At 42.8% G+C, this 129,383-nt stretch overlaps 7 protein-coding genes across 7 annotated transcripts; 4 read left to right on the top strand and 3 right to left on the bottom strand.

Annotated features, from left to right (window-relative positions):
* Nucleotides 1-9,588: 9,588 nt before the first annotated feature.
* On the top strand, nucleotides 9,589-12,033 carry skida1 (SKI/DACH domain containing 1). Its single transcript, XM_071919511.2, has one exon. It carries the CDS (start codon nucleotides 9,589-9,591, stop codon nucleotides 12,031-12,033), a length of 2,445 nt encoding a protein of 814 aa, XP_071775612.1.
* Nucleotides 12,034-27,519: 15,486 nt separating this feature from the next.
* pkd1l1 (polycystin 1 like 1, transient receptor potential channel interacting) lies at nucleotides 27,520-70,960 on the top strand. The gene is given in 56 exon segments (XM_078291539.1): nucleotides 27,520-27,523; nucleotides 28,335-28,464; nucleotides 29,370-29,492; nucleotides 29,885-30,069; nucleotides 30,753-30,914; nucleotides 31,092-31,432; nucleotides 32,513-32,648; nucleotides 33,111-33,764; nucleotides 34,537-34,705; nucleotides 35,389-35,628; nucleotides 36,824-36,956; nucleotides 37,522-37,725; nucleotides 38,116-38,297; nucleotides 38,650-38,853; nucleotides 39,203-39,366; nucleotides 39,501-39,608; nucleotides 40,304-40,548; nucleotides 40,979-41,094; nucleotides 41,211-41,374; nucleotides 41,472-41,549; nucleotides 42,268-42,410; nucleotides 42,549-42,669; nucleotides 42,832-42,958; nucleotides 43,316-43,508; nucleotides 52,222-52,278; nucleotides 52,518-52,838; nucleotides 52,938-53,195; nucleotides 53,273-53,386; nucleotides 53,727-53,878; nucleotides 54,194-54,294; nucleotides 54,780-54,978; nucleotides 55,170-55,253; nucleotides 55,494-55,701; nucleotides 60,409-60,515; nucleotides 60,940-61,039; nucleotides 61,221-61,349; nucleotides 61,447-61,620; nucleotides 61,754-61,934; nucleotides 62,191-62,288; nucleotides 62,411-63,069; nucleotides 63,244-63,328; nucleotides 63,556-63,744; nucleotides 63,874-63,992; nucleotides 64,101-64,211; nucleotides 64,289-64,397; nucleotides 64,795-64,878; nucleotides 65,662-65,873; nucleotides 66,119-66,353; nucleotides 66,920-67,024; nucleotides 67,363-67,503; nucleotides 67,951-68,085; nucleotides 68,801-69,037; nucleotides 69,559-69,720; nucleotides 69,942-70,106; nucleotides 70,245-70,357; nucleotides 70,486-70,960. Coding segments are annotated over 56 exon segments (9,945 nt in total).
* Nucleotides 57,340-59,983, bottom strand: LOC139927364 (uncharacterized). Its single transcript, XM_071919484.2, has 5 exons — nucleotides 59,683-59,983; nucleotides 59,476-59,538; nucleotides 58,949-59,011; nucleotides 58,536-58,664; nucleotides 57,340-57,623 (listed from the first exon to the last, which is right to left on the bottom strand). The coding sequence occupies exons 1-5, from the start codon at nucleotides 59,981-59,983 to the stop codon at nucleotides 57,340-57,342; spliced, it is 840 nt and encodes a 279-aa protein (XP_071775585.1).
* Nucleotides 70,961-72,058: 1,098 nt separating the features above from the next.
* pdia4 (protein disulfide isomerase family A, member 4) lies at nucleotides 72,059-77,417 on the top strand. The gene is made up of 10 exons (XM_071919487.2): nucleotides 72,059-72,335; nucleotides 72,851-73,031; nucleotides 73,396-73,601; nucleotides 73,716-73,854; nucleotides 74,117-74,322; nucleotides 74,565-74,723; nucleotides 74,864-75,015; nucleotides 75,496-75,652; nucleotides 75,801-76,034; nucleotides 76,629-77,417. Exons 1-10 carry the CDS (start codon nucleotides 72,260-72,262, stop codon nucleotides 77,042-77,044), a joined length of 1,926 nt encoding a protein of 641 aa, XP_071775588.1. The 5' UTR covers nucleotides 72,059-72,259; the 3' UTR covers nucleotides 77,045-77,417.
* Nucleotides 77,418-77,498: 81 nt separating this feature from the next.
* LOC139927370 (alanine aminotransferase 2-like) lies at nucleotides 77,499-92,470 on the bottom strand. Its single transcript, XM_071919490.2, has 12 exons — nucleotides 92,418-92,470; nucleotides 92,117-92,305; nucleotides 84,088-84,177; nucleotides 83,844-83,952; nucleotides 83,536-83,669; nucleotides 81,993-82,236; nucleotides 81,748-81,827; nucleotides 81,042-81,178; nucleotides 80,317-80,491; nucleotides 79,270-79,425; nucleotides 79,066-79,178; nucleotides 77,499-78,282 (listed from the first exon to the last, which is right to left on the bottom strand). Exons 2-12 carry the CDS (start codon nucleotides 92,261-92,263, stop codon nucleotides 78,192-78,194), a joined length of 1,476 nt encoding a protein of 491 aa, XP_071775591.1. The 5' UTR covers nucleotides 92,264-92,305; nucleotides 92,418-92,470; the 3' UTR covers nucleotides 77,499-78,191.
* Nucleotides 92,471-100,073: 7,603 nt separating this feature from the next.
* On the bottom strand, nucleotides 100,074-110,485 carry ppp1r16a (protein phosphatase 1, regulatory subunit 16A). The gene is made up of 10 exons (XM_071919500.2): nucleotides 109,511-110,485; nucleotides 108,536-108,606; nucleotides 107,187-107,332; nucleotides 106,652-106,755; nucleotides 106,086-106,210; nucleotides 105,139-105,264; nucleotides 104,335-104,410; nucleotides 103,844-103,973; nucleotides 103,572-103,734; nucleotides 100,074-103,055 (listed from the first exon to the last, which is right to left on the bottom strand). The coding sequence occupies exons 1-10, from the start codon at nucleotides 109,755-109,757 to the stop codon at nucleotides 102,522-102,524; spliced, it is 1,722 nt and encodes a 573-aa protein (XP_071775601.2). The 5' UTR covers nucleotides 109,758-110,485; the 3' UTR covers nucleotides 100,074-102,521.
* A 14,858-nt stretch (nucleotides 110,486-125,343) lies between these two features.
* Nucleotides 125,344-128,092, top strand: foxh1 (forkhead box H1). The gene is made up of 3 exons (XM_071919509.1): nucleotides 125,344-125,841; nucleotides 126,683-126,787; nucleotides 127,124-128,092. The coding sequence occupies exons 1-3, from the start codon at nucleotides 125,344-125,346 to the stop codon at nucleotides 128,090-128,092; spliced, it is 1,572 nt and encodes a 523-aa protein (XP_071775610.1).
* The last annotated feature ends 1,291 nt before the right edge of the window (nucleotides 128,093-129,383 follow it).

Below are 129,383 nucleotides of genomic sequence, written 5' to 3'. Positions count from 1 at the left end.
TGAATTGTGTGTGGCAGGGGAAAACCTATTAGAGCTGGAGAGAACAAAGGGAGGCGAAGGAGGGGGCAGCGGCTGTGGAGGGGCCCATATAGCTACTGAAACACTGAAAATGGCAAATGATTTTTACAACTTGCACTTGATTAAGTCAAAGTCTGTCTACACGTAGCCTGTATAATGTTCCTCAGGTTGTCAGCGAGGAGCTTTTCCTGAGACAGAAAATTGCAGCGACACTGTCTGCTTCCAGCGACTGTTGGTGACCTCAACGCACATGGAGCACTCAGAGGTTTCATATAATTTAAGGCATTCTGTGATTATAACCAAGGATGCCTTTTAGATGCTATTTGTCAAAGCTTTGTTGTTCACATATCTATCGGGTTGGTGTTTGGATTAGGATCTCTAAATCAAGTGCAACAGCATTTCTGCTATAGGCTTGGGTTTATTTGAAGAAATGGGTGAATAGCTGCCCTGTTCAAGTCGTATACTATTCATTTGCCGTATAAAGCGACTAATATGTTGGTGAAGAAATAGTTTAGATTTAATACGCTGGAGAAAACTACTTTATCAGGATATGTGCCCAATGCAAATGCAGCCTATAGCCCAGGGTTGATGTCATGGGCTGTTGACTGTTGATGTAGGTTTTTAGCGTCTGTATTCTGCACAATAGGTAGCCTGTTTCACCTGTTTAGCCATTGATATTATCTCCATTGATGTAGCAAAGTTGGGCCTTCACGAACGGGTGAGAGAGTGTTTTGGGTGGATGGACAGAAGATTGAGGCAACGTCCTTGAAATAAATGTTTGTGTTTTTTCTCATTTCACAGATTTTAGGGTATGGAAGAATTTGAAAGATTTGTATAGTAACAAAATTAACAGGGTTTAGGTTGATTTCCAGCAACAACTTTTCATTTAAATCTTTTTTAACCGCACATTCTTCTGTTCATTCACACCTATTACATTACCTCATGTTCTTGTCTTCTTTGGTCTCCATTTAACACAGAGAGAGAGAGAGCGAAAGAGAAGGGGGGGGGGGGGGGGGGGGGGGTTGCTGGGGATTGTTCCCAGCACTCAGGACTTAAAAAGTCAGACCAGCCCCACGATCTGGTCTTGTGGTTCATTTGTGCAGAATGAGGAACATGTTGTAGAAAAAGCAATGTGTAGGAAAGACAACACTGGGAAAGCAGCGAAGCAGCAAGTGTAGTAGGGAAGGCAGCCCCACACCCCCATGTCATATCTAAGCTGCATCTGAAATGGCATTGTATCAAGGCATTGTATAGGCTACACAAATATCGGATGTGCTTAATCGCCTGCTGTAGCCTGGCCAGCTATTTATTTATCTATCCTGGTGGGTACTGTTGTTCCACAGATGGCCTACCTACTTCTATCTTTGATGCTTATTTGTTTCATTGACTTTTATGAATTATCAAAATGACACAGGAGTAAGGAAGGCTTATTAAAAATATCATATAGGTTATGCATGCCAGAATTTAGTCCTACACTGTACACGGCCCTAATGTGGGTACAATGCGGGAAGGACTCCATAGAAAACTAAAGCATAGCCTGGAAGGAATGTTTTCACAGACTGAGCTCATAAGCTACAACAAATGACTAGTGACAGCTAAATAGGACTTTTATTTTGAAGCTAGAATGCTAGCAAACATAGATGCGATATAGGCTAATTGGTTTTATACTGAGTAACGAGTAGTTTTCATTGATGTCAGGTGCTGTTAAAGAGTCCGTGTATATATTATCCACGCAAATAAAGTAACCTAACTGCAACAAATATAGCCTACATCATATGCCATTGTTGTAGACCTACGTTAAGACCAAGAGAAGTGCATTAACGTGTTTTGCGTGACAAATTTGATACATTTTACGCTATGTAGCCTACCATATGAATCTAATAAGCCACATCCCTTTACCAGTTAAATTGAAACAATGAAAATTTGTTTTGCACAGACAAAAGCATCGAGTGGTTATCACAATGTGTATGCCCACCAATACTAACAGGTAGTTTCAGTTAAAATCCGATATTAGATTATTAGATTCGATCATTTGATTATTATAGCCTACTATTGTTGATCTCTTTCTCTCTCTCTACAGTTTGTGTGTGTGTGTGTGTGTGTGTGTGTGTGAGAGAGAGAGAGAGAGAGAGAGAGTCTGGCTCTGGTTCTTCATTCCGTCAAATGTCTGTTGATTCAAACAATAACCTGAATGTATAATTACACGGTGTGTAATTAGTGATTAGCGAGGTGGACCATCTCTCTCTCTCTCTCTCTCTCTCTCTCTAGTCGTATAGGCCTATACGAATACAAGTTTCAGTTGAGATAGTTCACATGTAACAACGGCGATGAAAGGCTTTACTGAATTCAACTGCCTGACACTAGATACAATGTTACAAGGAGATACTGAAGAGTAACTCGGAGGCTTTCAGTATTACCGCTATTCATCCATCTGCTCAATTTAAAGGTTAGCCTCTATTTTTTGGAGCTGTAGGTCGACAAATCATTTCAATTATATTCCTTTAGGGACTTATAATGTGTCTGTGGTACTTAAGAGTGACTTTATAGTGACCTTTTCATGTTTATGGTATTTTTATCTCCAGTGGTACCACTATAATATTCCTATAGGGACCTATAGTGTGTCTTTGGTACTCAATAGTGAGTTTATAGCCACCTTATCGTACTTTATGGTGACTGTTATTTTCTATGGTATCACTATAATACTCCTAGAATTACTTTTGTTGTGATATTAATAGTATCTTTATAAAATGTATTATTTGATTAGGCTAATATTCTTTAGTGTCTACTAAGATGTGTGTTGTTTTTTCTCCAGGTAGGCCTACCTATGTTGACAAAGCATACTATGAAACGAGGTCGCAACATGGGCATCTAGGCAAAACATGGACAGTAAGTCACTGGTTGATGATTGGAGAGAGAGGGAGAGCCTATGTATTGCTGTAATCCAATCACCTCAATAGACTAATCGATAATTGTTTTGTTTGAATAGCCATCAGCTGTTGAGCTGATAGTTTCAGCCCTTTCCATTCGCTGCCGGGTTAGATTCCCGATGTTGGAAAGCCTAACATCGAAAAGTTCAAAACCTGAAAGGGTCTGAGCAGCCAAATGAGCCCAGTGGAAGCTCCCCAAGCCCTTCGTGTTTTTTTTCCTGGTTATAACCAACTCTAACTCTTCAATATTTACCTATCGATTAAAACCCAGGCTTCTCTCAAGTTTGCGAGTAACACAGGGGCCCAGGAAAATACAAATAGTCCCAACACGGCGGGGTGAAAGGTGAAGAGAGCCCTCCCCCCACCACTGTCCACACACACTTCAGGCTCAGATTGCATGTAAAATCACATTCTCCGGGGGTGGTGGGGGGTGGAGTGGAATTCATTGTTTTGGCATGGGGCAGTGGGTTTGTGTCATAAAAAGTCTATACTCTTACAAGTGCCTGTGCCTCCTTGACCAAGTGTCTCCATAAAACTCAATGCAAAACAAATGACTCGGAGCTGCAGGAGCAACACGTTTGGTTTGCTGGGTGTAAGAAAACTGCAAGGGGTTAAAAGCTTGCTTAGGCTTCTAAGAGAGTATTTATGGCCAGATAGCTCCACCTCAAATCATTCCCCCCCTTCATTATAAGCATTTAACAAATTCACCAGGTAAACCAGTTAGGCCTACTGATAAACCCAGTCCAAGGAACTGGTTTCCACGTGGGGATCATAGGAGTGGACTTCTTTTACGTCTTTAAACCTGTGTCTTGTGTGAATTCACCTACTTGCATTTGCATGACACAGGCTATCCAATAGCCTAGATGTTGTAGTATAGAACTTTTAGCTATAATTTTTAGCTTTAAGCAAATTCAATCTTGTTAAAATATACATTTCAGAAAGCTGGATGATACTTGTTTTAAAGGGGAAAATGAGGGGGAGGCGTAGCCTACATTTGGAGCACTGGTCATTGTGTGTGTGTGTGTGTATGCGTGTAGGCTGTGTCCTTACCGACTCAGTATAATCCGTCCATCTCCTCCATAAAGCCCCGGTCTTCACCAGTGATGTAGTGGAAAATAAAAAGGTGGGTAAAACCCTCGACTCAGGAATCGCCACAAGGCAAACACCCGCCATTATAAACTTAAAAAGAAATATATTTTCAGAAGTAGTAGCCTATAAATGTATGCTTTGTTTTTTGAAAAGGCTTTGTTTCCATGTCATGGCATTAGCTCAAAGGGGAGGCCAGGGTAAACTCCATTCCCCAAACAAAAAAGTGAGTAAAGTGGGTCTAGGTGGGTTTACCCTCCGCTACATCCCTGAACTCCAGGCGTGCCACATTATCACAAACATGTCTATCTGCAGGAGTGATGAATGTCCGCTTCTGGGAATGAAGGAGGCCGGTTTGGTCGTCTAATTTCCCCCGCATGTCCAGCACAGAGCGAGCTGTTGTAAGGAGCCTGCGCCGTGCATGAGGTCCCTCTCCCGGCCACTCGGTCTCGCCTCTCCCGCGCCGGCCCCGGCCGACATCCAGAGGAAAAGAGGGGAATAGGTGCCCTATGGCATCTCGTGCATCACAAATCTGCATGGCAAAGTGTTCCTGATCTTTACTGGAAAAAACAGAATATATATACACAATATGTTTTTTTCAATTAATAAATATAGCCTAATATTACTGTTTTTTTAAGGATGTTTTAGGAGGTTTACTATTTAGTTGAAGGCTCTAAATTCAAACCTTGGGATAAGCCCCAGCACCGAGAGCTATAATTCAGAGAGAATGATCATGGGGTCAGCATGGGGCAATTATGTCTAAAGCAGTGGTGTTGGAGAAACTTCACTCTCAGATATATTGACAAAGTCCCTCACACTGACAGTAACGCGACAGATAAAACATGGGCTTTCACATTTTTTTTGTTGTTGTTTTGAGCCAGTTCTGGACCTTTATTTTGTTGAAATATCGCAAAATGTGACATATCCAGTTATATTCATGAATTCAAAAGTTATAAAAAAAACAGTTTCCATCAATAAAACAGGGATAATTTGGGCTCATTGTTTTTACATATCGGACATTTTTAGGACATTCATCCTTTTTCTGGCCAAAATCAGGAATATAGGCCTATGCTAAATTAAAATATATAATATATAGGGTATGCTTATGTCATTTATGGATAATTCACTTGAAATATCAGAAACAGAAATAGATGGTTGACTATTGCTGTTTGCGCTTAGGTTATCATTAGGTGTCTGTAGTGTCGAGCAAATTAACCCTTTGTGTGTGTGTGTGTGTGTGTGTGTGTGTGTGTGTGTGTAGGTGTGTGTGTGTGTGTGTGTGTGTAAGTAGGCTACGTAAGTAAGTGAGTAACTTATTAACACTGACATTTTATTTTAGGTTTGAAAAAGTTGTATCGCTCTTTATCAACAACATTGGTCAATAAATTATTCAGAGACCTGTGGGCAACACTTTCATCTTGTCAAGCATTTCCACGTTGCAGTAATAGGACAGTTACAATTTCTGTCTGATTTTATTTATGTTAGGAGAATTATTTTCGAGGCAAAGCGCACATGAATGGTCCATTTGGATGCACAGTAAGCATATTTTATTTGGGTCAATGGAAGGGAATTGGTTACATGGGTCTATACAGTCAGGTCTACACCAGTGAATATGTGTTGTGAAGAGTACAATAAGTAGTGTGTCAGAAAAATGAAAATCACGTTCCTGAAATGGCAAGACGTGCAGGAAAGACGTCGGTGTGGATCACACAAGCCCTGACGTCTGTTCCTCCGTGGATCTCTTTGGCCGGGCATGGTGCGCCGTGGCTCTGGATCTGAGTTATTCCCCTGGGGATCCGGGCCTCAACAAGCTGCCCCTCCTCTCACTTCACTCTACTGCAGCCGAGAAACTCTGCATGCACCAACTATTAATGTTGTCATACGAAATCAGCAAGCGACAAGCGAGTTTTGCTGCAACAAAGCGAGAAGAACTAAACTTGCAGGACCTGATGTTGTTTTACATTCAGTGGGAACAATGCAAGGCAGATGCGATGACATGCAAGTCTATAGACTTTTATCCACATACGAGTTGAATTGGAGCGGTGTAAGCTAAAACGAGAATTGATAATTATACAACACATTGATAATTGCACGCACACACAGGTCTCCAATTCCACCCGGCCTCTCACGGTGTGCTTAAACTTGCAAGAGTAAACAAACTTGTGCATAAAAGCCAGCGGTTGTAAACTGGTGCGTAATAGTGTAATTGTGGCTTATGACTCAATCCTGGATGTTAGGCTGCATTTAATAAACAAGATTAGCGTATTCACACTATTAATTTTAGCTTATTTAGCTTATAATCATTCAGGCTATAACAATATGCCATGAATATGCTATTAGCGCAGTGACTGACAATAGAAGCAAAACGCAAACTCAACAATGAAAATAAATATTTTTTGGTACACAACAAAGCAAGCATAGTCTTAACTACATAGGCTGTTAGTATGATCTCTAGGCACAGCACGTGCAAAGGCACTCACACGCACACACAACACACACACACACACACACACACATACACACACTGAATTGAGTGCCTACGGAGTTGCAAAAAAGGTTGTGTGAAGTGTGTGAATGTGTGCGCGCGCGCACGTGTTGTGTGCGCTCTTTTCGGGTACATATATCAGCTATCTAATTTTTCTTTTTTCCCCCCATCATTGCAGTTTTTTAACATAGCCTACTACTCGCATTCATTTCCACGTAGAGCTTACTGCTTTGCTGTTTTCCTTCCTACTCCTGATCACGTCCTTGATAAATAAAAACGTATCCTATGTCTATGACCACCAGGTTAGCCGATTAATAAATAGGCTGTACATTCCATTATAGAGCATTTCGAGGCTTCTGTGGGCATCATAAAATCATTTCTGTAGGTTGAACCTGAAGTAATATCGCCTACCTACCTACTTTGTTTGGATGCAACACCAAGGCAATATCAAAGCGATTCAACATACAGTAAAGACCCTGTAAATAAGTAAATAGGTTTTAAATGCTGGTGATGAGTATGCACAGCCTTGAGTTTGGCCCCATCACGCACAGCCCTGCCCGTCAGCAATGGGCCACAAGGGATTCACCGCAGCCTTTAAGACAACAAAGACGGAACATAACGCAGGGAATATTGAAAAATCTTGCTGAGGGGCGAAACACAATATCCCGTCTAAACACCCATCTGTAGGCCTACCAGTAATTTAAACAATTAGCCTATAATATACTACACAGTCACATTATTTGGACAGCATAGTGGGTGGTGGCTTCAGCCGCGTCTCCCCTCTCCTGTCTCTGTATGCGCGTCTGTGAGCTTGTGTGTGTTCGTCTGTGAGTGTGTGTGTGTGCGCCCGCGCGCGCGTCTACTTGCGCGTGCGCGAGTGTGTGCCTACCTACGTGATGAAAGTCATGGTAGCAGTGTGTGTGTGTGTGTGTTGGGGGGGGGGGGGGGGGGGGGGGGCACAAGTGTGCACAAAATATGTGCACATAACGCACGTAATAAATGTGAAAATGTGTAGAAAATATGTGCAGAGACCGCATGTATGAGAGCAGCATAACTAATTTGTTTTTGTTAATACAGCCACATAACGTGCAAAAATCCCACACATGTTCCCCTTTTAGTCTTCCTCTTCCCCGTAGCGAATTAAGATAGACAGGCTACTTGTTGATAGTACTTTTTTTTTACTATTTATAAATAATTTATATGTAAAATATTTCAAATACATAATAAAATATATTTTCTGAATTATCGCTCTGAGATCACATGTTTAAAATGCCAAATGGGCACATATTGAATTTTTGAAAAAGGGACAAGCCTGCAATAGCCTATACAGAAAATGTTGTGGGAAAAGCAACCCTGACTGTGCACTTTCCCCCCGTCCAATCACTGTTCCCGTGCCTGTGTTTTACCGTGGTGAAAACTGGGCTACAATTTAACAGGGATTTGCCGGTTTAGCATGGCCCCTCTGAATCCACGTGAATACCATGAATAGCCAACGTAGAGTATGACGGTACGCACGCGTTTTTTTTCTGAGGGATAGGCTATAGTCTATTCTATAGAAATAATTCCTGCATGCATACTGTATTAGCAGTGATGCAACATAGCCTATATCCTGTTTTACAGCTAATTTCTCTAGTTATTTTACACACACAGAGACACATCACACACACACACACACACACACACACACACACACACAATTGTAAAAATGGTGTAGTTGTCGGGGGAAAGGCAAACAAATCCAAACAATACTGTTCCTCAGAAATGCCGATTAATTTGTTAGGGTAACAAATTAGAAGGCCTACGCAAGCTGAACAAATATCGCACGTAAAAGTAGGTCAGGTCTATACCGTGGAGGAAGAATCATATGGAGGAAAACCTAGAGCAAACAAAAGAAGATGAGTTGAGCCTTGGTCAGGGCAATGTAGCCTATACGTGCAAAAACAGGTCTCCGGGTGGAAAAAGCTAATGTCTTTGTTTAAGCTACACTGCATTGTAGGATATCAAGCCGTCTGAAATAAGCAGTGGGTGTGCTGGATCATTTCAGCCTACCAGTAGACAGTCGACTAGGCTATAGCATATTACGGTATGTATTTTGATATGGAGTGAACGGGAATAGCATACTTCCATTGCATTCCAGTGTTATAACACTTTGCAGACTCAGGCTACCTATTGCCATTGGTATAGCCTCCGCGCACTATTAGACGCGCTGGGTTGAATTTTCGCAGCAGCTCTCTATTCAGCTATTGAAATATGTGAAATATGAACTTGTCATAACTACATTATTTACTCAAACAACGGAGGCTGAGGGCACAATTGTAAACTATGGTAATGGCAGGGAGTGGGAGAGAGGGGTATAAAGGGGGTGGGGGTGGAATATCCATTTTTATTGCATCACCTGTCAGCGGCGTCCAATGGGCGTCGACTCCGAGGGCATTAATTGATGAAGGTGTCTCCAGACTGGCGCACCTCCCCTCTCTGTCATTTTATTTGTGGCTCACCCAGCAGCCAGAATAGCAGCTGCATTTTAGCTCTTATTCTCTCTCTCTCCCTCTCTCTCTGACTCTCCCTCCCTCTCTCTCTCCCTCCCCTCCACTCTCACAACCCTCTCTCTCTCTCTCTCTCTCTCTCTCTCTCTCTCTCTCTCTCTCTCTCTCTCTCTCTCTCTCTCTCTCTCTCTCTCCCTCCCTTCTCGCTATTTTATCCCTCTGGCTGTGGCAGTGGTGTACACCTACCCCTCGTCCTGCTGCCGACCAGAGGGGAGTGGAGCCGGCAGAGGCAGGTAGCAGCAGCCCCGGCTTGGTGGACGCATCCGTCGCATTCCTCCACCATGCCGGACCGGGGCCAGAGGCGACGAGTGGATGCTGTCGGCTCATTCAACCCATTCAACACCAGCAGCTCCATTTAACTCTGCATGTCAAAGTTTGCAATTTCATGACGCAGCAGCAGCAGTGTGGACGGCTTGAAGGCATGAGCAGGATGCCTTGAGTTGCAACCCCATGCAATTTATTGGCTATTCCTCAATATACTTAGAGGGAATACATGGATTAATACATTGGAGCGGATACATAAAACATGGGAGACCTGGAGTGTGGCTTTGAGGAAATGCAGGGAGTGAGGCTGGGATACCTGCTCATCAAAGGCAAGCAAATGTTTGCTTTGTCTCAGGTCTTCACCGACCTGCTGAAGAACATCCCCCGGACCACCGTGCACAAGCGGATGGACCACCTGAAGGTGAAGAAGCACCACTGCGACCTGGAGGAACTGCGGAAGCTCAAAGCAATAAACTCTATCGCTTTCCACGCCGCCAAATGCACTCTCATATCGCGGGAGGACGTGGAGGCTCTGTATTTCTCCTGCAAGACGGAGCGGGTGTTGAAGTCCAACAAAAGGAAGGCGAAGGCGGTGGGTTCCCCCGGGGATGCGGAGCAGTCCCCGGGGCTCCTCCGTGCGGACGCCGGGCTGTGGAAGGAAAAAGTTTGGTTTAGTTTGCACGGCGTCCCGCAGACTCTGGCACTTCACAACAAAACCGGCAGGAGAAGAGAGCTGACTCCTTGCCTTCCCGACTCCAAACTACCTCAATTTTACAACAAACCCCACGGACGGGATTGCCGTTCGGCGACTAAGTCCAGTTACAAACACTTTAAAAACTATGAAACGTCTCAAATAACGGGGAACCGCGTGACTTTAAGCCAGAGGCACTCGTTTTTCCGGAGCGCGGTGAGCCGGCAGCCGGTGGTGCTTCAGTCCGCCATAGCTGCTCAGTCCAGGCTCTCGCGCTCAGCCGGCGACCTACTTCACAAAAGGAAGAGGAGGCGCGAGGGGGGCGGCGGCAGGGACAGCGCGAGGCACTCGTGGAGCAGGAGCAGACACGCGCACCACCACGTCCCACCGGTGCTGCTCGTACAGCCCAAATCATCCGATAGTCACGGGACGACGCTGGGCGCTTTCCACTTTGATCCGGATTTCTACCTGGACCCCAGACCTCACCATCATCATCATCACCAACATCACCATCATCATCATCACCACCACCAACCGAGTTTCCCGGAGAGCTACAGCAGCGACACCGAGTCCAGCACCTACTCCGACCGGGCGAACCACGACTCGGACTTTGGGTCTGGCTTCTCCACTACCAGCAACTCTGGGAGCTCGGATGAGGAGGAGGAGGAGGAGGATGAAGATGACACCCAGTCAGAGAGTTCAGAGGTCAGCTCAGACGACGAGGAGAGCTCCTCTCAGTCCGACTCCAGCTCGGTGTCCAGCCGAGTCTCGGTTCAGAGCATCCGGTTCAGACGGGCCCGGGTCGGGTCCCTCACCAAAACTCTCAACACTAATAAGGCACCTTTGGTTCTACAGCCCACTTTTCACTACAACCATCACCAGCAACAAGAAAAACAACAACAGAAACAGCACAGGACACTGGGCCATGTTGGGTCTTTCCATGGGGGGGACTACAGTAGACAGGAGAAACGTCAGAAATGTGACTTAACATGCAGTGAAACTAGAAAGGACTCGGGACCTTTACAGACACCCAAATTCAACTCCACTGTTGTTCGAGAGAGCTTTTTCACCGAGTCCAAAAGGGAAAAAGTGTCTGAGGCGCACGGAGATCCAACCAGAGTTGACCGGAATAAGGCGTTTCCCCCACGCAGGACACCGGGGCATCCCAACAAATGCCCCCCGGGACTGAGCGCACACTGTGACCACGACAAAGACACCAAGCTCCACAAATCTACCGACAAGAGAGAGGCGAAAACCTCCAACCTAAAACTGCCCTCTCCGCTCAAGAAAATAAAGACCGAGGCGGAGGAGTCCTCTGTGACCGCGGGGCCCCACTCTGAAAGCGGCAGGACAGCCAGGACACCCCCCTTCAACCTCCACAATGTGAAAGTTAAAGTGGAGGAAAGCTGTGATGAATATGAATACCAGAGCCAGGCCTATGCAGTCCACTGTAAAGGAGACAAGGCAGATAGCAGCATTGGACAATATCCCTGCGGAGACATCAAACAAGGGGACTATTTCACCAGCGGGACTAAAGCCATTGAGAGGAGCACCGATGTGGCCCCCAATTCCCCCTGTGGCCCTCAGGAATGCAGCAGCACCCAGGACACTCCTTGCGCCGAGGAGGGGGAGCACAGGAACAAAAACTGCAGGACTCTGGTGCTGGGGAGAAAACCCAGGGTTTCCAGGACGCAAACAAAACAAAACGTGTCCAGGGTCGACAAGGCTGCCTCTTCTTTTCGTCCCGCGGGCTGTGAGGGATATACGGAGGATTTACCGAGCAGACGCAAACGCAGCAATGTTGCATCGCCTGCAAAGAAGTCTTTCAGCCTGATGGCAAATTTCCCGTCTCCGCCGTCGCTGGTTGTTGGCAGCGATGGGGATTTGTGCCCTGCTTACTCCCTGAACTCGCTGAGGGCCCCCGGGCCTCCCCCTCTGTCCCACCCCGTGTGGAGGTGGCAGCCCGGCGGCCAGCCTCTCCCTCCCCCACCCGCTCAGAGAACCAGGAAATACTGAGGTGTTTTTATTGCAAAAAAACAAAAGCCTCCACCATCTCTATCTCTATCTCCCACCCAATCGTAGCCTAAGTCTTAACGCGCACGCACCAAATGGCTTGCAATTTTGTCGCTGTTAATTATTTTTCTCCCCTATTTCAGTGAATGGATTTACATTCCGCGTTGTTTTGAAGTTTGTTCAAGGAAATATCCTCCGAGACCCGCAAGATCCCCCCTTGGAGCCTCAGAAAACGCCCACAGGACTGTGAGACACCGCTCGTGGATTTATGCTGAAAAAACTTGTCTTTAAATAAGCTATCCATCCTAAGCAATAGGCTACATGGGTTTTCAAAAGTGTGTTTACTTGACTTTTTTCTGAACTCGATTGTTTCTCCTTCGCCTTTATGCTCGACCTGTTGGATTGTATGCTGCCAGGGTTTCAGTGGTTTGTGCTTTGTTTGAGAAAAGAGGTGTAAAAAAAATCACAGCATTCTTTGGGATGAGGCTACTCTTGGTCGAGCTGGGACTGAGAGCAAGTTTGACTTGGTAAATCAAAAATCAGGGTTTCCCCTTCTGTGCCACTTGGTATATTTTATATTTCAAAGCTGTGTTTTCTTTATGACTTTCATGCTCATAAGCTTGGCCACACTGGCCTGTGTCCAATTGTTCAATTCCAGTGAATTATTAAAAATAGGCTTATCAATGTCTATTTATACATGCTCACAGTTAAGCCTTTACTAGAATTGGCAGGAATTGAATCCTGGTGGCTGTGGGTTGTTGTTTTTTTTTTGGAGTGCTTGTGATCTGGTTTTCAGTCTTGTTTTTATTTCTCCAGAGTATTTCCTGGTTTGCAAATGTTTGACCGTGCACAGACACAGGCCCAGACACAACACAGGCCTTATGTACAGACAATCAAAAGAATAGGGCTCAGGCCTTCATATCACGCCGTTAGGTCTCACGTTAGGCTGGATTTAAGTGCTTATGTCCCTCCAGATCCATTCGTCCACAGATTTCCTCAGCATATCACATCGATTTGCCAAGGTGAATCTGTGTTTGCGTATGGAACATGAACATTGTTCAAGATGTGAAAACACGGAGAGAACGACAATGTACAAGATATTGGTGGGATTCAGAAACCACAGTGGAAAAAACACCAAAACAACGTCCTACAACACCTTGTAGCCCAGTGGCTACTTTGAAACAATGCGACAAAGCACAAGTGATAGGCTTAGATGCATTGCACTTTGATACTGTTGGGGGTCTTGTTTCAGCTTTAGGGTTTTCGGCTAGCCTGTAAAGTATCAGAGATGCTGAAAGACAAAAGATAAAGATGAGGCTTTCTTTACCTCTGGTTAGTTTTGATATGAATGGAGGTCATTTGATTACTATTTTAATAGGCTATTTGGGATTAACCCACATTGGTGAGTAGTTTCTTACTGCCCCATGTTTACATGAAAACATGACGGGCACATCGCTGTTTAATTTTCTGATCTTCATTATAATTCAGCAACATGCTATTGCAGTGAAGCAATTATTGTCCATTAGTCTATTTTTAGTTGAAGCCCGTCGTTTCAAACTGACCTGGAAAAATCTTCATTTAGAGACACAATTCTAGATTGTATTTAACCCTCAAAGACACCGAAAATACAATCAGGTCATCAAAAAGCATTTTTTTGACGAGTTGAAATTTTGCTTTCTTTATTTCTCAAAATACGTCAACATACTTAATGTAACCTTTGAAATATGGCCGCTCAGTGAATGTATAATATATAGCCTAATACTTTCATATTCCAGACCTATTTCATTTGACCCCCAATTTCATTCCCCCAAATAGGCTACCATCAACTTTAGACATCAATGTAGCCTATTGCCTACATCGATTCCACCAAAAAAAAGTGTACTAAATATGAGTAATTAAAATGGTTGAAGTTGCACCTAAATGTGGATATTTTAGGTAAATATGTAGATTTTTAAAAGGCAGTCCAGGACGCGCTCTAATTGGCAGGCTTTTCTGTCTGCGACAAAGAGAGGCCCAGCTTATGGTGAGCCAGATCACAACAAACCCAAAGCCTATGAATGATGTCAGCCTTCTCACAAGCACAGCAACAGCAAAGGGTGCATTCATTCAGAGGATTGTAGAAACCATTTAATGGGTGAATGTAAAAAAAAATGTACAAAAACTCTGTTTCACCCTGCCTAAATCAGTGTGAATACATGTGGTAGATGTTTAGCCATGTGATTAAAGCACCACTCTGCAGCCATGAAGCCCCACTGGCTATGGGCCCTATTTCTAGGCTATCCCGTTGAGACGACAATACAAACTTGAACTTATTTCCTCGCCTCCGAACTAAAATAGCTATTTTTTAAACTATGACATGATCCCTATATGTTGCAGTCTATAAGAGTAGTCGGGGTAAACCGGAGGGGGTTGCATGGGGTTGGGGGGGAGTTGCTGTGTTGCAAGAGGGAAGCTTTCAACCTCTAATCCGCATGTCAAAAGCATAGGCTGCACGGCATAGGACGAAGAGGGATAGCCTGCACCCAGAGCTGTGGGTTTACCCCCCTGAAGCACCAGCCTATGCTCACGCAGTATTCACAATGCACGGCTGAGGGACGGAGATGGTGGTAATGGCCTGTTGGGAGGGCCTTTCCACCGTTAAGACAAATAGCTCTCTGACAGTGACGCTATCAATGTAAACAATTGCATCGTGCAGCAGCTAGAGGCTGCATGCCCCCTCCTCCTCCTCCTCCTCCTCTTCTCCACCTCCCCCTCCCTGCCCCCCAACCTCATTCACTCATTTACTTAGCTTTTTTGATACAATACTTGAGGTCAGGTTTTTGACACGGAATTTGAAGTCACTGGTTGTTTGTATAAAACTGAATATTTATTTTTGTGAATTTTCTGGGGTTTTTTTGTATATTGACTTTGTTGTGAATATATAGGACAACTGCACTCGAAATGGAAACTTGAACGGTGGATTTCTGAAGCACTTTCCCTTTCTTTTTTTTTCTTTTTTTTAATTATGAAGCATTCATTAAACGCGACTGAGTGTAAATCAGACTATGTTTCTCTTTCTTTTCAGTTGGACAATGATCATAGAAATTGGCCTGGCACTTGCGTTGTTGATACGGTGTTACACAGGAAAGCAAAGCAGAGCCATGTTTTTTTCTGGGATTTTGTATTTTCCTTTTCTTTCTCTTTTATTTTGAGCACACGGTTCCTATTAATTCCTAATTAAGATTCAGGTTTCCTGCTCCCCCTTGCAGGTCTTGTCCTCCTTGTCATAAAATGTTGTGAACGTTTAGGCGATTACCTTTCAACCCAATCAGTTCAACACGGATACTTTCTTGTAAATTCAAGTGTCGAAACAGGAAAATTAGTTATATCCAGCCTATAATGAAATAATCGAGAATGACTACTCTGTCATAACGCAAGGAGGTTTCAGTTTACATTTTAAATTGATTAAATTGAGAGGAAATAGATCCCAGCCCTACAATAGTGTTGACCCACATTGCAGTCATTTAGACGTAAAACAACTAGCAGTAGGTCTAAGCTGCAGAGACTACTGGCGACTCTGCTTGCAGGGGAACTTCAAAACTGTGGCCTATGTAGCCTACGTTAAATCGTCTACGGGGTTAAATTCCCATAATTCCCAGTACATGTGAGGGGTGTGAGGCGAAAGAAGCGGTAGGCCTGCATTGCCTGCAATAATAACAAGAGGCAAACCACAGACATTTACACATGCAGCCTCTCCAACCACTACACATGAGACTGTGCAAGCCTACTCGGTTAATGCTACTTACATTGGAGCACAGACAAACCTCAGTAGTCGTAGGCACACACTGGCCTGAACAGCACTCCGGTGCGGTACTGCAGTTATAGAATAGGGACGCTCAACCTTGGAGAAGCCCATAAAACCAACAACCCTATGGGTCTGCATGCAGTTAAGGAGGCTTATGTAAAGACATGGCCCAAGTGTCAAACGAATCATCATTAGTGCCTTATGAAAAATAACTATACAGTAATTTTTAGAAGGATAATATACAGATCTCACAGAAAAATAGAAGTCCCTGCAATATTATAGCAATAGGGTACTATATCAATATTACAGTGATACCATAGGAAATAAAATACAATAAGGCCATCATAAACGCGCTATTGAGAACCACAGACACACTATAACTAGGCTACCTATGGCAGTAGGCTATTCTAGTATGATGGGAAAAGTGCTAACCTTTGGCGTTGAGAATATTGCGTGCAGGACCATAACTTCGTGGAGCTTTGACTAGACTTGCCCTCCACACAATCCGCCATGTTTGACGTGATGTTTCGCTGATTAATGGTACTTTATGGTATGGTTGGCTAAAGCCCCGAGGTTGATAAGGGGACCCGAGGGTAGCAGGCTGTCTGGCCCCAGCACGGCTGCCTGCTGGAGGGGCCATACTGGGAGCAGAGACAAGCCATTATATTGCTGCTGGCATTTCAGGGTTAAATTCCAGTGCGGATTGGGAACCAGCAGACTGTAACTTCTATAGAATAACAATAGAGAGAGGAAAAGAATTAAACAAGTTTCACCACAATTTTGGATTACAGAAAAAAACACTCCAATTTCCTAAAGGGTTCGGCTATTCAATCTGTGTGTCGCAGAGCCTGTACAGTGCGCTCAAAATGATATTTGGTGCTCTCCCCCTGTTTGGGAAACGAAGTTATGGGTAATGCTGACAGACACAGGCCGCGTTAGGGTCAGCACTTTGCATTGATCTTTGAGACAATTAAATACATGGAGGCCGATAAAAGCTGTCAGGACGTTTTTATGTTTAATCTCTCAACTGTAAAGTATTTGACTGTCATTCACCCCTTCTCAAAGGTCATTCAAAAGCTCATAATATTTTGGTGGAAAATGTTAATGGTGAAAAAAAGATCTTTAGCCTGAAGTTTTGGAAACACTTGGGGAGAATGGGGCAAGGCTTTGCGTGGTGTAGCAAGCGTTTAATGCATTGCCAACCACTTGTTTTATCAGTCATTTATTAGGCTATCTGCTCCTCTTTATTTACTCTAAATTAATGCTTTAGTTTCTGCCCCCCCCCCCCCCCCCCCCCCCTCTCTCTCTCTCTCTCTCCCTCTCGCTCGCTCGCTCTCTCTCTCGGTGCATGTTAGGGACAGAGAATAAGGATCTATCTATGAATGAATCTGTGAAATGCGGCTTTGTGAAAACAGGAGGGTCCTGGAGAGCAGAAGAGCACTGACATGGCTCTGCGTGAGAAAACCATGCACACGCCGAAGCCACCAACCTCCAACTGAAGCCTTTCTGCACGGATGAACCTGCAGATTTCAGGGATATTTGACTCAACCGATCACATGTCACTTTTTGCTTTAGTCGGCCCCTGACATGAAGCCCATACTGGAGGCTAAATAATGTAGTAAATGAGGGGTCAACGTGCTGCTGCAGGACGATGAGTCGGCTGTTGATCCATAGATTAGATAACAACAGATTTTAAAATTGTTCAATTAAATGCTAAATTAAATCTAAATGTAAAATATAGGCTAGTCATAGAGCAATAAATGTCATAATTATTAAACCTGCAAAAGGACAGAAAGTCCAAAACATTTAGAATCAGAATCACTTTTAGGCTACAGAAAAATTGTCCTGGTGACATTGCAGGAGTGATAACAAATAGTTTCACAATCCATACTGCGTTGTGTGGGTTTTTTTTTTTTGCGTGTGTGTGCGTGTGTGTGTGTGTGTGAATGAGAGAGAGAGAGAGAGAGAGAGAGAGAGAGAGAGAGAGAGAGAGAGAGTTTTTGCACTATGTAAGCTGTACGATCACACCGAGGCCGTGAATTCCAAAAGGTGTCGAGAAAATCAAGGATGCAAGTTTTCACTTGTGGTAGTATAATTTCAACATATAGCTTCCCTAAGTGACACAGCACGCAGACTTTAATTGGGTGGGACAGTGAGTGTTTGGGTATATAGATGCGTATATATAGGCTACATGTGGTGAGATCTCCACTGAGCTGCAGTAGTACTGGAGTGTGCAGCGGTCCTGGTGAAAGTGTGCAGCAAACTTTTCTTTTCATTTCCAAATGAGAAAGTCGGATAATCTCTTGGCCAACTCGAAGCGTTACATTCAGAAGGTGCATCAGTGCCGATCTGCTTTTCCCTCTTTAAATCCACAGAACATGAACCCAGCCTATATCTGGGAAACAGTAGGAATTAAATGGATCAGTCAAATTTTGTCTTTCAGTCTTTTTCAACCCACTCCCCTTCTTACTTTCTTGGTCTTGAAAATTTGACGTTTTTAGTGGATTATAAGCTACAAAAGGTTTCACATTTCGAAGGTGCAAAAAGACGTCCCATTTTGAGAGTTTGAGCCACCTATGGAGACTAACCTAATGTACGAGTGTAAAAAAGAGTGCCTTTTGATTTATAGAAGCATTTACTGCTTGTATCTACACCCGAGTGAATAGAATTGCAGTTTACATGTAAATCAATAATCCTAGATCATATCTTTATTTTTTTCCAAAAAGGCTGAACAACTTGCCTCAGTAGGATTACTGAACGCTCCCATTTATTTCAATCTATAGGGGCACTTTGAATTTATATTTTAGGCATAAAGCTGACGCTCTTATCCAGTAACTGACAGTGAGTACAACAGCAGAATAAGCTTCAAGTCCTAGATCTCCAAAATTAGTGCCCTTATAATATTCCTGCGACCATACAGCCATCATGTAATATGAAAAGAAAAAAAGAGCTAAGTGGAGAGATCGAGTGGTTTTTTTTTTTTTTCTTTTACAGCGGCAGGTTTACAGGTTTATAGCCTCTGTAATGCCTCCACATTTTGGAGTTTAGAAAGCAGGTTAAAGGTCCATGGGCCCTAATGACCGTAATTACCAAACGCACATATTCATTAACTCTGTCTGCTATGTTAATTCAACTAAAGTCGTGTTTGTTACATGTATTGTAGCTTCCTTCCCCGCGACCTTCGTTTCACTGAAGAAGGAAACAGGGGGAAATAGCGCTGCTTCTGCTGGGTTTTACCCGGCATCCTCCTGCACAGACCCGGGGTCAGAGGGAGGGATGGCGGCCAGCCTGCAGAGGAGAGATGGGAGCAGAGCCCATGCTGCTGCAACTTTCCTTTTTCATTACATTCAAACCCCAGTGGGTTCTTTGTGCGACTTACACTGATCAGCATGTTTTTAATTTGTTTAAATGTAGAATAAAGGTGGAGCTACTTGGAGAATTTATTGCATCCTATTAAAATCCTATTAAAAAAAGGAGAGCCCATAAATGTTCTGATGTAAAATTATTAGCTACCAGGTGGGCAAAATTTACCAAATGCATACCCATTATTTTAAACACTAATACAAATGGGTTATGTCTAAAAAATATATGCGGAATTGTTGAAGGGTAGACTATGGGGCATCTATTATTATTATAATACTTATTATTATTATTATCATTATTATTATTATTATTATTATTAAAATGGCACATGTTCTGGTGCTGTATGTTTACTACAAAATGTCTGATCACCACATTAGTGAGTGTAACTTCGCTGAAATGACTCAAGACTCCGTTAATGCAGCCTATGTTCCAGAGTGTGTGCAGCCTATTTGAATGCTTTCTAGTTAATAACTGACCCCAAAGCGCTGAAATCACGTTTAGAAACACACAGGGAGCCAAAGAGCTAAAGCCTGGTGGATTTCCCTGGCCAGAGGGACTGGGGGAGGAAGGGGAAAACCAGCTCCAGAGGGCTTCTGCTCGGTCATGGAGCTCAACTCCATTGCAAAGGCTTTTCTGAGGAGAGGAAAGAGCCAGATGCAGCCTAATGCCGTATGGAGCACGGAGAGTTGGCAACTTCTAAAACACAATTCAATCAATTATCAGCAAGCGCGATTCAATCATGCCTATTGCCTCGAGTGCAAGCCCACTGACCTAACTCACCACAATACAGCCTTACACTGATCAGAATCACAGGCATTCTAGAGGGCTGATAGCAGTCTCCTTTCATCTATGCATTTAGCTTGCAATGTGTAAATAAATATACCAACATGTTTAAATATGTTATGCTGTTCATAAAAAAATTCTTGCCATTTGCCGTGACTTTCTGTATTTTGTGTTCATTACGCATAGCCTATGGCTCCTATTAGTTGAGGTTATTCTATATGAATTATTCATCAGGTTTAACTAGGGGGTAATTTATAGGCCTATACTAAACTATTTAACGGTTTACAAATTTCTAATATTGGTTAAGTGTTTCAAGCTCCAAAACTGGTTCGGTTTATGTAGCTACATAGGCCTAGATGGGAAAATAAGCTTTTTTTTGGAACTTAATTAAATGAAAACAACAAGCTCATTAACTTCAATAATTAAAAACTATGCAAACTTTGACAAGTTTTTTGTAGGGTTTTTTTTTACGTTATTAAAATTAATACTGTCAGTCAATTTGACAATGAAAAATGTTGTGTCCATTTGGATTTGGGGAATTGGCTCCTTAAATGCATGCAGCATAAATGTGATAATATGGGCTACTGGAAAATAATGGCCACAATTTAACCTAGGCCTATGTAAATGTTGAATATGATTGATGCCTTATGACCCACATTTTAGGTATCAAAAAATTTGAAGTTTTAAATTCCTCTTGTGCATTTTTTTAAATTGCCTAATCCTATCATACGAATGACTGAACATCCTTCATGTTTGAGCTGTTTTCAACGATCCTCCTGGACATCATGACATGAATATTGTTTTGTTAAAAAAGAATCAAACAGAAAATGTTAAAGAACCAAACCGATTCTGGGCAAAGAAACAATTTATTGCTATTTCCATATTAATGCGTTTTCTAAAACTTGGTGTAACAGAAGGCATAGGACTTTTTGTAGCCTACTGGAATCAATAAACTCTCGGCCTGTAAGCGGAATCCCTCCCCTACACACACACGGACACACGCACGCACGCACGCGCGCACGCACACACACACACACACACACACACACACACACACACACACACACACACACACAGACACGCACACACACTTAAAGACACACAAATCTCATAGGGGGTTCTTTGTTGCCAGCTAATAGAAACACCTTCGTTGCGATAGGCTAAGGAGGGTAATACGGCATTATTTGCATTTGTTAAAAAAAGGTTTTGCATCATTTATGCCGAACATACTAAGTAGCCTTCACTGAAAGGTTTCAACAACACTAAAAGTGGTTTATCCCAAAGGTTTTATGGGTAACATTTCTGAGAAGTCGACCTAACCCGCTGACAGGGGAAATAACTGGCTTTAGTGGGTCCCACAGCAAAACAAGGAATAATGTAATTTCACTATAATTTAATTCACAATATTTAACCATTTATAAAGTACAAGCTATATGTATATGCCTTATTGAAGTTAACAGCCTTGAGAAATAGAGGCTAGTAGGGCACAAACATACCCATGATGAGCTGTGGAGTGGAGATAAACCTATAAGGCTTATTTATTGTGGTAAGCAGGCTATATAGCCTGATAGAAATGTCCATGGACTGAAAAATAGTATCTGGACTTTAGTTCCCATTATAAAATGACAGGTCAGTTGAGACCATTTCACACTATAGGGGGATTTGAATACAACCAAGTCCAGCGCTGACCTTTGACCCCTCATACCAGGGAATCAGGCCCAGGAGCCCAGGCTGGACCGGGGATAAAAGCCACCAACACAACAGCAGAGCAGGGCCGCTGAAACCACACTGACACAGAGGCATGTGCTATCTGAAATTTACACAGCATTGGACTGTATCTTTTAGTTTTAGATTTTGTGTGGTATTTATTACATCTATCTATCTATCTATCTATCTATCTATCTATCTATCTATCTATCTATTTAGACTATAAATATACAATGTGTGTTATACTTTAGGTTATATCTAAATAAAAGCTTCAAATAACCTTTTAGTGGCTTAAACATGCTGCATGTTGGTTGGAAAGCATGTAGCATGATCAGCTTAACTCAAATGAATTTTCCCTTCTTTTCAGAAGCAGCTCCTTCAACCTGAGTACAAAACACACTTGAAAATAAGTTGAATTTCTATATGCATAACCGTATGAATGAGCACATTGAGTCCAGTGCCTGTTGATTATTGATTAGTCAGTCAGTCCCATGGCCCCCGACCTATGAGTAGACAGACATTCTCACCTACAGCCATACTGTTCAGTTAGGGCTATATGTCAAACGTCAGACAGATGAAAAAGACGGCCTATTGCCTTGCTGCAGGGCACACAGGCAGGAGACATGATGTGTCAAAAGCAGATTTGAGCAGATGAGTTTCTTTTCTTCTCCTTTCCAAGTGCTGTTTCTTAAATTGCGTGGGTTAGAAATATAATAGGACACTTGGCCGTGTGGGCCGTTGCCAGCTAAGGTTTCAGCCAACTTTTTTCGCCCACTTCTTTATATTGGGTATTCAGGGTATGGGACAAAGGGGAAAGCTGGGATTCAGGCCTCATTGTATCTAACCCCTTATATAGGCCTAATTTCACTGGCTTGGAGGACGGCTTATTCAACCCCTAATGAAAAATCACTAGAATGTTCCTTTAAAATTCCTATAGGCACTTATAGTGTGTCTGTGGTACTCAGTAGTGAGTTTATAGTGACTTTATCATACTTTATGGTATTCTTTATCTCCTATAGGTATCACAATAATATTCCTATAATATTCCTGTAGGGACTAATAGTGTGTCTTTGGTACAATAGTACAATAGTGAGTTTACATAGATATTATCATAGACTACTTTATGGCAGCCTATTCTTTATGGTATCACTATAGTATTCCTATAATATTCCTTCAGGGACTTACAGTGTCACTGCGGTTCTCAATAGTGGGTTACTGTGATCTTATGCTTTTTTTTTTTTTTATATATCTCCTAGGGTTTCACTATACATTTTTCTGTGGTCGTCTATAATGTTTTGGCCTATGGTAGCTGCATGATAATTTGTGGTTTTGCTGTGATATTTGTGTGATAGGCCTATCCTTCTAAAATGTATTATGCCATTATACTACAGGGTTTTTTTTTCATAAGGGCCTTCCTCATTTTGGCACCACAACATCAGTGAAAATGATGAATGAAGCCGTTGTTGCCGAATACCGGAGACTCCTCCCGGTGTTCCGGTTCTGATAAGATCTGCATGTTACGGTGGATCTCCGTTAATAGTTTGGCCTGATTGAGGCTTGTTTGGAGTGTAATCCGAGCCCACAGACCCTCCCTCCCCCTCTTCCCCCGGGGGGAAGAGCGTCGTCAAATAGCTTTTAAATATGGATGTTTAACGTATACTCTTGTGCATAGGCTGTGAAAGCACAGTGATGACTGCAATCAGGCAGCATTTAATTATTGCAGGTTACATATAAAGGAGATCAAACTTAAGCACAGAGGATCATAGTCTTAACTTTATTTAGCTTGGACAGGATGGAGTTTATAGGCCCCGTAACCCCACAAGATGTAGGGTGCAATTGTGTGATATGAGAAGCATAAATGGAAATATTCTAGAGAATATAATTCGTGTCTTTTTTTTCTCTTTTTTGAGAGAACATCACTGTGTTTAATTGTTCTTTCACTTCAAAGACAAGTTACTTGTTTGAAAAAATGAATTGAATTAACATTCTGACTGTGGCAGAATAGAATAGAATAGAATAGAATAGAATAGAACTTTAAACAGTGTAAAAACGGTGCTATCACGATAGGTGTGCAGAAATGAGAGAGCATGAGTGATTCATTCTGTAAAACAACTCCAGAGGAAACAGTATAAGCGGAGACAGTTCAGCCGTCACCTTTAATCAGTTTTTAAAACCTAGTAAAACACCATTATTCTTTAGATTATATTCTTTCTCTGTGTCCCCTCTCTCTCTCTCTCTCTCTCTCTCTCTGTGTGTGTGTGTGTGTGTGTGTGTGTGTGTGTGTGTGTGTGTGTGTTTCATCAGCGAGCTTAAGTAGCTAATTGAATAATTGCAGTTTCGCAACTCGAGAGTGCTGCCATCACTTTTGCTCCTGATCTGCTAATCTGATTTGATCTGATTTGTGTTTAGGCACCACACAACATAATGCAGTGTTTTACCGCTCTTTTTTAAACTGGCCTTCACTTCTGCCGGTAAGATGATTTTTGGAACAAACGTTTCAAATATCACAACGCTGATCTGTAAATTAATTGGGGGAACTACTTTTGTCCTTATGAATACATGCAAACCTTCCATATAAACTTTCATTCAAAGTACAATGAAGTCAAAGGCATTGTTGGATAATTAGGGTATATTAGAAGCCAATATGGTTTGTCTTATATTCAGTAGCCTAGGTGACCTGACATCATTTGCAAATAATTAAATGAAGAAGCATGTTTTATTCTTGCTTTAGAGTGAGTCTATCAGGTGTCCTGATTCATTTTTGGCTCACAATAGAATGAAAGTGTGCATAAAACCCTTTCATAAAAATATATGGGAGAATGATCAGCAGATCACCTAGACTGGGTAAATTTGGCTGCATTGTACAACACTATCTATTGTAAAACAAAGGATTCAAGCTGTTTTAAACTGGGCCATCCACCCATAACCTTTTGATTTTTTTTTTTTCAGGAATGGGCTCTGGTTAAAACTGTGAGGTTAGGAAAGATAATAGTTGGCTTGAAGGTTAATGTACTAAAACGTGTAAATTCAGTTTGAGAAAGTCTGTCATATTTCCATTTGTGTAAGCTGAAGGGACAGGTAAGGTGTTTTTAATATTCGACCAGAAAACAAAAATAATGTGGTTGCAAATCAGAAGGCTGTAGTCACCACGGACCAAAGAGTCAAGCAAAAAATGTTATGTCTCTTATGTTTGGAAAGGGAATCAGGAAACTTTTTCATTAAACTGGGAATTTGTCTCAGCACTACATGCTCAGATGAAAGGAACTTTATTTCGCTTTCTTATGATACAACCAGTGATGTGGTGGTAAATACGTAAACTATGACCTCCAGTCTAGATCATCGTAAGAGCAACAACCCAAATATATTTTTATTTTCATGCATTTTCCCTTAAAAGACCCTATCTTCATATAAAATACACCAGTTATCATGATGTTGACTATAAATTCACCTCTTAAGGATTTATGTCAGTCGATAAAGATGGGTTAATTCTATTGTGCAAATAAAAAGGTAGGTAAATTGAGTAGAGGTGGCTTTACACTCCACTACATCACTGCAAACAACATAACAGCCTGAAGACAATATTTACAGAATTTCTCCACCTCAAGCGACTTTACACCGGAGTCAGCTGTGCTAGTCTCTCTGTCTGACTGTATTTCCCCGGTAGGAGCGCAGACTACAGACGCTTACATAACGCTTCCACAGACAGGCTGTTTATTAGGACCGAGTCTCTCCGTTACGCACCGCCGTAACGTTGATCTGGCAGCTTCATTTTAAAAGGTTTCGTTGGGTAAATCATGTGTTGATTGTATAACCTTGTGCGCGTTTTTGAAACGAAGCCAACGCTTAACGAATTAACCGGGTTATTTAAGCTTTATTAGTCTAAACTAGCAGGCCTGAAGGGGGGATTACGCACTGTCACGACTAAGCTCTACATATTGAAATTTGAGGTGCAATAACACAGTGGTTCTCAAAGTGCGGTCCGGGGATCTCCAGGGGTCCTTGAAGGGGCTCCAGTGGGTCCCACAGAAAAACAAGGAATAATTTAATTTCACTATAATTTCATTCACAAATAATTATCCCAGTTATAGGATGCAGGCTATAAGAACGACTAATCATAGGTTACCCTCTCTCTACCATTATCTCCCCACATACCGTGCAAACAGTTGCACAGCTCAATATTAAATCAACAACAAAAATCTTCCCATATGGGTCCCTGGTCAAATCTAGTCAAATTGTGGGTCTGTGGTGTAATGTGTGTCTGTTTGAGGGCCCGCGGTGTGAAAACGTCGGAGAATCCCTGAAACAAGAGATGAAACGAAAACACCAAAATATGCGCGTATTCCATATAAAAAAAATGGACAGGCAAAATGTGTTTGATTCCCCCCGCTGTGCCTCTCTCTGGTACAGTCAGCTTTAAGAGATAGCGCGGTCTGGCAGCGCCCCCTGCTGGTCACCGGGGGGAGTGGGCGCTCTCTTAAAGGGGATGTCTGGAAAACCGGAAGAGGTTTTTAAGGTGGAACGGCGGAGTTACTTGCACGACGAAGATGCCTTTTTCCCACCAAAGGGCTCATAGGGCAAGATGGACTTGGCTGAAAGATACGCACCGATTCTGTTGGGTTTTTGCATTGTTCAGCCTGACAATACAGGCCTACACTGCAAAAACGTGCATCCTAACATGTAATTTTGTCTCGTACTGAGGCTTAAAATCTTATTTTTCTTAAAACAATAGCAAAAATCTGCCTCTATCTCTGAGATCATTTCACTTGTTTTCAGTGCAAACTAACGTCTTTGAAGAATTGTCTTGAATCAACTGACAATATATCGATACTAGAGGAGCGATTTCAAGAAAATGCTCAAAAGTTCAAACTGCTTTGGAAACTAGTGGGATTGTGTCACCCCGTTGACATTCCACTTGAAAAAATAAAGATTTTAAGACTCAGTAGGCTACGGGACTAAGTGACTTGTTAAGATGCATATAGATATTTTGCAGTGTAACTCATGTTCTGTGGAGGATCCTTTATTGAACATTGGTTCAATAATATTAATAACATACTGGGCTCTTCAATTCGGCTGGCAGCCAATGCAAGGCTGGTTTCTCCCAAATATTTTGGGACCAAGACCATTTGTCACAATGCCTTATAATAAAACAAAGATGAGTTTAGTTTTAGACACTTTTGGGGAAACCATGTTTTGAATAGCCTACTGTTGAAACGAACGGAAATCAGGCTTACTCTGGCCCTCAACCGGCTTAAAACCATCATGTTGTGTAATGGACAATGTATAGCCTTCTACCTACAGTATAAAATCAATAATGCCCTTGCCTCGATGTATTCTTGGTCTCGGATAATGGAAAAAATAAATAATGCATCGCTTCCTTGTGATTTATAGGTTGTAGGCCTACCTGAAGCATGAAGACGAGCCTTGTCATGGTCAGTTTATTTTCTATGTCCATGAAATAGACTAATAATAACAGAGCAATTACACAGATACACAGACAGACAGATATTGGTTAATTGCCAGTCCTCACTATACTGACAACGTCATTCTCATGATAAAATCCTAAACCGTATCTATTCACCGGTGGGGGAAAAAAACAAAATATGGCGTAATAAATTATTGTTGACGTGTTTTAACGACCATGAGCGTTTATTTGCATGAACATTAATTTTTATTCTAATCACAGTATTGAGGGAGAGATGGGGTTACCTCATATAGCCTAAATGACAGGTCTATGAGGGAGCTCTTGTAAAAATGCAGTGCTAGATCAAGGAAGCCAATATGAATGTAAACTAATTCCCTAATAAAATGAAAGAAGTGTTCAATTAAAGTCTACCCTGATCTAACAGGCCATAATGGGTCTGCTTGTAAAAGTTATTTCCCATGGGTCTATCTACATCTATAGGGCCAAGAATGCCTCCGGTTAAGGCAATTAGACATTTAGTTGCCTCCCAGGAGGCTATAAGGCTGTATCTGATTGTCTACACTAGAAAAGTTTCTCGAAAGGCCTATGAAACGCCACTGAGACGTGTGAAAATGAAAAATTTCCTTTGAAATTAGTCATCAAATTCCTCTATGTGGTGGGGCCTCAACACCTTAACGCCTCGTGGGGGGAAACACTGTCTACTCTCAGTCCTTACATCCGTAAGCTATACCAAAAAGTAGAGCTACCAGTGAGGTCAAGAACACGGAGAGTCATATTAAGTGAGTTGTCCTATCGTTTGAACAGAGAGAGAGAGAGAGAGAGAGAGAGAGAGAGAGAGAGAGAGAGAGAGAGAGAGAGGGGGAATATGATTTAAGCGGCATTTTTCTTGTTTGATCCTTATTCAGTGAAACCTTCCTTCCTCCTTTACACCCTTTTCTCCCATCTGCATACAGTAGCCCTGTCTTGGGCTTTAATAGGCCTATATGGTGTCAACACACGCCTATTCTCTCTTCATCCGCCTCCCAGTCAAAATCGTGTACATTTTACTGGCAACACCGCTCTTCTAGCGAGACTCAAACAAAATGCAGTCTGTATATTCAGTTGCGCTCCTGAGCTTTGTTCTCATTACAGTCTTCGCCGAACCCCCTCACGGAAAAGGCATGCTTAGTTCGTTTAGTTGTGCATTCATCACATTGCGTCCGTTTTTTAACCGTTAAATGATTGTATTTTGCAATTCCCCTGCAGGTCAGGAGGATTCGCCGTGGTTCATGGGGTGTCTCAACGCCAGCGCCTCCCGAGCGCTCGGTCTGTACGCACCCATGGGTGCCAATGACCTTGACCCGGCAACCTGCTCTCAACGCTGCCTCGATGAAGGGTGAGAGAAAAAAAGCAAAACAACACGCTGCATCGGTTACATTTCAACCAAAATTGATCTAGATATTTCTATTGGTATTGTATTGGTATTTTGTATGGATTGTTGTTTGAAACTTTACCCAGTAAAACGAAAAATCATAATATTCTTACAGGGACTTATAGTGTGTCTCAATGGTGAGATTATAGTGATCTTATTGTACCCAATGTTATTGTTTATTTCCTATGGCATGACTATTATTCCTATGGTCTTCTAGTTGGTCTTCCTTGCTATGATAAATGTATGTATCATGCTGAAATATATTATAGTCTTTTTTTTGTAAGGGATCTTTTCTTTTTCATTGTCCCGTTATTTCAAGCATCAGACCAAGTTTTTGGATAATATTTATAGCTACGCCGTGCAGTCCGTCATCATATATTTCTAAAATTCTGACAATCATTCCGTGTAGGCGATTTAAAACATGTTTGCCTATAAAGACAAAGTCTTAAACATGAAAAGAATACGCTTTCTTCGGACTTGCATTCAAAATAGCTGACGGCTTCATCAAAGAGATTGGTGGAACTTTGGACAGCAGAGATGATAGAGGGATATTCTGTTTGAAGTGAGTCTTTTGGAGCAGAGGAGCTACATTTTCATTAAGCTGCAGAGCAGACAAAGAGAGTTACTCAGAATTTGTAATGCAACACCTCTGACATTCCAACACTTAGGTCTTTCTAAACTAGAAACATTTGCAGTAAAATGTCACACTACAGCTTAACGGGAACACACAGTTTGCGGGGGTTTGTGAAGGCCTGTGTGTGTGTAGATGAGCTGACTGCATGTAGGCCTACAGCACAGACAGCCATGTTAATCACTAGGTATGGAAAATAAGTAGACAGTATTTTAACCTTCAGTATTTGGTGTTGAAGGTACCAGGCTGCAGCACTGACCTTAGAGAGTTGTTACTGTGGCAACGAGCTACAAGGTTTGGTGATCAGTGAGTGCCTCAACACATCTTCCTGTAGAGGGCCAAAAGATATCACAGGAGAAAGGTGAGACATCCTCAATTCCTCCTTTTTCATGTATTTGTGGCTATGTAGCTGCATTGTGCATTTTCTTTCAATGTCCAATTGCGGCAACTCTAGGCCTGTTTCATCTTCTGTTTCAAGTAGCTACATGCACAAACCTGTGTCACCATCTCTACAATCCCACATAATGAATTCTGCCAAAATCATATAAAATTCATAATGTTTTTGAGGACCAATTCATAATTTATACCCAGTTACCCCTTTGTGTCTGTCAGTACCCTGCTGACCCTGTAGGTTTTTGTGATTGACCTGTATTGCATACTTTTCCTGTGGCTGAAGTGAGGCTGAAAACAATTTTCCATCCTTGTTTAAACAATTATTTCTATTCTATTCTATTCTTTATTATGTTACTATAGAACTGTTGGGAGTGTCTTATACCTGCCTCGTGGAGATGGACAGGGAAGTTTTGCAGTCTACAGAACTCAAGGACCGTTTCTCCACAACATTAGTCTGTCTGCCTCACCAGACAAAGTGCAGGCTGGGACGCCTTTCGTCATGGAGGTGTCTGGAAACCTGGCTGGGGAACCTACTCAGCCCACAGGTCAGCCACCAGAGAAGAAGAGTTCATCCATGCATTGAACTGCTCCAGAATGATGTGATTGTGTTGGCATCTCAAGCCTTAAAGGCAGAATTTGTCTGTGTGGCTCCTGTTTTTATTTTATATTTTCAAATACATTTTTCACCCATTTTTTATCCATATCATAAAAAGATATGCATACTAACCACAGTCAAAGCCATCTTGGAAAATTGGGAGAAATTAATCACAATTCATGTTTGGATCTTAATTACCAACAATTAGGCTAAAGTTGTGTGATGAAATAGAAAAAAAAAGCAAATTATTGCTTGTTAATTATTGTGGAAATATTGAATAATATGCTGTTGGATTTAGTTAAAATTATGTTCAAGAATTTATTATGATATACATTCAAAACAATGCTAATTATATAATGACCATAGGGATAAAGATACAATAAATTATCATAACTGATCCATTATCAAATAATTATTATTAGTTTTAAGAAAATATTTGATCCATGTTGTGGTCAAAAATGCTTGACCCAGAATGTGGTTGTTAATTAATTTTTATGTAAAAGTAGCTACTTTCACACACAGAAAATGTTTATCAAGAATAATTTATTTAGGCTCTATATATTTACATAGATTGTTTTACAAAAATCACCATATTTCTTTCCTGTGTAGAATGAGTTTTGCTGTGATTTTCAGGGATCCAGGGTCTGGGAGGGCAGAACCTCTTCTATGTCACTGTAGAGTTCCTAGAGAGAGTCTCTAAAGGTCAAAGTTCATGTCATGTCACTGTATTGGATGATGGTTTCTTCAGTGTGTCAGCCGATTGGATTTTGGAAGCTCCTGGAAAATATGAAATCAGTAAGTCAACAAGAGCAAATCTGTTTTGTTGAACAATGAATAATGAATCAATTTGGAGAAAGGCTTATACTGTATATTACATTCATATGTGGTTAAGTCATCTATCTATCTATCTATCTATCTATCTATTTCTGTCTTCCTATCTATCCATTTTTGTCTTCCTCACTCTGTTTTTAGGCGTCAGCGTCTCCAACCCCCTGTCCAAGCTCTCCTCCACCCTCCATGTCTCTGTCGTGCAGCTCTCTCCGGACGGTTTGGTGATCTCTCTGCTCCACGGCCCGCTCGGCGTCCCCTCCTGCATCCCCTTCCTAGAGACGGACTCCCAAAGTGGGGCTGTGGCGACAGCATACCTGGGCGACTCTGTCACCCTGCGGGCATACATAGGCGAGGGTCTCGGAGTGGAGTTTTGTTGGTGGTTTATTCACGAGGAAAGGGAGGAAAAGGACAAGGCGGAGGAAGAGAGGAAGGGTTTAAAGAAGGCTTGCCTCCCCGATTCTGACTGTCTGAGCAGCATTGTGGTATGTGGGACTGTGAAAATATCCCTGCTGTCTGATACAATGCAAGGTTTTCAGCATTTAAGTAGTTAAGTATAGTTCATATTTTTTAATTGACGATCATGTATTTTTAACATTTACCAGTACATATGGTCTAAGGTAATGATTGCTTGTGCTATTTAGAATTTTTTGATGGGGTTTGAACAGGTTCCATGTGTCATAAATCCACAAAACTTCTTAAGCACATAAAGGACAATGTAAACTTTCAATTTGAACTAAAGTTACATGAGGAAACTTTGCACATTGGCGGCCCCAAATGGCAGCAAGAGGTAGCTGTTTGAAAAATGTTAACTTCAATACCCAGGAATGCTGTACACTGCACACAACATCCAAAGAATATCAAAGGTACAAGAGGCAAAAGATCTAATGTTGGTGAGTCCAGCTTTGTCCGGAGAAAGTGCTCATTCACTCCTGTTTAGGAGACAGTTCGCATTTCACTCTGATGTATCTGTCCCTGACACCAGATTTTCAATTGGGCAAATAGGGTGAATCTATGGGGTCTCAGTTATGGTGGATGGGGGTTCTCTTCTCTATTGCAGCTCCACTTTTGATTCAAGCTGATAAGACAGGTGTATTTTTAGATAAAGATCTTGCTTGTTGTAGCTTTAAGAAATGAAAAACACCAAAACAGGAGTTATGAGGTTTACTCACAACAGCAGCAATATATTGCAGACATTCCAAATCATTTTCTTTTTTACACCGTCAAATGTAATGTTTTTACCATTTAATCACTGAAATGATTTAATTCTAAATGGTCATACTATTCATTGCCCCTAGAATTGGACCTTTGAAACAGAGGGAGTTCACATGGTGTCTGTAAATGCCTCCAATGCCTACGGCTGGATGCAGGAGACGATCCATATTGTGAGTACTCTGCCTTCCACTGGCTTCATTCTCTGAAAACTGTAGATCCACATGTGGCATTATTGAGTGAATTTCACATTTTTTGTGTGTGTGTGTGTGTGTGTGTGTGTGTGTGTACACTTGCAGGTGGTTGTGCGTCTTGCTGTCTCTGACCTTAGAGTGAGTGTATCTGGGTACCAGCTGAGTGCTGGTCAGGACATTTCTGTGGACGTGGAGCTTTTCACCACTATCAAGCAGCCGCTTCTCCTCCTCAACCTCACACTGAACACTGACTGCGAACACAACTGTGGCCATAGTAATGACCACAGCAGCAAAGGTGACAACAGCACTTGCAGCAGCATTGACAGTAATGGCAACAGCAATGACAGTGTTACCAACAGCAATAATGAAGAGAACACAAATGACAATAATAATACTAAATACAGTAACCATGGCAACAACAACAACTATGATCACAGGAATGGCCCAGAATATGACCACGATCTCAATCAACACTACAATGATCCACTTGGCAAGAATCTCATTCATATAGCTGATATCAGCTACAACCAAAGCCACAGTCATGATGGCGCTGATCATAGCACCCACCCTCGGTCCCTCTCCCTCCCACACACCCATACTCTGTCCCTGTCCGCTGACACCCACCACATCGTCCCTCTCCATCTCTTCCACAAGTCCAGCTGTCATCTACATCTCCGTCTTCACTGCCACCTCCCCACCACTGTGGGGCAGTATCACCTCTTAGCTTCTGTCTCCTCCACCACTGATCCTTCATCAGTGCTGCTCTCCACTGTCCTACCTCGTGCCTTGATGCTGCACGACCACATACGAGCCCTGTGGCCTTCTGGGAGTTGGAGTTCAGCGGTTCCAACACAGTCAGAATTCAACCTGGAGGTTGTCAGCCATGCCAACCGCATGGGGTCAAGAGTGGTTTGGACCATCAGTTTGGATGATGCCATTGTGGTCAACAGGACAACTGACAAATGGACCACAAATGTGTCGCTTCAAAAAGCAGGCTGTTATAAGATCACAGTTAAGGCCTTTAACCCAATCAGCTGGGCCTCGTTCCACACACACTTCCTGGTTCAAGATTCAGTAGGAGAGTTGGCGTTGAATATTCCAAGTGTGGTCACGATGAAACAACCAACTTCAGTTTTGTTCACCGTCACAGCGGGGTCAAATGTGACCGTGGCTCTGCTGGTGAATGCAACCTTACTGTACCGAAACAGCAGCTACACCACAGGGGCAGAAGCAGCAGCGGTTTTGCTTTTTCACCACAGTGGGACAGTTGAGGTTGTGCTTAGAGCTGAGAATCTGGTGTCCTCTCGAAACAGGAGTGTGAGTGTGTGTGTTACGAGGAACAGGGAACCGTCACCACCGGTCAGCAGTAATGAAATCTGGCCATCACCCACCCGTCAAAGTCCTGTTCACAGCCAGACTGTCAATGGTAAGGAACTATTCCTAACTATCATCCATTTCGTAGGATGGGTGCAAAAGTACAAAATATTTGGACAGAACAATATGAATAGGTCAAATATGTGACAAAAATCTGAAATTAATTAATATTTTCATCTTTATTTTTTGCACAGTAAAAGTGGCACGTGACCTAGCTGTAAATTCTCTGATACATGCAACTTGAGTTTGATTAAGATCTCATGCTTTCATCTGAACGTGACACTGCCAAGCTGTTGACAGACTAACTAGAAAATTTAGTACTTTCTGGCTTTCATCCCTGACTGATTCTCACATTCTTGATCACTGTCCAAGCAAACCTGAGCTTCGGGCTTCAACATTATCATCTTGTATTGCACTGGAGAAGAATACCCCTAAAGCATTCTAATCTCTCTTTAGTGGGATGCCATGCCAACTTTTTTTCTTCCAACCAACAACAATCTCTGTAAAATAATGGATCATATAATGCTGTACAGTATTCTGCACGATATTATAAGCTACACCCTTTCTATTATTTGTCACATCCTAGAGAAACAGCAATGTTGGATTTTTTTTTTCATGTTTCCTCATATTGCTTGAAAGTTTATCCCAAGCTGAACCACACACACGGCCCTAAAATATCTGTGATCATCAGTTGCATTCTATGATGATTTGTACAGAGGTGTGCTGTATCTCTGCGATAGAGCATTTATAATCTGTGGCATATAGATAACATGTAGACTATGTAATGTTTGTTTTGTTTTGTCCCCTAGCCGTGAGGATTTATGCAGCGAAGCAGGCTTATCCCACAAATACAGATATAACCTTCCTGGCCGTGGCGGACGAACCCGACCCTCTGGAGTTCCTCTGGTACTTTGGAGACTCCAGGCCCGTCAGAACCCCCGCAAGGATGATCACCAAAAGATACCGCACGCCTGGCAGGTACAAGACTCAGACAATATTTTCACACTCTGATGCAGATGCTTCTTTTGCTGTAGGAATGTGGATAGTTTCATTATATTCCCAATTACTAAAAGATGCTGCTAAAGGTTAGTCTGTGTCCCACTGTATTTAAACTTTTTTCAATACAATCTGAGCTGTCAAAAAGTGCTCATTGTCTTAAAGAGGGCCATTAGTGAATGTGACTTTTTATGCATCAGTTTTATTGACCAATGCTGTATCCAGATGCGTTGTTTTCCTTTGCCTTTGAACAGTTATTTTCCCCTCCATGATTTTTAGCGCTGTAACATTCAGAGTGTCTTCTCACTTACAATTTTATGTCACATTGACTGTGTTTAAATGAACATGAATATTCCAAAATGATGCATAATTAAAAAAGTGCATTTAAACACAGTATCCAGTTTAGTATCCAGTTCAATCTAGAGCTGGGACAAGCTCATATCCCAGTTATTACAAATTTGAATAAGAAAGCTGGGGCATGCTGATGGTAAACAGATATGAGGCATGGCATCGAGCAAACACCTTGCTCCATTTGAAGGGTTTCATTTTCAAATCCAAAAAAAGGATCCAAGCTAGTATTTAGAAGGCTCTGTGCATGTAAGCGCACTCAGTGACACAGTAACTTTCTATTACCTTGTCATCAAACCCCCTCCCCTCTGATCCAGGTACAGTGTGGTAGTAGTCGTATCCAGCGGCCTGGCCTCCCTCACCTCTGAGCCGTTCCCCATGGTGGTCCAGAGAGCAGTGCAAATCAACAGGCTGGTCCACCGGGCCTCGGTCCTGCAGAACCAGACGGTGACTGTGAGTTGCCGGGTCAATGTGGGGACCGACCTCACCTACCTGTGGAACTTTGGAGACGGAACCTCCAGGCTGGGACGGAACACGGAGCAGCACGTGTTCCACAGGTGAGGCAGAAGGTCACACAACATGTACTTAAACTAGCATTTTACAGTAGTTTGGTGGTAGTTAAGCTAAATTAAATTATATTCAATATTTCTCTTGAGGGTAGCTTAGTTATTCCAGTGTAAGTAACTGGTAGCTGGTAGAACTATACTTAGAAGCTTAAACAGCACTGATTTTATGATGATTTGGATGCTTTGATTTTTGGTGTGTTCTGTTGGACTGTGATATGTTATGTGCCAGAGGTCTACAGTTCAGATTAGACATAGACATGACTTACAACAGCGGGAGGTGTATATGTGTGTGTGTGTGTGTGTGTGTGTGTGTTGTCTATCCAGTATGAATTGATTAATAGACACCCACCTTCATGTTCTTGATGCATTTCTGTTTGAGAGACAATGTTAACTACTTGCACCATGGGCTCGGCTGGGCTCTTCAGTTGGCAGTCATTTTGTATTTTCTTGATTATTTCTGGTGGGCCAAAGTCACCAAAAACGCTTGTACTCACTGTCAGCAGCGTAGTCGTTTTAATTTGTCCACACTCGCAATGTATTTTATCAATGTAATTTACATTTGAGGCAAGTTCGCTAGTTAGCTAGCTCGAGTGGCTAACGGTCGTTTTCAAGCTTCTCCTCAATATTTAACGTTATGTCAAAGGGAGTCAGATATAAATTTTGCCTGACTCCACCGATTCTTTCATGTATCTACAACATTTAACAGTTAAGTGGTTTGTATGTTATTGTCTTTTTTAAAATTCGTTGTCTCCTGGCTCTCTATTTAATGATAATGCTAACGGTTACAGAGGGGAGATAGTTAAGCGATGCTAGGCAACTGGCCAGTTTACCAGCTGCTTGACGACACACGTAAATAAGGAACTTAAATGCGCCGGATTTGATCGTTGAACGTCGAACAATACTGAAATGTCTACAGATATTATTTATTGTGCTCTGTGATATATTCTGATTTCTGAGTATAATATTGTGATTGACGTTTCTTGTAGTGTTTTTGAGGTGGCAGTTGGCTGTACCCATCAAGCCTGAATAGCCACTTAAGGCCAGCCAACTCAATATTTAGTCTTTTCTTTGTTCTTTCAGTAAATCTTAAAATGTGCCACCCTGCTGATTCATGAGTGTAACGTGTATGCATGCATGTGCACATAGGCTACCGTATACATGTATGTGCTTGGTTTTCTCCCTGCAGGGTAGGAGAGTTCAGAGTGGAGGTGATTGTGTCTAACCTGGTCAGTTCTGCCTCTCTGACCAGTCAGATCTTTGTGGTCGACCGTCCTTGCCAGCCACCACCAGTCAAAAACATGGGGCCTCTCAAAGTACAGGTACAAAATTTACAGGCTGGAGTGTTACCTAAATCTAAAAGAAGCCCTCTTAAAATGTTTAGTAACTGTTAATGCATGTAGTGTTGATGGTGAAGTGTAGCTAAAAAGTAGGGCTGCAACTAACGATTATTTTCAATGTCGATTAATCTGTCGATTATTTTCTCGATTCATCGATTAGTTGTTTGGTCAATAAAATGTCAGAAAATGGTGAAAAATGTCGATCAGTGTTTCCCAAAGCTCAAGATGACGTCCTCAAATGTCTTGTTTTGTCCACAACCCAAAGATATTCAGTTTACTGTCATAGAGGAGTAAAGAAACCAGAAAATATTCACATTTAAGAAGCTGGAATCAGAGAATTTTGACTTATTTTTCTTTAAAAATTACTCAAACGGATTAATCGATTATCAAAATAGTTGGCGATTAATTTAATAGTTGACAACTAATCGATTAATCGATTAATCGTTGCTGCTCTACTAAAAAGAGAAATACTTTTCTCTCTCTCCTATTCTCTTCCTCCCCTCCTCCTTTCTTCACTTCCCTTATTGTATCTCTCCTCTCCATCTAGGTGCGGAGATATGAGGCAATCCGTCTGGGGGTGACCTATGAGACTGAAGTAGACTGTGACGTCTCAGGGGGGCTTCACTACACCTGGATGTTGTATGACTCTGCAGGCCAGGCCTTCCCATTGCCTCTCATAGACACACACAGACAGAGCATCATACTGCCAAGCCATCTCCTGCACTATGACACCTACACTGCTATAGCCAGGGTAAGTAGCTGAGGACATGGAGGAGGCAGAGGAATCCATCATACTTTACAGCTTGGATTCTTAAAATTGGTTGGGACCATATTGCTGGTGGGTTACCACATAATAAGCGCAGCAATATGTTTTAATGAGTCTGGGTCCAAGGATGAAACTATAATTCTCATTGGAGTTCCAGGCTGAAAACATTTTATAATCCTGTATTACATTACAACAACACGAGTGTGTACGGATTCTCTTATTTTCCACTTGCTATAGCTTTCAGTCCATAATAGTATTTAGTTTGGTTTTTAGTTTTTCTTTGTAGCGTTGAGTAAACTAGAGGAAAAATTGTATTCCTGAATTTACAGAATTGAGCGATTGTGGTTTGACTCCAAAGCTGCTGGTGGTTTGCAGGTTCAGATCGTCGGCAGCGTGGTTTACAGTAACTACACTGTGAGACTGGAGGTGGTTCCAAGCCCTCCTGTGGCCTTCATCCAGGGTGGCACCAACGTCTTCATTAACAACAGGAACACCACCATGGTAACCCTTGACGGTCTGCGATCTTACGACCCTGATTTCCCCATGAACCCAATCAGGTACAATACAAAATGGACACAACATTGAAATCCTTGATAGATTTGAACCCCACTGAGTAAGGTTAATGTCTGTTCTATAACTTCTGAAAAGTACCCAGTCAACTATGTGTTTGGAATTTCAACCATGGTCTCACTGGCTGGTTTGGGTGTGTTTCAGAATGGCTCAGGGCTTTTGGAAAATACAATATTATTTCCCAGTGGATCAGCCAGTGGGAATGTGGTCATTTAGCTGATAGATGTTCATACATATAAAGCAAAAATACTATACATTATGCATAGAATATACTGTAAGTAGCAGTGATAACACTATAATATATAACTCTTAACACTGATTCTACTTTTCTCTTCACAGCTACAGATGGAGATGTAAGCCAATCAGCTCCATCATCAGCTCCTGTTTCAACCAATACGTTCCCACCTCCTCCTCTGTGTTCACGTTCCCTGCTAGTTTCCTGAAACACAACTTTGACCAGTTCCAGTTCACGCTCACCGTCCGCAGCGGAGAGCGCTCAGCTTCATCAGAGACCTTTCTCACAGTAACACCAAACCTGATCAGGTGAGAGTTAATAATCCCTCTATTCAAATGACTGTGACTGTTCTGTACAGTGTTTATGTGTATTAACAAACAGGGAGCTTGGTGAACGTAGCCAGCGGGGCTAACTGGTGCCATGCATAACTAATTGAACTCTTAAAGAGACATTTGGTGAGGAAGGCCATTCTGCTTTTATGTGATGTGTTTTTATTATGTGTTTTACTGTAAAGCCTGTCTGCAAATTTACCTTAAGGGACAATGAAGATTGATTTGGATTGAACTGTACTGAATTTGCGAAATCCCTGTCACCATTAGAGTATACATTGATACACCATGTAACTCTGACATGTACCTTAATGTGTTTCCAATCCAGAAAGGTGTCAGTGTATTGTCTCCAGTGCCAGGGAGATCAGGTGAACTGGGATCAGGTCTTCTCTGTCAGCGCTGTGTGTAAGAGCTGGGACGTTTCCCCAAAAGACATCCACTACACCTGGAGTCTCTACTTGGTCAATGCCTCCTCTAAGCCTGTCATAGAAGGTAAAACAAAGAAACATGTATCTCTCTGCGTAGTGATTTCAGAAACAATTGTTTGTCCTATTTTCATAGTTTAATGTTTTGTCTTGTTTTTAGCACTCTTCAAATTCCAGTCTTATGTGTGCTCTTCTCCCTAGTCCCATTTTGTCACACAGTGGATCTCAGTGCTCCATCCACCATCACCGGGGGTCCTGCTGCTCCCCATCTGACTCCTGGGACTTCCACCCTGCATCCGCCAGCCATAAGTGCACCTTTCACCCCTGTCACTGATCATCAGCTAATGCAAAATCTGAACCTGACTGACAGTGGGACGTCATCAAACACAAACAAAAACATGTCATCGAACATGGCCGGTGTGTCATCACATGTGACCAATGATGCTGAGACACAAACTACAACCCCAATAGATGGCGGCCTCGTCACCACGCCTCTCTTTGCCCCTTTCCCTTCCCTCTCCCTGCCTCCTCCAGAAGAGCGTCAATTCCCAAGTGGTCGCCCCTGGAAACAGAGATTAGTAGAACCTGACGGTACCAATAGCATAAATCTGAGTGTTCAAATGGGAAATCCCAACCCTTCACCTAATCTGACTTCCCCCTTTTCCTCCTCACACAATGTTGCTGAGCGCTCCCCTGCATACAGCTCTTCTCCAGTCAACAGCAGGAGAACAGCACTGTCAGGTAAGATTGGGCAGCAATGTTTACTGTCACAGTGTTGCTTCATTTCATTTTTAGAATGTGAATTTATTTATCCTGCGGGTTGGCTGATATGAATAATGACTAGACACTGTATATTTAATGTTGCAATTTTGTTGTTCAGGGGTACAAGTAAAGCTGAAAAGCATTGGAAATTGCAAAAATGCATGGTCATCAATTCCTAAGAAGTGCAATGTCATGGTTAAAATGGGTAGTTGATTAAACTTTTGACAATTTTTTATATCCAGGAGAGGAGCCCTATCATCATCGTTTGAGAGAGTTTGACCGTCCAGAGCCTCTGTACCCCTTCTCTGAGCACCCCCCTGTTGTTCTTGACAATGGTAGCGTCCTATATTCTGCCCCCTTTGGCCAGAGCGACATCATCAGCGAATTCCCCATTGACTCCGACTCTTCTGCTGACTCAGATTATACTTTCCCTGTCCTGGAGAGTGCTGACATGGGAGGTCGACTAGGTAAGGAAAAATGAGAGATAGTTACTTAAGACTGGGAAACAGATGGATTGATGGATGGTTGGGTGGATCCATATGTCTATCAACCCTTGTTATCCATCTATATTCATTTACTTGAGGAGAGTAAAAAATTACCTGTCCACCATCCAGCATGTTTTTCACTGTTTCAACACCTTTTTTTCCGCAGAAGTTGGCTTGAAGCCCACTGGAGCACCACTAGGACTGTCTGGCAACCAGACAGGCAGCTCTAATATTACTGGTAATGCCATGATACTTAGATCCAAAGTAATCTCTCTCGACAGAATGTTCTTTAAAATATAGATTCTGTCACTGCTATATGCTTTTGGTTGCTTCAGGAGGAGGAGCAAATTCCTACCAAATATTAATGCAGAATACTTGACCAATAAAGTATTTCTTTGTCTGATTCTGGCTTGTACCTGTGTAGAGTTTCAGTGTATGGGTCTACCGTGTGTTAAAGTTGAGTCTTTCACAGATTCGGATTATGATGTTCCCTTCCTGGGTGTAGAAGAGGGAGACCCAGGGATTTCGGAAGGCAGACCCATAGGTATGTGTGTGTGTGTGTGTGTGTGTGTGTGTGTGCATGTGTTTGTGTGTGTACAAATGATTATGAGCGTGAGAGGTTGTATGTTAACTTGTGTGTGTTCTCAGATGTGGGTGGTGAGAGCTCCGGCCCAGGAGGCGACTCAGGGTTTGATCCAGAACCAGGTGAAGACAAGGGCAGTAATCTGGTGGACTCCAGCCCCTCTCTGGTGTTCCAGGAGCAGACCCTGCTCGACCTGCCCCGAGACCCGGTAGAGAGAGGCCTGTTTGAGTCCTACACTTACACAGGTACGCCATTCACAAAACACACACACTCTTCTCTCTTTCTCTCTCTCAGCCTAGCCTTCAGTCATCTCTCTTTCTCTCTCTCTTTCTGTCTCTCCAGGAATCTCCTCCCCTCTCCTCAGCTTTAGGCCCTTCAGTCTGAGGCCAGGGAGCAGATACATGTTGGAAGTCACTGCCAGTAAGAACATAAATACAAGTTTTGCTAAAGTGTAATATAACACGTGCTATCAGCACTGATCCATGAGAGAAGGAACAACTACAGATTGTGTACAGTCCCATGGCACATTTGTGTTTTTGGAAGCTACAGCTAGGTATCTAAAAGCAAAGCAACCAAACCAAAAGCAAAGTGCAAATATCAGTCATAATCCATGTGAGATAGGGTTTTGAATTGTGACCAAAAAGCCCTAGCTTTTGTTAGTTCCAAATGTATTTCCAATACTATACATCCAAAAAAGTGAGATTCCCAAGAGATTTCCAAAGATGTTGAAATGAGTAGTTAAAGATGGGCCAATTCGAGGTTAAATTTTCACAGTTCATAGTTGAGATTAAATTGTTACATTAATTGAATGTGGCGACAGCACTGTGGGAAAGAAAAGTGGAACAAATGCAGCATCACAGAAGTCTTGATTTTCACAGGCTTGCTGCACTGCTTTTATGATTTGTTTTTTTACTTTTTACTTTTTACTTTTCTAAAAAGTTTGGATAATCCTGTAGTGCTGATGCAGAATAGATGCAATGTGGGTTAATGGAATGGGGACTGCTGTAAGCTTAACATAACAATGTTGGTCCTATGTCAGCCCACACATTGTTTTCTTAAGGAAATTGTGTCTCAACCTCATAGTACTTAACCTAGCTGGACGCTAATACTGTTGTCATGGTTTATCTGTTGAACTCAGAATCCCATAATACTTTCCTGGGCCGGACTCAGCTCTTCCTAGCAACCAACCCCGCTCCAAGAGGAATGAACTGCCAGGTGCAGCCAAGCAACGGGGTGGAGATACACACACACTTCAGCATCTTCTGCACCTCGGGAAAGGAGGTATCACACACACACACACACACACACACAGACATAATCAAGCTAACACACATGCAAGAGACAAATTCTGAAATTCTCTCTCTTTCTCTGTGTGTGTGTGTGTGTGTGTGTGTGTGTGTGTGTGCACATTTGCTGAAGGACTTACTGTATCAGTACAGCTTCAGTGTAGGAGACAGCACCCGCAGGACGCTGTACCAAGGGAGAGACTTCCAATACTACTTCAACCTTCCTTCTGGCGACCCCAGTGATGACTATAAAGGTATACATTCACACACACATGCACACACACGTACACGAACAACAAACCCAAAGTCGCATCATCATGACAGTTTATTCCACAAAGTTCCCTCTAAAAGTGATGCATTGATTGATTGGTTGGTTGATTGTTTGAGTTTTTGATTTATTGTCATTGTCCCCATAGTAATCATATACACGGAGATCAGGAGCAGCAGGTTTGGAGCGGCCACTAAACCCTGTCCTGTCACTGTCCGAGTCCAACCAAGCTTCCTCAGAAACGCTTCTTCCTGCCTCGACCATGATCTGGAACTGTAAGACACACCAATCACCATTTTATCCATCTTAAAGGCCAATGTACTACACTACAGACCTGGTATAATAGTATTTTCAAATAATACCTTGTTTTAACCTATTTTGAGCAAGGAGGTTCTATACAACAATTCACATAGTGAGAGATAAGTTGTCAATGACACTTTATTTGACTATCAAATTGTCAAATCTTTTTGTAACTTATTGTATTGTCTTAACCCCAGTCATATAGGCGTCCACATAGGTTAAAAAAAACATTTTGCTTTGCAGGTCTGCTACATTGTGCTAACTGTTGTAATGTGTACATGTTGGGTTCTCAGACTCTCTCTTTCTCTCTCTCTCTCTCTCTCTCTCTCTAGTTCAGAGTCAGGTCTGAGGAACCTGTCGGCTCTGGTGCGGTTTGGGAACAGTGTGGAGATTTGTAACTACATCAGTCTCCTCTCCAGCGTCCTAAACAGACTCAGCATGGACATCAGTGCCAACACACACGCACAGACACACACACGTAATGTGCTCATTTCCACAGTGTGTGAGCTTGAGATCAGTGACCAGGTACACACACGTTGTTGTACATGTAGCTGCCATCAGAGTCAGTTATGCGGTTTGAGTTAATTTAATAGATTGAGTTAAATATGAGAATAATTTACGTTTTTTAATACAGGTATATCCTTTGTTGATTAACATAAATTATTTTGGGCACATATGTCTAGGGGGACCTGTCTGGTGTTTCCATGGCGGAACATGTGTTCTTGTGTTGCAGTGTGGTCAGGTTATTGTTGTTGGTTGCGCATTACCACGAGAGGCAGACCGCCTGCCGGTTTCATCTGAGGAGGTTGTTTTGGGTTGTGTTGCTGTGCGGTGGTGTTTCATGAAGTTGGAATTAAGTGAAGACTTATAAAGCTGAAGGTTTCCTTTCTTACTCCCCTTGAGTTAACGCGGCCAATGAGGTATGCAAGGTTATCTGTACGTTTTTCTACATTATGCTTATAGCTATTGGATATGCTAGCGGAGTTCATGATAGCAACGTGATAGCCTACCTACGTTTCAATGAATGTTAGCAAGTTAATTTTCCGTAAATTTAACAGCTTATAGTTTCAAAGTTAATGGATTATGCAAACTACATATTTGTGTTTGTTTAGATATCTGTTTTATGGTTATTCTCTATGAGAATGTTCTGTATTGCACTGAACTCATTTTATGATTTTGTGTATTTTATGCTATAGTTCTCACGGCATGTTTGACGGCATGGATGTGCAAAATAAATGCCTGTAACCGAAAGGACGCCTTGTGTTCGTGATTTTAACCGGAGGGGAGCTACAGTGAGAACTCAAGCCTGCTCGACACGAGGTGAAGAGATGATAATCTGCGCCTGCCGTCGACGGAGCTGCAAGCAAGTTTCTCAGAGTTTCACCGAACTCTAGCATCGAACAGATAAGACTGTGCATACACCGTTAACCTAAGGAAGTGGCAAGCGGAGTTCGTGAGCATTGCGTGGTTAAGCCAACAAGAAGTAACACATTTAAAACAAGTTAAATGTTAAGGAGTGGAGTAGCCTCGTCAACTGCTTTAAAGGGACTCTATAAGTGCTATGAATGAAGTGTTCTGGTGTTATGTACATGCTTCTAAGTTCAAGTCATTGCTGATTCCACCAGAGTTATTTACTACTAAGCATTTTTTAAGTGTAAATGACATTTAAAGGGACTAACACAGTATAACCACTATTGGTATAATTTGCTAAGTGTTGAAGAGAAGTGTTCTCTAATTCATTGCGAGTGAAAACAAGTTCATTTGTATTGTAAAAAAGGTTTTATGACACATTTTAAGTCATTCTAAAATCATAGTTAAAACTAAAAGCTAATAAAGCTAAGTTAATTGCATTTAGTATTATCATTGCAATTTAAACCATAGGCTAACATTTAAGCTAAGCTAGTTAATTAAACTAAATTTAGTTACATTTAAGTTTCAAGCAACTAAACAAGGAAACATTTTAAGGTTAATTCAAACAATGCTAAAAAATGGCTGAGTATGAAGCCAATAAACGGGACTTAGACAGTAACGGTGACACTGTAGAGTTACAACAGCAGTCTAAAATTCTTGATAATGAACCTTTAGACACAAACCCTCCTAAAGATGCTGAAGTAAGTGTAGAGACCCAAGCTGCTGCAGAAGAAGGACAACGAAGAAGTCAGAGAACCCGGAAGCTAACCGAAAAGGGTCAAGATTTCCAAGAGGGCAAAGTTAAAAGGCTTCAGCATCGCTTCACAATTACTTACAACAAATGGAAAGCTCTTGCTAAGGAGGCTAAGAAAGCGCTCGACGGATCTCTCGCCAGTGAGATCCTACAACACCTCATGACCAAGATCCGCTGTGCTTCAACAGATGTAAAACAAGTTTATGAAGACTTACGCCAATACATTACCCCTGATGGAAACACCCGCCGCCGAATAGACACTTGTGATGCCGTCTCAAGACAGATCTTGGAATACGCATGGAATCATCTTGAAGAGAAAGACAAAGATCAAGATTCTCATAAAGAACAAGCATACTGGGTTGAGACTGGCTCAGTGTTCTCATCTGCAGCATCCCAGAGGTCCAGTTCAAGCTCTCAAAGTCCAAGGTCCGCAAGCAGCTCAAGCATAAGATCAAGACGTTCAAGCCTGTCCTCTGCAAAGAAACAAGAAGCTGCAGCGGAGCTAGCCGCAACTCAAGCCACTTTGAAGGTCTTACAAGAAATGGAACGTGAGAAACAAGAGCTTGAAAACCTTGAAGCTGAGAACAGACAGAGGCTTGCGCTACAAGAAGCGGAAGATGCTGCAAGACGAAACGCATTAGAAGAGAAGCGCAGGCAGATAGAGCGCTTAGAGACAGTTAAGAAGATGAATGCTGCAAAAGCACGACTGCAAGTCTATGAACAAGAAGTGGGCTCAGATGAAGAGATATCAGAGTTGCTCCAAGACTTCAAGCCTAGGCATGAGAACCCTGCACCTAACTCGAGAAGTCTTCCAGTGCATCACGTGGCACCACCACAGTATGCCACACATGTACAACCTGCTACTAACGCTCATCAGGAGGATAGCACTACAGCACTTGCCAAAGCAATAGCAGAGTCCATCAATGCAAGCCGTCTCCCAGTACCGGAGCCTTCTGTTTTCAATGGAGACCCACTAAGGTACAAAGATTGGAAAATGTCTTTTCAAACATTGATAGGCAGGAAGAACATTCCAGTAAATGAGAAAGTCTACTACCTTCGCAAGTATGTCGGTGGACCTGCAAAGAAAGCCATTGAGAGTTATTTCCTGTTAGGCACAGATGCAGCCTACCATTCAGCATGTGACATCCTGGAAGAAAGGTATGGAAGCTCCTTCGTGATTGCTAAAGCCTTCAGGGATAAGCTCACCTCATGGCCAAAGATAGGACCAAAGGACAGCGTTGAACTAAGAGAGTTCTCAGACTTCCTTCGAGGCTGTCAAGCAGTAATGTCTCAGATTAAGAGTCTTGAAGTCCTCAACGACTGTGGTGAAAACCAAAGAATGCTCACCAAGCTTCCTGATTGGTTAACAGCCAGATGGAACAGAAAGGTCATTGAGATTGAAGAAACAACCAAGGCATTCCCTAGCTTCAGTCAGTTTGTTGAGTTTGTCACAAGGGAAGCTAGGATAGCTTGTAATCCGGTAACCTCTCTTCACGCTCTGAAGTCAAATGATGGTGAAAGGGTGAACACACCAAGGACTCGAAGTGTCGGTGCAAAGGCGCTGGCAAGCAGCTCTGAAGAAAAACCAGATGCTAAAGGTTGTGTCTTTTGTGAGAAGTCAAGCCATGGCATTCACACATGTCGAAAGTTCATGGACAAGTCGATCGCAGAACGAGTCAGGTTTGTGCAAACGAAAAAATTGTGCTTTGGATGTTTGAAATCAGGACACCAATCAAAGAACTGTGAAAGGAGGAGTGTCTGCGACACATGTAAAAGGAAGCACCCAACATGTTTACATGAAGATCGTGCCAAGGAGGACGGAAAGAAAGAACAATGGGATGATGAACGAAAGGAGAGTGGGAAACACTCAAAGGAGAAAGAAAGGTCAAAGGAAAGGATGGAGTCTAAACAGACCAATGAAACGTCAAATGAAGCAATATCTAACCGGGTGGTGCAAGATATGAATAACACCTACACGTCCACAGTTGTTCCAGTATGGTTGTCCGCAACAAGTAACCCAGAGAATGAAGTTCTCATATATGCACTTCTGGACAACCAAAGTGACACCACCTTCATCTTGCAAGAAAAGGCAGAAACTCTGGACACACAGAAGGAACCTGTGCAATTAAAACTCTCCACGTTGTCATCCAGAAGTACAGTCATTCCAAGTCAGAGGTTAACTGGGTTGCAGGTCAGAGGCTTTTATTCATCCAAGAAAATCTCTCTCCCAGTAACCTATTCAAGAGAGTTTATTCCTGCCAATCTAAGTCATATTCCTACACCCAAGACAGCAAGAGCATGGTCTCACCTAGAGCACCTTGCCGAAGAGATTGCTCCTTTAATCGAATGTGACATTGGTCTGCTCATAGGTTACAATTGTTCTCAAGCCCTGCTACCCAGAGAAATTGTGTCAGGCAAAGACAATGAGCCATTTGCTCAAAAAACAGACCTTGGCTGGAGTATAGTCGGCTGTGTCAATCCCTGTGTCGACTATGGAGATGCAATTGGAAGCAGCCACAGGATCGTTGTGAGACAAGTGACACCTGATCTTCAGTCGCCTGCTAATCTAACAAGTGAAGTTCGATTCATATGCCGAACACAAGTCAAGGAATTAGTCACTCCACCAAATGTGATAAAGGTGCTTGAATCAGACTTCAACGAAAGAACTGTAGAGGATGCTCACTTCTCTCAAGAGGATCTGCGCTTCATATCAATAATGGAGGAAGGAATCAAAATCAAGGCAAACGGTCACTGCGAAATGCCTTTGCCATTTAAGGAAGACAGGCCGAGTCTACCAGACAATAGGAGATGTGCGAATCACCGTCTCAAGTGTTTGAGAAGGAGACTTGAGAAAGACAAGCAATACCATAAGGATTACATAGCCTTCATGAGTGAAACGATAACTCGTGGAGATGCTGAGAAGGTACCAGAAGAAGAAATCGACAGGAGCCCTGCCTGGTACATCCCTCACCACGGGGTGTATCACCCACATAAACCAAGAAAGATACGGGTCGTGTTTGATTGCTCGGCGAAATTTCAAGGCGTGTCATTGAATGACCATCTGCTTACCGGGCCAGAATTGACAAATACCTTGATAGGTGTTCTCTGTCGGTTTCGCAAGGGTCTAGTAGCAATAATGTGCGATATTGAACGCATGTTCCATCAATTTCACGTAAGAGCAGAAGATCAAAACTATTTGAGGTTTCTATGGTGGGAAGATGGGGACTTTCAATCCCAACCATCAGTCTATCGAATGAAAGTGCACTTGTTCGGGGCAGCCTCATCACCTGGCTGTGCAAACTACGGCCTCAAACAGATTGCTGCTCAAGGAGAAGGTCGCTTCAATGAAGCATCCATCCGCTTCATCGAAAGAAACTTTTACGTGGATGATGGCCTGACAAGTGTTTCAACAGAAGATGAAGCGATACAGTTAGTCAGCGAAGCAAGGCAGCTCTGCAGCGCTGGCAAGCTACGACTCCACAAGTTCATTTCCAATCGCCAGGAGGTACTTGCATCAATTCCCAAAGAAGAGCGTGCTGAAACAGTAAGAAATCAAGACTTGGCCTTAGGTGAGCCGCAGATGGAGAGAGCCCTAGGTGTTAAATGGTGTGTCGCTTCAGACCAATTCCGATTCAGAGTAGTTGTGAATGAACGCCCGCTCTCTAGAAGAGGAGTCTTGTCGACAGTAGCCTCCATCTACGACCCACTCGGCTTTGTAGCACCTTTCATTCTAGTCGGGAAGCAAATACTTCAGCAAATGTGCCGAGACAAGATCGGATGGGATGAACCACTATCTGATGATCTACGGCCACAATGGGAGTCCTGGCTCTTGGACCTACAGAACTTAGCTGATGTCAAGATTCAGCGATGCTACCTTCCAGCAAGTTTCAAAGAAGTCCAAAGATACGAACTCCATCACTTCTCAGATGCAAGTGTCACAGGGTATGGAGTATGTACTTACCTGAGAGCAATCAGTGCATCAAGACAAACCCACTGTTCTTTAGTCATGGGCAAGGCCAGAGTGGCCCCCACGAAAGTTACCACAGTACCAAGACTTGAGCTGTCAGCAGCTGTTGTTGCTGTCCGTACAGGTGACCTGCTCAGAAAGGAGTTGGAAATAGAAGATGCTCAGGAATTCTTCTGGACGGACTCAAAGGTCGTCCTTGGATATGTCAACAATGATGCCAGACGATTTCACGTATTGGTGGCAAACCGCATTCAGCGTATCAAGGAAAGTACCAATCCAAGTCAATGGAGACACGTGACCTCTGAAGAAAATCCCGCCGACCACGCGTCAAGGGGCCTCAAAGCAAAAGAGCTCATTGCTTCCAACTGGTTTACTGGTCCAGACTTTCTCTGGCATGACAAGCTTCCCAGTGGAGATATTAAGGTGGGAGACATTGCAGTTGAAGACCCAGAAGTTCGTAAGGCCTTCGTACACAAGACCTTGACAACAGAAGATTCACTGCTCGATCGCTTCCTAAAGTTCTCTAGTTGGATGAGGTTAGTCAAAGCCATCGCCAGACTCATGCGATGTGTCAAAGAGCTTAAGGGTCTAGCATCAAGAACCAATGAAGCCACAAGTATCGAAGAGAGAAAGGATGCAGAACTTACTATCATAGGCATTGTCCAAAGGGCAGCCTTCTCTGAGGAAATCCAAAGCCTTCAACACAAGAGGGAGATAACAATCAAGGATAAGGCCAGCAGACTGCACAGATTGAATCCTTTCATGGACAAGCAAGGTATCCTCAGGGTGGGAGGTCGACTAGAGCATGCTGCTTTGCATCCGCACATCAAGCATCCAGCAGTCTTGCCAAAGACTAGCCACATATCAAAGTTACTGATCAAGCACTATCATCAAAGGGTGCAACACCAAGGGCGTGGCATAACAATGAATGAGCTACGATCAAACGGCATCTGGATACTTGGATGTAGTCATGCTGTGTCGTCCTACATCTACAAGTGTGTCAAGTGTAGAAAGTTCAGAAGGTGTACAGAAGAACAAAGAATGGCAGACTTACCCCGTGAACGCATGGAGACAACTCCTCCCTTTACTTATTGTGGGATGGACTGTTTTGGCCCATTCTATGTCAAAGAGGGAAGAAGGGAGCTGAAGCGCTATGGTCTGCTATTTACCTGTCTGTGCTCTCGTGCTGTGCACATAGAACTGCTTGACAACATGACGACTGATGCCTTTATTAATGCTCTTCGTGCCTTCATTGCCCTACGTGGAAACGTTCGACAACTTCGATCTGACCAGGGCACTAACTTTGTTGGTGCAAGACGTGAGTTCCTGGAAGCTGTAAAGGAGATGGACCAAGCATGCCTAAAGCAACTAGGCTGTGAGTTCATCATGAACCCTCCATCCGCAAGCCATATGGGTGGAGCCTGGGAAAGGCAAATTAGGACAATAAGAAGTGTGTTGACATCCATTCTGGATCAGTCATCCCAAAGACTTGATGGTTCATCTTTGCGAACTTACCTCTATGAAGTCATGGCAATCATAAACAGCAGACCTCTAACAGTACACTTACTCAATGATCCAGCTGGGCCACAGCCTCTTACGCCCAATCACATCCTGACGATGAAGTCTTCAATAGTCTTGCCACCACCTGGAGAGTTTGTGAAGGAAGACCTGTATCTTCGCAAAAGATGGCGTAGAGTGCAATATTTAGCCAACGAATTCTGGTCTAGATGGAAGAAGGAGTACCTGTTAAACCTGCAACAAAGACAAAAATGGCACAAGACACACAGAAACGCAAAGATCAACGATATAGTGATTGTACAAGACGACACTGCACCACGAAATGAATGGAAGCTGGCTAAGGTCACTGAAGTGTACCCTAGTGAAGATGGATGTGTGAGAAAGCTAAAATTGCTGTTCAGTGACTCAGCACTAGATGACCAAGGAAAGCGACTCACCAAGCCAGTCTGCCTAGAGAGGCCTATCCACAAGACGGTTACTCTGCTTGAAGCTGACTAATGCAGCCTTGCTGTCTCTACCTTTCCTTGCCCCAGGTCTCGGAAAAGATTCTTATTTGAATCCTACACTTAAGTTCATTAGAGAAATCACCAGTGATTTGGTGGGAGTGTAGCTGCCATCAGAGTCAGTTATGCGGTTTGAGTTAATTTAATAGATTGAGTTAAATATGAGAATAATTTACGTTTTTTAATACAGGTATATCCTTTGTTGATTAACATAAATTATTTTGGGCACATATGTCTAGGGGGACCTGTCTGGTGTTTCCATGGCGGAACATGTGTTCTTGTGTTGCAGTGTGGTCAGGTTATTGTTGTTGGTTGCGCATTACCACGAGAGGCAGACCGCCTGCCGGTTTCATCTGAGGAGGTTGTTTTGGGTTGTGTTGCTGTGCGGTGGTGTTTCATGAAGTTGGAATTAAGTGAAGACTTATAAAGCTGAAGGTTTCCTTTCTTACTCCCCTTGAGTTAACGCGGCCAATGAGGTATGCAAGGTTATCTGTACGTTTTTCTACATTATGCTTATAGCTATTGGATATGCTAGCGGAGTTCATGATAGCAACGTGATAGCCTACCTACGTTTCAATGAATGTTAGCAAGTTAATTTTCCGTAAATTTAACAGCTTATAGTTTCAAAGTTAATGGATTATGCAAACTACATATTTGTGTTTGTTTAGATATCTGTTTTATGGTTATTCTCTATGAGAATGTTCTGTATTGCACTGAACTCATTTTATGATTTTGTGTATTTTATGCTATAGTTCTCACGGCATGTTTGACGGCATGGATGTGCAAAATAAATGCCTGTAACCGAAAGGACGCCTTGTGTTCGTGATTTTAACCGGAGGGGAGCTACAGTACAGTTTACTTAAAGATGAGCTGAAGTAACACAGAACCTGCTGTCAGTCACTGAACAATTGTTGGATTATGTTGAAAGTATGAAAGTATGTTTTAATAGCCAAATAAATGGGGACCAAATCCTAAAATCAACAAATCTTTTCTCAGAATATCTCTCCCTCTTTCTCACACACACAGCTGGATTTATAAACTTGTCCACCTTTTACAACATTTTGATAATGTGTAATTTGTTTCCAGGCATCAATGACAGACAATATCTACATTCTCAAAGACCTCCTACAAGTCACCCATCAGGTAGGTGGATGGCTGCCTGCTCTCTCACACTCTGTGTCGTCACATAATGTCAATGGAGACACTGATATATTGTTGATTAGCCAAAAAGGAAGGATGGAGGAAGGGATGAACGTATAGGCATGGAAGCATTGGCCTATTAATGGATCGATTGTAGTTGTTGTTAATTAAATTGCCTGTTGCAAGATGATGCTTGCTTGCTTGCTTGATTGATTATTTATTACTTGCTTAACCCTTTTTAGGTCACATTAGTGAGTGCCAAGCAGGTGACGGCTCACATTCAGGCCATCTCAGAGCGGTTTGAGTCTGGTGTCCCAGTCCTGTACTGCCTCGACCTGAGCACAGTCCACACACTGCTCACACTGCTCTCATACAGCCTGCAGGCCGATGCCACTGCTGATGACCTCACACCAGAAATGGCCAACACTGATGACATCACGACTGATTATCTCCTATCAGGCTCGTCTAATGGTGAAAACATCAAACAGGAAAAGGCGTTTTCTACAGAGCAGGTGGTGCAACTTGTAACTAACAGCCTGCAGATTGCTGCGGACCTGATGTTGGTGAGAGAAATCAAACGCACCTTCTTGTAAACATGTCCACTCACACCCACAGTCATACCCCTCTTTATGTCTCTCTGATATCCGCTGTCTCCATTTCAGAAGTACATCCTGCTCAGCAAGACCCAGCAGCACAGCGTCAGCACCAGTGTCATGGCCCTGCATGCCGCATACCGAAACCAAACCTCCACCATCATTAGCAGCGGCTCAGCCACCATCTACACGCCTGACTCCCTGAAGCAGCTTCTGTTTGTTCCTAATGGTGGAGGGACTGAGGATGGACAGCGCCGACCATGTGTGCTCAGCCTGCTGAGTGAGTTCACCCAGAGCCCGTACTCCTGGGCCAGCGCTCCTGCTCAGGTGAGAGAGGTGGAAGTAGAAAGTTACTGATTGAAAAAGGCAAGGCATCGTTCTCATTTTCCTCTCTTGTTTTCCAGCTGAGCGGGCCAGTGGTTGACCTGAGTTTCTACAAGTGCAGCACGAGGAGAAAGATCCCAGTTCAGTCCCTCCTTCAGCCAATCAACATCGAGTTCAAACAAACCCCCAGAAATGTACGTCACTACCTGATTAGACAGTTCCTTACAGTTCTTCTCGTCTCTTGTCTTTTTTTTCTTTGCTGTGGATTGATCTTACAGTTTCTGACCATAGTACTGACTGGCCATGGCCAAGTCAACTCTGTTTATACCTGAACAGATATAGGCATTATAAATTATGTTTATTACTAGCATAAACAGGTTTTGTTCAAGTCTACAGCACATAATTTCATGCAAGTAGGTGACCAGTGATATCAGAAAATGTAAATTGTTATCTTATTCAAACATTTTCTGACTTTTGAGTTTGTGATTCACGAATGAGTAAGTGCAATGACATGTAATCACATCTATGCTGCAGAAGAGCTCCGTGAGAGAGTACATCCTCCTGCGCAGCCAGGTCAACTACCACAGCCTCAACATTACCCAGCAGCACTTGCAGCAGGCCATCCAGCTGAGTGTGGTGTTCGTGCAGCCGCCCAACAAGAAGTTTCCCATCATGCTGCTCTTCAGGTAGACTCACAGTGATGTGTGTAGTTGGTTCATAGCCATAATCTTACAGTAATTAAAGAAACACCTATAGCAGCAACTAAACCACCATCAACAGAATATTTTTTTGACAATAGTCAGTTGTTAATTCATTACATTTTATATTGATACATTTTTATCCTCAGAGCTTATAGGTGCTGAGTTGTGTCTTCAGTCAGGTGATTGACTTTAATTGAGTTTGTGGGTCAAAATCAATAGGGAAAACCATAGAGTAATATAGAGAGGACATGGTCTTACCTGTGTGCCACAAAACAAAAATATGTATCTTTGTTGTGCCAGGATGTTGGAGAGGCCCACTCCTAGCCTGTACCATCTGCACAGGATTCACCAGTGGGAGAACAACACCACACGACTCACTCTGCCCCCCTCCTACCTCAATGGTAAGAAACTCTCTGTTCCCCTTCTAGTCTTTCAGTTTTCTGCCCTCTGTTACTCTCTCCTGCTCTTTTCATCTGTTGGCAACACTAGTCATTCTAGAACAAATCTATGAAGTTCATCATCCACAAAAATGTTGTCACGTTTTATATATTTTTTTAATATATGTAACTAAAACAACTAAATTAGGTTTTTGCAATGCAGAAGAAGAATTTTGGAGACACCTGTCACCACAGGAGATACGCATGATTTTGTATTATGCTAACCATCAAATTATTAAATTCTCATTTACTCTGTTTTTGTGAAACAGAAAGGTAACATAAAAACATCTTGTGATCATATTAGAGTAACAGATTATTATTCAACATATGACAAAGTATCAACAGAATGCTGAGTTAGCGTGATGAGTGTCTCCGATTGTTTGATGTATTTTTTTTTACATTTAAATGTACTTTCATTGGTGTGTTCTTTCATTGAATGCCAAAAATAGCTGTAGGTGTGGGTTACCTGGCCCTGCTGAATGCTGACTATGGGAAGCCTCCCAGACACAAGTACCTGAGTAGCCAGGTGAGCTACAGCATCACACTGGAGAGCAGCCTGTGTTTGTCCTGGGACGCCCACCAGAGGGCCTGGACACCCCGCGGCTGTACAACACAGCAATCAGAGACAACCACTGCTGTCAACTGCAGGTAAGACGTGTGTTAAGTGTGTGTGGGCGTACCCACATGCAGTCACACACAAGACACACCCACACAAACAAAAATATACAGATGCATGCACTCACACACACACACACACACACACACACACACACACACACAGCTAAACCTATGCATTACATAACTGAATCACTCCTTCATTCTTGTTATTTGTTGTTCAGTTGTAACCAGTTGAGGCCGCTGACTGTGGTGCAGCATCAGATCCAGAGCAGCCATAAAGCAGCCGATCTGGACCAGTTCTTAAGGTGACCTCATCTTCATAAATATAAATCTATGTAAATATACTGTAAATATTTTTTCTTTTAGTGTACAGGGTTCAATACAACACAAACAGTAAATAAATGTTAACAACATGCCTTTCTGTGTATCCATGTTCATTATTGCCTGTTACTGTAACAGGTATTGTGGCTTTGGTTAGTGAGAATGGAAATGAAATGCCTAACACAGCATCCTCTTGCACTTTCTGTCCCTCCATATCACCTCAGTCTGGTCAGTGATCTGACAGTGGTTGGTGTGTTGGTGTTGTGTGTGTGCCTGTACACCCTGGGATTGGCAGTGTGTAAGAGAGCTGATGTCGTCTCAGAGAAGAGTCAGAGGGTCCACTACCTTTCTGACAACTCTCCATCGGACCCATACCTCTATGCTGTCACCATCCACACCGGTCTCTGCTCCGCAGTCGACATGAGCGCCAAGGTAAGACTGCCATATGTTCCTTTCAATGAGGCTTTCATTCTCACCAGTACCAATGGGCACATAAATCCTGATAAAAATCAATAAATCTCTAATTTTTTTTTCCAAATGACAATGAAAAAGAACATTACAAACAGAATAGGGAAAATAATATGGTTTACGAGTATCTATTAGATGGTCAAAATTGTGTTCTATTATGTCAGGGTGTGTAATTTGTTTCTACCAGTGATGGTGTAGTGAAGCAGCAATCAGCTATATTGAGGTAGGATGCATGGATGGATCCATAGAGTAAGACTGGTCTGTGATGCTGTGACTAAAACTGGTTAGACTGTAGACTATAAGGTAGTATTTTGTCTATACCTAATAGTATTCATTCTAAGTACTTTACATATAACAAAAAATACTCTTCAGTTTTATTTAATGGTCAGCATTTATTGATGAGAGAAGAATATTTAAGGTCTGGGACGGACCCAAATCTATTCTCCTCAGCAGTGTTTTTTAGTGCAGTTGTCCTCACTTAGGGACGAGCCGGAAGCCGCTGAATGTAGACACATGTAGATCATGTCCATCTCCTCCAGCTCTACACTGAAACCCATTAGACTTCCCAGACAGTCAGAACAGCAACAGCAGCAGAGCTACAGCACCAATCATTTTAACTCCTCACCTCTTCAGAAATCATCTAGTGTATGTGGCTCAGTCCCCCTTTTTATGTGCACACACAATTCAGCAAGCTCATGTATGAGAATTTAGCAGGAGCCACTGGGGAAAATATTCTGATAAAGCAGAAATCTGATTGGCCACAAGGGAGGTTGAATTCTGTAAAACACCATTTTAGAACTACAGTATTTTCTATTTTTTTATTTTTTTTTTATTTTATAAAAATGAAAGAATTATTTACATGTATGTAAATGTCAAATATGGAGTATTTTCTCTCAACATATTTTCTTACGGTATTATGTACAGCAGAACACCGAGTGGGTTGACTTCAAAGTCCAAAACCATTAGATTCAACACCTCTGTTTTCCTTAATAACATAGGTCTTTCTAATCAAGCTCTACTGCCATCCACACCAAACTGCATGTTTGTTTTCACCTGAAACTGACAACAGAACTAACTGCCATTCGCTGCAATTTTTTCAGCTTTCTGCTTCAGTACACATATTCAAATTGAGGTGCTCACTTCCACAGAGCCTACTCTGCTCTAGAATGAATGAATTTAAATGTAGATCAATACATCCTTTGCTGAAGGCGGCAGTTTAACCATAATTCTGTATGCAGATCCCTAACCAACCTGCAGGTTATGGTTTAATGGTGCTTCTGATGGAACATACTCTTACTCGTATTTATAACTGGTTCACACACCTTAATAATATTGAAAACGTGTGATTTTCTCTCAACACATACAAAATTAGCCTTGAGCAAACATCCTTGTTGAACAGGTGTGCGGATGCTTACATCGGCTAGTCTCAATGCAAGCATGAAAGTGTTGTGTGTGTGAATGTGTGTGTATGTGTGTGTTGGGGGGTCTGAATATGTTACATACAGAAAAACACTGACTGATTTGGATTTGTTAAATGTTTACTGAATTGAAACCTTCAACAAATGAACTGTTGGCATCTGAGAGCCAACAGTGTAGCTTCCCTCACAAAGGGAAGACCAGAAAGCCGCTAAAGGTGGTTCGATTATAGGTATCATCCCATATACCGTGGCCTGAGGGGAGGAGCATGTAGACCACATCCCCCTCCTGCAGCTCCAGGGCCAGTGCGTTAGACATTTTAACACGTCCAACGTCGTCATTGCTATCGGAGTTCCACGTCATCCTCTTGTCATTGTGATACAGATTAGCACCGACCCAAAATAAAGTGCGTTCCTCCCAAGCGGTGAATCTGAGGTAGTAGACTCCTCTGACTGGGGCTGTGAAGATGCCTGCAGAGGAGGAGAACATCAGCGAGAGGTCATAACTGTCTTTTTGTTCAATAGGCCTTTGTTTCTCAATGCTTTGGTCAGGACACATGGGTGGGTCGCAGGGAGATTTAAATGTTTCCCAAGGTAATCTAAAGGAATTGTTGCGTAAATCTGGGCAGGTTAAATTGCCTTCCCAAGTGTCTGTAAGTTAGGCTGAACAAAATACTGTAAACTAGTATGTATGTAGTCTAAAAACAGGATATTTGAAAATACAAGTTATAGTAAACACTTCTATTAACTACCGTGGAAGGGATTTTTCCCTCACACAGTGGGGTCAGTTCAGTGAAAACAAACTCCATCCCATCTGGTGCTGAGAATCATCATGTCTGTCTTCCCCAAGGCTCCGCACAATGGAGGAACAAGTAATCACACATGATTAGTGTAATTAGCGGAACTAACATATAACTACTGGTATGTTCCCATGTTACTTCTTTATATGAGCATGCATGCTACATAATTCATTAGCATTATAATTACCAGTGGCTACCAGAGAGGTAATGAATACATAAACTGTGACATAATGATAAATTAAACTGTCAGCTAACAATGTCGCTGTTGTCTTCATTAATTCATTAGTGCTTAATCACTTCACAGTGACTAAGAGGTGGTGAGTAGCTAACAAATATCAATTACTGGTTAATCAATGATTAATTAACCACATAATTAAACATTAACTAGCAAACCATAATGTAAAGTGTTACCGGAAAAAAATAGCTAAACATAATAAATTTAAGCATCCAAAAACATGTCCAAACTATGCAAAACAGACACTCCAAAATGACATTAAGCACAAAGCAAAGCCCGTCACAGTCACATCTTTACTTAACTGAAGAACCCTAAGTTGCTAAGTGTGTGTAGGTGAGAGGTCAGTACCTGTAGTCGGGTTGTAGGCCTGGCCGATGTTGGTGAAGACTTTACTGAACTTGAGTGTGATGTCAGTATTGAAGGGTCCTACTTGTCCTGCATCAGTTAGACCGACTGAGAAGGCCACCTTTGGTCGGTCTGTGTGAAGGAAGGAGCACACGGACACAAAATTAGCAGAACTGATATATAGCCTCACTACACTGCAGCCGCATGGCCGCTAACAGACATCAGGCATTTAATTCCATTTAAATCACAGCTGCATAATGTCAGACACTTCTTCCTAATTTAATTTCATAGATGTTGATGTCACTCTACATCCTGCTGCACTCATAATGCTCCTCATTTAACCACTGACATTCTCTGTGCCAACAGAATAATTCATTTTTAGTTTTAATAGTTAAATAATGGTTTATGCAGCCTACCTGCATTCTTCCTCTTGAGGTCTTCCACTTCCATCTCACTGGCACTCACTCTGCCTTCCAAAACTGTGAACACATTGAACATTATTTATGTAAAGTAGGTTTATAGTTAGGTGTTTTTAGACAGACCTTTTTTCCCTTGATTATTATCACTATGTAGGCCTACCTGCGCTCCTGTTTTCACTGGCTGCCACTCTAGCCTTAAGAGCTGCAATAAAACGGAAAATTATAAAGCAAATTAATAGACAGTCAACTGCCAAACATAAAATCTTATCAGATGATACTTTCTGGTCAAGCTGCAAAACTGGAACTTGGAATAATTTCCCCATAAAGGTTAATTATGAACCCGACCTGAATCCTATCCTCAGCCTTAGTGGAGATCTTATGCACAACTCTAACCTTAATTAGAGACAAAAATGTGATCATTAGTTTTTAAAGATGTAGCAATTTTTGACTGTAGCTCGACCAGAAAGTGAAAACCATCACAAACCTGAATTCATTTTACAACTGAATATAATGTCAGTATTTACCTGCATTCTCAATTTCACTGGCTGTCAGTCTGGCCCCTATGGCAGACAGTTCTGCTGCTTGAGCTGGCATTAAGGTAAAGCAATAAGTTACTCCAAAAGGTCATTTTTGTACGTATTTTTGTATTTATACATTACACATACACACATCACACATATGAATCTCTGCAGCAATGTGTGACTGATGTTTGTCAGTGTGTTTTGCATTACCTGTGTTCTCTTGCTCCAGTTTCTCCATCTTGCTCTTGCTGTTCCTCAGCTCCACCCTGTGTTCGACCGCCATGTCTCTCAGCTCCTTCAGCTCAGTCCAGATGTTTGTCTGCCTGCTGGTCTGGTCATGGGTTGCTTCTATACCCTGTACCTCAGACTCAACCTCTGTCCTCTTGATCTGTCCTCCTTTACTGTCACCCAGTTGGGTGATGTCATTCTCTGTCACCCCTCTACTCTCTGTCGGAGCCCATGTCCTGCACAGACAGAGCAGCAGCACCAGCAGAGCTACAGCACTCTTCATTCTGAAATCTCAGCTCTTTAGAAATCATGTGGTCTAACGAGACTCAGTTCCCGTCTTTATATATACACAAACAACTCACTGAGCTACTGTATGAGAATTGAACAGATGTTTTTGATAACAAATGTAAATATAACACCAACAATCCTTGGACCCTGAGTAAGCTGACTAAAGTAGGTCATAGAACTAGGCTGTAAAAAACAAGTGAACCACTATTAGAACAATGTTTTTATAATATAACCCTTATAATGTACAGTATGTTTTCAGGTCTCATACATGAATTATAGTCTTGGCTAATGCTGGTGAAGACTACATTGTAAATAAGTTGAATTTCAGGGGTAAATGGTCCCACAGCTTCTGATTCAATCAAACCAGTAGCAAAGGCCACTATTTTGTACATCTTGACCTTTTTTAATGTGTTTTATCAGGTTTACATTGTGCTATATGGGGAAGATGGGTTCTCGCAGACTAGAGAACTACAAGTCCCAGAATGCACTCTATTCAGGAGGAACTCTCAAGACACCTTTATACTCAGGTAAAGTTATTAGCATTGGGTTCAGCTCCAGCATTTTTTTTTTAATGATAAGTTGTTTTATGTATCTTCATTCTTAATCACAAGTATCCCTGCATATATTAAAAAACAGAATGTTCCAAATATTGCCATCAAAACAGAGCTAACAAAGAACAAAAACAATAGAATAAAAAGGATAAGATGTTCATTCTGTAGTTTGCAGTATAATATCAGTATATCCAATGTATTTCATTTGGGTTTCTCATGTTGAGGATAAGATCTTACTGTAGTTATTGTAATCTAAATGTGATGTTTTCATGTGCCTGTTCAAAAACTGAATACTTGCAGTATTCTGAATAATAATCAGTACAGGTGTGCATGTAAATACGCTCAGTGATTAACTCTTTGGAGTCCTAATTTACGATAATCTCTGGTTCTGTCTCCTCAGTGCAACAGACAGTCTAGGCCCGGTGTGGGGGGTTCACCTCTGGCATGACAACTCTGGACCCTCTCCGAGCTGGTACCTCAAACAAGTGGAGGTGTGTGAGGTAATATCCACCTCTTACAGTGTGTATGTGTGTCTTTTCCTCCTATAATCATTATGTATTGTTATGATTATACCCTTTTCAGGCTACTTTTCCACAAATCTCAGTACAGAATCGGATGTTTTTGCTTGGACTTTCCATGTGGCCGCATCAGGACGGATTGTTTTTTCTACTTTTAATGTAGGTGAACGGAGGGCATGTGATGGGACGCTCTTGGCTCTTCCTCGGTCAATGCTGGTTGGCTGTGAGCGAGAGTGATGGCTGGGTGGAGAGAAGGCTCAGAGTTTGCACTCAGGGAATAGGCTTTTCCAAGGTAAAACACACACACACACAAACAAACCATGTATTTGAATCTCTGTAACCTATATTCGTGTGACCCTGTGTGTTTTTCTCCACCTGTGTGTTTGCAGTTGCTGTATCTCAAGCTATCTGACTACTTGGCTGACTTCCACCTCTGGGTGTCTGTGTACAACCGTCCCTCCCCTAGCTCGTTCACACACACTCAGCGACTTAGTGTGTGTCTGCTGCTGCTGTTGGGGTACACATGTGTCAACACGCTACTCATATCACAAATGGAGGACCAGGTAGGTTACTAAAAAGTAACAAATATTGTACATGTTAGCTGCTTGGCACCCAATCAGGCTCAAAGTACTGCATTTAGTTTAGCATTGAGTTTCACTGCCCACAAAGCATTGATTCCTGGTCCCTTGTTTGCAGTTGGCTTTTGAGTCGGGCCTTATCGATGTATCAGCTGTTTCCGTGACAACAGGTGTATTTAGTGTGCTGGCAGTGTTGCCCGTGGCAACGATGATATCCTTCCTGTTCCGTTTGCATGAGGTCAAGCTGATGGGGTCAGGAGTCAAGCTGGAAAGAAAGCCTGAAAATTACTCTTTTGAAGGTGAGGTTTGGACTGACATGGAATGAGTTTCTCCTCTATCCCAAGGAGGAAGAATGAAAATGCCAACCTTGATTATAGAAGAAGTCAATTTTCTCCTCCTTCTTTCACACAATTTGGTATCTTTTCATCTTGTTCTGTTTCCATGACAAAACACATTTCCCCTTTATCCTTCTTTCCAATGTTCTCTTGTTCCCTCTCTTGCCTTTTCTCCCTCTCTTCTTTCCTCCTCATCTCTGTGCTTGTCGCCGTCTCCCAGCAAATTCCATGTTAGTGAACAACATTGTATTGGAGTCCCATCTCTCCTGGAGCGGTCTTCAGCAGTGGGCGCAGGAAGCCTGGAGGAAGAAATACCAGGTTACACTTAGAGCAGTTCCTTACAACATAAAATCTCTTTCTCTTCTCTCTGCCTCTGTCCCTCTCTCTCATAACATTTCTTCATCCCTATCTGGCACCTTACATCTATTTTTTTTCTGTAGGGCCCAGACCTGGTCTCAGTGTCCACTGGGGATCTGGTAAACAAAGACAAACGCGAGGAACCTGTAATCCAAAAAGATTTAGTCATCAGGAAGGAGGACGCTCTGGAGATCCAGGGCAGTAGGGAACTGGCACTTCAAGATCTGATTACTGAGGGGAACAGTGTTGACCCAGTACCTCAGGGAAAAGAGAGGGATCTGGTAAGCCAGAGCAGCAAGAATCATGCGACCCAGAAAGATATGTCGACCAACAGGAAGGACTGGAATCTAGTAATGCAGAAAGATCTGGTGAACAATAGGAGGGATGGGGATCTAGTGGTCAAGGCTAATCACAGGAATCTAGTTCCCACAGACAGCAGGGATCCAGTTCCTCAGAAAGAGCTAATAACTCAATGGGAACAGCTGAACAGTGAGAGAGATGGGAGCCAATTAATCCACTGCAACAAGGATCTACAGACAGATGGGGATCTAGTGATTCAGAAGGAGAAGGATCCAGTCGCCCAAGTGAAAGGCTCATCAGACTCTGGCTTTGAGGACGGCAAGCATTTGCTGTCAGGGAGAAGAGTCAGACCAAGACCCCACTGGTGTCTCCACCTGGCCTGGGCACTGTGTCTGCTGCTGTCCCTCTGCTGCCTGCTGCTCTCTGCACTGCTGGGAATAAGGTAGGGGGGCATGAGACAACGTCCTGGGTCATCATGAAGCTGTGTGAGGATCTGAGTATTAAGCCAGTGGAGATGATGCTTAATTGATTTGTTATTAATTCATTGCATACATTTTGAAACATGTTTATCTTGTTCATAGCATGTCATATATCATGCTGTATCTTATCCTGTCAGGTTCAGCAGCAGTAAGGTTCTGCTGTGGATCCACTCCCTTGTCTTCTCCCTGCTCTCCTGCATCTTCCTCATCCAGCCAGCCATGGTAAACCACCCTAAACACTCAAAACCTGATCCAAGCCCAACATATCAAATACCAACCAGTCTTAAACCACATGTTTTACTGAATAAATGTACTGTATAATTCCTAATCCCAAACTAAGATTACCCACAAGATGAACGCCATTTAACGCTTAGCAAAAAAAACTGTCAAGCACTATTTTTAGCCAGTCAACTCTTTGCACTTGAAACCTTGTTCTTTTTCTTTTTCAGATACTTATAGTGGCAGTGATCGTCTCCTTGTGGTACAGGAAGAGGCCAGACTTTTATAGTTTCTCTGGTATCACTGTGTTTGAGATAGAGGCTTCGAAACTGTGGAGCCAACATGGCGGTTATCGACCAGAAGAGCTCCAGTTCAGGCCATCTGCCTTCCCTCAGGAAGGATGCTCATACCTTGAAAAGGTAGTAGCCAAACTATTCTATTCTATTCTATTCTATTCTATTCTATTCTATTCTATTCTATTCTATTCTGTTCTATTCTATTCTGTTCTATTCTATAAGACCATTAAGACAATTATTTTTGATTGACAGCTGCTTGTAGCTCGTCAGCGAGCCCGGTACCTGCGTCTTGTGCGCCCGCCCACTCCAGCAGAGCTGAAGAAAACTCGTGAGAAGAAAAGAAAAGAAACACTCATCCATAAAACACTCAGGTGTGTGTGTTTGCCTGTGTGTGTGTGTGTGTGTGTGTGTGTGTGTGTGTGTGCGCCGAAACAGTGTGAGACATTCTTTCTCACACACTCTCTCTCTCTCTCATCCAGGGAGTTGTCTCTCTATGTATCCATGCTGGTCTTGTTACTGTGTCTAACCTACGACGGCTCCTTCAGTGACCATTACCACCTCAACAAAGCTGTCAGAATACAGTTCACAAGGTAACACATGCACATGCTCTCTCTCTCTCTCTCTCTTGCACACAGACACTCCAAAATCTTATTTTGTCTTTACTTAGGGACCACCATAATCCATTTTTGTCCATCCAAAACCATGATGATTGGTGGAAGTGGACTCAGACCGGTCTGCTGAATGTACTGTACAAGAAGTCTTCTGCCACAACCAAGGTGAGCTGAGACTAAAAGCTCTCCAGTGACTTTCATCACTGTCTCAATTTCTAAGCTACTCTGAAAAGGATTCATCCACTGTCCAAATGAGGAGAATTGGGGATCAGATAACTTAAACTGTGAGTTTCAGTTTGGTAGGAATCAGTTGTTACTCCCACTTCATCTTCACTTCAAAAACAAAAAAAAAAAAGAAATTATTGATGAAGTCAATGGACTTTTAGCTAGCTTTTAGCTAGTTTGTGATATATTGTGCATGTGATTCTCTTCCACACATTAAAAGAAATGTCCTTGCCTAGGACAAGGCATACTTCATGTTTGAAACTAGTCCTATTTTTGTGTGTGGTCTATGTGTAGACAGACAATTGTTTTTTTTTTCACCTTCTTCACTGCTCCTCAGGTTGGTGCCATCCAAGAAACACACATTCTGATTGGTGAGCCAATCCTCTGGAAGACTGAGATTTCCAACTCATCTCAGTGTCAGGTAGCCCAACTGACATATATATATATGACATATATACTATATGTTCATAACCAGATTACATGCAGTTACATGTAGGATTAGACTACTTACTTAACCTTTACTGACTCATTTGATTACAAACACTGGACATTATAATTAGTTACAGTACAGTTACTGAAATAAAAATCCCCATGGTTTGTGGAGGTAAAATAATCCAAAAGTGAAACACTGGATCAATCATCTTGAGTGATCCAGTGTATATATTTTTTTTACCAATTACAATTTCAAGCAAATAATCAGTCACCTGCTATGCATTATATTTTGAAAGTTTCCTTCCTAGTTCTGGACATATAATACTCCTCATAGAACAGCTGCTTTGTATGCAATCATATTCTCCAGCAGAGGGTGCTGTTTCACCAACATTGGCCCGGGCCACAAGTGGACCGACTCCACTCACTCCAGGGTTGGGTTCAATTCATTTTCAATACACACAATTCAGAAAGTGAATTTCCTTTAAAATTCATATATTGAACTTTTGGCATGAACATACTGTAATATCCAATCTATTTAGTTATGATCAATTGCAGTGACTATTTACATTTTGAATTGACTGAATCGAAAGTGAATTAACCTCTGCCCTGATACAGTCCATAGTGATACTGGAGATGCTCAACTAAGTTTCCTTATGCTACCACAGTGTCACAGTTACTACAAGTAACTTTTTGCATGTGCCTTTGACTTGATGTACTGTATCTGCTGACTGTGTGTGTAGGCGACTGTTGACTTTGGCGTGTTCCTCTCCAGGCGTTGCAGGGAGTTGAGTTCATTTCTGCCCAGGTCTCTGGTGGGATGGCTGGCCGGGTCACAGAGTGTCCTCCCCTCTTCTGGTTTGGGAGCAGAGCCTTCTTTTATCCGGGCTCTGCTCTCATGTTTCCCACGGCGGCAGCTCAACAGATGTGTGGTCATCTGGGCTGCTACTCAGGACCAATCGCTATGGTTGGCCTGGGCCTCACAAGGTCAGAACCACACACACACACAAACACACACACACACACACACACACACACACACAGTCCTCACATGGTGGAAAGACTCTTATTTGAATGTTTGTATCATTGTTTTTCTTTAAAAATGGCAAATTTAGATCTCCATTGAAATAATTTCCAATTGCATTAGGTTTAATTCATGTCTGTGAAACCTGTTCCTTGTTCCTGACCAACGTGAATATCATCATTAACCGGGTCTCCTCTGCCCTCCCCAGGTCTGAGGCTGCGTCCAAACTAAAGTTCCTGCATTCAGGTGGCTGGCTGGGCAGACGAACGGTGGCCCTGAAGGTCCAGATCACCTTGTACAGCCCTGCACCCAGTTTGTTCAGCAGTGTGACCCTGCTCACTGAGCGGAGCCCCACCGGTGTCTTACTGACCTCTGCCAATGTCCAATCAGTTAGGATCTATCACACTCCGTCTGTATGGGGCTATGGCGTTATGGTCTGCCAGGTAAAAAACAAACAAACAAAAAAACACCATTGCCTTTTATCAGCTTAAGAATTAGGTGCTAGTAGGAATAGGAGGACATCTGCCAAGTTAGACTTTCATAAGACCAATGTCCCTGCTCCAAAAAATAAAAATTTGAATAAGAAAGACTATGAAACTACCTAAATAAGAGCTCAGCTCAGTGGGCAAAGAAGTCTGAACGTGGACAGAGGAAAAATGAATTAATGAAACTGATATTTCACATGATTTAAAAGGAAAAACAAACAAAAGCATAAGGACTTGATTTAAATGTTAAGAATGCTGTATATTTTGCTCAGGACTAATGAGCTTTTGGGCCAGCTTTTTGTCAGTTAGCAGTAGCTTTGACCTATGCCATTCTCATCCTATGAATCACCACAAAATAGCCACTAATATCTCGTAATGGAAAAAGGCAGAGGTATGAACTCCTATGAGGACAAGAATGTCACACTGGTATCATCATTTAGATGATTTGAGTAAAACTTCAGGATGTTTTCTTGATTGGTTGAGAGGCCTGAAGGTTCACCATGTTTCCTCTTCCTCCCCTCCAGCTCCTCTTCCTCCTCTTGTCTCTGCTGCAACTCTGTCGTCAAGCACACACTGTAGGACAGCAAGGGCTGATGGGATACTGGAGGACACCCTGCAACTGGCTGGAGGTAAAAAGTTTAAGTAGTATACCGTATAAGTAATCTAATGCACATAGGCAAAATTACACAAATACATACATCACACATACATGCACACACATCTGCGCACACACACACACACACACACACACACACACATACACAGAGGCACAAATGCACACAAACAAGATTGCAGTGACCTAGCTGAAAGGGTAAACTAACCTCTCGGTCTTAAACAAACAAACCAGTGAAATAAATCGCAGGGAAAAAGTATCTGAAGGGCATAGTGCAGAGCATGGTTGATGAAATGTATTTGATTATACTTTACTGGTGTAGAAATATTTCTCTCTCTCTCTCTCTCTCTGCAGGTCAGTCTGCTGACAGTAACCCTAGTGTACTATGTTTATTACATCTGTCACTCCATTATCACCCTGGAGGTTGTGGACCTGCTGCAGAGACACGACTACAGAGGACACGTTGATGTCCGCCTCCTGGCTGTCCGGGAACAAGTGAGAGAGGGAGGGAGGGCGAGAGTGAGAGAAAGAGAGATAAGAGGGAGGTAGAGAGAGAAAGGAAAACTAATATTTATTCTTGAGTAACAGTTTGCTGTATGTCCTGCTTCATGTTTAGTTTATAACGGCTTCAACAAGCCAGTTCTGAGTAATTTATTGATATAACATTACTAAAACAACTTTTACATTTAACATGACATACACTACTTTTTAAGAAGATACACTATATATGAGATTCATTGTTTTTGCCAAACATACCACTATAAAATAAGTATGAAAAATCTAATTTCAACACTACTTTGAGCTTATGAAGTGCTTTTAGAGATTTTTTTTAGGTGTTGATGCTGAGGATGATGACAGTGACAGTGATGGTGATGATGATGATGATGATGATGATGATGATGATGATGATGATGATGATGCCCATGTCCTTGGTGTCTGCAGCGGATCCGTACTCTGCGTGGCCTGATGCTCTTCCTTCTCTCTGTGAGGTGTGTGTCTGTGTTGAGGGTGAACAGGACTATGGCTACATCTGCTACAGTCTTCACACAGTCACTCTCCAGCCTCTTCTGGCCAATGGTAAACACACAGTACGACAATGAGAATGATAACACTCCTTTGTCATTGACATTATGAAAGGCCTTCATTCCAAATCTGTCTACAAACAATTTTAGGAAAAAAAATAGTGTTAAATGATATTATATAGTCACAAATTTAAAAATATAGATGATTGCATCCTCAAAAATTGTGCTGTTTTGTAAGGAAATGTAATAAAACGTATGAAACAGTAACAGTATGAAAACAGTTTGAAAACAGTAACAATCCCTTAGCACTGATAATCTCCTGTCATTGCTGTTGGTCTCATTGACATTCTGTACTTCCGTACATGTTATTCAGTTGGGCAACATCTTTGAATTGAAATTGAGTTTTTAAAACCAGCAAGACTATTTATATGGTGATATTATAAAGAAGATTATGGAGAGGTTATGTGCGTGGCATTATAAGGTTCTGTCTTTGCTCAGAGTAGTTTTGAGATATGAGCATCCCACACATGTGATACTAATAAACTCTTTCTAATTAGATTTTTTACCCACTCAAAAAACAATTTCTCAAATCTGCTGCAGCCATATGTAAAGACTGTTTATAGAGCTATTTCTTACCAAAATGTCAGAACCTTATGATTCTAAGGTGAAGACTTGATATTAAACAGACAAACAGATAGATAGATAGATAGATAGATAGATAGATAGATACTGTAGTTGGTGATAATAATCTGCCCCTTCTGATGTCCCAGGTTTCAGGACTTCTCCTGTTGGTGGCGCTGTCCTGTGTGGGGAACCTGCTGTTCATACAAAGGTCCCGGGCTTTCAGCTCCCTTCCCCGCTCCCTTCAGACCCTGCTGTCTCACTGCTGGGGCCTCAGGGCGGTCAGGGGCCTCTTCCTCTCGGGACGCGGAGCTCCTAGCAGCTTCTCAGATATTGTCTACCATGGAGCTCTCTGTCTCACCTCCTCTGTGGTGTGGACAGCAGTGGTATGAACATTTCTGAAGTCATTTCATTTTTTCTTTTTTTATCAGGGAAACCACATTGAGAAAATGTTCTCTTTTACGAGAGATTGAAACATAGCATAAAAACACAGGACACATAGGAAAAGAATAAAAAGAAAAATACAGAAGAAAATAATATCATGTAAAAACATAAAACAACAATAAGTACTAGGAACAAAAGCAGTTACATTCTTATTTGAACATATCTGCCACCAATGCTTTAAACTCATTCAACAGTATCAGACATGTGAGTTTAAAACCATTATAGGCAGCCAGATTGTGAGTGAATGAGTGAATGAATAGATGAGAGAATGGATGATTTATGTATAATGATGCTTGAATGAAGTGGGGTGTTGAGTGGATGAATGAGCCGTGCCAAATGCCCTTAAATATGTCCCTTGGTTGTCATTCTTTGTAGAAGTGCCTGCTACACGTGGACAAATCAGTAGAAATCCAGCACATTTAGCTCACTATTGTGTTCTAACAGCCATGTTTCTTCCTTCCAGGTGATGTGTGTGGTGTCTTCATTGGTCAGAGTTGCCAAAAGAGCCCACTGTAGGAGGGATGTCTTCACTCTGGCAGAGACAGCCACCTACATCAGACGCAGGGTTTCTGTGTTCACTGGCCAGCATAGTCCAAGATGGACAGAGAACCAGACTGAGAGGAGGGTGAGGAAACTCCTACTTAAACAGCAAAATGTCCAGTTAACTATATTACAAGGACTTTTAATAAGAAAAATGATAATAATATGTATAGAATTTTTGAAAATCAACATATCATTGTCAAATAAATTGTGATATCTTGGTATAATTACAGTAAACAAATGAGACCATGGACGAGACGATTGGTAGACTATCTCAAGCCATTTATTTTTCCTTTTGTTTTTCAGAACTACTACCTTGAGGAGTTTGAGAGCCTGGTGGACGAGCTCTTGTTCAGGCTCAACGCCCTCTCCAACAGCCTGCACCACACTCTGCCACCCAAGGCCCATCGCTACAGGGAGGACAGTCCCTCCATCTGCCCCACACAGAAGCCCCGCAGTGTGGACACACAGGTGAGCAGGCCTGGGGTGAGACACAGACACCCAGAAAAAAGATTCAGACACATGCATACAGTACATGCACACATGCACACAATACAATAGGACACAAGCAGCTTATATTGCTGTTTGAACACTATGTTTCTGTTACAGTGCTTTGTAAAGACACACATGACAGAAGAGACGATAGCGAACGACCACACAGACATCAGTGACCTCTGTCTGCCAAGCCATGGAGAACACTCACCTGCATCTCACCTGCTCAGGTAATAAGGTTAGACCAGCATCTATTGAGTCTATAGAGAAAATTCCACACATTTTTAAAAAAATTATACGAATTTCACTTTTTACTGCTACCAAATTTTTACATGACAATTTATTCCAGCACCACCAGGTCTCAGCTTGAATTGGAGACACTGCAGTTCCTACAGCAACAAGGCCAGAGCAAAGACAGTCTCTCCTCAGACTCCATCAGTATTCCTCTGCAAGCTGGAGCAAGATCTGAAGGAAATCCAGCGAAATCTAAAGCTCCTCCAAAAGACGGAGAGCTCCAGACTTCATTAAGGGGACAAAGCTGCCTCTCCCTCCCGGAGTCAGCATCACTCAGGGGGGTTCGGACAGCAGATCACCGGCCCAGTAGGGGGTCAGCGGCTGCATCGGTCCAGAGTGATGTTCTGGAGAATCAAACCAGCCAGTGGACTAAGACCACTGACAGCTGTTGGTTAAGTAAAAAGGCTTACAGGAGTCTCTGTAAGAGTGGGACAGACTCTAAGTTAGGCACTCAGGCCACCAGGTACACCTGTACAGAGGTGGTGGTGGAGGTTCTGGTCCATGAGAAGCCTGGGAGTGGAGAGCTGGGGAAACAGTAGGATCCATCAGGAGATCCACAGCTGGAGCCAGTCTGACAGTGCTGGGACAGTGCAAGTGATTAGCGAGAGGATCTTAAAAGTCTAGGTTGTGAGGATTCCTACCATGTTATAGAATGGTATCTGCCCAATGTCATATTTTATCAGTGGGCCCACCATCTCTTGCTAGGCATCCACTTTTGTCAAATAACTATTTGTTGGCTCACATTTGACTTGAATTTTCTGTGTTTGATTGATTTTGTCTTGCACATCAGAGCCAGTGGGATTATCTTAAAATGCAAACAGACCATCGCACGCCCCAGGCAGACTGAGGCGGAACCTCAAAGAACCTGAAAGGATTTTTAATAGATATTGACCTCAGTTTGCTCTATGAATATTTGTTGTTAACTGTTGTTACACCGTGACACTTACATGGGACATGACTGTGAGAGGGAAAGGGGGTGTAACTGTATTGTTTTGTGTCATATCAACTGATAACAGATGTGTGGACTTTTTTCAGTTTTTTACTCAAGCCATCATGTAACCTATCACTTACTGAGGGAACAGTGTTGCAATAAAAACTTTTCAAACAGAGTGTGCACTGAAATTGCATGGCTGAAACTGCATCAGAGCAAGCAGCAAATAATGGGTAGAAACAGGTGTTATTGTCATATCAATGTTACCAGGCCCACATACTGATGATTGACACAACTAGCATCTTTTGGGGTCTATTTTGAAACTATTACTGTGCAGCTAGTTTAGAATCGTTTTTGAACCTAGTATAGCATAATATACATTTTAGGTGTTTAGCTGACACTTATTCAAATACGTGAGCCGGTAGGGCTTCAGTGTCTTTAATGGTTGTTAATGGACGAGGTTTGGCTGAGAATCGAGCCTCTGATCTTTCGGCTACAGGACACTCTCTCTAACCCACTAGCTCTCATACACGTACTGACAGACTGAGGTCCCTTGAAAAGTCTCCAAGAAGCAAACAATAAGCACAACTATCCAATGGTATTCTCCAACGTACAAGATTGAGGAATTGAGTGGCGAAAGGCGATTGGAGCACGGCTGATGATGAGGACCAATCAGAACGTGGCAAGTCAGACAAGTTCCAGACGGAGGAGGTGGCGTGCGTGATTTCAGAAGTGTTTAGTTTGTATGAAACCACAACCCAAAGACACATATAACCACACATCAGTATTGATCCCTCTCAACTGACCGTACAGCTGATAATCAGTATTTACATGACAATCATCAGCGTTATTAGCTAGCTGGCTACATCGCACGTCATTAACGGACTGACCGTATCATCTCTTGACAATGAGGAAGGTTGCACTGCTGCTGATTGTGCTGCTTGGCGTTGCACATTTTGCAACTGTCGTCAGATGTGAAGATGGTGAGTGTTCGCTCTTTTGCAAGCTTATGGAGTTACCGCAACTACAGGAACTATTAAAGCAAAGCATTATGGCCACTGGCGCGTGGGCTGCAAGGTAGTGTCATGCAAACTAGCTAAATTAGATACTCTGCTAGTCCTGTTGTTAGCATGCTAGCTAATAGAACGAGCTAGCTAACGTTAACAGGATTGTCATGGCCAAGTACACAAATGCAGTTATCAGGCTCTTGACCGTGTTAACACTTGGCAGCAGGCCTGTCATAAAGTCTTAATCTCTATCAGATTATCCGAGTTTCTGCTGTGCTTTTTCAGTTTGCATATCCCTTCACTTACTAACAGGATGCATGTTAGTGAGCAAGCCCAACTTTAATGTCATCCCAACCATTCAACCCATACCTGACTTATTTTCAAAAAAAGTAAAAAGCAAAGCAAGTAGGATTTTGATTGGAGAAACTCATTAACATAGAGTGTACTCCTCTTTAAAATAGTTTGCGTCTGTATTTCTTTCCTTGTGTAAGATGTTGCAGAGGAGAAGGAGGAGGAGACTGATGATGAAGACAGTGATGATGAAGAGGAGGAGGATGAAGATGATGGGACAGAGGTGAAGGAAGAGAACGGAGTGCTGGTTCTCACAGACAACAACTATGATACTTTCATGGAGGGCAAGGACACAGTTCTGGTTGAGTTTTATGCTCCATGGTAAGTTTGTACTTCCTCATCTAGAGAAATCTGCCATGACCATGATGAGCTAAACCTGCTTAACTTGAAATTCTTGATCGTTGGAAAATGCAACCTGGTGAGGATCTGTCACAACTTAAAATGTGTCTATATGTTCTGTGTTGTACCACAAATTGCCTCTTGGAGGACATTAAAGTTTTCTAAGTCTAATGTAGCTTATGTCATTTAATAAATAGCAGAGGAGCATCAGAAACAGAATATTTTGCCATTTGAGTATTTTAAGTCACACCCTATTTACAAACATATTTTACAGTTTGCCTCTTTTCCCACGTCCCTGCCAACTTCATCACTTGTGGATGTTTCTGGATTCTTTGCTTCTCCTTAGGTGTGGCCACTGCAAACAGTTTGCTCCAGAGTATGAGAAAATCGCTCAGACTCTCAAGGAGAATGACCCGCCTATACCTGTGGCTAAGGTGGACGCCACCAAGGCCAGTCAGGTGGCGAGCAAGTTCGACGTGTCGGGCTATCCCACCATCAAGATCCTGAAGAAGGGGGAACCCGTGGACTACGATGGAGACAGGACAGAGAAGGGTAGGAGAGATGCAGAACAAAATGGGATGCATACCTGTCCTCTTTCCAAAAAGAATAAGCATCAAAACCATTGTGGATGCCATTGTTAATGTGGTAAATGCCTGTTTGTTGCAGCCATTGTGGCCCGGGTGCAAGAGGTGGCTCAGCCAGATTGGAAGCCGCCTCCTGAGGCCACGCTGGTGCTGACCAAGGACAACTTTGATGAGATTGTTAACAACGCCGACATCATCCTGGTGGAGTTCTACGCTCCATGGTCAGTCATCACTGGAAACGGCATGAATACAACCAGTACAAGTAGCAGCTCAAAGCAAAGTTTTGCCATCAGCTGTAGCCGGAAATTGGTTAATCTTTTAATTCTTTCACTGTCAGTGCTGGCTTTGTTGGCTTAAAAGTGAGTTTTGACTCTAGGGCAGCAATTAATAAAGTGATCTTCTAGATGTCTTAGCTTATTCACTGCAGTTCTTAAGACTAATGAAGCTTCCCTAATCATTGGCTTGTTTTAATTGGACCTTCAGGTGCGGACACTGTAAGCGCTTGGCCCCAGAATATGAGAAGGCGGCGAAGGAGCTGAGCCAGCGCACTCCTCCCATTCCTCTGGCCAAGGTGGACGCCACCGTTGAACCGGAGATCGCCACACGCTTCGAGGTGTCCGGCTATCCCACCCTCAAGATGTTCAGGAAGGGCAAGGTCTTTGAATACAATGGACCCAGAGAGAAGTTTGGTAGGTCATCTATTGTCTCATGTAGGAGCAATCCCAGCATTACTGATGGAATAGGCTTAATTTATGCATGAGATACCACCTCTAAGGGTTCAAGTCCAACCTTGCCACTCACATTCCTGTTTTTCCTGTTTGTCCATGCATGCTAAGGTGTTTATGTGTGTGTGCACGTTTCAATTTCTATTCATTCCCTTTTTTGATTCAAAGACTGTAGCTGATCTATCCATGTCTCTCTCTCTCTCTAGGCATTGTTGAGTACATGGGTGAGCAGGCAGGTCCTCCATCTAAGAAGGTGCAGACAGTAAAACAGGTGCAGGAGCTCATCAAGGACGGTGATGATGCCGTCATAGTCGGTGTGTTCTCCAGTGAGCAGGATGCGGCCTTTGAGATCTACATTGAGGCCTGTAAGTATCACTAAAGCAACTTAGCAAAAAGGTCATCTTTGGCCCTTGACTTAGAAAGGAACTAGGATTGTCTTAGTGGTAAGATGTGTTTTTTTACGGTGCCTTCAAATGCCAATCGACTGTATGTGTCCGTCTGTCAGGTAATACACTGAGGGAAGACTTCACCTTCCGTCACTCCTTCAACTCGGACGTGGCCAAACTGCTCAAGGCCTCCCCCGGGCAGATCGTCATGGTTCAGCCTGAAAAGTTCCGCTCCAAGTATGAGCCGGAGTCGCACACGCTCACTGTGAAGGTATTTTCCCCATTTTTATCCTTTCATCCTTCAGTCGCATCACTTTCCAGCTGCATCGTGAAACGAGGAGGCCGGGGGACGAGGCTAGAGCTTTGTAATTGCTGTCACTAGCAGAAAAATGTTGCTGCTGTCAAATGAAAACGTTGTCTCTGCAGAAAGTTGACTTTTCAAAAAGTCAACTAAAATGCCTTGTTTTCTTCCTCTCCTCCTCCTTTCTTCTTCTTCAGTGGCTTTCAGTGCATTTTTTTTTTTTAAATGTTCTCATGGGGTTTTGAAGGGGTTTCGTGGGTTATGAAACTCTCTGAACCCATAAATGACTGTGTGGGCTTTCAGTTTCGTTAAAATGCAAAATGAAGGGATAAGAGGGTTGTTGCCTGACAACAGCAAAAAAAGAGTCTCTCTAGTTTCAGATACATTTCTATCATATTTGGGGAAAAAACACATTCCAGCCCAACTTGCATTTATTTAATCCTCATGTAGGACTCCACGCCGGTGTCAGAAGTGCAGGAGTTCTTTAAAAAGCACGTGGTTCCTCTGGTGGGTCACAGGAAGCAGAGCAATGACCCCAAGCGCTACACCAAAAGGCCGCTGGTGGTCGTGTATTATGGCATTGACTTCAGCTTTGACTACAGGAAAGGTGAGTTTCTCTGATGGCTGAAAAGATGTTTAAGACATTTACTCACACCAACTACAATAACATGATACTCAAACAACCACTAACACCTGTGTCAGATTAAGTACATCTTTGTAACAAATCTCTTCACTCTTGTTTCTCCTATTCGTAGCCACTCAGTTCTGGAGGTCCAAGGTGCTAGAGGTGGCCAAGGATTTCCCAGAATACACCTTTGCCATCGCTGACGAGGAGGACTACTCTGATGAGCTGAAGAGCCTGGGCCTGAGCGAGAGCGGCGAGGAGGTCAACGTGGCAATTCTGGGAGATGGAGGCAAAAAGTTTGCCATGGAGCCCGAGGAGCTCGACTCTGACGTGCTGAGAGACTTCGTTATGGCCTTCAAGAAAGGTGCGTTTTCTAGATTTTGTGTCCTTACAAGGTTGTGAATTTTGAAGGGTGACATGATGTCAAAGCAGCACCAAGTGCATGTTTTGTCTGAGTTGTGATGTTGAAAGTGTAGTTTCTCATATGACAAATTACTTCTCTTCAGTAGACTTGCACCATTTAAACAATTTTATAAAGGTCAGGTTTCTGATGGAGGTCTGGAAAATGAATTTGCCCATGTCCAGGTCTTAAATTTTACAAAGGTTGGAAAAAAAGAGGATAAAGACGTGTTCAATCTTCATACACACATATTATATACATACATATTATATGGTTGTAGACATAGAAATTTCACATTGTGATTGTGTTATGAACAATAATCTTCAGCTATACAGCGATATGACCTAGTTGACAGTGATATTGCCCAGCCACTGTCACCATACATAATACTGAACACTGACCAATCCAGTCAACAAAGTAAAAACAAATTGTCTGGAAAAATTTTGAGATGGAAAATGTGTAGGAATCCTGAAGGGTGCGTCACTTTGCTCACAATTGACACTGAATATAAAATCACAATTTCTCTGAATTTATTTTGTGCATGTGCCCCATCCACAGGCAAGCTGAAGCCCATCATCAAGTCCCAGCCTGTGCCCAAGAGCAACAAAGGACCAGTGAAGGTGGTGGTGGGCAAGACCTTCGACGAGATCGTCATGGATACCAAGAAGGACGTCCTGATCGAGTTCTACGCCCCGTGGTGCGGCCACTGTAAGAAACTGGAGCCCGACTACCTGGCTCTGGGCAAGAAGTACAAGGGGGAGAAGAACCTGGTGATCGCCAAGATGGACACCACGGCCAACGACGTGCCGAACGACAGCTACAAAGTGGAGGGCTTCCCCACGATATACCTTGCCCCCAGCAACAGCAAGCAGAGCCCCATCAAATTCGAGGGCGGGGACAGAACACTGGAAGGGTTCAGCAAGTTCTTGGAACAGCACGCCACGAAGCTATCACAGAACCGAGACGAACTTTGAGAGTTTCTCTCTCGCCAAGTAGCTAAGAACTCTTACCATGCTAGCGCAGAGTCTTCTGGGAAGGTGAAGGGAGGGCAGCGGAGGAGAAGGGCGTTACTGAGTTGCTGTGATTACAATGTTCAATCATTGTTTTAGTTTCTGTTCATACCAAGAGATTCTGCTTTCTTCTGTTTCTAAAAGCATGTAAGCACTATTGGAGATTTAAGTCTTTTTAAATAAAACTTAAAATGATGGCTCTTTTTAGGCCAGCACTGAAGTGTGAGGCTACTGGTGTTGTAAAATGACTGATTTTGTCTTTACGAGGCTGTAATGGAGCATATGACACAGGTCAACTTGGAAAATGATTTGCAAACAGAATTAAATTATGGTCATATCTTTATCCACCATCAGCAATAAGTTATGTGCATCATCCTTATTTCAAATGTAAGAGCAGGCATTGCATAATTGTCAGTAATGCGGTGTATCGGAGAAATTAAAACTTTTATTTTCACATTTGAAAACAGTTTCACCATTAGTTATTACAAATAACTACATAGCTGCAACACAGTTGTCCCAGGTAGCACCCTTTCACAATATGTCACCCTCTGCACCCAAAGACTACTTGAGACAATCACGTTATTTTGGACCATGCTGTTAAAGTATGACATGTCTAAGTAGTTTGGCTGTGTACCTCTTGGCAAGAGTTACACCCCACAGTAGCAGCATCTATGACACAAGGACGGCTGAAATGCCTTTAATGTTATTTCGATACTGACATACACCTAACACTATTACACAACATCGTCTTCTCTTAAAAACGGTACACCTGGCCAGGTAACACTTTGGGAAAAGTGCATCATGTAAATTATGGCACATTTTATGTTGTACTTACACATTGTCTTCCCTGATTAGAAACAGTGAAAAAACCATAACGGCATAAAAATCAGATGTTTTGTTCTTATATAGCCTTGGACACACAGGAGAGCGCTGGGCCACACAGAAGGCAATGTTAGGATTGCTGCTTCAGTCACACAAAGGCACTTTTAAGAAGATACTGGCACTCAATGAGTTGCATGAAAGGAAATGGTAGTGGAAATGTCAGTCTCTGCTATTGATTCTGAGGTGTAGATTATAGGTGATGAAGTCAAAGAAAGGTTGAGGAACGGTGTTATGAAAACTCTTTCGTGAACCGCTGGTGGAACTCCCGGATCTTCTCCAACACAACCTTCAGCTTCTCGATGGGAGGCAAGATGGTCATCCTGGACGGAGAGACGGATAAAAGCAGAAGGGAGGTAAGAGAAAGTGTGAGGACTGTTGGTGACTCAGGCACTTTTATAACGTGAGTCAGTTTTAGATGAAACACTTGAAGCCGTTTGCCTGACTGCAAAATGGACAACGTCAGCAATTTTGGGACAGTTTTATTCATTGTATTGTATCAGGCAAGTTTAAACCATTTTACCATATGAAACAGTGGGTTAATGTGCGATATTGCCACAGGAGGAGTTAGGCCAGATACAAAGCAGTTTAATTAAACTACACCAGTTATTTTCATTTGAAAGGTTTACTGAGGCTCCACAAACATGACCTCCAAATGAATTTAAGCAGCTTACGGCTAACTAGTCCCTTTATCACTGGCACCTGGGTGCCATGCACTTGCTAGTAAATGCCATTATGCAACACAATCACCTTTCAAAGTGATACAGTGTTGTGTATTATGGGTGCAAAAGTGTGCTATGCATTTGTAACATTGACAAAATTAAACCACTGGAGACAATAGAGAGAGAATCAGATGTTAGTAATGGATTAGCAGGTGGATTGTACAAAATACCCATTTTTAGCCCATACTAGACTCACTATTTTGAATGTAATGTTACTTTGGGCGTACTGACTTCAGGACAAAAAAAATTCATCACAACTGGCTATCATGATATTGTCATTGTACAATTTGTTCTTTGCCAATCTGAAAGCACAGTAGGAACTAGTAGTTTTAAATAGGATTTTGGCCCAGAACAGAGAGGTGCAGAGGTGGAGTCGAGGCTAACCTGAAGTGGTAGGTTCCCTCTCTCTGTCCGAAGCCACTACCTGGCACCAGGCAGATACCCATCTCCTCCAGCAGCTTCATACAGTAGAACATGTCTGGGGCCTGGCCACTCTCCTGTAGACACACGCACAGCAGCAAATCAGGACTTAAGCAAGAATGAAAGAGACAAAAAAAAGTAAAGACAATAAGTGTGCAGAGAACACACCTTGGCCTGGTCGATGGCCTTCTGGGGCAGGGTGATGCGGGGGAAGGTGTACATGGCCCCCTGCACAGGGTTACAGCTGATACCAGGCACCGTGTTGAAGATCTCCTCCGTCAGCCGGGCCTTGTCTGCCAAGGCTGCTAACACCGCTGTCCGCTCCTGCAGGGGCAGCAGGTCAGAGTGGTCAGTGACCTCCAATCAGCAGCAATATTGGGGGAAAAAAGTCATCAGCAAATCTAAAAAGAGAGACAGTTTTCCCTGGCAGTGATTTTTCCAGGCTCACATCACATCACGCCCTCTGCTGGTGCACAGGAGTAACACATCTCTGCCAAATAAAATTACTCATTATTATGCAAGTGGATGGGAAAAATGATATAACAAGTTTATATGTCCTTGACCCTGAAACATGTAGTTAGCACTTCCAAACTACAAACAACTACAAATATTTCCGAGGCTCGTAGTTTGAGACTATCTATGCCAAGAGGCGAGATTGTGAACTGCTTTGAACTTCTTGGAATTGAAAAGAGAGTCTCATTGGTTTTAAATGTGCAGACCATCAGCTTAATGGCTTCCTGGACAACACAATGCATCTGCCTGATGAGGGTTTGATGGACACGGGCTACCAAGATTAGCATGCATAATGCATTCATTGCTCTTTGCAAAGCTCAAATCTCTGTGCTACTGTGGAAGAGGTGCCACAGTAATTTAAAAAATATAGCATGTTTTAATGACTGATTTATATATGGATTGATGAAATGAAATTAAGGAAATAAAACTCAGTAGAATGAATATTGCACTATTATCCCAACAAGAGTACATCATTGAAAAAAACAGAACTGAAATACCTGCAATAACCTTTTCTTCAGAACAAATATTTCCAAAATTTGATTATTGGCAACTGACTGAGCGAGTGAGGACTTGCAACTGCAGGTTTTATGTGCATGTGCATTAAGTGGTGTGGTGTTGGGGTGTGTTTGCATGAGTTTTTGCATGAGTAAACTGTGCATGTGCATACAGTAAGAGCACAGCCAGCGTGCGTGTTTGTTTTACCTTCATGAATGCGTTGTAGGAGGGCTCGTCGGGCTGCGGGGGGTTGACCACCAGGTCCAGGAGAGCCTGTCCGGGGACGGGGGCGCACAGACGCACCGACACCAGTTTGGTGAGCTGGGCCTTCACCTCAGGGTCCATGTTTATCACCTCCATGTAGCCTCCACGGAAGCCACACCTGACACACACAAACAGAGCCAGGGTAAGCACAAAGCATGCTCTCCGGGTGATGTGCGAGTCAGCAATAGAAACTGAGGTATTATTTCCAAAGCTCTACAATGTAAAAATAAATATGGAAAGGTATGCAGACAGACGGCCGATGTTGCAGCAGCAGAGAGAAGGATAGAGATACAACTAGAGTATTGAAGGTAATACAACAAGCAATTACAGCAAGTGAACATATAGAGAATAATACAAATTAAATAAATGAATGAATTAATAAATGCACAAAATTATGTAAAATAAATGAATATACTGTAATGTATCCATATTTCCATGTGTCCATATTTGTATGTGAGAGTGAGTGTATGCATGTGTTTATTTTTGCATGAGCATGCCTATCCCGCTCTATATGTACTGCATGTACTGTATGTTTACTATGTGTGTTCAGTCTGTGTGTGTGTATGCATGCAAGTGTGTATATGTATGTGTGTGTGTGGTGTGTATGTGTGTGTGTGTGTGTGTGTGTGTGTGTGTGTGTGTGTGCACGCGCAGCCCCAGCAACTCACTCTCCCATGTAGCACTTGGAGGTGGAGTGGTAGGAGGCCATCTCCACTGTGCTGGAGTATTCTGGTCCCATCTCAAACAGCACCTTCTTAAAGGAGTGAAACTTACAGCCCTCCGCATACACATTATCCTGGTAGACCTGGATTGGGAAAACAACATTAATGCATAAGACCTGATTGAAAAGACATCATTATCCATATACATTTACTGAAAAGAGAGCATTTTGCATAAGAATTTGTTGAAAAGAGATAATTATCCATAAAAAAGGACTATTAGAGTTGGTAAACATCAAAGTGGCAAAGAGAGACAATGTGCACATAGTAAATAATACAGTTACTGTGTGTTGTTTTAACAATAATAGTGGGTATGTTAGACCATATTCACAAAAGGAATGAACTTTAAATGGAATACTTGAGAGCTGTAGGCAATTTATTCAAATTCAACATCAGGGACGGTAGATAGGTAACATTTTGGCTTCCCATACTTTTTCATTAAAATATGAAATACAAGGGGGATACATTGTTTTTCAGAAGTCACCCCCTTCTGGGAAGAGCTCAGCCAACGTTACAAAGTCGCTGAACATTTATTACGGTAGATTCAATTTAGTTGGATCAAGGGGATGAGCTGTGATTAGGGCGACAAGTATTACGTGAGCAGAAACAGAAAGGGAAAAACTTTTGAAAAGAGGAAATGACATGGGTAAGTTACTTCATCAGCCATGAGGAAGAGGTGCTCCTCTTTAGCAAATCGGATCACATCTTCAATGCACTGTCTGCTCTGGACCTGACCTATCACACAGAACAACAGAGTTTGATGATTAGGGTACATATTTGTAGAAAATGAGAGAAGAGTGAGAGAGAAGTGTCAAAATATGTTGTATGATGTGTAAATTGCCCATGGAACTTTTCAAGCATTGAGTTAATTTTTTAATTCTCTTATTTCAGCACACATACCAGTGGGGTTTCCAGGGTTGATGATGCAGAGGACGCGGGGGTTGCAGTGCTGCCTGGCCGCAGTGAGGGATCTCCTCAGCTCCGTCACGTCCAGACTCCAACACTTGTCCTCGTCCAGGTAGTAGTTGACCTGCACCGCACCCAGTTCTGCCAGGGTGGCGGAGTACAGAGGGTACTGGGGGATGGAGATCATCACTCCTGTGCGGTCCCGACCCTCACCGGACACCAGCAGCTTCAGCGTGGTCTGGGAGGAAGAGGGGAGGAGGAAGAGGAGAGAGAGAGGAGATGGAAGGAGGAATGTGGAGGCCAGGATTAGAGAGAGCTCTCATCTCGGAGAATGTATATGGATGTACAGATGGGGATTTACAGAAAGCTGTTTCAGAATCAGAATAGCTTTTAGTTACCAAGTACAACGGGTGCACAACAAATTTGACAGTTACATAAAACAAGACTGACACCCTGAAAAGGAATGAAAGGAACTCACACGTATGATGAGACTAAACACTACAAGTATACATTCTAAGCCATAAAATTGTTCCAGTGTAGTAATATTTGCATATCTGGAACAGTAAAGAGGGGGTAGTGAATGTCTGGTAGTGCAGTAGTGGGTAGGGAAAAACAGGCATGGGTAGGGAATAACAGAGTGACAAGGATCTGCCAGTGCAATAAAGTCACAGATGTGCAAAGTACAACTTGGTTGATAATTAACAAAAGATGAATAAAGGACAGATTTGCAGACCCAGTTGCCCAGTCACCTAACAACAAGAGTGACAAGGATCATCTTAAAGCCGCTGTAAGTAAGTCTGAAGGAAAACACAAAGATGAACACAATTAGCCCCCCTTCTCCCCTCTCTCCCCTAATCACCCAGCCTGCAGCAATGGGTGTGCTGCTGATTGACAGCTTGGAGCGAAGCCCTCTTGCTCTAAAGTTTGTCTCAGTGGGTCAGATGCCTGAGCCATATTGTCTTGATCATTTATGTTCACCTCACCTGGGGGAAAGGGCGTACTAAACTGCTATAGCTGGCGGGGGCTTCCCTTGCCGTGCAGAATACACGGTGGATCTGATTCGTCTATCCAGGTGTCCGTTCCCCTCAGAACGCAGCTAGTACCTGCCTGTTGCAGCTAGTACCTGCCTGTCCTCTGATTTCCTTGTGTGTCACATTGTCAGGGACATGTACTGCACATTCAGTCCCTTTCTTTAAAGAACTGCAATGCATTTGTTTGGAAAGGGTTTCCCTACACGTACACAACCACTCCCCCCACACCCAGCTCAATCGCTACTCCCTAGCCACTACCCATTAATGTGATTGATTGATGTTTTTCTGTGTGTGGTAACTCCCTATAGCAGTTCAATCAGTGGTTTCAGACAGGGGAGACTGTCAAGAGTGGCTAATGTTCACCCAACATGGGGATTACTTTTGTTTAAGTCAAACAAACTGTCAACTTGGAAAACCTACCTACTGCGGCTTTAGCATGAAGACAGTGTTGGCTTGGTCTAAGTGAGCACCCTGCTGTGAGAGGAGACAATAAGAAGGGCTCATACCACGATGGCGTCGCTGGCGCCTATGGAAAGGTAGATGTTGTCGGGGTTGGAGGGGATCCCACCGTCTCTCTTCTCTATGTAGCAAGCCACATCCTGACGGACGCACTCGATGCCCTGGCTGGTGCTGTAGGAACCTGGGAAACAGAGGAAGATACACTTGAAACTCTGTTTATATACAAAACATATGTAGATATATCGATCGACAAATAGTAGGAGGTGGATGGTGGTGGCGGAGGGGCAGATAAACCTGCGTGGGGAAGTGAAAGGGAGATCAACCTAGGCGGGGAAGTGAAAGAGAGTAGTCTGACCTATGCTGTGTCCTCCACAGGCCTGAAGAATGCGTCGCGCTCTTTTCTTGGCGTCCTCTGGGAACTTGTTGTCCTCCAGGAGTTCTGGGTAGGAGCACAGAGCCAAGACCTGAGAGGGAAATACAAAACAAACATTTCATATACAATGAATATTCATTTGGCTCCCTGACATGCACAGATTGATGAATCCAAATCAAAAGTAATTCAATTTGACTCGAGGCAAAACTGTACAAAGTGATCCAACCTGTCTGAGAAATGTGATTGGCTTTTGACCCATGGCGTGGGCGTCGCCAATGTTGGCCTTGATGACTTCTGTGAAAGGCTTCTTGACTCCCTGCAGAGAGAAAGACAGAAAGAGAGATCAGAATCAGTTTTACTGGTTTTAAGTTTGCACATAGAAGGAAGCTGACTTGATGATTTGCTCCCGTAGGTCACATTAAAGATATAACAACACAAAATTAGAAAAGAAGTAGTATATAAAAAATGTAAAACTAGAAATGGGTCTCCTTTTGAGCTAGTGTATAGATAAGTAATATAAGTATAGGTGGTATAAGTATTATATTAAATACAGAGACAGAGAGAAATTGAGTGAGTTTCTATTATCTCATTCTTAAGTGTAATGTAATGTGTTCTTCATTAGATTAGATTAGATTAGATTAGATTCTGTAATGACCACACAGCCAGGCTGGTGGAATTTGTTTTCAATACATTAAGCAAGGTTCCAACACAAAAACATAAAAACATCAGTACAACATACAGTACAGGACCCACATCCCAGTACAGTAAACATAACATATATTGCACAACATTTCATGGCCATAGTAATACATAACTGAATATGAAACAAAACATCATAGACACAGCATAGACATAATGGAATTGTCAGAGGGAGTTCAGAGTTCGTATGGCAGTTGGAAAGAAGCTGTTTTTAAAACGGGTTGTTTTGGTGAGCAGAAAACTGTAGCGCCTCCCAGAGGGCAACAGCTGGAAAACATGGTGTGCTGGGTGAGTGGGGTCAGAAATTATTTTTCTTGCCCTTTTCACTGTCCGTTTGTGATGAAGTGATTCGATTGATGGGAGGGGGATGCCAATGATTTTGGATTATTTGTTGACAGTGTGCTGTAATTTATTCCGGGAGTGAGTGTCCAACCTGCTGTACCAGACTGTTATGGATGAAGTGAGGATGCTTTCTATGATGGCTGAATAGAAACGGAGCAGGAGATGTTTCCTCACTCTGAATTTCTTGAGCTGACGGAGAAAGAATAGTCTTTGCTGGGCTTTTTTGAAGATGTGGTCTGTGTTAGTCTTCCATTTAAGGTTATTGCTTATGTGAGTGCCAGGAAATCTGAATGAGTCAGTGATGGATATGGGTTCGCCAGAGATGAGTACAGGGGTTTTGGAGTGTGACTTGCGTCTGAAGTCGATAGTTTTTGAGTTTTTGATGAGTTGAGTAGAAGGTTATTGTCTGCGCACCACTGCATGGTTTATCTGTGCACGGTATTCTGTTTCGTTGTTGTTTAAGATGAGTCCTATGATGGTTGTGTCGTCCGCATATTTGTAGATGTTGACGGAGCTGTAGTGGGATGTGAGATGGTTTGTGTAGAGAGAGAATAGCCAGGGTGAAAGGACGCAGCCCTGGGGTGCTCCCGTACTGAGGTACAGAGGGTGAGATGTGGTGTTGTTTATCTTTACCCTCTGTTGCCTGTTCCAGAGGAAGCTGCGGATCCAGTGACAGATGCAGGGGTCAATGTTCATGTCCAGTAGTTTATTGGAGAGTTTGACCGGGTTAATTGTATTGAAGGCAGAGCTGAAGTCTATGAACAGGATGCGGGCGTAGGTGTTGGGGGTCTCCAGGTGTTGCAGCATGTGATGGATAGCTGAATTGACTGTATCCTCCACAGACCTGTTGGCTCTGTAAGCAAACTGATATGGATCCATGAGGGGAGTGGTGCTGGTTTTCAGGTGAGTGAGGATGATGCGCTCAAATGACTTCATGGCCACGGATGTAAGGGCAATCGGTCTGTAGTCATTGAGGCAGGAGATATTGTTGGGATATTGCAGAAACAAACAGGATGCCTGAATGTGTCTGAGCATGCTCACATTTATGTGAATATGAGAAAGAGAGAGAGAGATATATGAGTCAGGACACAACTGAAACTTAATAGACTGACAGATTTGTTCCAAGAATCAGGCTGCTGTGCCAGCAGCTGGGTTTCCCTTTTTTCACTAATCCTTCCTCTCTTTTTAGCACTGCTTATTCAATAAGCACTCTCCCTCAATGTTTTTCTCACAAGCAATTCAATGGCATCCTGGAAAGTACCAGAAAAAAACATAAAAGAAAATGCTTCAACTTTTGCAACAGCTGTGACATAACTTTTGCTGTTGTTCACTTCATGAAAAAGGGACTTGGATACAACAGAAAGGTGACACATATTCAGTGTGATATTTACTGATATTGATATGGTTACCATGGATGTTTGGGGAAGTGTAGGCCTTCAGTATAAGGATTAAATGCATTTCATCAAGAAATGAGTATGTGTCCAATTCGGACTGACGGCTAGTCTTGCTATGGCTGGACAGGCAACCTGCCTGGAGCAAAACCTAATGCACAAAGAATGTAAAGTTGTGTCTTGAGACTGACTGAGAGAGAGAGAGAATAAACGCCAGACTTCTGTATTTTGTACACAGATGGTCTACATTAACAAGTTGAATGAGCCAGATTACAAAAACCCATTTATTGATGGGCTGCAGGCCACAGAAATTCCTCCAACACTCAAAGTGTTTTCAATTTGAAAGTGTATCATGGTAGGAACACTTGCCAATCAAACATGTTTTCCATTAGTAGAGCTTCAAGTCCTCCCTCAGAATCCCCTCTTACCAAACGGTGGTGGGAAAATAGCATCTTCTATTAGATCTATTGATGCCTTGTCCCTCTTTCCTCCACTAAATTGCAAGCATTCGTTTGGTCATTTGAACAAAACAAACTCTTCAGAGAGAGAGAGAGAGAGAGGACCGATAACTACAGGACACCTCCCACTCTTTGTGTCGTTTCCCTGCCACCTGATGGCTTAGCATGTAAATCAAATCAGTGACGCCTGTATTCATCTCACACAGACATACCCCTCGGTCCCCCCAAAACACACACACACACACACACACACGCCTCTCCTCTCATTAGCAATCTTGTATTTTCGAAAGACACTGGCATGGAGTCAGCTTGGCACCAGGCCTATGGAAGAGGAAGGGCTGGCTTGGGCAGAGACACTGGGAGGCATGGAGGGGCTCACAGACAGAAACTCCACTGTTTTTGGTTGGGGAAGTACTCAATAATTACTGGCTTAATCAATCAAACCGCAGGGTGAGATAATTTCATTTTGTTCCTAAAACATTATCTGACGTGTTTTGCTCCATCTATCCACTGGCTATTCATCTCCATTGAATCAGCAGCTGCTTCATCTCTTCGACCTTACAGACGCCTGCATGATCTGATTTGGTGCCTGTGTGTCTGCTTGCTGGTAACAATGTGCTGCTCCTGTTATTGCTACTATCAGATTAGATGGTAATGTGACATTAGGTGCTCCCTGTTGCTTCCAGCCAGTTGCTTCATTGGCTCTAGAGGACAGAGGAAGCATATGTTACAGAGTGTCTGACTCATCAAATCTGGCTTTCATTTTCAGTTCAGGCATGGACACCACAGACCATGGTACTTTAATATAAACCTTATTCAGGTCAAGTCAAACATTTAAAAAGCACATTTAAAAACAACTGAAGTTCAAGTGCTGCACAAAGCCAGTGAATATATAACATCACACTAAACACAGAACATCAACATAGCACTGCCAGAAAACACACACACACATATAACCAGACAAATCATGAGGACTTAAAAGCTAGAGAATAAAAGTGAATAATGCTTACGACCAGTCCCTTTCTGAATGGTGTTTTTATGTTTGTACTGCAGCTGTTTAATACCCATGACAGAGACTGTAAAACTAGTGTTTGATTCATTCACATTCATAAAAGATTGCCTTGCCTTCAACTTCTCTATGCTCCCCCTATCTGTTTGTCTCCATTTGCCACTTTTCTTGCTCAGAAAAACATCCCAGATGGTTTTGTGGTGCACTAGGCTTAACCAACCTGCGCCAAAGCAGCCTTGGAAAATTTCTGCCTGGGATTTGCCAGTAGATAGGATGTGTTGTAATTGTCCCTTAGGCAATTGTGGCAAAGTGCCTATGCAGCAACCTGCTTTGAATGTTTGAGTAAAATGGGTGAGTGCAGGTATTTCTGCGAGCACCGCCCATCACAAATGTTCTGCTGAATTAGGCGCCATGATTTGTTGTATCCCAGAATCACTCTCAACACTAAACACAAGGCAAACTGGGCAAATGGCCCGGGGCCCCAGACCACCAGGGCCCCCAGAGGCCCCAGGTTCACGTGTTGATTCATTTGAACAAATTTCACATATCACGAGTTTTGTTTTCTTGTTGTTCAGTGCCATTTTACTTAAGCTTGGCCTAGTCCTAATGTTTTTCCTTTTCCTACTGTGGTTGTGAGCTGATCAATGTTTACCCACTGGCCTAAACAATAAACAGAACAATATCTGGATAGACAGGCAGCACATCCCTTAATGATCCCTCATTTTCTCGTCTGCTAGGGCAAAACTGCTCAGGGCAGTTTTTGTACTTAAGTACTAGGGCAGAAACTGCCCTGAGCGTTTCTCTTTACCTACTGTGCCTTGTCTTGATGTTGTAGTGTGTCAGAATGTCAGAATGTCATATGTGGAGATCACCTCAATGCGTCTCAATAAAATACTTCAAGCTTATGCATGTTGCTAAGCCTTTTGCAAAGACATTATTAATGTATCAGAGCAAAGAGTTGACAGAAGAAAGTCACATGGCAGATTCTTCCAATGACGATGGATGTGACAGCTGTTACAGTGTTGTAATGATGGGATAGCTGTGAAGAAAGGCCTATTGGATGGGATGGATTGTGTTTTGCCCAGACGGACTAAACAGAGCTGTAGTCACCAAAACCACCCTTACCTACATTTAGGCTGATACCTAGTTCACAACATTACCCATATTATGTACAGTATGTGATTGGATTATATAGTGGCAATACAACACCTCTATATGGCTGTTTGCTACTAGAGCTTGGCCATAATCGCTGATAAACCAGGAGGCGATCAGAACCTGACTCTCTTCAGACAGACTAGGACAGGGTTTAGAGGAAGCTCAAGATAAAGCTGCTAGCTAACTAGATTCAAGATTCAAGATTCAACTAGCTCAACTGGGTTGCTGTCCCGAGTCTGAGTAATCTCTCTCAACTTCCCTCCCAACCCGTCTCTCCTCATAACCTGAGTTGCGTGATAGGTAACTCAGGTTTTGAGTTATGTGACAGATAACAATGAACGCCCCATGATCATTTGAATCATGCGAACAGTACAGCAGGATCGCCACGATATCATGTCAGATTGTCTTGTTTGCATGTTCCTTCCCATAATTCAGTGCTGTGTGTGACAAAGTGTCAGGCTAACTGCCTCCAAGTGCGCACACACCACTTAAGGTTTGAGTCAATATTTGCATTATGCATTTGTGTGTCTTTACATGACGCCAAGGGCAAGGCCTGCAAGTTTATGTGGGTTAGCGTCAAGTCAGATGTGAGTTTGTTTAAGATCTGAATCATTGGATGCAGCGCATTTCCTTTCTAGTCCTCGGCCAACAAAGAGGCTGCTGTTCTCCCTGTGAGAGAGGAGCCAGTCGATGCCCTGCGTTCTCCTGCTCACTCAGCACCAGGCACCGATTACAGGACCAGTGAACCTGACCGGGAAACCCTGTTGTTCACCAGGCTACAGTCAGCACAGAGCCTGGCCTGACAACCATCCTGAATCCACATTTCACTTAGTGTGAAGCTGTCATCCCTGATCTTCCCTAAACAGTTAAAACTTTGATTATTGAAAAATCACATGTGCTTTATCTGACCCATTACTGTTTCTGACGGGACGCTGAATGAAATGAAATTCACACTGCCAATCCCCTGAGAAGTCCACACACTGATTATAGAGGAATTCTACCAAAACTAACTAGATTGTTCTCTATTGTTATTCTGCAAAATTTCCCAAAAAGTGTTTAATAATAAGAGAAACATAGATGGATATATAAGTACAGGAACGTCGACAGAAATGTTCTTCCAGCCATCTCTGGCAATGCAAACCGATGACCCACTTTGTGTGATTCTGACAACTCACAACTCGGTCAAATCTTCCTGTTCTTTCCCCATTCTCTCTCTCTATTGTCATGTCGACGCTGTCAAGTTGCCAGCGGTTGAGATCCGAGCCTGATTTAGCTCGCTGCAGTGCAGGCACTGTCATGCCAGATGTCTGGGTAAGGATTTATGAGGGTCATCATCACACGAGTGCACGCACGTACACACACACACACACACACACAAACACGTACACACGCTCACAAACACACACAAAATCTGCTGATCGGTCAGTAAAAGTGTTCCAGTCACAGATCTGACAGGAAGCAGTCTCTCAGCTGACCGGGCAGCTGCAGCACCTCCAACCCTTTCAGAAAACTCCTGGATTTTACAATACGGGCTGTTTTCACTCGCGCCGTAAATCACACCATGTGATTTAAAACGCATGGTGGAAATAAAAGATGCACTCCATTTTGTCTAGTTAGGGCCAACACACACATTTGCATTCATTTTCAACACAGCATAGGTAAACAGCAAGTTATAATGACAGAACATGCCGTGTTACATATGTTGACAGCTTTGGCCTTTCTAACAATCTTTTATAATTCCTCGATAAGAACTTTACGGCATTGCAGATATCATTGTGGCGCACTCTCTGCAACCTCATTAACCTCAAACATTGGCCGGTTAGAGCCGCCTCTCCCGGTTTATTGTCACAGAGGGAGGGAAAACAGAACGGGCTGCCGAGAACTTGAGTACTTTCTGCAGAAGCGGAGCCGCTTGTCATGACCCTTCTCACAGAGAAAAGGGCTCTGACACCGCGAGGCCTCTCAGCCCCGGCTCAGTCCAGTGAATTCATTCCCCCACGGAGGAGGAGGAGGAGGAGGAGGAGGAGGAGGAGGAGGAGGAGGAGGAGGGAGGCACGCAAACTCAAAGGAGAGACGAGACAAAAGAGGAGAGAGAATGCACCCCCGCTTATGTAATGACCCTCCAGCATATACACATCCACTCTGGGTCCTGCAGCCACCGCAGGCTAGAGGAGGGAGTGAAATGTACGCAGGCGAACTCGACCTGCCCCTTCCAGCTGATTGACCTGACTTGCTGGTGAAGAGGACAGAGCTGAAGAGCGACTTGCATTACAGCTTCTTAACGTGCATCCTGCTTGCCATTCCTCAGGAAAGCGTGGCGGATCAATATCGCCACAGTGGGATGTAAGCTGAGTGGTTTTACGCAGCATTGCATTAGTAAATCATAAAGGGCCTAGTACCTCTGTCACTCAAGCAGTTTTAAAAGCTGAGCTGTTGTCTGTCCTGCCACCGCTCACTCAGCCGGTCAGCAAAACACCCTGTAAGGCAAAGGGTCTTACTCAGAGGGGGCTACCTCCTTCTCTTTCCATACCATTATGCAACGCAGTTCCTTCCATATCATGTGGACACAGGGCAGGAAAACAACTTTTTTTTAAGCTGATGGATTCCTAAAATCACCGGGGCACTTTCAATGTTTTTCTAGCTAAAATTATTTCTTTTTGGAATATAAAGGAACTTTTAAACGACCTGCCAATCCCGGAGAGCAGACCAACTTCTCACTGTCAGCTAAAATCTACAAGCATGTGGCTGGAGTTAAATTCCAGCTGTTGTCGCGAGTGTTTCATCTGTCCATCACACACATACACACACACACACACACACACTGCAAACAGCTGGGAGGATGTCACGTGTGCTTGTCTTCGATTTACCCTCATGAAAAAGAACTATAAAAGTCGTATACAGATATGAAATGATACAACATAAATACCACAGCAAACCTACAAGTTTCCATAGTGATACTGTAGCCTAGTGACAGGCCTACCGTATGAGATAAAAATACCATAAAGTACAATAAGGTCACTATACTCCCTGTTGAGTGCCACATACGCACTATAAATCCCTATTGGAATATTATGGGAATATGACGCTCACTTTTAACACAGCAGGAGGAAATTTACTTTAATAACCCGTTTTGCATACATGATCAAACTTGCACCGAGGCGCGTGCACGCAGCAGGCTGGTTACAGGCTCTCGGGCTTTACCTCTTTCAGCTCCTTCTCAATCTGCACCGCGCGCTGGACTATCGGACCGCGGACAGCGTACTCGACCCGCTTCACGTTGGGGTTCATGTTGTCCACCGTCAGCACCTTCCCCCGGTGCGCGACCCCGTTCACTCCCTGCTGGGACATGTTTGCTTTCTGGAGCCGATGTCCCACGATACACTGTGATACCTGGAAGATAACAGGGAGACGGTGAAATATTAAGAGTAAACAGAAGCCCTTATAAGTCTTGACTGCCACGCAACGTGTACATTAGTGACAAGTGTTTCTTATCAGCTCTTACCAGTCGAGCAGCCTGCGGTTAGAGAGAGGGTCTGAAGAACTGTGCGCTCTCTCTCTCCAACTCCTCCGAGTCTCAAAACCAGTTGGATTACTCAATTTTCATATTCCGTCCCGACTGTCACGCCTTCGCTCGCCGCAGTACTTGGTTGGCTGGATTTTTTTTTTCACCAACTCAGCTTCGTTTTGCTAGTGCTGCCTTCAAGGGCTGTCGGAAAGTTCGTAATTAACGGCCCTAACGAGTGGTGAATGCATACGACTGGGGCAGTCGAAGTACTGTCAACAACTGATGGCAAAATTATGTCCATGACAACTTCTGGCTAAGAAATTAATTGAAAAATTAGGTGAATATCAAATCCAAAAATGCCAAGGTGATACTTATGAGGAAAAGAGGTCCAAGGCACTCCAAAATAGGTTCAAAAGCTTCTTTTCTATTTGGCTATTCCTTATGAAAAGTTTAAAACTGTGTCTGTCCCCATCCTGTTTCAGCCCTTGGTAGTGTCCTTGTGGAAAACGATCTTGCCAGGTTGTCCTGGAGAGAACAAACTTCTCAAGAACATCAACAGTTTGAGATGGACTGTGTGCTTGATGCTGAGAGATCAATTATGACTGACAGATGTTTCTGTAATATAAACTGTTGTTTGCGCTGTTTGGACATAATGCATGGCTCTCGCAATGAACGTTGGGGCTTCTCAGGTCAAGTCAGCCGTCCGTCCCCTGTCTTTGTGTTCTTTTATTTTTGGAATCATACTTTGGCCATTAAGTATTCAATCAAACATGTCATGAAGGACACAACAACGCACAAGAATGCATTTTGGGAGAGACCTATCAATTAGGAGCTATATGCTCCAGCTGTGAATTTTCTCCTCTTCATTCTGCCGCTGCAGCACAATGTAGCTCTATACCGTTTGATTTCTAAAATAAAAAGCAGCCACCAAAACACTACTTTAGTAGCAGGGTCCATTTGTTAATATTTCCGACCAGAAGCATTTGAATGTCTGTCTGTCAAGCTCAGACTACGGAGTTTACGAGGAGCATTTGAAGGCATCATTAGGCGAAGTATTCTCAAATTTCAATATGTTTTATTTGGGGTCTTCAGTGTCAGACAGCAGTGGCGATGCTATGACTTTTTAAATGGGGGGCCCAGGGGGTGGCCTCCACTAACTTGGGGGGTCCAAGGACAATAAGCATAAAAACAAGGTTGACAGTTACAAATTAAATATAATCCAATACAGCTTGATTGTTTTTAATCAATTGTGTATACACAAGATTCAACAAATAATTTTGAATATATTCAGAAGCAAATCATTACATGCTGGACAAAGGTTCTTTTATTGCAAGGACTCATTTGACCTTTATTGTCCAATGATTATTTAGGTGAAAAAATGAAACATAACATCAACAGCTGTCACACTCTTCAGCACTTCTTTCTGTCAAAAAAAGGGCTCCTTGTTTGTTGTTTAAACAACACAATCTTACATTTCAGGCGATTTCAATGTGTCAATCAGAATTAAACAGCCAATGACGTGCAAGGAAATTTAAAATATGTTACTAGCTAGCATCTCAACCCATGCCAGTTAGCTAGCGTTAAAGAACAGTGTCTCAATGAATTTTTAGGAGTAGCTATCTATCCATTTCTCATGTTGTTCAAGAGCTTCATTATCCAATGTCACCAGTTGAGAATTAACTTATGCTTCTTAATTGTGATTAATAAGTAATTAAGTAATTAACCAATATTTAACACTGCTGCATAAATAATACAAAACCATGCAAACTATGTGCTCCCCTTCCTCCATTTAACTTAAGTAAATAGCTAATATTTAACACTACTGCATAAAAAATGCAAAACCAACAGTGCAGTCAAACTGTATTTCATCTACTCCTCTCTAGTGCTGAAGGAGCTAATCGATTCTTAGATGCATCACAATTTATTCTTGAATGATTCTGCATCGAGGCAGGTAGGCCTAACTCAATAATTGGATTTTAAAAACTTAATTCACAACATTATGACTGCCACTTAGATTTTTTAAGACTGGACTGTATAAACTGAAAGCTAAACATGCGTCTTGTTTACATTGGAGTGAAGCTAGAGAGGTCACTGAATAACAAGCACAGAGGGAAATCCGCAAACAAACTGGTAAACGTAAATAGTTTCCACATGAACACATGTGCAGATAAACCGGGGTATGTGGGAATTTTTGGCGAGCTATTTGTACATTTACATCACTGGTAAATGTACAAATTGACCGGTCCATGTACATGTACCACGCTGTCGGTAAATATACAAATTGACCGGTGCATGTGTACACACGTAGCCTACCACAACATCGGATAATGTACATTGATGATGTACATTTGTAGGCTACATTGACCATGTTTCCACATAAACCGTAGCATATCTATTGTATACATTGTATACATCATATAATTTTATAATATAATAATATTATAAAAAAATATTATATAATTTTTAATTTCTCTTTATGTTTTTTTTGTTATGGTGCGAATAAATAAAACCTAAAACCTACTGTATATACACTCACGGTACTAAATGCTTTGGATAAAGGTGTCCACCCAAATGGCATATGATATGTGATAATGGAAACTTAGAATGCAGCATTGAAAACCTAAGGCTGTTTGTTTATGAAAAGAGGCTGTTTGACCAGTAAACTCATGTTCCATCTTTATCTCTTCTATCAATACTCTATGTTTAGCCTCTGGAATTTCTTTGCACCCAAAAGGAGCTAAAATTGTTCTGATAGTACAGCATGTGCTTCAAACACATTCCCCTGCCCCCCCCGCTCCCCCTCCTCATGGTGTTGTAACCTTACACTATAGCCAAAATTACACAACAGGCCATAGCCCAATTCCAGAATGCCACATCATGCCACCTCAAACAACCCAAGCTGCTTCTACTAAACATGCACAAAGCGCACATGCACTCAGTGTTGCGCACATGTGTAAATAAAAACAAAACTAAGAGTCTAACAGCCCCACGACATTGAATTTTGTGGAAGCGTCCCTGCTGGGAATCGAACTCTGGTCTCTCGACTGAGAGTCTGCAATCTAACTCCCTGCGGCACACTTTCACCCGCGTGACAAAAAGTGGTGAACAGAGTGACCGACCGACAGTGCGGTCCTTCACCAAACTTCACCAAGAGTTATATATTCTTAAGCTTCAAATCAAAGGAACATTTTGTCAATACGTAATAAATCAAGCGAGCAGTTTACCTCAGCATTCTTTCAACATTGGTCAAACATCTGAATGAAGCCCTCTGGCTCAAAGTAACTGCCGCACAAATTTAAGAATATATGCACACAATTCTGCTCTTACGGCAGCACATCAGCATATCATGGGAGAGTGTAGTTTCTGACTGTTTAAACTGGTTCCTTTGCATTATTGCTTCTCCACGGTTTTGACATTTAAAAAGGTCACAGAATAGTGACCTTAGTGATGACCACAGTGATATTTCTGGTAGGAAGACTGGATGCTTCAGGCATGTTACTCAAATATAAAAGTAAGTGTATATGTTACGCCCCTATTCCATTTCACAGGACTCTGCTGGATTGCTTTACGGCACAAAACAGAAAGAGCACAAAGTGTTCACAATGTATTTCACAATGGCAGATGCTGGAAGGAATGAAAGACCGATGGAAAAATCACTTCCAAAATGTTTATCCTCTTCAGTAAAGCGAAATAGAAAACCTTTGACCGAGAAGCAAAACAAACAAACAACAGGCAACAGGAAGGACAAGTAACAACATCCTTTTTGTGACACGAAGCAACAGGGCTTACTGGAAAAACAATACCACTGGGGTGAGATAGAGCCCTGGCCATGGTCTCATTTGTTTACTGTAATTACACCAAGGTATCACAATTAATTTGACAATGATATATTGATGTTTAAAAATGCAACACATAGCACCTTTAATTTAGGTTTTGCAAATAGTTGAACACATGGGATTCTAATTGTCAGTTCTATCCAGTTGTATCGGCTGTTACATCATTGGTCGTACATACGCCTTTAACCAGCCCAGAGGTTTAAATCTTTAACTTTACTTGCTTCATATGATGATTAAAGGTCCTACCATACTCAAAATATTACTGTGTATTGGAACATGCAGGAAATGGCAGTATGAGAAACAGCTTTGGTTGAGTTTTGTTCAGTAGTATGAAATGAATCAAGCACCCAGAAACTGTATCTGCTTCTCCCAGTCTGTTACTTGGTTCACAGCAGGTCTCAAGTCTGTAAACCAGCCAGAGGACAACGTGACACAGTGCTAGTGTGAGACGACGTCACTCCGTTTGCCCTTACCCTCACCATGCTCGCTTATCCAAGGAGACTGAGCTGGCAAACCGAGATGGGAAAATCAAGAGATGGGAATCACTTTTGCCTGGCCTTTTTCGCCCTGCAGGAGCCACCTGTCAGCCAAGAATGCAGAGTGGCAAGTTGGTTAAGAAGTGAACCGCGTTTAAAAAAAAAACAGATCTGGGCTCATTCCTTGACATATCTTTTTGTTCATACACGGTTAACATGGAAAGGGCAAGGGAGAGAGAGAGAGAGGGCCACAGAATGAGATGTGCGTGAGAGAGAGAAAGCTCCCAGATGTCTTGGAAGGGGCTCGGGAAAGATATTTGATATGCCTACCTAAAATGGATATCATGCATATAAGCATGTGATGCCCCCTGTGACGTTCAAGTGTCACACAGTGCGCATTTGGGCAGCATCACACGACATAGTCTACTGCTCCGTTTCATTTCTACAATATGGGGATTTGAAGAGTTACATGCCGCACCTAAAGCTCAGCGGGCTTGGCTCACAGTCAAAACATGTCTGAACTTTTCCTGGCTCCATTTTTAAACACCCCTGCCCCCTCCCCCCACACAACTGTTGTCAAGGCCACATTCAACTTGTCCTGTAGAGTGTTATGTGTGTGTGTGTCTGTGTGTGTGAAACAAGGAGCACACGTACACTTTTATCTATTTTTAATACTTTTACAATTTCTGTCTTCCTGAGTATTTACTGTGTGTATCGCGTGCTGCTGGGAGTCGGATCGGAACAGCTTGTGACATTCAAGCGATGTGCTGAAAGTGAGAGAGCATGATGAAGGAGGAAGAGGAGGAGGAGGGATAAGTGGATTGGTGTGTGTGAATGTGTGCAACTGTTCAGTTTCACCACAGGGGGAAGACATCCTCAGCTTGTTTTACATCAATAACCCTTAAAAACACCTGCCCCCCCCCCCCCCCCCCCCACACACACACACACACACACACACACACACACACACACACACACACACACACACTCTGACATAATCCTGGAATATTCTAAAATATTAACAAAGGTTAAGATGGAGATTTGTGGAGCAAAGAGGAAAGTACAAACAACAGTGACATCATGTTGTACTGCAGGGCATTAGATCAATGATAAGTCAGTTCCAAATACATTACCCTTCTACTCAAAGCATGCATTCATTCATTCCTAAAGAATGTCAGTAAGTACAAATAATGCACCAAAATGATGCAGCAAGTCCTCAGCAGAAACAAGTATATTTCAATGGTTTGATTCTACGAAGGAAAGGAGCCTTTGATTCAATTTACCGGGCATTTACCAGAACAGATTCAAAGGTTGAAACAACTTTTTTACTGTTGGAACAAACCCACTTTCAAATACTTGAAGCATATCAAGCTGCTACTTTGTCTCTGTCTGCTCTACATTCCTCAAACAATTTACAGAGCTAAGAAACAACCTGTCTACTGTGGTGCCTGAAGTCATTTGAGAGACTGGTTAAAGAAGAGCTCTAGGCCAAAAGGGCCAGCCAGGTTGTACAAGTTGCTACTGTCTCTATTAGATCTTATATTCAAACTGCTGGAGGGCAGTAGGGACAACACCTGGTTTCTCTTTGTTGGTTCCTCATCAGCATTTCAAACCATTCAACCCCACCTTCTTATAGAAAAACTATCTGTAAATTTGGTTTACACTGCATGTTGTAATGTTTGCTGACGACTCCATAATAGTTAGTTTACTTCAGGTTGATGAAACTTGCCATGGTCCTGTAATCCAGAGTTTTGTACATTGCCACTGTCGGCCTCGACCGAGCCTTTGATCTGGATTTCCCTCCGATTGTCAGGATCCCAGACCGATGGTCGCCAAAGATTATCTGGCAGTGTGAGGAGTTTACAGATTTGATCTTAACCACCCCGATCGACTTGTAGACTGACCCGAGCTGCTGATGTCAAACATGCTTGTTATTTATGACCCGACGTGCTCTGGTCCTGAACAAGTCCTGTAGTGTGTGCACAAGGGACTTTTGTTCCCTGATTGATGACTGGAAGCAACAGCCTCCTCTGAAGCTGCCAAGTCTTCACTCAGCCGGCCACCAGCAATGTGGCACCGTGCCGCGCTCATGTCCTCAGCCAATAATCAAGCCATATTCTCCCCATTTGGTGAAAGAGATGCAATGATTTATTTAAAAAAAAATCTGTTATATCCCTCACTGTAGTGATTATGTAAACTGCCACACTTCTGAGAGGAACTAGGAAGAGAAAGCATATTACTTGTAGCTTCACTTCAATGGCTACCAGTATAATTAAAGATTATTAATTAATTTAATTGTGTCCACCTTTAAGGCACAGCTATGGACTAGCACCTGGGATCCTCAGGCAGCGCTCTTTCGGTTGTTCCACAGTCCAGGCTGAAGACTGACTGAGGTTTCCCCATCTTGAATATAAATCCTCCTAGATCTCGACCTCCAGGCTCTGGACCGACCTGATCTGACCAGCCAACGGTGTCCTCCTTTAAAACACTTTCAAAAACACACTTTTAAAGCTTTCACTCACTTTCTTTCACTTGAACAATGGTCTGTAGTTTCTTTTTATTGTTGTTTAAGTTAAAAGGGCAAATGCATATATTTGCCCTTTTGTATTCAGCATGGTTTGTAGCAGCATGTTTGCTGATTGGCTATATTGATTTTGTTTGTCAGTGTACTGCTGGGTAAGCATCATACTACTAAACTCTGCCTTGTACACTAACCAGGGTCCATGCTCCTCCTACCCCACCCTTCACCCCTAAACTGCACGCACACACACACACACACACACACACACACACACACACTTATTTGTTCACATTTGCTCATATTTAATTTCTTTTTTTGTATTTCTCACATTATTTTTCTTGTAAAGAACTTTAATTACTCTATAAATAATTAATTAAATAATGAATAAATTATTTTTTATATTTGGATATCCTAGAATGCCAATTTCTATGCTGAATATCTTACACCCCAGATGGATCCCCTCATAGTTTGTAATATACTTAGAATGAATGAATAGGCAACACCACCCATAATAAAATGACTGAAAATGCAAACTGAAAGGAAAATGAGATCCAGAAGTGTCTCATTTTCATATGCATCAATAAATCTAATATCCAACTTTCTCCTGTGGATCATATCTCAGAGGTTATTCAGCTTTTTAAAGCATGCCCCTTGCCTAAATTACCATCAAGATGGATCATTTTTAAATCTGCAATATTCTCCATATATTTTTATAGCCCATATCCCTCCTTAAGTTTGAACATGCAAAGAAACATGGAAGAAATGTGTGATGCAAAAGAGCATAATGTGATGCATAACTCACCAGTACAAATGACTGTTGCAAAGACTTTAATTTACTGTAACTGAGAATTGCTCTGAAATGTGGGAGATTACCCTGTGTGATGATACCATGGGAGCACAATGGAGGAAAGCTGAAATACAGGAGAGAACCAGGACAAATGGGAGTGGAGACCAGTTTGGTAACCAGGGCGGCACAACCCAGGCTGGAGAAGAGATCTCCGGGGATATACAAAGAATGAAGTCCTTCTTGTGTACTCTTGCAAAGAAATCAAAATAAATAGAAAGACATCTGAGCAGCATCATTATATCTCTCCTTTCAGCAAGTCAGGCATTTTCATTTTGAAAAGCAAAGGGGAAGCAGGGAATCAAAGACAGTGACATACTTTGTACTCTGGCCAAACTTCATATTTGACAATAGGCTGGTAATAGATAGAGCATTAAATAACTACTTATCATTGGCTTTATCAGTTGGGCATTACATGCCTTGCTCAAGGGCACCGTGGCAATAGTTTTTTTAAGGGAGGGTAGAGTGCATCTCGCTTATCACCCTGGACAGAGTGTCCCAGTCGCTCCAGGGATTAGGGAACATTCTGGTCATAAAATCCCTTCTCTAACCATTAAACCATTACTTGGCCTTGTACTGGTTTCCAACAAGAGATCCCCGTAAATGTGGAGTGCTGCAGTAGTTTTTTTTTTTTTTTTTTTTCACCTGAAATATGTAAGAAGCTGGCAGAATTTAAGTTACGACTCAACCTTTCATTGCAAACATTTTTGTTAACTGGACCCCCTCCCTTCTAAAGATAACCAGAGTACATAAATAAGTCATAATGTCCACATGCTCACTATAAGACCACTTGCATTACAAAAAAAACATCAATACAAAAATCATCTGTGAAAACATGACAAGCTTTTTTTTTTTTTTTTTTTTTTTGCTAAACAGGCCTCAGTACAAATCCCTAACAAAACTGAAATGTGATTGAGGAACTGGAGTGCATCCACAGTACATCAAGTCGGAGTTCATGTCCAATAGATAATTTCATCCCACTGCTCACCAAATCTACAGGTGGGACTTTGTGCAAGCATTGCAAACCTAGGATAAATCTGCCACACTTAAAGAAGGCACCGATCCTTGATAAATCGTCATATTGATTAGTTCGCTTGGTTTGACATTATTAAAATTATATAATCTCTTTGATAATTCCTTTAACATAAAACAAGAAATGTCTTGCCATTGCACTTGAAATTATTTGCTGTAAAAAATGGTTTGAGAACTGTACACCCAATATATCAGACAGAATAAATAATGTGATTCTGTTCAGAGGATAGAAAAATAGAAATACCGACAGAAAAATAGAAATCTAGATAGAACTTATTCTGATGGGCTGAACACTGAGCAAACATTTCCATTGATTTAAATATAATCTCACATTCATTTAGAGATAAACCCTTAATTTACAAATTGCACCATTACAAATATCAAAATGTAGGCTTTTCTTAGTGCAGTGAACCAGTATATTAGATTAAAACAAAAGAAAAAACGTCCAGTATATTTTCAGTCGGAAAGAAAAACATAAAAAAAGCAATCAAGGAAAGTCTTTGTTTACACCTTTTTGTAAATGCAATGCAAATTCAGACCAACTATAAACTGAAACTATCGTCTCCACACAACCTCCCAACCATCAACCCAACTCCTGTTTATAATGAATAACATAAATCATGTACCCTTCATAGCAGTCATTCACAAAAAACAAACATTAACCTCATCTATCAACACTCATTCTTGCCTTAAATTAAATCTTCTTGAGCTACAGCAGACATATTTGGTCACAAACTGCAGATCTTCACTCATTTGGTCTGATTGTCAAATGAATAATACAAAAGTAAAAGAACAATTAATCAACATAGGTTCAATTTCATTCTGCGTTACATGGCCAATCTCATTTGTTCAGACAAGATACACTTGACTGATTCTAATGTTTTTCAATGAAAGATCAATCTAGCTCAGTAGTTTAGTAAGAGTGAAATGAATACGGAGACTGAGTGCAGCAAAGCTTTGCTTGTGGATTATAACACTGAAATCTGTAGTTCTCTTCTGAGTCACTAGATGGAAACCTAAGGTCTCACTGAAGCCCTTAGGTTCCATACTACACTGCTGCCTCTTATTAAAAAGGGAGCAGCTGAAAATGGTAGGACCTTTAGTGTTAAGTGTGCGTGTAAATGAAATGAAACACAGAAGGGAAATAAGCACAAAAACAAAGATTGCACATCCACCTCCACTTCCTGAAATGCAGCACAGGCCAAACCTCAGTATGTTGATAAACGTGGCCTCATCTTACAGCAAGCAACGACTGCTCAGAGAAAAGAAAGTTCTTTAGAAGCATGTCTGTTTTGAAAAGCTTTTGCCACTTTGGAGTGTCATACCCCCATCTTCTCTACTCTGCAGGCAGTATGTTTGCGTATTTGTGTGTGTGTGTGTGTCGCAGGCCGTCTACATGAGTCCACAGCAGGGCTCCTTGGTGTTGGACTGGTCCTCCTCTGGGGCTCGGAGTTTCAGCAGTGGAGGATCTCCACTGGCTGGGGTGAAGTACACCTGGCTGGGGGAGGCCACCTCCTGGGTGCTGGGTGTCCCTTGGATCTCCTGCTGGGCCTGAGGAGGCGTCCCCTCGGCCAGAGGAACAGGAGGTTCCTCCTCCGAGGGAGGGGGCAGGGGGGGTGGAGGCGCTGGGTACTTATTGAGCTTGGCAGCCGCCCGCTGGCGTTTCAGGTCAGCCAGGGTGTGGTGGGATTTCTCCCGGGTCATATTGTCTTCCCCGTCTCCCTCTCCGGGGACTGAACCGGCTCCTGACGCCGGGCCGAGCTGGTAGGACGCACTGCGCTCCATGCGACCTCCACCGCTCCACAGCTCTCCAGGGACAGAGGAGGCCAGAGAAACAGATGTCCCTCCGTTCCCCAGGCTGGACGACATCTTCCTCTCCGCTGCCTCCCCATCCTCCAAACGTGACGTGGCTGCACCACCGGCAACCTGACAAACAAGGACAGCATTGAACAAGACCTGTACAAAATAGTAGTTTCATCTGAATTTTCCCAGAGGCGGGACGCTGCCTTGGCTTCAGTGTGTTGTAGAGAGGTGCTCACTGCAAGTTGCCTGTAATGTTTTCTTAAATATGAATATTACATGTTATGTATTGGATGTGAAGTTTCAAGTTATGATGTATATCTATGTGCTGTTAAGCGGACCAATCATTTGTCCTACTCAATCATGCAATTAACAGAACCTGTGCTCCAGCTAACGGTTTGCACCCTGAGGAAGGCCAGCATGTGCTGCAACGTGTGCAAGTTTTTATCAGTATTTCCATGCACTAGCCACTAAAATAAAGGCTATTTATCTTGTTTATAACAGTGCCTTGGATTTGTTTTTCTTCATTGCTCTTCAAGTAGTTTCATCTGTTTTGAATATTTGAAAATGGAACAAAACATGCTTATACTGCAGTGAAATTATAACGTCTTTTCTTAAACATGCCTGCAATGCTACGCTCACCCTGGTGGCATGCTGGTGCAGCTCGTTGTCTGTTTGTCTGTCCTCGTCGTCGTCCTGTGGCTCGGGCTGCCGGCCACGCTCTTGCCACACCATGGCCTCTTTGTGGTGTTCCCGTCGGTACAGACTGGAGCGCTCGTTCACGCTGACGCGGCGCACCACCTTACTGCATAGACAAAAAGAGCAGAGCGATAGGAGCCGTCAAGCACTAGACTGCTTCAACTCTGTGTATTTTTTTCTCCAGCTCCCTTGAACTCTCTCTATCCTGGCCTCACCCTCTGCTGCCAGTACTAGAGGCTCGTCTTTGCAGTGTGCCCTTCTGCCGGTCCTGGCTCTTCATGATGGCATCGTGTTTGTGCTTCAGGTCCATCAGTTTGGCTCTGACCTCCTCGTCCGCACACACATCTGACAAGAGACCAGCACAAAAGTTAGACACTGGGCAGTACACAGGTGCTAATGTAAACATCCTTTGTGCTTTTGAACTTGGGTTACTGCCTACAGAGAAACTTGTTAGGATGTTAGGGGAATGTCAGGTGGGTGAGAGCAAGTCATATGTCATGTCAGAGGAGCTATCAAGTAGGCACTGCACATCACAGCTGTTTCACTGAACTAGACTTATACATAACAAGTGGGCTGATGAGTAAATTGTGGCATCCAACAACATCTCTTCACTTAGGCAGTGGGAACCGTGGGAGGGAAAACTTGGCAGAGAGACATTCAAGAAATGGTTCTGGAAGATTTGTTCCTCATCCAACAGGGACCTTACCCAGAGGCGTCTCCTCCAGGATAGACTTGGAATTTAGACTGGCACCGTGAGACACCAGCAGTTCTACCATTTGGATCTATGGAATGAATACAAACAACACTAATCATTGGTTAGGTAAGAAGAGTGGCACTTTTCTTAGATTGTGTTTTTTTGGCATTTCTGCTTTATTGGACAGTTGACAGTAGAGAGAGAGGGAGAGGGATGACATGCCACAAAGGTCATAGGCGGGATTCAAATCCAGGATGTCGCAGTTAAATGGTATGCTCCTTAGCCACCAGGGCACAAAAACAGTGGTATTTTTAATGCGCTAGTGCAGTAGGACACTTTTCACTAGTGTAGAAATGGATTGGGCTTGCACCCCAAGGAAAATGGGACATTTTTGAAACACTGAATGAATTGATTTAAAACACACACCGATTGACTCTGACTATGCCAGCCTTTGTCAGCACCATGGCTGCATTCCTCTTCTTTACTCCTTAGAATGAAGTGGGCTGAACCAAAGCACACCTCTCCTTGACTCTCACTTTTCCTCTGTGTGTCACACTTTGTTTATGCTATAGTGCGAGCCACGAGTTTTTTTCACATTTGCATTCAAATGTTAAGAATAAACGTATAACAAACTAATCAGTGCAACTTCTTTCGAACCACTTGCAACCATTCAGAGAGGTTCTATGACTGTGGATACCTTCAATGCCCCCTGTGCAGCCCTTCACAGTCCTACCCACACATGCAAAATCCATGTGAAACTGTAAATTCCACTTTGTGGTGGTGTGGTGGTGTGTGTGGCGTGACTGCAGCACTAACCTGTCCCCAGCAGGAGGCGGCGTGTAGCGGCGTCCAGCCATCTGAGTCCTTCGTCTCTACCTGAGCCCTGTTCTCCAGCAACAGCTCCGCTACAGTCAGGTAGCCGTTAGCAGACGCTATGTGGAGCTGGGAGAGACAGAGAAATACACCGTAGAACACACTGAAATACATAGTAGAACACACAATATTAAAGCAGCATGTCCACCAAAGAACGCATGTCACAACTGTAGGTTCTGACTCAAATGTGTGTAGAAAAAAAGCTAGAAAATTTGGATTCAAGTTTTTCATAGAAACAAGATTCCTGCATACTGTGCTCTTCTGCAGATTCTGAATTTAATTAATGTTCCCAATTCCGACCTTCAGCAAAAAAAATTATAATTAGCACTTCCCTAAGCAGCTGCCCACTGCTGCTAGCTAAAAACACCACCTAACCATTCAACAAGTTGTACAATAAGGTTTTATAAGGCTGACCGGTGTGACTGTTATGTTTATGTTTATACAAGGTTCCTACCATTTCAAAAGTTCAATTTTTCCAGTCTTTAATTTTTTGGTAGGAATTTAGGATTTTGGTCGGTGTTCAATATGATGTATGTTGATAGTGGCTGGGCAATATGACATGTTAACTAGGCCTTAACTCTCTATCCCAGTGGGTTATTCTTCACAACAACAAATATCAAAACATGTAAAATGATGTCTACAACTACATACAGTAATGTATCAGGACTGAGCAGCAATATTTTTCCATAAATATCCACACTTTTTTTGCAAATTCTCAATCCTTTCACAACCTGGGAAGTATTGATTTAATATTCCATGTTGTTCTAGGCTTTCCAGAACTGTGTAGACACCCACAGAGTGACCTTCCACATACTAATTGCATCATACAGTACATGTGGTTGAATTTTTCTCTGTAGTTTTCTTTATGAATGCATGCCTCTATGTCTCACCAGTGTTGCTCCGTTATCGTCCTGAGTGTTTACGTCTGCTCCACTCTGAACCAGAGCCCGAACGTCCGTCAGCATCACCGTCTCTTTAGCCCCTCGACACTCATCTATACGGTCCTGAGTTATCCCTACACACACACACACACACACACACACACACACACACACACACACACACACACACACACACACACACACACACACACACACACACACACACACACACACACACACACAGTGACAGAGACAAACATACCAATACAAAGAGTTAATAACAGTCTGAGCATACAGCTGCCAAAGACATTTGTTTTCATTTTGGGCTGGGTTTGGTCAATAGTCAGTGCTGCCCAAGTTCCAATGTGAGATTAGAATGAGGGATGTGTGTTAAGTCGGGGTGAAAAATGTGACCTTTTCCCTTCTTTGTGCAACTCCTCCCTCTGTGTTTCTGTGTTGTAACCTTTCCTTGAGCTCTGAAAAAGGCTACATAACTTTCAAAGAAAAGCTATGTAAAAGAAGACAAGAATTTCTGACGTGTCAATCGTAGTTTTTGTGCGACTGTTCTTACTGACCCTGTTCAGCCATAACCATCTCCAGCAGCTCCAGGGTGGCCTCGTCCTCACAGAGGTCGTAGGGCATGTTGCCATCCGCATTGACAGCCAGCAGGTCAGCCCCACTGGAGACACACACACACACACACACACACACACACACACACACACACACATTCATATGCAAATAAAATTGGATTAGCATACTACACACTGATGGCACACCCTGATGTACTTGGCCAGTCAAGCATATTCACACCCTTGCAACATATTTGAGAGTCAAGCTGCAGCCATATTTGCATTGTTTATGTAAACTAGATACTCTCGCCAAGAAGGCTCTCAATGTGTTTACACTGTGGCTTAGGAACTGATATTCGTTCTGTCTGAACGGAAGAACAAAGCCATATTAAAACTTTGCACGATATCAGCTTAGGAATATGTACATTATGCATTGCTGCTATGATAGAAGGGAAAATCCACTAGGGGAGACAGGGCGCGATAAGGAGGGAGTAACATGGAAACATGGTGAAGTTGTGAAGCTAATGGCCAGACTCACGCCTGCACCAGGAGCTGCACCAGTCCCGTGTGTCCACAGGTGGCGGCAGCATGCAGCGGCGTCCACAGCTCGCTGTCGCAGGCATTCACACTGGCGCCGGCGTCAAGCAGGCACTGCACCATCTCCACAAAGTCATCGATACAACACTGGGAACAGAGGGCAGATGTAGGTAATATTCATACACATGCAGAGAGAAGGACAGATAGTGAATAATACAGATACACGAAAACACTCGCACAACAACAGTGAGGTAAATAGAAAGGTAGACAAGTGCAGGTAGACAAGCATGAGTGTCCGCACGCATACACACACCACACACACATACAAAGAAAAAAAGAATAAATGCAGATTATATGTGGCAGCTAATGCACTGGATGTGTAATAAAAATAATTTGCGTACATGCCCAAGCCCTTTGCTGTGTAAACACAAATTTTCCAAGGGGAAGAACCAAGTCTACTGCTTCAATAAAGAGTCCTCTGTGCTCCCAAGTACCTCTCTCATGAGTTTATAGTAGTGTGTATGTGTTGCTAACTTATAAAGAGAAAGAGACACAGAGAGCAAAACGGCGAGAGAAGGAGAAAGTGTGTGTCTTGCTGACTTATAAAGACTGTAGTGTGTTTTTAGGTCGAGTGTTCCAAGGCCTCAACAAACACAACATAGCAGCAGCGGCGCTATGAAAGTTTCTCCTAAATCTGACTTCAGGAAAGGAATGTAAGCCTAAGCAAGCAGCCTGCGCTCTTCCACTGTCTGTCCCGCTAAGTGACATGGTGGGAATGCATCAGTGTGTTCATGTAAACTGACTTTAGATGAGTGCAGCCTCAGACAAAATAAAGGAAAACAGTACTTAGTGAGGTCAGAGCCGTGACTGCACACAACATACACACACACGCTGAAGAAAAGGTGACCTGCCTGCCTCCTTGAGGGAAGTTACAAATGTTGTAGCCACACGCTGTCTGTTGCAATGCTGTGCTTGTGTAAGCGTATGTACATGTGGGAGTGTATACCTGTGCATGTGTAACTGGCAGCAGCGGTGTGTGGGCATGTATGTGTGAGTGGTCAGATGTGGAGGGTGGGGGGTAATTCTGGTTATGACACCCAGGTTTGCTCCTAATCCCATTCCTGGATCAGTTCCAGGTTCTGCAGTTTTAGAATGGCTCCCATTTGGATAATTACATATATATGGACAATTTTGTGTTGTAATTGGAATTTTTTTTTTAGGTGGACTGAGCAATAATGAAAGATGATGAATTTGCATTGGGTTTATATTTTTCCAGCTGTGTGTGTGTGTGGTGAAGGGAACCACAGCTAATAAACGGCAAGGAAACAATGTGTGTGTGTGTGTGTTTACCTGATGCAGGGCAGTCAGTCCGTCCTCGTTGAACAGGTCTGGGCTGACTCCACTGTTAAGCAGCTCCCTCACTGGAAAGAAACATGTGCACGCACGCACACACACACACACATACACACACACACACACACACAAACACACACACCATTATGACTGATTCACTGGGCAGAGTCCCTTCTACATGAACATAATGATACTTGGCACATATCCTACTGTCATAACTAGATATAACAGATGATACCAATTTAGCTTGTGCGTGTTTGTGTGTGTGTGCGTGTGTGTTCAGGTTAACAATGGGCCTAAACAATTTGCCACTATAATCAGCCTTAATCCTACGGCTGACAATAAAGCCATTGAGAACAAAATGCCTGGCCTATTACACTTGAAAACAGTGACGTTTCCAGTATGAAATATACATGAATCACTTCCTTTGGGACGTGGGGTTTACAGAGAACCATGCCACTGGGCGATGAGTGCTTATGTCTTGGCCAAGGACAAGTTAAAAGTTTTAAAGACTACGTTTTTAAGACTAAAGCTGGATGCAGAGTTCACAGAGTGTCCTCTGGATTTTAGAGAGGCTTAGGTGGCACCCTCACTGCTTTCAGGTGGTTATGAGATTTTGATAAGCCTCCAAGACACACCCACCTCATTTCAAAGCCTTATGCAAGGCAAAAGAAACAAACTTCAAAAATAGAACAAAATATCACATTTTCCTTTTGTTAGTCAGAAAAAACAAGTGGGCCACCTACGGGTATAAACCCGGATGAGTCTAGGGCTGCCTGGATTCTCTGAAAACACTCATCATCTTCTCATAATGGCTTTTTTTGACTTCCCTCAAATACTTCTGCTTGACTGTTTTACTCACAATTTCACTAAATGGCAATACTTAAGCTCTTTGGTGCATAAAATTTAACAGCCCCCTACTGCGACTTTTCTGTGTGTTTGTGTATGTGTGTTTCCACTCTCCCAACTTACCCTCCTCCAGGTCATTGCGAGCAGCAGCCTCTAGCAGGGTGATGGCGTTGGGGAATGTCACTTTGCTGGTGCGCCCCTTCTTCTTGTCCCCCTTGGCCTTGGACCCCCGGGCCGCATCCTTCTCCATCTGGGCCCAACCCTTCAGCTGCTGAGTGCGGCGCTTCTGGGCGTGCTTCAGGCGCTCGGTGGCGCTCAGACGGCCCACTGTGGCCATCTCAGCCAGCAGCTCGCTGTGATCTGCTGCCATGCCACCAAAACGCCACGGACCGTCGCTCACTGGCCTCCTACCTCTACTCCCCGGTTTCTCTTTTCCAGGAAGATTTTAAATCCAAATTTTAGGCGTTCCAATTCCTCATAAGTCTCCCCCAGTGCCCCTAAAACAGGCCCTCCTGTCAGGCCAAATAGACCTGTGCAAGGGCCTATGGTGACAGTGGCTGAGGAGGTAGCAGTCTCTAGATGCTCTAGTGTTGTCTGAACAAAAAAAATCTTATCAAAAAAGTTTGATAAAAATAGTTCAAGCAACAAAATGTCCAAAGATAAATCAAATCAAAACCAGGTGACTAATGTTGTGGGGTCAGGTGACGGATATCTCCATGATTTGAGAGAAACAAGTAGAATTGTGGCAATGTCGCTTTCCCATCTTCCAGATAAAATCCCCTTATCTCGCCATGGAAAAAAGGCAAGAGAAAGGTGTCCAAAACATAGCCGTCCAAATTGTGGATTGCAACCGTCTGTTGGTCCTCCCATCCATGTCATCTGTGGGTAACTTGGCCAATAATCCACTGGAATGGAGAGAGAGAGAGATAGAGGGGTAGAGAGAGAGAGCAAGATAGAGAGACAGAGTCCCACTAGTTCTTCACACTCCAGGTTAGATCCACCAGCTTAGCCTCCAATGCACAGTGATGGTGACTGTGACCAAGACTTCGATCCAGTAGAGGGGCAAGTCTATGAGAATCCATGCTGAGAAGATACAGTATGTCTAGTACCTGTGTATACACCCAAATGGCAAATTCACGAGCTAGGAAGAACCAGGAAGCTTAAGTAATGCCAATAAAAAGGGACATTCACAAGATTTAACATTGCACAAGGCCTACTTCAGTAGACGGTGACAGTGACAGCATTCAAATAGCCATTGGTGGTGAGTGGAGGCTATTCCAAAGGCAGTTTGTTGTTGTTGTAGTTTTCTAATTTTGGCGAGTCTTCAGGAGAAGGCTAGGCATTAACAGGTTTCAATGATTCGTCCCTCAATGACATTCTCCTCTGTTTGTTTTAAACTGTGGAGAGGGAGAGAGAAAAAGAGAGGGAGAGAAAATGTGAGTGCTGTGTTACAGTATAATGTATACACACTGCTCTCCTAATCCTGTTATCTTTAACCCCTGAGCTCCTTCCCCCCCAGTCCCTCCTCTCCCACTCCTCTCCTGGAGGAAACCTGAGACGGTGGGACGCTTTTCATTAATGATTGACACGCCCTGCGGAACCGAGACACACGTTGCTGCCGCTGGCATACATAAAGGGCAAGACTGAGGCGGGGATGTTTCAGGAAAGCGGTTCAATAGCTGGTATGCGACATGTTTCAGAGTAAAGTTGTAACCCTGGCACCTTCAGACAGAAAGATCTCTCTCATTACCTTTCGATAACTTCCCAGGCAGGTTACACGGCTCACACGCTCCGCTCTTTCCAGGCACCTTATTCATTATTTAGGCCTGGGCCTGTGAGCGCTGAGAGGAAGGTCAACTAGAGGCACTCAGTGAGATAGGGAGAGTGAACGTACAAGGCAGCAGTCCTAGGCCACAGTAGCACTGCCGCATACAACACACCGACTGAAACGGTGGGCGGCACTCCATAAATCAGCTGATATGGAGTCAATGAGATGAGTGGGAATTCATAATAGCCAGGTTACAGTTACAGGGTTCTTCTTAGGCTTTTATGCCATGGAGGTAATACTAGGGGGCGGGGAATGAGATCTTGAGGGGTCCGAGCCAGTGCAATTTACATGACTAATACAGCCAACTTTTATGTTCAAAATGTTACTTTTTTGTTGATATACAGCTAATTTTAATCTGGAGAAGTCTTGGCTTGGCTTGCTACAATTTAATCACTTGGAATTTATGTATTTTCATGACATTTCCAGGCTTTCCATCACTGTAGGACCTGTGATAGGTTGGTGCTTGACAATGTGACTGCTAGTGCTGCAAACAGGGCAGCAGGGTGGTGCAGTGAGTAGAAAGACTGTCCTTCAACTGGAGGATCCAGGTTGAAACTCCTGTGTCAGTAAACATCCGCCCCGTAGAACAGTCCTTGAACAAGACACTGAATTCTTAACAGCTCAAGGGGGCCGTTCTGTAGCTCACCCTGACCTCTGACCTCCCTGTGCAGGGGGACACAAGTAAAAAGAGAATTTCCCTACAGGGATCAATAAAAATCACACACCACTATTGTTATTGTAGGCCTGCAGCACATCTGACACTCTTCTATGGAGGTATCACTGAGTAAAGCTACAGGCTGATATATGTACACACCTTCTGTACATTAAGATATATAGTGAGACCTACTCTAGTTGCAGGTTCAATTAGGCCTCCTAACAGGCCAACATGATTACCTTACTTAAAAAAACCTCAATAGTACTGCTTTGGGGATAGACAGACTTTTGTCATTCCTACTACTATGCCTTCCTACTATTTTTAGGATACCTAACCTCTCCTTTGTCACTGGCTACAATGTAAGGATTTCCTTAGATTGAGGCAATAGCCTAACACTCCCCATAGAGTGGTAGGCTACTACAATCATTCACAGAAAAAATACACACATGAACATGGACTTGGGTCACACCAGATCTGGACATGGATAATTGTTACATTTATTTATAATGGCAATAACCCAAGAGACATTTTCTTCAACTTTTCCTCCTCATACAAGACAGCCATGATATCTACAGTCCAACTCCTCTGACAAAATGCAACAGGAAATACTGAGCTAACTCTGTGACAGTCAGACTTTGCCTCTTGCTACCAGCCAAACCCTTCCAATGAAGAATAGGTGGGCTAGGCCATAAAGAGTTGGAAGCATAACCTGTTTTCAGCCAGAGTTTTCAGCTACAGTTAACAAATGAAACAGGGAACATGATTTGTGGCATTTTAAGGGGATTTAAAGGGTGAAAGGATTGGGGAACTAGGAACAATCCCTGCAGGAACTTAACTGCTGTATTAGCAGGATAATGCCAAACAGAATCTGAAAGATCAGTGGAATAAATGGCCCAATCTTAAAAGTTAGTGTTGTGTGGCTCACAAGTTTCGTAACTCAAAACTCATTTTTATTAAGTTGCATTTGACTCATATGTTGTTATTGCTCTCATTATGCTTTATTAGTGGACTGCTGTAAATTCGTTTGATGGCAGTCCATTGGCATTTTTGAATTTAGCTGAATGTGCCTCAACAATCCAGCAGTATTAGTTGTCCTTTTGGCTTCAGTTTGATGGTGCACATCTCAGTCATAGGACTTTCAAGTATATAGTGTTTACATAGCTTTCCTGTAACCTATGCAGTGCAGGGTGACAGTGGAGGCCAGCCATAGAGTAACAGACAACCAAACCTTATTCCTTATCAATTTGTAATTGGATGAGTTTGCTGTTTGATCATGTAAGCATGGCTTACTTTAAATGGGGGTGTGGTCAGGAAAACAAAAAGCAGAAAAAGCAGGAAAACAGCAACCTCCTATTAGACATGAATGAGTGCTCTATGCCCCAAAAATTGAAATCCAAAATAAATCCCCTGAAAAATCACATTCCTGTATAAAGCAGTTTGGAGACTGCCGTGTGAGCTGCTGACTGAGCGGATGACGGATGTGTGTCTCTTTGTCTCCATCGTTTGCCACAAATCACAGGTCATGTGGACACCACTATAAAACCGGTTTTTGCCACCCTGACTCAGTACATAGTGCTCCACCTGATTCAGCTTAAGGATCTGTGCTGGATGTAGGCTATGCTGTCCTGATACTGCCTAGTGCTGCACCTGTTTTGCTTAGCTGTAAGTCCAGGATCACAATGTGTTGCACAGATGCACAGCAGTCCAGCTTACTTTAAAACCTAAATCTGTGAAGATGAAATGGATCCTTTGGCAGTTTTTGTTTCTGAAGCAAATGGCAATGTTACCTCATGGCCTACTATGTGTCATTTGACATGTAAGACTTCTCAGTATCCCTTTAAGAGAGAAAAACTAAGTGAAGCGTTAGTTTGTGTGAAATGACACTCATTTCATTTGCATGTAGACTCATTCCTAGTCTATCTAGGAAGAGTCTTGGAAGAGTTGAAGTGATAGCAACTCAAGACTAAGGCTATCCTAAAGAATAGCAACAACTGAAAACTTGTAGGCCACTTGAAAGGCAACATCTGTCGCTTTGGTTAAGCCTGGATCCAAAGTATCATCTCACCGACAATCTTACAACCTAGAGTCACTTTGTGGGCCTCATCACGACTCACACTGACAAAAATCTCATCAAGACCATAACCTTGTGACTGATAATACAGGTTAATCACCACTTTAAAAGCCTTGGACTCCTTAAAGTGTTTCCTAATGGACCACAATAGACCTCACTAACGCTGTGTCAGCTAGCTAAGAGAGATTATATCGGTTGATATACTAGTACATTAGATAAATGATCAGCTTTGCAGGTTGTGGGTCTATATAATCATTTAATGGGTCACAGGTTAGCTAAGTGGCAAGAGTAATTAGGGTTACACATTATATAACATGAAATAAAAACAAAACAACTTCTGGAGGACACACCAGAAAGGGACCAACGAACCCTGACAATCTGACACACACACACACTCCTGCAAACACTGACACATAGACACACACGAAGACACAGACATACTGAGACATACACATTCATAGACACAGACACTTGTACTCTAACTTGCAAAACACACACATGCCCACATGCACACAACACACACAGCACAGGAGAATGTTTCCTGATAAGTGGCCTTGGCAGAGCAAGCCAGACAACTCAAATCTCAGCCAAAGCCATTCAGTAGAGGGATCGGGGGAAAGGAGCAGAGGCAGTGGCTCAGATGCTGTGATGTTTAGCCTAGTGCTTGGCTAGACTCAGGTACAGTGTGTCCCACCAAGAACACAGGCCCAAACACACACACACACTCATTTACCATTTAACAGTCAACTCCACCCCGTCTTGACCCACCTCACCCTCCAGCCTGAGTTTTGCCCAAAAACTGTCCATGAGCTGACCTCACTGACACATCACACTTTTCAGTGGCATTTCTCCTGCCTAATTTCCTCTTTGACTTCCATAGTAAGATCTGATACGAAAACGTCACTACTTTCACATACAGACATTTATCAATACACAGGATATGATATTACTATCCTTTGTGCCATAATCCAAGGTGAGCATTCATATTGAGGCCCAATTCAGAGTTTAACAGTATGATATACTACCATGCAAATGAGTACCATAGCTATACCATCATAAATCTACAGGAACAGACCCATCGCTATAGATGGAATATGAAGTCTAACACTGGACTGGACCACGGCTTGGTGAAAATTTGATTGTCATTTCAGTTTAGTTTTTTCAATTGGTGCTTACTAGTTTTAGCTGTTATTTTGAAAAATGTTCAGTTTTAGTTTAGTGTTTTCATGCCCATATGGAGTGCTTTAGTAGTGGCTGTTGTGTGTGCATACTGACAGAAAACTGTCTTTGGATGTGCACAGTAGGCATCACTATAATTATAATGTACTGATCGTTGATCAGGGCCCATTCATGACCACAGGATTCTGGAACTGGCAAAAAACTAAAACTAAAAGAAAAGAATCAGGTTCATTCTATTTCAGTTTGTTTTCGATGCAGACTTTTTAGTTTCTGTTTAGTTTCAGATTTTTAGTTTCAGATAGTTTTTAGATTCTAGGCATGTGTTTTCATGCCTAGTTTCAGTCTTAGTTTTAGTTTCAGTTAACTGTAACATGCTTGGAGTGGACAACACTGGACCGGACAGGACTATTCATTCCAGCTGTTAAGTGAAAGTTTGGCCAACCATAACCAGGAGGGCTCTTCCTGACATATCATTAGGAGGAAAGGAAGAAGTGGTTATTGATGTAATCAAACAGATGTGGACACAGTGATATCTTGATGCATTTTCATTTTTCCACTCACTCAGTAACAAAGCGATGCACTGCAAATGACAATGAATAAGTGTCAGCTAAATGCCTAAAAGTAAAAGTAAATGTAAGACAACATTGACCAAATTGGTTTACATTTTTTTCAGTACATATGCTTGAATCTATGAGTGATACCTCTTCCTTTCTCTCTCGTCTCTCAGCCAAAAGTGCCATGGATTTTTAGTTTGTTTTTATTCTTAGTTTCTCCTAAATATAGCCTTTTCAGTCAGTATTTACTTTCAGTCTGAAGGTAGCCTCCTGGACAGGGTTGTGAGGGCCATGATTTGGCTGTAACCAAACCAAGTAACAAGCAGGGTGAGAGAGTGCTAGTGTGGATAAAAACTTCAACAGGAGCACCATTACTCTCACGGGCAGCATGGGAGTGTTGGCTGGGTCTGAAGAGACTGGCAGCTCAGTCGGTCTCAGCCTGCTGATTGGCACTTATCAGCCTACCTCACTCACCAACACTGAACTGGGAGTGAGAGTGAAAGATCCAATGAATTAGCAGCTGAAAAAGCTATTTTTAAAAGGAAAAATCCACACCTAAAACACTGTTAAAAACAGCTATTGGCATTGTACCTTGCATTTCTGGGCTCATTTTGCTGTTTGATGGTGTTTTTTTCTTATTTCAGTGAGTAGCTAGCCAAACGTAGATGATGTGATGTTGCATGCAGATATTTCCAGTGCAGCTACATGGAGTTTAATAGCCAAAATATTTTCAGCTATCCTAAACATCAACAGTAAATGTCAGGTTTTGGTGTCAATCCTGCAGAATCAAAGAGCAAAGGCTTCACTCCTGATTTTGTGATCTTATGTCACTGATGTGTCTGTGTCTTGTAGAGTTAGACCTAAATCAGTTGTATCACAAGTGGTTACAGCAGTCAATTTGTAAACTTTTGGACTGTTAACAGTGGATGCAGAGACCTGTGCCAGCAATTCATTAGTCTCTCACTCAGTTTGTTTGGCCTCTGACAAATTACACAAGCTCCTGCACACACAGGGCAGAGGGAATTTGTTGGTGGCAACACTGTGCAAGAGACTTGTGATTCATTGACTCAGTCCAGATAGAGGGAGAAAGAGGAGGAGTGATCACTGACATCATACAGACTCTGGCAAAGGGGTACAGCATGCATACGGATAAATGAAACAATTTTGTATTAAGTGTGTGAAAAAATTCCCCTGCATCAATCTAACATCATTTGTCCATTTCTTCCATTTTCCACCTAATGACATAACAGGAAGGGCCGTCTATAGCTGCTGTGGAACATAAACTTTCATTCAACAACTGGAATGAATAGGCTACTATGAATACACACGTAACACTGGAGCTCATACATTCACCAAGTGGGTGGTACCTAAGAGGAACCTGCTTGTGACTGAATTTACAACCATACAACAGAACACACAGCTTAAATTCTTACGCAGCCGTACAGCAATAGAAATTTGGAGATTTGGCTACATAGAGAATGGAGTGACGGTGCTGTTCAGGTTTCATTCATGGTTTGCCATCATGGAACCACATTGTATAATAACTGTGTAACATCACCAGCCCAATGAGCTATCTGACATGACCTCCAGGACACTCTCTCGTTCATTCAAACAAACAATGCTGAATTTGACTGCTGAGTCAATGCAGCTTGTTGATTCGGGAATGATCCTGCCTGCTATCTGAAGCGATGCCAAGTGGCCTAATCTGCCTGCCAAATATTCAAAAAGGTCATTTTTCCGTTCCTCCCCAACTTAAAAATCATGTATGGAGGAACAACAGAACGAGAATGAGAGAGGACGAGAATGAGAGAGAATGAGAGAGAACGAGAATGAGAGAGAATGAGCGAGAGAGAGAGATCTATTAGAGGAGGGTGGGTTTATTAAATCCTGTCATGTGTAAAGGGCTGAGCTGCTCCATATAATCACTCAGCAATTTCAATAACGTCACAAAGGGAGAGAGAGAGAGAGAGACCATGAGACAGACATATAGTGTGTGTGTGTGTGTGTGATAGAGACAGATTTGTAGATATAGAGACAAACAGAAAAGGCTAAAGGCTTTCGGAGCACAGGATATGGAGTGAGAGGGCAAGAGGATGTGAAGGAAAGAATGCAATGGAGATAGAGAATATGAGGAGGAGGAAGGATGGGGAGGAGACAGACGGACTAGCCTACTTTAACTCCTGACTGCTTCTACCCAGGAAGCGGGGTCATGTCCTGTAGGCACAGAGGAGGAGAGAAAAATAGGGATAAAGAATCTTTAAATGGTGCCCACAGGATGGTGTGATGGATATATGACGTCCGCCTGCAGAACCTCTCACACATTAACATACAAACAGAGCCTGGCTTCAAATACAAACAGAGTCTACTATTTATAGGCTACACATTGCCTCATATGACGGGGAATGATAACGGTTAAGGCTGCCATACGTACTACGCTATCAAATTAACAAAACATCAAGATGCGTCTGTCTAGGGGATCAGGGAATTTGAGAGCTCGGGTATAACTCACCACTTCACCATCCGCTGACACAGAAACAAACTAACCAACTATAAAACAGCCTCTTGGAAGTTCAGGATGTTACCGACAGCAGTATTAAAATTACATCTAGCAAACTTCCAAGATGTTTTCTTCTTCTTCTTAACTCAACAATTCTTTGGTGTCTTACCTATTGGACTTCTGGCAGCCTTCCAAGCCACTGTTTCTGATAAGGCTACACTCCATGTTAATGATGGTAAAGCAATGCCTCAGTTACTCGCTAGCCAACTAAAGACAGACAAAAACCTAAGCACGAGAGAAAGTGTAACAGAGACCAAAACCCTAGCAGATAAAGGTTGACTGTTAAAGAATTGTTTTCAATACATTAGCCAAATCGGGCCCCATTGGATTCTTTGGGTTGCAATTATTTGAGCCTGTTGGAATTATCTTATAGTTGAAAAGAAACAAAATCAAACATTAGATAACGAAGAAATCTTTTTATACTGATTACCTAAGATTGGACTGTGCCTTGGGGTCTTTGTCCTTCCACAGTATCAGAAAAAGTGCTTGTTCAGTTAAGAAAACCTATTGCTGCTGCTGCTGTTTACGATGAAGATATTGGACCTGAAGTCAGTCAACATACTTCTCAGCAAGATCACAAGGGTTACAGTCCACTCAAGTGTGCCTACAATGCTGCAATGTAGCCTAGGCTTTCCTGATAATCCCACAGAACTTTGATTACATGCGTGTGTGTAGGCACTGCACTGCATTGTGTGTGTGTGTGTGTGTGTGTGTGTGTGTGTGTGTAATGCTAATCTCGGTCTATATTGTGAAACCTGCAAACCTTTGGCCACACACACTGACCTGGTGCTTTGAAGAAGCACTTTGACCACACAGGGGCAATACCTACAAGGTGGCAGGCTTGACAAGAACAGATGGCTGTGAGTTCATTTAGGTTAATAAGTCAGTGATGAAGTGGTAAATCAAAAAGTGGGTCAACTATGACTTGCAGTCGGCGATCATTTTATGGAAAACAACCACCAGTATAAACAAAAATCAATTAGCTATTGACTACTTTAAGAAAAGCATTCACTTTTTTCCCAATCTTCATATAACATATATCAATTTCAGACTATTTATACTATGGGATATACTATATATGGGTCATAAGAATTTGTCAGGCTTTAATTTACATCCCTGTTGATAATGCAATTATTTATAGATTTTTTTCCACTTTCCACCGCTTCTACAAAGCGCTGTGATAGATGAGGTCTATTCAAGAGGTAAACCATCGCGATAAACACACCTTTGAGGAGTTCCTAATATATCGCTTTAGGTACAATCACTGTAAATGACTATGGACAAGAAAAACAGCAACCGTGGGAGGGTTTGCTAGTGCTTCCATAACGCTGGGGGATTATTGTGAGCAGCAGATTAGCTAGCGCCCCGCAGCCTCTCAGTCTCTCTCAACAGGTGGCTAGTTTGACAGGTAACGTAACGTAACAGTCCATTTAGCTAACCTGGCTTCATTCGCTGCGACTGGATTCATGTACTGTTAACGTTAGCGAGTTAATCCTAACTAGGTGACTCTAACTGTTAAAAAAATAACACCTGTTGAACTGCATTAAAATCTACCGCCAGTAATATTATGTCATGCTAACCTTAGGCTAGTTGCCGTTAGCTTGCTTTGACGTTAGCCTCCGGCTTGTGCCAATTTGCATTAGACGCTCACAGTGCTCCAGACAGTGAAAGTCGTGCCGGTGTTTTAGTAAACTACGTGCCTCGGTGTGGACTTTACTGATACGAAACTGGCCGAAAATGACCAGGGCGTACAATATAGAAGTGTAGAAGAGGTGTTGGCATCTTACCTGTTGAGTTCGTGTTGTCTGTCAGCAGTAGCTTTCTTTCTGGTTGCAGGTCTGGTCTGAAACTGAATCAGCTGCTGTCCCCTGCGCCAGCCCTCAGGGGAAATGCTTCACCATAACAACCAGAGCTGCTGCTGCTCCTCCTGCACAGCGACGGCCACGAGAGGGCGACAAAGGTCTACAGGGTAGGAAGCACTGGAGTATAGGGTGGTTACCAACAACTATGACCAGCAGTTCAAGGGTTTAGGGGGGACACACTCTGGATCAAACCCTGGGCAGCAAATCACACTGACATACTACTGTATAGTCATAGTAGTAGCCTAGATGCAACTGTTTTCTCTCAGGTCATTGGCAAGAGTGCAAAAAAGATTTACATGGGAAAAGTGTGCAGCAAGGTATTGCTAAACTGAACCCCTAGTAGGAAGGTTGCAACATGTCAGCTCAATCCAAACTTTGTTAAAGGGGAAAGGGGGTTTTGGGGGTGGCAGCAGCCTAGAGGACAGAGAGGAAGGCTTGTGACTGAAAGGTTGCCGGCTTGAATCCCCAGACCGGCTGGGAAAACATGGGTGGGGAAGGTGAATGAGTAGTAACAACTATTGTCAAGGTTTCTTTGAGCAGGGCATACGTTTGTGACCAAAGCCAAACACAAAATGTGCTTCAGTAAAACTCACACAGGTCGACAGTTTATCTGTGTGAGGCAGAAATAATTGTGTAATCACATTTTACATTTAAGCATTTAGCTGAAACTCTTATCCTGAGTGCAACAGCAGAATGTAGAATGAGCTTCAATTCCTAGATCACCAAAATTACAAGCAAGCAGTTCCTGTGACCACAGAGCCATCAGGTAACAGCAAAGTGCTATGAAAAGAAATACAATAAGAGCTAAGGAAAGAGATAGAAGGGATTTTAAACAACAATTAGAGTGAGCAGAGAGGTGATATGATTCATAAATTATCTTTAAGTAGATCTAATGCTCCTGTAGCCTGTCACCCAATATGTTGAGTCTTAAAAGAAAAGAAAATGAATATCCATTTTGCAATCTATAACAAACACAGTTTCTGATCAATAGTGCCTCTGAAAATAAAAACCATCAGGATATAACTGTTTGGGGGAAAATATGTTGCAACATTGAATATGTGTTCAGCTTTACAGTTCAGTGCAAGTGAGAAAAGGAGAGGCAAACTGACTTTGTACAAACAAGTAAGTGTGACATGCCATTATGCAGAGGCACTATAGCCTCACTTATTACATAAGAGGTGTGTGTGTGTGTGTGTGTGTGTGTGTGTGTGTATGTGTCACAGGTTTAATGTAAAACTATACTCTCTCTGGTTTGACCAAAAATATGAGCACAACCTTTTAACAACATACTGTGGCAGGGTGTTTTTACCTTCTTGACCACATTCCTGTTTGACAGTGCAGTCAAAACCCGAACAGACGCTGTTTTTAACATCCCTTCAGTCAAATCTCGATTCAATCAAGCCAACTGAGCTTACTGTTGGAAAATTCTGAAGTAATTGGACTGTGTGACTGGTAGCTTAATCCCGAGGAAACTCCCAGGAGCAACAGAATCAGTTGCTAATACCTAGAAACAGATAGACAGTGATGACCCTGTGATCCGCTGACCCCTCCGGTGACCTGGCCAGCCAACACTGCACTGACACTCTGCAGGGACCTGACGAGGAAACGGCCCGGGAACACTTCTGGTCTCCTTGGCGAGATAATAAGAAAGAAAATGGCTACGATATGTGTATGGCATTTAAAGAGAGTAACATTTGCATAACAAGTTACAAAGGGCAGTAAGATAAAAGGAACAAAGAAAACATATTAACAATCAGTTCTAATAAATGGAAGACTTGAACTGCTGGCTTCATTAAGTCCTGCTCAAAGGAACAAAAACAGCACAAGACTATAGCTGTAATATTATCATAACAATACAAATGAATATAAGAAAATGCTATCACTATATGCTGAAATTCCACTCAACAATACTGTGACCATGAAACTGACACCAAAAGGACAAATTTTACTGCTGATAGGACCGAAACAGAGCTTCATTAATATAGACCTTTCTTTCTTTAACTATGGGCTGGAGCCTAATATAAAAGACGCAGGCCTTCTTCAGCTTGGTATCTCAAATTCTAGCTTTGTTTCAGAAATGTGTCTTAATTATGGTGATGGAGTGATGCTGTCTTCAGTGGACCGTTGAAATATGGTTAAAAGGGATTTCTGCTGGGTCTCCTCAAGACAAGAGTTGCATTATATTTTCATGAGTGTGTGTCCTGGTAAGAGATTCAGTTTCTTATTTGGGTCCCGGGCTGAAAAAGTTGAAGAACCCCTAATGTAGACTTTTTGAAAAGCCTTGAATGAGCAGTTTCTCAATGGATAATAGTCGAACAAAGAAAAGAGTCAAAATCTATAGAACACGTAGTTTATTTAATTAGAAAACACACTCTCTCTCTCTCTCTCTCTCTCTCTCTCTCTCTCTGTCTGTCTTGCAGCAGGACTAAACCTCCCTCCTTCAGTCCAGCTCAGTATTGGGATGCATCTCAGGACAGCTTAGGAGGGGATTTGTCTGGACACAATCAGTGTATGTGAACAGCCTTGTCCTGGATGGTATCCTATTCATATGGTTTCCCATTCTTCTCATGCATTGCATGGTCTCACTAATCCAACCAAAACCTATTAACTGGCTCTGCAGCAGACAGGAAGAGATACAGTTTGTATTCAAATCAGTGTGTTTTGCACAGAGCACTCTGGGTATGTATGAGAGGGAATTTAAATTGGGTCTAAACATTATACATACAAGAGATGGATGAGCAGTTTGCCTGGACATGATCCTTCATTTTGATCATTTTGTGTGTTCAGTACTGAGAAAACTCCCATTCATTTTCCAGTCGACTAAGAGGAAATAAGAGCATTCATTTTTGAACAGAAAATGGCCAGCAAATAAATGATTGATTTCTTTGAAAGGGGAACCTATGTCATGTTTATTTTAATGGAATTGACTATAGGGAAGTCGAGCTTTGCACGGAGCTTTAAGTGAAACCACTAGAGGGGGACCAGGTAACTTTCCCTCTCCATCGCAACAGTATGTGGCAATCAGAAAGTAGAATCATTAATGCAAATTGCAACAGGTGAGGGAGCTTTGAAGTTCCTCGTATTAGGAAAGTTGCTTGACCTGGAAGACGAGTTTAATACGTCATTTCTACAGGAAAAAAATGACAACCGACGCAAATTCACATGGTAAGAGAAAATGAGTTTCACGCAGCAGAATTAACAACTGTGTGGGTATACTAGGCCTACTGTAATTATTTGCCTTAATTGGAAATTTGAAAGGGGATGGGCAGGGTTCAGCAGGGACGAGCCACCGGCTAAAAATGAGCGAGTGTGTTCAGAAAAGGCGTCGCCAGTGGACAACGCTCAGTATGTATTTTAACTCGAAACTGAATGAATTTTGCAGTTATACACCCTCACTCGGCTGAAGGGACAGTAAACAGCAGTGTCAAATGTAGGTTAAAATATTACTTCTACTTCAAAATGTTATGGTAGCCTATAGCTCAGGCTTGTGTGAAAACTGTTACCAGTGGTGTGAGATAATCCGTCTTGTTTCCAATGCAGTTTCACTTGTTTCGGGAATTTCCTAGACAAGTGTCTATTTTGACGCAATGCAAAATAAGGCGAATCACTCCACCAGTATCAAGACCATCATACTTGATCGAGAATTACATTATCTCACCACAACTGAATATGTTACCACTTGTTTTGAGAAAAAATAAGACTTTAACACTTAATGTTAGGTTGAATGGTTTGCTAATGTGGATATTTTTGCAGTGTGTGACACCGGTTGGACAGATAGGTTATGTTGATTCTGTTATTGAGTCAGTGTTTCGTTGAGAGATACGGTATCTTTATGCCTTGTCCAACACCTCTGGAAAAGATGATTGCTCCAGTTTAAGGTGCGAATGTCCCAACTAGGACACTTAGCAGCTTGCAAGCTATAGAAAACCCACAAATGGCGTTGAATAGCCCCCGTATTTCCTCACATGCTAAGCAGCTTCTCTGGGAAGGATCGTCTCCAGCTTGCCCATGGGGATCCTCCTAATCCAACTTGTTTTCACTGTCTTGCTGGGAAGCAAGAGTTTAGACATTAGCACTACGTTAACTTGAACAAAAGACATGCATTCCCGAAACTTCTTCTCTCACGTTGAATGACATCCTGCATACTATCAGGGAGACCCTACTGTGCGTAAAGCAGCCCCCAACTGTTGCGCGCTCTCCTGCATGGACACGCTCACAGCACCACAGTGATGCCTCTCATTCATTTATTCTGAAAACAAATCTGTGGACTAATTATAAAGGCACCGCATAGACTGTTGCTTTTTTCCCCCAAACGAGAGTAGCATATTTGAGAGCTGTCTACATAGGCTATGTATTTTGGTGTGCATGGTTTGTTTTCTGCAATCAAAATGACTTGGATTAATAATATGCAATTACTTTTTACATTTCCCCCCCCAAAAAGAATTCCAAAATATTTCAAACTCAAACGTAGTGGGGCCTAACTTGGCTTGTGTATCAAAAGCAATACTTCTACCAATACCAATACCAGTTATTATGTGATCTTACAATAGCATCACTGGCCAACTTGTTAATCTTTTAGTGTTTGTATATTAGCAATCCTTATGTATATTGCTCACCAAAATTGTTGATTGCATGAAAGCCTCAATCGAAATTCCTCTCCATTTCTTTCTTTCTTACACCCCACCCCATCCCCCACATGCTTTACTTTCCTTTTAGCCTCTGTGGGTCACTTTGGTGAATTACTTTGTTTAGTAGGGCTAAATGCAGAGAATGAGGTGATGATGATGTTGCCCTTGTCTCTGGAACTTCTTAAATAGAAACCACGATGAGTATGAAGCCTCAGTAGTATATTTACTCCACATTCCAAGACGCGCCTTGCGCCCACTCCTGCGTGAAAATCTTCTAAGCACTGTTTCCAAAGCAAACTCAGCATTGCTGAGTTATAAGTGGCGTGTTGATATTATCATAGGGGTTATTTACAGGTTTACAGTCTTTCTCTCTCCCCCTCTCATACACAGACCCTCCCCACCCCCCCGGGGCGATCAGTCATTCTGCTCGCAGATAACGCTTCATTCTCTCCTCGATTACGCAGCGGGATTTACATGAAACTGTTAATTGTTTGCTCTTCAAATAGAGTCAGCCTGGAGCCAGCAGTCTGCCAGAAGTTAAGGACCGACTCTTTGCCCTCCCTCCCCCTCTGTGTCCTCCTGTCCGACCGTGCGGGCCAATCTTCCCCCCTGGCTGATCAGCATGACAAAGCACTGGCTGGAGCGGAGCCTCTTGGCACCACCCGCTCTCTCCCACCTTGGGGCCCACCACGACCATCAACTTGACTCCGACAGAAATGCGCAGCAGAGGTATCTTCCCAGCGGTCTAGCGCGGAGCTCTCCAGCCCAGCACTGGCCTCACCATCCGGCCCAGGTGTTTTCCCATCAGCCGCCCCGGTTGGAGAAGCCGGCTGCCTTCCCCGACCACCTCATCAGATCCACGGCGCATATGGATAAAGCCGTGCAACCAGACCACCGCGGACCGCCGAGGTCGTCCTACCCGACGCCTCAGCCCAGCAGAGATGCCCTGTTCAAAGAGGAATCTCTTACCCGGGACTCATGGGACAGTGACCGGGAGAAGAGTGCCGGCGGTGGGAGGAAAAAGAACTATCAGCGGTACCCCAAACCACCGTACTCATACCTCGCCATGATTGCTATGGTCATCCAAGGCTCTCCAGAGAAGAAACTGACGCTGTCAGAGGTAAAGTGAATACATTTTGGGCCGGTGTTTGAGTGAATTACATTTGGGGTAAGGTAGCTATAAAGGGCGCATGGTGTGTTTTACGCACGCTGCTGCTTATGATGTTCACATGGTCATGTTGACGCACCAGTATCTGATTCAAGTAAATCTCATCTTAAGTTATAAGGAAAGAGTAGTAGATTTGATCTCAGCATCACAGCATGTTCATTTCACTTTTCTATTCTATTCTATTTAATTTATTGATAGCGGATTGATGACAGATCGTTTTGCGGTTCATAAGGTGACACTAAACAGCAATCTCTTGGTGACACTTCAGTGACTACCGCCCATGCCATTCTTGGTTTGTTTTGATAAGACTGGACTGTAGTGAAACCAGACACTGATCTGTATCAGGCAAAGTGGGTTGATAAGATAGCTGTAGATGGTCTAAAGACACTTTTCAATTGGTATTTTCTCTCCCTTGTTTGTAGAGGAATTACCTTTAGGCAACCTAAAACCTAGTAGCCTATTAGAGGTTAATTATAGAATGTGTAATGGCAGACATTTAGCTTGGTGTCTTGTGAGCAGTTTTATTTTTTAATTGATACAATATGAGCAGCATGCTAACAATAAATATGTGTAGTGGACATCTAGATCTGCTGACATGTCTTAAAATGTATTCAATTATAATATACATTTTTGAACAATAATGGTTCTGAGTAATGTTGGTGTGCATTTTGATGGCAGTGTACCAAAACCAAAAAGCTGTTTAGACAGCCCCTGCGGCTGCATTTGTATTTTCTTCTGTGACTTCATCTGACAAACTGAAACAGCCATAGTGACTCCTATCCTTTATTTTCAGATCCTGAAGGAGATCAGTACTCTCTTCCCATTCTTCAAAGGAAACTACAAGGGTTGGCGGGATTCTGTGAGACACAACCTCTCCTCTTACGACTGCTTTGTTAAGGTTTGTGTGTTAAAATGCCTCTTTAGTCTTGTCATATCAGTCATATTAGTCTTTTAACAGAAGAAGTTCTCAAAATACAAGCTAATGGTCCGGTGTACCTCAGTGAATAGAGCATGGCACCAGTACTGTTGCAGTTGAGGTTTGTTTCTCTCTAGGGCCGCCCATATGAAAAATATATGCACTTATTGTACTGTAAAGGGCTTTTGATAAAGGCCTCAAACCAATCGGTATGCATTTTTTTAAGTGTGAGAAGTGTGAAACGAGGTCAGTCCTGTTTGACTTGGTTGTAGGGCCTGGCACTCATCGCAATGTTCACCCTCCTCCATCCACCTGTAGGTGCTGAAGGACCCAGGAAAGCCCCAGGGCAAAGGCAACTTCTGGGCCGTGGAGTTGAGCCGCGTGCCCCTGGAGCTCCTGAAGAGGCAGAACACGGCCGTGTCGCGCCAGGATGAGACAGTCTTCGCCCAGGATCTGGCCCCCTACATCCTGCACGGACAAACCCACAAGCCAGGCTCTGAGCCCCCCCCTGTTGCCGTCACCGCCCTCCCCCCCGTGCCCTCCAGACACCCCTCCCCACCGCAGGAGGACTTGTTCCGACCCAAGCTGGACTCGTCCTTCGCCATCGACTCCCTGCTGCACAGCCTGAGGCCGGCCAGTGCTGCCGGGGAGGCAGAAATGGCTGCCAGAGACTGCTGGGGGGAGGCGGAGCACCCGAGACCCTCCCCTCCTCCACGACCCCGCTACACCTCCTCTGCCCGTAGCGCCTCAGCCAGCTCTGCCAGCCCGGCCTCCTCCTCCTCTGATGAGGACTGGAGGGGGGTGTCGCAGGCCGGGAAGCGCGTTGCTCCTGACGGGGAAGTGGGGTCGGACGGTTACGAGGACTGCAAGCCCCCGCTCCACAAATCGGCCCGGCGAGATTCCGCCGCACCTCCGTGGGAGTTGCCTACCTCCTACGCCAAATACACCCCTCCCAACGCTGTGGCCCCACCCAGCATGCGGTTTAACGGGGGTCCCCTAATGCCTCTGCATGGCGGGCTCCCCCTCTACGGCTACGGGAGCTCTCCTGTGGCGCCTGGCCACTTCTTAGGCCACGCCTATTGGCCCATCCTCCCCAGTGGTCGGGTTTCTCTCCAAGCCCCTCCCCTCATTATGGACCTGGACAACATGTTGCAGTCTGTGCCTCCCAATAAGAGTGTGTTTGATGTCCTGGTGCCAGCCAGTCAGAACTCCCACTCACACCATCCACCGCCCAGTCAGTACGCCCTGCAGAGTGGGCCTCCCCTCAACAGGTACCACCAGTACTGACTGACTCTGAATTACTGACACTAAATCACTCAAACTGAACCAAATCCTAATTCTAATATGCAAGGATACTAAACTATACTGAGAAACATGATACAGGACACAAGTTTTAGTCAAGATCCGCAATAGCTTTCTCCTGCAACTACTCCAGAGTTCAGCCTTAATCAGAACCTCCAACTCGAGAGATATTGACTGTCTAATACGCAAAGGGATACTGAAGTACAGGGCTAATGCTACAACTGGATTCATGCTTAGTATGATTTGAAAATGCAATATGTTTTCATTTGGAAAGACAATAATATGTTTTTGTTATTTCTTTTCAATTTGTATATTTGAGTACTATATGCTTTCAAGACATTGGAGACAATCTACCTCAAACAGCTATACAAATATCTACCTCAGTCTTTGAAGGATGAATGTATTAATACAGGGTCTTTGCACTGCCAGTGTTATTTGCACTATTTTGATGTCAGCATAATTTGTTTTCTTCCAGAAATTGCTTTTGAATGTTATCTACCTACCTACTACTACCTACTGACTGCTGAATGTTTTGTTGGATTTTTCCCCCCGGTTGTATAGTCGTCCTGTGTAGACCTTCTATAGTAATGAGCTGAACTGAAAACTGCACATACAGTACAGCCAAGGTACAGAGTGTTGGAAAAAAGATTGTGGTTGAACAGGGTATGAAATAAAATGCTGTTATTTAAACAATTTATCCCGCCCTGCATTGTATGTAGCAATACAGAAATGGGAGGTACATAATTGGCATAATAGTTTCAGGGAAAACAACTGCTACTTTCCTTTCACAGGGTGTGTGCACACAGATCTGTGTGTACATGCTGGAGTCCATTGTATTACCTTGTGTTACTTGTGAGTTTTAGTGTGTTTGTTCAGATGGTTAAATCAAAGACAAGTTGTTTAGCCCCAACGTTTTCCTGTTTTTGTTAAGTTTCTGCAAGTCTGGGCCTTATACAATCTACAGTTTTCATCATATTGCCCTGATTTATCAACAAAATAGTGTGATTGTTAGGATGCATTCTCATCTACTAGCAAATTGGCCAAGATTGGCATTTTTATTTTGCAATATATTTACTGGTGTTTTGTTGATTGACTGGTTGTCACATAAAAACCTTATTTTTTAGCTAAGAAAACAAGGTAGGTTATAGATATTTTATTCCATGAATAAATATGTATAAAGACTAATGTAGTTCTTTTCAGTCAGGACAGCATCTTTCCCCTTATTGAGTTGGCTAAACAGAGGAGGGGCAGTTCAAGCAGCAACACCAGGGGGTCG

This window comes from Centroberyx gerrardi, chromosome 22 (assembly GCF_048128805.1).
Source record: "Centroberyx gerrardi isolate f3 chromosome 22, fCenGer3.hap1.cur.20231027, whole genome shotgun sequence".
In the NCBI taxonomy this organism is placed as follows: domain Eukaryota; kingdom Metazoa; phylum Chordata; class Actinopteri; order Beryciformes; family Berycidae; genus Centroberyx; species Centroberyx gerrardi.
This window is presented reverse-complemented; position numbering and strand designations above follow the sequence as displayed.

Bases quoted from the DNA above. Each gene is read 5' to 3' on its own strand.
- skida1 (XM_071919511.2), top strand. From the start codon at position 9,589: ATGGGAGACCTGGAGTGTGGCTTTGAGGAAATGCAGGGAGTGAGGCTG.
- LOC139927364 (XM_071919484.2), bottom strand. From the start codon at position 59,983: ATGAAGAGTGCTGTAGCTCTGCTGGTGCTGCTGCTCTGTCTGTGCAGG. The intron at 59,012-59,475 runs GTAAATACTGAC...ATGTGTTCACAG, and splicing joins CAGTGAAATTGAGAATGCAG to TTTTGGAAGGCAGAGTGAGT. The intron at 58,665-58,948 runs GTAGGCTGCATA...TCCTTCACACAG, and splicing joins CCTCAAGAGGAAGAATGCAG to ACCGACCAAAGGTGGCCTTC.
- pdia4 (XM_071919487.2), top strand. From the start codon at position 72,260: ATGAGGAAGGTTGCACTGCTGCTGATTGTGCTGCTTGGCGTTGCACAT. The intron at 73,602-73,715 runs GTAGGAGAGATG...TGTTTGTTGCAG, and splicing joins TGGAGACAGGACAGAGAAGG to CCATTGTGGCCCGGGTGCAA. The intron at 74,323-74,564 runs GTAGGTCATCTA...CTCTCTCTCTAG, and splicing joins TGGACCCAGAGAGAAGTTTG to GCATTGTTGAGTACATGGGT.
- LOC139927370 (XM_071919490.2), bottom strand. From the start codon at position 92,263: ATGTCCCAGCAGGGAGTGAACGGGGTCGCGCACCGGGGGAAGGTGCTG. The intron at 82,237-83,535 runs GTATGAGCCCTT...TCTTCCTCCCAG, and splicing joins GCGCCAGCGACGCCATCGTG to ACCACGCTGAAGCTGCTGGT. The intron at 81,179-81,747 runs GTAACTTACCCA...TTCCCAATCCAG, and splicing joins TCTTCCTCATGGCTGATGAA to GTCTACCAGGATAATGTGTA.
- ppp1r16a (XM_071919500.2), bottom strand. From the start codon at position 109,757: ATGGCAGCAGATCACAGCGAGCTGCTGGCTGAGATGGCCACAGTGGGC. The intron at 107,333-108,535 runs GTAAACACACAC...CTCTGTTCCCAG, and splicing joins GACTGACTGCCCTGCATCAG to TGTTGTATCGATGACTTTGT. The intron at 106,756-107,186 runs GTGAGTCTGGCC...GTGTGTCTCCAG, and splicing joins GTGCAGCTCCTGGTGCAGGC to TGGGGCTGACCTGCTGGCTG.
- foxh1 (XM_071919509.1), top strand. From the start codon at position 125,344: ATGACAAAGCACTGGCTGGAGCGGAGCCTCTTGGCACCACCCGCTCTC. The intron at 125,842-126,682 runs GTAAAGTGAATA...CTTTATTTTCAG, and splicing joins AGAAACTGACGCTGTCAGAG to ATCCTGAAGGAGATCAGTAC. The intron at 126,788-127,123 runs GTTTGTGTGTTA...ATCCACCTGTAG, and splicing joins CTTACGACTGCTTTGTTAAG to GTGCTGAAGGACCCAGGAAA.